The following is a 110,407-nucleotide window of genomic DNA, read 5'->3' as shown; positions in this document are numbered from 1 at the left end:
CACCCGCGATAGGTAAAATCCGCGAAGTACGGTCACCAACAAGAAGTACTGGGCAGGCTAATGAGTTAGCGGAAAGATACTAATTCGCGATCGTGCTAACACGCGAAAACGGACTTCTAAAGGAATGTAAACAAACATTTGGAGCAATGCTACATTGTCTTAAAGGTTAGACACGTTTCCTCAATTTAGAAGTGTTATTTTGACTTTTAAACGTTTTTTTTAATTTGGAAAAAAAATCCGCGATGCAGTGAAGCCGCGATAAACGAAACGCGAAGTAGCGAGGGATCCCTGTAGTTTTGTTTGCGTGCGCACACCCATCTGCGCCACATGGTTAGCACTCGCAATTTAATAGGCTGCGCTGCCACTGCCTCTACATACGAAACAACAGAAGCAGTCCAACCAGTTTGCAGATCAGAACCAGCGGCGGGTCGCCTCCTGAACAACAACACAGGGTCCTTGTTTGGTTTTATTGTGAGTCGGAACAGCATAGACTAAGAAAAGAAAAGCTGTGTCTGTTTTTGCCTTTATTGCGCGGAGGCTATCCGAACGCCTAGCTTGTTAGCAAACAGTGTTCAAGATGAACGGCGAGCTGAACGGTTTCCATAACAACTCGTCCGCCGACGACGACTGCTTCCTCTTCACGTCCGAATCTGTCGGAGAAGGACATCCTGGTGGGTTCACTTTTTATTTTTTAATTTCCATAATATTAAGAAGAAATTACACCGGTAAAGTTGGGATTGATAGCATCTGTTCTAAGGTTAAGCATCTCTCTTTTGTGAAGGTTTTTATGGCATTTTAAAGCGTTTGTAACATTTAGAAACACTTGTATCGACTTTCTTCATTTTTTTTACCCCCTACTGACTTTCATGTCAATTTCACAGTTAGCTAGTTAGTTGGATACGAACGCTAAGTGTCCATCACAAACACGTCGTTTTATTTAATACAGTTCAAGTTTAGATGGTCTTATTTGTATATGTGGCTAGCATATGAGGTATATTTACGACAGATAAACATTAAGTCTATCTTTTTGGGGATTTATTAACGTTAATAGTTTTGCAACAACGTACACAAACTCCACTTCCGGTTCGTGCTCTCCATCAGCATGTTAATATCCGGTTAGCATCCTGCTCCAGTCAGGAAAATTAATAAATGTAAAGTGAGAATTTTACGCTTCCTGTCAAGTGAAAAGGAATATTTCTTGTAATTATTATTATATTTGGCCCCATTTACATATTTGATATGTTACTATAATTGTAATATAAATATTGCTCCTGCTTTGTTAGAAGTGTGCTACAAGTAAAGTTGAGAAGAGTGTTATCTAACCCTGGCAAATTTGAGTATCCACAAAAATTACAGATGGGATCAGAGACAGTATCAGATAGGTCAAATCAATTAAATTATTGATCCCATTCCAAGTGTTACATGTGCACTGTGCATGTGGTTCAATAGAAATCTGTTTGGTTTTAGGGTCACCGATTTCAACACAGTCTTGTGACAGCTGTTGTGGCGTGTCAAAACAGCTGAACAAACATCAGGATTTAAACTAAGCGTTTTAGGTACTACTAGTGATTTACACTGTTGTTAGGAGGGTTTTAGTTTGTTGATGCAATGAAGTAACTTTGTCTTGGAATGCATCTGGAGACTTAACAAATCTATAAAGTGGTTTAACCTGTTTCATAACTACAAAACAAGGCGGCCTTGCAATCATAAGTATGCGTTGCATCACGTTAAGACAAAGTTGTGTGCCACAGCGATACCTAATCAAAACAGAATGTTACGTTTATTTTTCCACAGGAACAAGACTACTTTGATGTATTTTTTTCCTTTTCAGAATTGTGTATCTAAAATAAGCCTTTTCATTCAACAGATAAGATTTGCGACCAAATCAGTGATGCTGTTTTGGATGCGCACCTCACTCAAGACCCAGATGCCAAAGTCGCTTGTGGTAAGTTAGTTCCTTTAATCACAAAAATAACCTCGCCTATTTGTACAAAATGGCCCCCGAAGCTCTAAATTTTGATGGGAACTTTTATGAGCTATGTCTTCATATGAAAGCCTGCAGCTTCTTTACCCTTTTTCCAAAAACAAAATCTTATTTGCTTCTTCCTTGAAGTTTTTAATGATTGATTTTTTTTATGAATGATTTCATATTTTCTGCACTAAGTTCTTCCTTATGATTTCAGACAAGTTGAACATTTAACATTTCTTTTGAACACATGCGCTGCTTGCTCACGTTAATCTCTTTCACCCTAACAGAGACGGTCGCTAAGACGGGGATGATCCTGCTGGCTGGGGAGATCACCTCCAGGGCTGTTGTAGACTACCAGAAGGTTGTGCGAGAGACAATCAAGCATATCGGCTATGATGATTCCTCCAAAGGTAAATTTGCAAATCCTTGTAAACAAACCTCTGGCAAGGTACTTCCAGTTTTGGGGGTAGTGTAAGCCCACAGATACTTGATACCTGATTTGATTGTTTGGTTACGCATTTCTAATATGACACGCAGAACACGGAAAGTCTCATTTTCATATTTCTGTTAATAGCGACCTGCCTGAGATGCTTATTTACTCCACTGCAGGTTTCGATTTAGGTGTGAGGGTTAATATGTTCAATAATGTACAACGACATCTCTCTTGCAATCAGGTGTCAATGTTCAGGATTGAACTGCCAAGACAAAACCTGGCATCTACTTCCACTGACGGAGAAATATATATTTTTTCTATTTGGAAAAAAAAAAACCATCCTGTCAAGCATGTTAAATATTTGACACCATAAAATGAGCTGTCAAACTGCATCGCTAAGCTCGAGCATGTTCGTTGACTAAGAATAGCAGGGAATCCCGCTAGCGCTTTCACAGTCTTGTGGTTTAGAAGCACATACCTCACACAGGTTTGAATAAAAAAAACATCCAATGCATGATAAACACCTGTTTTTAGAATCTCTAACTCATTTTGTCTGTTTCTTAGCAGGGTTTTTTTGGAGGGGGGAAAATAGTAGCGAGAAGGATTGGGAAAATTCCAACACTGGGCGAAAAAGATTGACAACACTGACTCTATTCAGCAGCCATGTTCTTATGCATGACATGTTCGTGCCGAAGTGCTTTGAATCATCAAAGACACTGAAGAAATTGATTTGAAAACTTATTGTTCCGTCAAAAATCATTCAAATTGATTTACCGCTCAGTCTTTCACAACCGAGAGCTTTGATGCTGCAAAACCAAGTAATTCGATTCAAATTGTTCAGTACGATTGAGGCTTGATTGTCCATTGCAGGCTTTGACTACAAGACCTGCAATGTGCTGGTGGCTTTGGAGCAGCAGTCCTCCGACATCGCTCAAGGCGTTCACCTGGACCGCGAAGAGGAGGACGTGGGGGCCGGCGACCAGGTCTGAAAAGACTTCCCGCCGTTCATGCCCTCATGTGTGCGTGTAACCAATCCAGTGGCGACTCCCGCAGGGTCTGATGTTCGGCTATGCCACGGATGAAACGGAGGAATGCATGCCTCTCACTATCGTGCTGGCCCACAAGCTCAACGCCAAGATGGCCGAGTTACGCCGTGACGGAACACTGCCGTGGCTCCGCCCGGATTCCAAAACTCAGGTCACATGACGAACCGGGTGTCTGCTTTCCGTCAGATCCGTAGTGGGCCATATAAAATGTGCTCCGCTCGACCCGACCATAGCGCGTTTATTGACTGCTGCAATGTTTTCCCGATAGGTGACCGTCCTGTACAAACGGGACCGTGGCGCCGTGATTCCGCTGCGCGTCCACACCATCGTCATTTCCGTGCAGCACGACGAGTTTGTCAGTCTGGATGAAATGCGTCAGAGTCTGAAGGAGCAGGTGGTCAAAGCGGTGGTCCCTCTGGCCTATCTGGATGATAATACCATCTATCACCTGCAGCCCAGTGGTCGCTTTGTCATCGGTGGGCCGCAGGTAAGAGTCATGACGTGCTCGGCGTTTGATTCCATCAATCCAAAAGTGGTGCTAATAGTATGCTTGCCTCCTCCAGGGCGATGCCGGTCTGACTGGCCGCAAGATCATCGTTGATACTTACGGAGGCTGGGGGGCCCATGGAGGTGGGGCTTTTTCAGGCAAGGACTATACCAAAGTGGACCGCTCCGCCGCCTATGCGGCTCGTTGGGTGGCCAAGTCGCTGGTGAAAGCGGGGCTGTGCAGGCGCGTTCTGGTCCAGGTGAGTGCCAAGCATATTGTAGCAAATCGAAGCAGATGGTGGCTAAAGAATGTCTGTCTGGCGGTAGGTGTCCTACGCCATCGGGGTGGCGCATCCTCTCTCCGTGTCCATCTTCCACTACGGGACCTCCCAGAAGAATGAAAGTGAGTTGCTGGACATCGTAAGGAAGAATTTTGACCTACGTCCAGGAGTCATCGTGAGGTAATCCTTGCAAATTTTTCTTTTGTCACATTTTTCATGACGATAACTTGCTCACGTTCGTGTTGCTTTCTATGGCAGGGAGTTGGACCTAAAGAAGCCCATCTACCAGCGCACTGCAGCTTACGGTCACTTTGGTCGTGTCCTCTTTTCGTGGGAGGTTCCCAAAGAGCTCAAATACTAAATCTCCCCCCGCTCTCGAAAAAAGCTCTCCTTACCAACTCTTCCCGCTATCCTCTTCCTTTGCGCAAATAGCCCCATCACTGCCACATTTGCCGCTCTACGTACTTCAGCCGTTTTGTCTTCTTGCTGAACCCCATTTAAGATCAGTGTAACTCTCGCGCCAAATGTCAGTGTGGTTATATTGGCATTTGTAGACAATCTGCTCAAGCCAGTCAAGCGTACAAACTTCTCCGTGTTGCCCCTTCATGCCATCTTCTTTCTGACGTTTTACAGAGAAGTCAGAAGCTGCTAAGGACCATTTTGGCTGTGTTGGGCTTCACGTAAATGTCACTCCATTTTGTAATGTCCTCGAAATGTTAGGGGTCCGTTCTAAACGAGGTTAAGTGTTCTTGGTGTCATTTTAGCGTTAGCCCCCCCAGCCCGTACTTGAAACATAAAAATGTCTTTTGACCGTCAAGACCGAAAAGGTATGTCTACTTCCTGCTTGTTGTCGAGTCGCACATAATAGTTGCCCGTTCTATGGCGTTTGTTTTGCACTGCTGATGAAAGACGATCAGATTTCGCTTGTTGAATTTGCAATACTCCCCTACGCCTGCTTAAATGTGACCCCTATTTTCAACCAAGCTGCGGCCAAAGCATTTGTGTTATTTATTTTCATTTATTTTTAACAGTCAAGCAAATGCCCGTCACCTTGTTCGCTCCAAAGAGTTGTCGAAGCACGTGATAATCTTTCTTTCCACTCAATTGAGATTGTTTGCATATTGCCAAAAAGATTGTGACGATAAGCTGCTTACTCAGTTAGGCCTTTTATACAGAACACAGTCAAGCGGGACATTGCCGTCCACAAACGGCGACACATCCATCTACTATTCCGATAATTATTTTTGAATTTGTCATACCAGGTGCTGATGTCATCACAGATCTAATTATCTGAAAGATGGATTAGACAGTGGTGGTAATATTTAATCTTGCTGGGTTCCGCGTAAAAGGTACAGGTGGGCAAGTTGTTTCTTACCGCATTGTGAAATTTCCCTGCCTGCGTTATGGCTGGTTGACTTTGTTCCCCTTTTCCATATCAGGCCAGTTTTTACGGAACAGTGACACATAAAAATCTCGTTAGATGAAAGAGGCTTTGGCAAAGCGTCTCTGACATCACCTTGTGGTTCTTGGAGTGTACTACAGAGAAACTTTCAGCGAGCCACGGGTGGGTGGTGCAAAGAGCGCGTGTTGAATCATCGGGTTAAAAAAGATTTCCCAGTGACTACTTAACATTGTTTACGTCCACATGATGGGAGGGACCAAAATTGGCTGGTGTTGTACAGAGAAACCAGCTTGTTTACGTGGGATCTCCCATCGTTAAAATTGTTCTGTGAAAAAAAGGTTTGTCAGTATGTGTGCTTGCTGATTGTGTAAGTGCCTTTTTGCATTTTTCCCCACCCACTCCTGTTCCTTTGTTGTCCACCCACTCCTGTTCCTTTATTGTTCACTGTTTCACCCTCAAGGGTCCGACCTGCTGTTGAGCTGCTCTCTCTCTCAAACCCTTCAAAATAAACTGCATGCTTTGCTCATGCATTTGGGGTATGTGACTCCATTCTTTTACGAATAATTGTCCCGCAGGTTTAGTGGCTTGAATTTTGAGCCAAACCTAAACCCAAAATGTTATGCTAGAATTCTGAAATCAAATCAGGATGCAGCTAAAAGATAAATGGAATTTTATTGAAGGATGCAATGACAGATTTGGGTGAAAGAGGGTAATACAAAATCTCTCTCACATCAACTTATCAAGCTCCCAGTCTCTCTTCCCTGTTTTGAGGTATCAAATCAAAACCTGAAAAGCACAGTGGGAATATCAATATTAATATCATCGGAGTTAAGAGAAATATTTTCAAGTTTCATAGCCACAAGTACTGACTCGCGCTTAATTCCATCTTGACAATAAAGATACGCCGTTATGGTTTGCAAGTCATTATTGACATTTTTTCGGCTTTGGTCACATGTACCTGACAACTCTTCAAAGAACCTTGTTGAGGGCTTTCCAGACAAATGTTTGGCAGTAGAACAAAGTCTACACAGAGTGGACATAATGTTAAATTTACCATCTTTATACAAAAACGAGATTATATACGTGTATATAACGAGCTGTTGATGACTTACCCCACATTTCAAAGAGGTTTGCAGGTCCCTGCACCTGTAGGTTTCCAAAGTACAGGGGTCTGGGGCGAGAACATATATGATGAATAGGGTGTGGTTTGGTAAAAAGATATTTCAGATTTTTACGCGATGCCCGTTTTAATTGATCTGTTTGAGTAGATCTTATTCCACACACTTGGACTTGGGTTGACTGGAACTGGATGGTAAGTTTTTATTTTATTAAAATTTTGTTCAAATGGCGAACATATTCACTAACTGCCTAGATCAGGGGTGGGCAAACTACGGCCCGCGGGCCACATCCGGCCCACGGGACCGTTTAATCCGGCCCGCCAACCCTGAAAAAAATTGTATTATTAAACTTTTTTTTTTTTGGTCATTTTGCCTGCAATGACTGCGTTTCCCCAGTAGATGGGGGAAGCGCTCGCCTGCGCATTTACTACCGGAAGCCGTGTCAGAAAGCTCGGTGCACACTCAAGTGCGTATACGTACTCAGTAGTACGGAGTTGGCGCACTCGCGCTCTATTTGTATCAGTCCCGAATTTAGAGCGTGGGCTGTGACGACAGCATTCTTGTAATTCGCGCGCTGAGCTTCCAGGTGCAGTTTTGCGCTAAAGCCACCCACAAACCTTCCCCTGGAATCCTTCCATTAAAATGAGTCGCCCAAGGTGGACACAGTGCCGAGCATTTAAAAGAGAGTGGCCAATTTGGCTCGACGTACGCGACGTGACGTTCAGCCACATGAACGTCAACATCAACCCGTCACAGATCGAGGTAAACGGACCAACACCTCGGATCTCGCCTAAGAATTGCCACAACAAATTTTACTCCAGACTATGACGCACTAGCAAAAAAGGGAGACCAACAACACTGTTCCCACTGAAAATGAAGGGGAGGCATTTTGAATATGATTTGTACACATCGCAGGGATTGAAACTAGCGACCATTCTCGTTTTCAAACAATGCAGGATGCTCAAGGACATTGATGCACCACTTGTTTGCGACTAATCTTAACCTGTAAAGTTCTTAAGGCTTACTTTAAGGAAGTGTTTCTCGTTTCCTCACCTCTGTTACAAGGTGTTTGTGAGTTAAAACTCTGCTCTGATTTTCAGATACCCCTCACCGTGTTGCCGTTTTGATTACTTTATTTGGATGTATGCGTTCACCGATTCTTCAAGATAATATATTTGGTCAGAATGTTTGCCGTTTGATGTGATCTCATAAGATCTTTCATTAATCTGACCTGCAGGCACTGAAGTGATGGAGACTGTTATTCATAATAACAGTCTCGTATTTTATGAGAATCACTGATAGCAGTTTTTTAGTGAATTATTATTATTATTTTTTAATGCTGTTAATAAATGCATTTGTTTTCAAAAAACTTGTTTGGAATATCCATGCTTTACTACCTACTAAAGGCCAAAATCTTTTATGCAATGACCTTTACAGGTCGCTTATATTAATTCACACAAACACTACGTCCATCTGCTCCTGGTTCGGCCCTCCGGTCCAAATTTAGAACCCAGTTCGGCCCGCGAGTCAAAAAGTTTGCCCACCCCTGGCCTAGATTGAAAAGGCCAAATTTAGTGTCTAGATTTATTTATTTATTTATTACCATCTATTGTATCTGGACTGTACTTAGGTGTCTTATGTGGGTCCCATGGAATTGTCTTGTTTTTCTTCCAGATTAATAAGTATAGTTTTGGTGTGTGTCAGCGTGACTGACCGACGGAAGGACCCTCCTGACTTTCGCACAGGCGGATGAGTGTGCAGATGGCCTTCGGCGTGGCGTAACCGAGGAGGGCGTCCATCAACGTCTTGCTGAACTTGCCAATGACCACCTCACACTGATCATGATAGGAGATGGGCAAAATGTGACAGACGTTCTCCATCACCTTCACCACGGCCTCCTACGACGCAGCAGAAGCAAGACTTGAATACAATAGGTAAGCGCAGGGTGAAAACATCCCATTTTAAATGGATCAGGACTGTTAGAATATTTGCAGTATTGCTAAAATAATACAGTGGATTGTCGTGTTCAGGATTACTGTAAATCCTTTTTTGATGAGGAGTACCTATTAAAAGTGTGTTGGTGATGCTGACCTACCTCGGTCCTCTCTTTGGGCAGCAAGTCATCAATTGTCTTGATGAAAAAGATGCAGAATGAGCACGGTGATGTGGGCTTCTCCTAACAAAACAGATTTAAATGATAATTTCGATAATCAAATTTCTTTTAAGTTCTGCTTATTTTTTCACGTACATTTACTGGCATCGCAGCAAATTGGAGGACCTTGTCGACCATATAGTCGAACGTTTTCTGCTGCTCGTTGGAGCCGCAGAGTCCCATGAGTTTGCAGATGTCCCCAGGCTTCTGTAGGCCAATAGATGGAAAGTTAATGTGTTTAAATACAAAAGAGCATCTAGGAAAATAGTGTCACGGCTTTGCAACATACTGCTACAACAGTGATCAAGCTGATGGCCACTGGCAAGATCTTGTCCACCTCCTCCTTGCAGAATACAGCCATGCTGGCTTTCCCAGGCAGGTGGTCACACAGTTTGCCGATACCATGGGTGATCCTTTTCTGAAAAAGAAAAAAACAAACATACCATTCAATTAATAATTAATTCTAAACCCCAACAACTGAAAAGATGCTTTGCCAAACAATCCCAAACTTGACAATAGGTGTGCAGTGAACTTGAGTGCTTTAATGCAAATATATTTTAGTAAATCCAATTTTATTACCGTGTGATTTGTCAAGAATGTTGTTGACCGACATTCCAGGGATTTGTTGTGAAAGTCTATTTGTTAAGTGAAAGCAGCTAAGCGTGATAGCACTGTTTACAGTAGATATATAAGGAAGGACAGATAAGCAACGTTTCCATTCACCTGGAGCTCTGTGTTGGAAAGCAGGTCTATAAGGAGGTTCATTATTTTTGTGCAGTCCTCACAGGGAATTGCATCCTGGGCACAAAGTCACAGTAGATATGCATACATTGACAGCATGTTGTGTGTGAATGTATCATCGTTATTGAACATGTTGAACATGAAATATTGAAAGAACGGAAAAGATTATCTAGAGATGTCTTGGTTCAATGCGCTTACCTGGAAAAAGGAAGAAGGAAGAAGTAAAAAAAACAAAAAAAAAACAATCCCTCTTTGTAAATACACTGAGTCATTGAATTTTAACGTTTAAATTGATAAATAATTAATTGATTGGTTCTATAAAATTTGAACGGTAATAATTTGTACCGTTGATTTCTTTGTATAGCTTAAAGAGACAATTTTTTTTCATTAGCCATACGACAAAAATCATCACAAAATCCCGTGATATAGCAAAAACTATCAAATTAGATGTGTACAACGTAAAATTCTTTGCAGTGAAGCGTCAAAAAGGAAAATTTGACAGTATACTCTCGTATTTCTTGTATCAATATTAACTTCATACTTCATATTGCAGTGCAAATTGCTAAATTATCTATTGTTTTAATGCAAATATAAAAAGAAACTTACCGTCATCAGTGCATCTGGTTCGTTATTCAACCCATCGCTATTCAAACTCAGAGCTGCAAAGAAAATGTATTTGTAGATTATGACTATTTACATGAATATATGAAATATGGGCTTTGAAAACTCACCACATCCTTGGAGACCAGTGACGAGAAGCAATGCAAAAGTAATGGAATTCATCCTCTATTAAATTTGACGATTAAGTGCGTCAGTAGCGTCCTGACTCAATTATGTGTAAGGACCCTCCAAATGCAGCTTTTATTTGACAGAAACTACCTGACGCCCACAGCCCTTGAGAAAGAACAAAAACTTTTTTGATAACATTTGTATTTGAAGAGTCGGGAATGCTCTCCTTTCAATTCATGGCAGGTGTGAGTGAGTCAGCGCATACATGCAATCGTTGTTACATTTATTGTTATTGTACTGCAGTGGATCCAAAAGTGATGCATAGTTTACCGTTTACATGCATCCAAATTAATCTCGAGTCAGAATCATATTATTATTCTTCACTCCCATAAACTTAAAAGAAAGTAAACTGTCATCTATATAGCATTTATAGAATCGTTCTATATTTAATTGTTTTACTTTTTTAGCACTCTAATTTAAAAAGTCACAATCTAAATGTTTTTAAACGCCTTTAGCATTCAACAAAACGAATTAAAATGTGACTTTTTTTTTTTCCTCTCACATTACTATAAGGTGAAGTCATCCCTGCTCAACAGCACCCAAATATGTGCTTCAAAATGATACAAACACAATTTTACGATATCACGTCGGTAAATTTGCAAAGGAATTACAAGGCAGAATGGCACGTTTGTCCAATATGTTCTCACATATTTGCAGTTAGATGTTGAAAGACCAAGGTCATCCTTAGGGCCACCAACCGCAGTCGAATCCTTTTTTATTTGCTGGAATTTATCCCAGCTGACTTCCTTCATACACGTCATACCTTCTCAGAACAGCAGGGGGCGATAATTATAGGCAGTACTAAATGGATCCGAGTCCGGGCCAGTGGCCCGAAGCCTCTGACATTATACCACCAAATATTAAATGTTATTTACTTCAAGTTAGTTTCATAATGTCTGTTCCAATACTTTTGCTCGCTTGAAAAAAGTTGAAAAACAAAAAGTTGCTCATCTAAATGTAATTACAATGAAATAAAAGCTGCGGCTTTAATTTCATTTTTAACAGTGAAATAACTGTTAAATGCTGTAAAATCCAAGTATTCTGTAGTTTTTACTGGTATTTGTTTGGATATTATAAGGAAACACAATTACAACAAGTTTGTGTAACATATTAGTAGTTAATAATTGCGAAATGCTGGGAAGTTTTAACAGTGATTCCGGACTTTATATCCCTTCTGGTTTCCTGCGAAATTACCCTTGTTTTACCAGCTACGAAATTGAAACGTTCTGGGTTTATTGTCCTTCTTCCTTATTATGTTCCGGAAGAAGACCAATTTAGTACGTAAATTATTTTGAGACGCAGGCAATGCTTATCTTAAATGCTGAGCAATGTCCAAAGCCACTGTACTCCTACATTTACTGTGAACTTTGAAATGTTGGCTGACCTATTCTTGTTTCTATTTTCTGTTATACTTTTGACAGTAAAAGCAGTAAAACGAGCTGAACTGAGATGGCCTGCTAAGAGAGCAACTGGTGAAACGCTATTGCTTGCTACATTCCTAAAAGTTGGCCAACAATATTTCAACCAATGCTCTTTATTTCTGCTTTTCGAGGGCCCTTAAACGGAAACTCAACTGACTTCATGCAACTCTTTGAAATGTTGCAAACAACGACCGCTCCAATGCTAAAAGATGACTTATTTTATTATTTATCGAGAGGTCTTTCTTTTATTATGGGAGCTGTTTTATTAAAAAAAAAAAAAAATTAAGGCCACCAGTCAAAAGTAGGACACGTACAGGCATTTAGAGTGGGAGCTTCTTTTCACGTTTCATGTTTATTGCTCTTAATTAAATTTTCCGCCTTTTATGGTGTGTGCTTTGTACTATCGATCATATTTTGATTATGTCTCCAGGTAGGTCATTGTAAGGAGGGGAAACAACAAGGAGATAAAGAAAGGCCTTATCTGCACACTACAGTGACTGCAAGGCCACTAATTTTATCACGCATCATTTTGACAGTTGGCTCGATTGTCATCGGTTTTGAGTTGTGCCGTGCAAAGACTGTTATTACATCACTCAAACTTGTTTGTCTTCATCTCACGCCATTGTCCAGTGTTTAAAAATAAATAGAACAAAACCAATTAAAAAAGGATTGTATGTTCAATACGAATGTCAATAGTGAGGAAAAAATGGCATTTTTAAAAAGAAAATCAGGAAATGCTAATGATGTAGGGAAATGTATTAAAAAAATTTTTAGAAGGCCACCATCCTGCTACAAGGCTTTTAATCCAACATCCATAAATGTATGTATCATGACAATCCGATCCAATCAATTATAGAGATGTGAAACCATCTTATCAATTGTTGGTGAGAAGAATTCAACAAGGAACAAGGAAACATAACTGTTTCCTGACAATCAACTAGTTGTGAAGTTCAAGGGGCGAGGTCTCCTGACACTAGCAAATAAAAACAGATGACCCAAACCACTGCAATGACAACATTTGTACGCTTCTGACAGGTAAGCCTCTCACATCTCTCTTTTCTCACAAGACTTGTTAACGGGTTAAGAGAACCAGCAGATTCTTTTCAATCAGCAAACCGATCCTACATTTATCTTTTTTTTTTCTTAATTTGCTTTCAGAGATGCTCTTTGCAGTCTTCTTCATGCTAGGCATCTGCCTGGTGCCTGCACACTTGAAATCCACCGGTGAATGGAATATTATTTACATTTATGAAAAAATGTTTTCTCACTTTTGCTTGTTCAGTCAAATTAAAGATGTTTTTGACTATTTTCGTACTTTGCAGAACATCTTGGTAGCTCTTTCCTTCAACAATGCTTTGAGGAAGCCAAGAAGATTGTTGATGATGCCTACACATATTCCAGAGCAGAGTAAGTTTTATTTATTTTCTCTAGTAATCTAGCTAACTACCTTCCATTGACTGAGTGTTTTTGTGTAGAGACACCAACCAGCTAAGAAAGTAATTGTATACAAAATACTATGGTCAAACCGGTTTTTGTGTCAGGCCAACTAATTTAGGTGACTATATAAATATGTCAAATAATCTAACTAACGTACGAATGTATACATTACCTAATTACCGCTATTGTTACCTAGCTCAATGTAATCCAACTTTATTAGCTTTGGTGAATTTTTGTGTTATGAAGTTAATTAACATTGGTTTAATGACTTGAGCATTAACAAACAATGGCAGGAAGTTGTCAAATCTTTCACAAGGTTATTTTCAATTGAATTGTCGCTTCCAGGAGTCTAAGGCGAGTGCGCAAGGATGTGGTGAGTCCTCACGACACTCTGCGTCTTCTGAAGCAGCCTCGTGGGGAAACTCGCACGGCTGTGAGGGCCGCAGACTACATGGCGCAGACTTTGCACCTGGTGCAGCAGAGGGTGCACCGCATCCACAAACGCTCCCTCAACGCGACAGGTCAGACAGTGTGAGAGTTTTTTCCACAAATCAACGTTGCTGACATGGGTCGTTGTCACAGATTTGCTTTCTGACGAGGATCTGGAAAAACTCGCCATGCTGACGGGATGCTCGGCTCAAGTCAGGCCTCCGCCTTGTAGCTCTACGCAAAACCTCGACAAGTATCGCACGATTACAGGCGTCTGCAACAACCGGTGAGCTTCTTACCTATGATTTAGAGTCGTTTCACTTTCTCATCACTCAAATATTGATCATTTCCAAATGTTGGAAACGGCACTTTGCTTTAAAATGGTAATAAGACACAAAACCACAAAATGTGTTGAAACTGCACTGTGTAACATGTTGGGCCACATGTAACAAAATGTTTACACTTCCTTCATTTCCGCTTTTTTTTTTTTTTGCGTTGTAGAATGAAGCCCCGCCTTGGAGCATCCAACACTCCTTTCACCCGCTGGCTTCCCGCCGAGTACGACGACGGCATCTCGGAACCTAGAGGGTGGCAGCCCAACCGAACGTTCAACAACTTCATTCTTCCCCTGGTACTTGTTTGGCACCCGCAATGTCTCTCGTGTTTTATGAGCCGAACCAAAAAGGCAATCAGCTGTCCTTCGCCCTCAGGTCCGCCAGGTGTCTAATAATATCCTGAGCACCACGGATGCGGGCGTGGTCAACGATACGGAGTACTCTCTCATGGTGACCTTTTTCGGCCAGTGGAACGACCACGACCTCACGTTCACGCCCTTCTCGCCCAGCATCCGCTCCTTCAGCAGCGGGATAAACTGCGACGAGAGCTGCGAACGCACCGAGCCCTGCATCCCCATCGAGGTCCGTCTCAGAAACTCAAATTGTTGGCCTGAAGTTAAAAAAAAAACGTAACTTTTTGCCATCTGTTTTTATTAAAGATTCCTCCCGGCGACCCACGCTTGCCCACCGGTCCTGATAGCTGCATCCCCTCGTTCAGATCGGCCCCCGCATGCGGCACGGGATTCTCGGCCTACAACTTTGGAGGAGAGACGGTCAAGCGCGAGCAAATCAACGCGCTGACCGCCTTCCTGGATCTGAGCCAGGTTTACGGCTCCGAGCCTAAGCTCGCCCTCAGTCTCCGGGATCTCAACAGCGACGGACTTATGCGAGTCAATGACCGGTTTACCGACAACGGACGGGAGCTGCTGCCCTTTCACCCTCTGCAGGTCAACATGTGCGCTACCCGCAAACGTGTGACCAATGACGCCAATGCCACAGAGGTTCCCTGCTTTATTGCAGGTTCGTCATATTTTCTGTTTTTAGGCTTTCTGCTTAGAGATGATGCCACACTCATGAATAATTTCCTGTCTTCCAGGTGACGGCCGCGTAGATGAGAATATCGCTCTGACCTCCATGCACACCATGTTCTTGCGTGAACACAACCGTCTAGCCCGTGCTCTGAAGAGAATCAACCCCGAATGGGACAGTGAGACGATCTACCAAGAAACGCGCAAGATCATGGGCGCTTACACACAGGTCAGATTCAACTCCCTTCATAGTTTTGGCTCCAAATGTGAAATCCTGAACTCATTCGTTGCATTTTAGGTGTTTGTAATGCGTGACTATCTGCCGCACATCGTGGGTGACGATGCCATGCGCAGGCTGCTTGGACCTTATCCCGGCTACAACTCAAACGTGGACCCCAGGATCTCCAACGTCTTTGCCACGGCGGCATACCGCTTTGCTCACTTGGCCATCCAGCCTTTCCTTGGCCGCCTGAGCCCCGACTACACTCAAGATCGTCAGTTTCCCAGCGTTCCCTTATTCAAAGCCTTCTTCACCCCCTGGAGAATCGTATTTGAGGGTTAGTCGTCTCTGTCTCACTCAGTTATATTCCAAATTAGACAGTCACACGATTAATCTTGAATCATTACACTGGATTTAAAGGACAGTTTTCATTTATTGCCAAGTGCTCGTAAATTTAAAGACATTATGTCCCCTTCAGGTGGCATCGACTCACTGATGCGTGGTCTCGTGGGCGGTCCTGCTAAACTGAACACTCAGGACCACATGATGGTGGATGCTATCAGGGAGAGGCTCTTCCAGTTCGTGCAACACCTGGCTCTGGACCTGGGTGCGCTCAACATGCAGAGGTCGCGTGACCACGGCATACCCGGTAGGTCACTTCTTCCCATTCATCACAGATGACCATTTCCTCATCCCCTTACTTTCTATGTTTACTAGGCTACAACGCATGGCGCAAATTCTGTAACCTGTCCGAGCCCAGGAACCAGGCCGAGCTTGCTCGGGTCCTGAATAACACCGACCTGGCCCGCAGACTGCTGCGACTCTACGGGACGCCCGCCAACATTGACGTCTGGCTGGGGGGCGTGGCTGAGCCCTTTGTCCGCGGCGGCCGCGTTGGGCCTCTCTTTGCCTGCATCATCGCCACCCAGTTCCAGAGGATCCGCCAGGGTGACAGGTCAGTCTCATGGATGGATTGATATTGTCCCTGAAGGCAACACCTCACATAGATAGATAGAAAGATAGATCACACTTCTTATCAGCTAATGCAGCTCTTTGCAAAATTCAAAGGCTGTGGTACGAGAACCCTGGCGTCTTTTCGGCGAGGCAGAGAGCCGCCCTTTCCACCGCCACCATGTCCAGGATCATCTGCGACAACACCGGCATCACGAGCGTCCCGAGAGATGCATTCAGTGTCATCTCGAGACGTAACCGACTTGTACGCTGCAACAACGTGCGACGACTGAACCTGGCGCCGTGGAGAGAGAGGAGGTGTACAGATTTCTTGGGTGAGAAAATTGATGTTGCTATTTATTTATTTCATATTATATTTTATTATTATTTCATTTAGTCCCTCCTAATTTTGATGGAGTAAGAATCCACAGCATCACGTTTTATTTGACTTTTTTTATTTATTCGTTTTGCAGAGAATGGTTCCTGCCCTGATCTCCCACCCGATCCTGAATTTGAAGTCAGTGCTCCCTTTATCAAACCGTTCTCTCCAACACCATACAACTTTGTTGCTTTTAATTGTCAGTCTCCTTTAAAAATGCTAAATTTTACTGTCTTGTCATGCAGGAACACATTCTAAATGACTTCTCCGGGGATGAGATAGATAACGAGGTAGAGTCATCGCACCAAATAAGCTCTTTATTACTTTATGAAATAAAAAGTGGAAGTAGCAATGTTGGATAGCATTGAAGCATTGTAGCATATTAGTGAAAGATAGCAATGTAGCATACTGGCTCAATAGCTAAATGGAAATTCAGAAAAACAATTCTGAATATCAAACTGTGGCATTTAACTGTGCGTCCAAAACCTAAATTTTATTATGTCTTTCCTTGACATGTACCCCACAAGCATCCAAAGGATGAGCAGGATAATGAAGTACTTAGTACTCACATTTTTAACTCTCTGTTTACATGTACATATCAAGTGATGCAAATCCTATATGACACTGACCACACAAAAGTAAACAATAATATTTTAAAAATACAATACTAAATTAAATTAAATTTTCCTCCATTGGAATACAGTAAGCCATTCAATGCATTTTTGGGGGGTAATTTTGAATATTTCATTAAATTGCTCCCTTGTTCAGAAATTTTGTAAATGATACAGTCTGTTATTCTAAAAATTATGAGTCTAGACCAGTGCTTCTCAAATAGTGGGGCGCGCCCCCCTTGGGGGGCGCGGTGCTATTCCTGGGGGGGCGCGTGTGACCCTGGGGAACAGGCTTTTTTTTTGGCAGTACTAAAATAAAGTGTAATTGCGCGTTTACTACAGCAGGGGGCAGTGGCGCTCTCATTGTTACTTCTGTCACGTTTGCGACAGTGCAACATTTTACGACTTACAAGACAAGTTAGGATAGTCACGGTGGGGAGGGGGGGCGCGAATAGTTTTCTTCTTGCTAGGGGGGGGCGTAACAGAAAATAATTGAGAAGCACTGGTCTAGACTAAAATCAATCTTTAATTTAATGCAGAATACAAGAAAGACTTTTAAAAATATATAGTTTTGTAGTTTTCAAAAAGTAAGAAACAGCACCTTCTGCTGGACATATGTGTTCATTTGTCTCATTTTGTTTCCCTGCAGCTTCCAGTCTGAAGCTGAAAGAGCCCAGCCACTTGGCATCATCATAACCCAGCGCCCGTTTGCCCTCATCGACCACTTGTGTCAATTGAGTCTAACCTCCACATGAATTTATCTCCAAAGAGCAAAACCAACACCAGCATATTTCTCCACATGCCAGCGCAGAGTCAACCTTTATGTGCATCACTTTCTTCTGGCCGACTAACACCCGCACTTTTTTGTCGTCCTCCCTCATACGTGCACGCGGGTTGCTGACAATGAAAAAACAAACAAAAAAAACATCTTCTTTCTGTTACAACATGCGATTTGTCTTCTTTTTGGTTTGTGCAGTGATTTTTTTTTTTTTAATGTAAAAAGCATAGGCACGCGCAAAAACAATTTTTTACTGAATCCTTCTCATCTGTTTCTGTTCTGCACTTAATAAAAACTGTAGAAAAATAATTGCAACCAAGTGTTGTTATGCTCGTGTTCTTAATTTGAGGTCGTCAAGTCACATTTGATGAATTTAAACACATAGGACTACCAGAAATGTTGAAAAAACTTGACAGGAAACCAGTTGTAAAACATGTATGAATTATTTTTTTTTTATTTCAGATACCCAACAAGAGGATGTGCAAATGAAGATCATATGACAACTCAAAAAGTAAGACTGGAAGGTTGTGCAATAATGTTGAATGTCCCGTAGATGGCGGTAGTTTTTCTATGTTTTTCCCTTTGCTACTTTGGAAAGCAGACACATTTGGCCTAATTTTTACTTCCATCTCATATTTATGGTCATCGTGAAACCTAATCTACTTATATTTGTTTATATGTATTGTGACTGTACTGTAATTGAATTCGGTTACTTGTAAACTACAATCTTTTTTATTTGTCTGGAGGCACCTTTGTGTCAATATTATTGGGCTGGAAATACTTCAACACAGATGTTTTTACACTTACCATTTAGACAATATTAGCAATGAGGTAACAACATATTTCCTGTCGCGTTATGAAAAATGGAGGATGCAATATTGGGCAAACAAATGAATGAATGCCATACCAGAATAGACCTGTTGTCCATTTGGACCTCAAGGACAGTCTGTGATGCATTCAATAACATTCTGCAACACTCAGAACTTATTAGTACGTCACAAATTACAGATGTGCAAAGGCACAAATGTTATACTGTGAGCAAATGAGACCTCCTACTACATTCTTCCACTGAAACAGAGACATTGGAATTTTCTTTTATAAATCCATAAATCTACATGACAGTATGAGTCCAAGTACTGTGTATATAAAGTGTGCTGGGGTGCGCTTTCACTCCGCCTCCCTTGATGCTTTGAAAAGAGTGCCACGTCGTCCTCCAGACTGTGTACGTGCGTGTGTGTGCGTGTGCCTGCGCCTGCTCATGCTTCCCGAGTAGTGGAAACACAGTATTTAGGAAACACTTGGGTTATCTCCATCTGTTAAAGAACTTTGAGCTTGGCCTGGATGTATTTGAATAGGCTTAGGTTTTGCTAAACAAATAAATGGATGGGAAACCCCATTTCAAGGAAAATGAATGAAGTTTGCTCTCACAATCAAAAAGTTTGGCTTTTCAATCTCAGCTCCGGCATTCCTATTTGGTATTTTGCATATTCTCGGTCAAACTATCCCGATGTTTACGTTTGGATATTATTCTTGCATAGAAACAATTAATGAATAACTAGTTTTTGAAAGTATCATGGATAATAGTTTCCTATTAAGCTTTTTTTTAGCAATAATGATGGAAATTGAGGCACAAGATTTGTTTCCGCAGGTTGCAAAAAAGTGGTTGGCCGAATTAGAGGGAAGTACGTGAGGATTGCTGTCATTTTGATTGAATTACTCGTAGTGGTATCGGTATGAAAAAGAAGTGGTATCGAACCCTTTTTTGTCATGTTGTGTTGTTGTTTTTCCATGACAATGGGGTTGCAATTAAAAATAATGAATTAGCATTGATGAAAGCGAAATCCAAAAGTGTGCATTTACTGCTCGATCTGGCATCAAAGGGTATGATGCTCTTAAAAAGTACTTTCAATAAAATCCCTGCCTGCACACTAGACTCAAAACAAAACAACTGACTGCCAGATGTTGACCAAGTGAGTGTACTTTAAATTGTTCAATTTAGTATCATGAGAAAATGGAGGGATCCAAATCGACTTTAGTCTAAGGCAAGAGGCCATTTTCTCTCCTTTTGTATTGTTCCTTGTTGTTTTTCTACAAAAAAGCCACAATGACTCTAACAGAATTTGGAAATAATATTGAATAGTTTCCTAAAATAGCAATGACTTTGCGATATCAACAAACTTTCTAGCAGGCTTTGGTATCAAACATTTGGTAGACCATTCATAACATTAGAAGGAAAGTGGCTCTACGTAATGGCCCTGTGGAACACCAGAGGATATTTTTACTAAAAACACTCCCCGTGTTCTGCCAGTTATAATTCATCAGAGGCACGAATTGATTCGAATTCCTGCAGCTCAATTGGACGGCCAAAAATGCGGCCCTGAGATGGATTCCAGAAACAAAAGAACTTGGTTAATTCCTTACAGATGTGTAAGGAATTGAGAGGCGAAGTGAAAGTTTTGTGAATTATGAGCAAAAAAACAGAGACCTGCTGCATCTAGATCAGACTTGTTTCTCATTGAGCCATGTTTTTCACTTTCATGGGACGTTCCATTAATGAAATGAAACACAATAGTGCTTGTGAAGAGAGAAACTCAAAGCAGCTGTGAAGCTGTGAAGGTCACTCAAATGTTCACTTTAGGTAAAACTTTTTTTGCCCTATTTTCTTGGGCTCTTTTCTCAATCTGCAAAGACGTGTATAATTACAAAGCATAAACTTATACTTATCTTGTGTGTGTGTGCGCCCAGTCCAAGAGGTTTTGCAGAGAGGAAAAAAAGTTTTGGATGCTTCTGTGACTCCACTTGGCTTCCATCCAGGACCACAGCTTGCGCAAGATGGACCAGCAGCCTCACGTGACGGTAAACGATGATGTCTGTTATCTGAGAAGTGTAAGACTGCCTCCGAGTAATTTACCGCTCACTCCTGGATACCGTTAACCCTTGATAGGGAATTTACTGAAATGCTTAGTTGAGTATTGTGCAAGTCTTGGAAACGTTTTCCATTGTAAAAATACAATTAGCTGATGTTAAAGTGTAAGAATTTGCAGTTTTGAAACGGCTAGTAAGGTCTGAACGCTCCTCACTAACTTGGACGAGTACAATTCTAAAACATGGTTATTGATGATGGCGTGGAATTTTAAAAGCGTGTATTCTCGGTTAACAGTCGGCGAAAAGGGTGGTTTGCGCCGATGTGGGAGTGAACACAACTGACTCAATTCGACGAGAATCAAGGAACATTTGAAAATTGGCCCTTTGCTATCTTTGAATTGAAATGGGAACACAAAAAGTTCAAATTTTACACAATATTATATTCCAATCATTATGCCATGCGAGTTTAACAATAGTTAGCTGGTAACAAAAAAAAAAATCAGCAAGCAACTGGTTTTTGAATGTGTTCTCCAGTCGTCCTTGCAGGCATATTAACTACAAAAAGAATCACCACAGAAATTTGAAAATGGAGCTGAAAAAAAATCTCAACGCTCCAGTAATCTAATTTCAAAAATTGCATGGGGACACCACAGCTGACGCAAGCTCGGTAGCCAATAGGAAAGCAACTAACAAAGATGTTAATAACTTGCAGGTGTCGTCACGGTAGCGACTCTTCAATCCGTCTTCATCGCTCGCTTGTGGCTCAAATCGTCCTCTGCCCAGTGATCACAGCTTGAACGGCAGGCGATCAAAGCATCCATGTGAGCATGTGCCAAAAGCAGCAACATGGCCTGAGGATGCATGCAATAGCCAAACGGCTTCCGAGATATTTTTGACTATGTTGGCATCACGTAGAGGGTTCCACATCCTCTTCTAGCATCTGATGCATTGGGGCTGGTGGCCACACAATCACCAGGACATCTGAGGACAGGCAATATCCTTGTGGGGTCAAAATGTCGTTTCTGCAGTTGTTGTTTGTGGTGAAGCCAGTTGATATGTGAGGAAACCAAAATCACTATAGCTGAGCCAACGTAATCCCTGGATGGCTTGTAGAGATTTTTTTCTATAATTATGGAAATTAAAGGCTTTAATGTTTCCCAAACTGAGCATTATAGCGCTGACGTTAACAGCGATAGTTGTTTTCTAGGATCGGAACTAGGAAGACGACTGGAGTGTTAATCCATTTCGGTTTATTGTATCACTTGGTCCCAATGCAAATTGACTTTAACAGCAATTTGTGAAAATTAATTCATTAATATGGTAATAAGATATACCCAGGGGTGTCCAAAGAGGGGAGCTGAGATTCAGGTTTTGAGACTTCAGACTTCACTTGGTTCATTTATTTTGGTTTGTGCTGCGAGCCAAAATTTGTGACAAGAAACTGTTCGATCCTAAGGCAAAAAAAAAGACTTATTCAAAAGAGGGTCAGACAGACGTCAAGTATTCAGTTATATGACTAGTAGCAGACTTGTGTAACCATCCGATGATGCCAACTCACAACTCCGCCTCCTCCTTCCCATCTCTAAGTGCATGTGCAGACAGCAGGAGTGGAGAGATGTGACTTTCACACTTTCCCTTGCCTTGTGTGTGCTCTCCCCGTCATCTTTGCAAATTGACATGGTGGATTTGTAAATTAAAACCAAGACAAGTGCCAGGGTTGCGAGTGAGTCCAACATGGGATTACGCATTGGCACGCCGCTTTACGCATTGGTGTGCGTCTATTTATTTGTCGTGACCCTCCGAGGTGCGCGTTGCCAGAGGCACCCGGCGCCCCCCCAAGGGAATAAACCTGAAGCCGCTCCCAGGCAGACACTTCAGTGGTCTCACAATGGTAAAATCTTTAGCATTTTAAGCCACGGCTCCGAGTACCAGCCGGCCAGGCGTCGCGGCGCGCCGCAGGAGCAAGTGCAGAGACCGATCACCATCCTCAGCGATGCCAAACAGCGGGCGTCGGACACTCCGCAGCAGCCCCCCGCCGCCCAGCCGGACTCTGAGGCGCTCCCGCCCGCGCTCCAGCGGCTGGTAAGAGGCAGGGAACATCGCCGGGTCCAAGCCCGGGTCCCGGACCAACCGAGCGAGCAGAACAACGGCACCCAACCCAAAGTGACCGTGAGCCCACCTCAGCCCAAGAGGGAAGACATGATGGTCGCCGACGACCCCTACGACCCGTCCAAGTCCTACGATATGGACCCCTACAACCCCTATTACAATCACTATGACGTGTACGAGAGGCCCAGGTCCCGATCATCCAGACCGGGATATGGCACAAGGTACCATCAGCACGGTAAGAGTGAGGGCTCGGTTCCGTGCACACCATCGAGACAGTCTAGGAATACATGTTCACACAGCGGACACCTTCTTAGGTATATTTAATTACACTAATAACAGTAACATAAAATGCATACAAATTATGTGGTTTTAATGACTGTTGTGGTTCCTACATTATTTAAGTCATGGCAATAGCAAACGTACGTTACAGTCTATAAAGTATAATAATTAAACTAAATATACGTACATATATAATATAAAGTTTCATTAGAAGTTTTTTAAATAAATAAAATAAATACAAATGCGAAATAATGTAACAAATAAATATCACAAATGTGAAATAATGTAAATAAAAATAGATCTAGTAAAGATTACCATTTTGTTCATTTTATTATTTTATCAAATTAAATTTACAGTAATAAACCTGGGGGGAAATTAAGTAATAATCTAATAAGAAATAATATTTGTGGAATTATAATTTCAAACAAGACAAAATCGCAGACGTCAGCCAAGGCGCAACACCAACACCACCAGTAGGTGGCGGTAAAGTCCTACTTGTAATGTGGGCCAGGCTATCACAATGATAAATCCTCGTATATGAAAACGAATAAATTATTAACAACAGCTCTCTATAATCACAGGTCCTATGTCTTGCTTTGGCGTTCATTAATATTGTGTTTGGTACTTTACATCATGCCTTGTGTTGTATTTTTAAAATTGTATTTCAATCTAAATCATATTGCAGGTCTTCCGGACCTGGTGCTGGACCCATACTACATTCAGACTGGTGCTTATGTGCAGAGCACCCCCATGTACAACCTCAGATGCGCAGCTGAGGAGAACTGTTTGTCAAGGTAGGCTGTTTTCCAGCCATGGGTGGTTTTGAAATCAAACAAAACAACATGGCAGTTAGTGTGTGATTCAAAGTCAGAGCCATGACTTTATAGTCCTTGTGGCTACGCTCTGCCCCTGTGCAACTGTGAGAGGATGTAAAACGAGCCAAATCCTGCCAGGGGCGGATTGGACGACACGTAATCATAGTTTGCCTGAGGAAAAGAAGCCGGAATCGTAAACACATCACCGAACCCAAACAACCACGTGCCTGCGTGGTATTTTCCACCCGCCAGTTAAGCGCAGGCTGTTTTCCCTCAGAGCCTTCACCTCAGCTCAGGATGCCATTGTTGGAGAAAAACAAATACCGCGTTCCCTCTTGTTTGCAGCTCGGCGTACTCGGCCAGAGACTATGACTCCCGAATGCTGCTACGCTTCACCCAGAGGGTCAAGAACCAGGGCACGGCTGACTTCCGGCCCAGCAGGCCGCGCTACGCCTGGGAATGGCACAGCTGTCACCAGTGGGTATACGCTCATCACCATAATGAGTACAGTATCTGATACTAGTGGCGGTTAGGTGTAAGACCAGGTAGTCCCGTTTGCCCTTTCCTTATTCCTTATTTTAATTGTAGGGTCCCTTCAAAACATTAAGTATATTCTCAAGCATTTCACATCAATTACCACCTAAATAAATATTTGGTTCTCCTACTAGTACTGCCACCATCTTTACCAACATTAACATACAATAGGGCCCAAAAATATTTTATGCTATTGTAAACAAATGGTTAGAACACTAACACTACACTAAAATACGGTCACATATACAAATACTTAATAGTTCTGTTAAAATGTATTGCACACAAAATTTAAATGAAATTTGTTCCTAAATATTTTATTGGCAGGGAAACAAAAACAAACCAATAGTTCTCAAACATGAAATGCAAAAGCAGTAGATTAACTTAAAAAGTTCTTTGGCAATGATTATTTCCCCTACCACTGTAGATAGCTAGATTGCGAGCTAAATGTGAACTTGTGAAGCTTTCTCAGCACCTAAATGATTTGTGTTTGTTCACTGTATGTGCGGCAAAGTCTAAATACATACAATAGAAGGGTCTAAAAATAGACTATAGCGAAAATACGTTAATTAGAGGGTGTGCTAAAATAGACTTATTACTGTCCATCCAGTCAATGTGCATTGTAGAGTCTATTGGAGTGTGAGACAAAGCAGGCATCACACAGTAAGACAGAGTCTCATAACAAAACCCGCAATCTGGCCCTGGTGACTTTGTTCGGCTCAACCCTCAAATTCTATCCGATGGGTTTGTTCTCAATCGGAACAAGTTGATTACACCAGCTTCTTTAAGATTGAAAATCGATGTGAGTGAACTTCACATGACCTGTCAGTTGCGTTCATATACAACACAGACCCAGACATTGTAAAACTAACAGCCATAATGAGCCCTTTTCCCCTAATGGAAAATTAACTGGCTTCTCGATTCCGCAAAGAAATGACCTCATTCCAAAGTAATGTCTGGGAAAAGAAAAAAACCTCAACTGTCTGAATAAATCCTCTAACTGGTGAGCTTGTGGCTGCGCTCCAAAACACACACAAGAGATTTTTGGGAAGTTTCAAAGGTATTTTATGCTAACCAGATTTGAATTGACTTTGAGAATCATGACATTAGACAGTAGAAGAAATGTGTGTACTGAGAAGAAGTAGCAGATAAATAACATGGCGGCGTGTGGTCACAGGCACTTCCACAGCATGGACGAGTTCAGTCGCTACGAGCTGCTGGAATCCAGTACGCAGCAGTCGGTTGCCGAAGGCCACAAAGTCAGCTTCTGCCTGGAGGACACGTCATGCGATTACGGTTACCACAGGCGCTACGCTTGTACCTCACATACTCAGGTGCTGCTAATAGGCTAATGCTATTTTCTCCATAACAGTGCATAAGTGTTTTAAAAATGACTTATTGTCATATTAATGTCCATTATCCAGGGTTTGAGTCCAGGATGTTACGACGTCTACAATGCAGACATCGACTGCCAGTGGATTGACATCACTGATGTAAAACCGGGGAATTACATCCTCAAGGTGTGTCACATGGAAATGTCACCATAGAAGCATTCAGTGCATCGTCATTGTTATCTTTTTCACGTTTTGTTCGCAGGTCAGCGTGAATCCTTTCTACCAGGTGCCAGAGGAAGATTACACCAACAACATTGTGCGTTGTGAAGTCCGCTACACAGGCAATTATGCCTACTTGTCCGGTTGTCACATGTCAACGTAAGCGCCGACTCGTCAGATCTTAGCAGTTATCCTTTAAATAATAATGATTAATAATGATTCAATGTTGCTTTTCAGGTATTAATGAAGAAGAATCGTTCACAGCATCTGAAGTGTGAAGATGACTGCATTTGAGCGTATTTACAACACAAGGAGTTATTTTTAAACTTAGTTTAAAATGTCGGAATACTCACGGTTTATATGGTTTAGACATAAATGGATTTTTTTTTTAATTGCATGCCATGTCCCTTCAATAGTGACTTTCTGAACATTTTCTGCTTTTTGCCTCTTTCTGGCTCTTTATATTCAATTTTTTATTTTTGAATGTTGTCTTCTTTCCCATGAAGTATTGTAAGTAATAACAACACATCTTTAAAATGTTAATTGGTATTCAATAACATGGTTTATTCTAAATCACAAACCAAATTTATCCTTTTTTTAATAACAAAATGTGTTCAGTACTAATCTTATTTGAATAAAAGTGTGTGATACTGTATCGTTTGCAAGAAAGATGGATTTGAAGTGATTCACCTTTCTCCTTGTGACATCATGTTAGCTATCTGAACTTGTATGACGTTTTGTCTCATGTTGTCATTCTCTCTCTCTCTCTCTCTCTCTCTCTCTCTCTCTCTCTCTCTCTCTCTCTCTCTCTCTCTCTCTCTCTCTCTCTCTCTCTCTCTCTCCATCTCTCTCTCTCTCTCTCTCTCTCTCTCTCTCTCTCTTCCTCTCTCTCTCTCTCTCTCTCTCTCTCTCTCTCTCTCTCTCTCTCTCTCTCTCTCTCTCTCTCTCTCTCTCAACATTATTACACGTGTACTCCTTGAAATCGCCGTTAGAGGGCTGTAGCAAAACTACCTTGTGAAAAAAATTATGCGCACTTGTTTCCTTGTGCACGTATTGGACTTCGTACTTGTGGACTTCTGCGTCATCAGCAATCCAACTATCCTTGAACATAATAAATAATATGATAATAACGATAATATAATAATAATGATAGTAATATTAATAGTAATAATAATAAAGGACCAAATGAAAGTATCCACTTGTATTTATACAGCGTATGACTCGAGTACCCGTATGTGGTCTGGCTCCGAGTCCACCACGCAATGCATTGTGGGATTTGTTTTTGTTTTTTTTACGTTGGTCAAAGCCCCGCGCCGTGTCCTCTCGAGCACACAAGTACAAACTAGCGTACTCGTTGAGCTAGTGTGACCTTTAACGGTGCCTTCGTGTGCATGTACGTGCGTACGTTCAATATTGTCCACTCAGCTCAGCCAAGTGTTTCCCTCTATTAAAGTTTTTCTCGGGTCCGAAGTTGCTCACTAGTTGTCGTAATGCATCCCATCAGCGTGTCCATTCCGTCTTTTCGTTCAGAAAACAACCACGTCGAGAGGGGCTACACGGTGAGCTTCACATTTTATATTTGTTTTATGTCTGGTTACCGCTATGTGTTGTCTGTGTAGACTTTAATACCATATTGCTCAGTCCACTGCGCTCCATATTATTGACATAAAAACAACAATCCCGACCGTTGGACATTCCAAACTGAAGAACACTGCAGTCAGTTAATAGTTAAAACGGTCAAGTATCGCTTTGGAAGCAAACTACGTACGTTCCCCAGAATGCACTATAACATCATTAAGCATACGATAATTAATCCATAAAGGGGATATTCTCTCCTTCTATGGTACTTTTGATTTATTTAATCTATATTGACAAAATTGGCGGATGTTTTGTATTCCAATTAATCGTCATTTTTTTATTTTTCAATGACTTGTGTGTGTGTTTTTTATTTTATATTTTTTTAATTCACTCACTGTGACATATTGCTACCAAAAAAATACAAGGCCCAACCCCAGTTTTCACTAAGACATTATATTCATATAATTTCCATTGTCTCATTACAGTTTGGAAACACTGAAGTTTTTCTGGTTTTGACACTTTTGGATCGTGCATATGTTCATTATAGAGTAACTTTTACTTTTCCCAAGCGGTAGTCAAACGTGAGTGACGGGAGGAAGTTTAATCGCCATTGCCAAATGTTTCCTCATGACACATCAGCCATCATTCTTGTTGGACTGCAAGTGGATCAGGATGCAAACATCCCCTTTTTTTTTTTTCACGGTCGTTCCTCTCTTTCAGGTATTTCGGATTGACGTACTGACAAGCGGAAGACAACATGCTGTTGAGAAACGCTACAGTGAATTTCACTCCTTGCATAAAATGGTGAGCTGATTAAGCGTCATGCATTTTTTATGCGGCATGATGTCATTACACAAACTAAGAAATGTTTAGTCATCGGGTATGACAATTTGGGTGGCTTTAATCTTGAATTTCTTTCTTGGGTTTTCCTCAATCCTGCTCCCCCCCACATTCCATAAACATACATGTTAGGTCCACTGAGCATTCTCAATTGCCCAATGTTGTGAACGTGAGAATGAATGCTCGTTTGTCTGTATGTTCGCTTGCCCGTGACCTTAATGAGTGCTATAGAAAATGTTGGCACATAGGAAATCTGAACCGCAAAAAAATATGTTCATCATTTTGTTTGCACTCTCAGCCATAAATACTTCCTCTTCCCACTTTTGAGTCTAAAAAGGGCCTCCCAACAGTTCACGTAAGCTCGTCTGCATCATCGTCTCTTCCTGTTCTATAGTTTGACTCAAACAATTGACTAGATTAAAACAATATGAGTTTATTTACAGGGCTTAATACAAACAGAGAATAAATCAAAAAATGTATCTCATGAAAGTCTAACACGGAGTCGAAAATGAGAAAAAATGCTAAAATGTGGAAGGCCATAAAACATGCTCTAGTCCAAACTAGATGCGGTTTTATTTTTTCCTTTCATGTTTTCAGCTGAAGAAGAGCATAAAACCGCCCGAGATCCCGTCCAAGCATGTGCGAAACTGGGTTCCCAAAGTGTTGGAGCAGAGGAGACAAGGACTGGAGCTCTACCTGCAGGTACTCGCCAGCATTACACCGGCTTCTCCTCTATTTTGTGTTTGCTGCAGCACTTGAGACCTCAACATAAGACCAAAATGAACTGAAATGATGGCGCCGAACTTTACAACAACTCGCTAGTTCAGTACATGGAGAATGGGCGTTTGAACACAAACACTACACCCAACACTTCGATCCACTCACTATCGGCAGGGCCTGGTGGGTCAGTCTGGTCATTTAAACGAAGACAAGTTGCTCTTCAGGGTAAAAAATGCCCAATTATTTTTTTTCTGCTGTTTTCTCTGTGCCGCCAGACGATAATTATGGAGAATGAGGTTCTTCCAAAGATATTCCTGGACTTCCTCAATATACGCCATTTCCCCTCCTTGCCAAAGACAGAGAGCTGTGGGTAAGTTGAAACTGAATTCAGAACAAAAAAAATAAAGAAGAGCTTATTTTTGCACCATTTTGCGGTAAGTTAATTGCCTGTTCACTGGAAGCCTTTGTGCCTTACCCTCCATTTTGTTTTCTTTAAGGTCTTTCGATACAGACTCAGTAGAATCAAGGTGAGTCAGTTTTGGTATGTTCCTATAAAATTAGTAGTTACTCAAATTAATAATGAAACTAACGTAATTGCTGGTTTGTTTTCAGTAAACTTTCACATCAGCCCATCATGGTTTTTCTGAACGACCCCTACCTGCTGCCGGATGCACACGGTGAGTTTAGGCCACAAAATTAGGTACACTTGCATAATGAGAAGTCATTACGTAGCAAGAGCTGTTTCTAACATTTTGACAAACTCTTTAGCTATAAAATGTCATTGTAGGTGTACCCCATAAAAGTTTGATTTCATTTTAATCCCTATGCGATCATTCTCTCTCCTTCGTGGCTTTCAGATGCCTTTTCAAATGTCGTGATTGAAGGCGTCATCCATGGAGTTTTCTTTGCTAATCTCCAGCCCAGGTAGAGTCACAAAAATGGAAGCAAGTTGTACGGAAACTAAACCTCATTTACATTGTCTTAAAGGTAGATTTTATTTTCAATTTAATCTCATAATAAGTTTGAGGCATTTGATTCAGGTGAATGAAGTTAATCAAGACGTTTTATAGAACTGAAGCAGCAAAATAGTGTTCTGGAGTCTTTTTAACATGTCTTACTGTGAAAATTTTCATCATCAAGTTTGAGAGAAAGAGGCGGGTTGCTAGGGAGATTTATTTGAATAACAAAATGATTGAGGGATACAAGCTGCGCCGAGGAACCACATGGGAAATGAAGCGTTGAAGGCCTCTTGGTTTAGAAAAAAAAAATATATGCAGAGCGGCGTGGTGCCACTCCCTTTAAAATACCAGCACCCGGGTCAGAGAGGACTCGAAAGGGACATTGGGTTCATTGGAAACCCGAAAGACTGACCTAACCTTGGTTTCATTTTGTACTTGCACCTATAAGAGATTATAATTTATTTTTCAAGATATAATCAAAACTTGACTTAATTAATGGCCAGTATGTGACACTAGTACCAGTGATGTCCCAGACGGGATGCAAATAATGAAGACTGCGTTAGTATCGAATTTTGTGCAATATGAAATCAAACACTTTGTGGCTCGTCTGCATATCATATTATTACAGTTCACTTCAAAAAGTGAGAAATAGTTTTTCAGATGGCCAATGCCTGCCTATTTTATTTCATTCAAATGTAATTTCTTGAGATGGTCCGTTTGTTTTCATTGTCAAATGGTGGTATATTTCACTTAATAGTGTAATGAATCTAGAAAATAGATTTCACATTTTCAGTTGAAACGACTGAAATGAAATCTTTGAATTTAGTGAGCTGCTCCCCTATGTTTTTACGTGTACAGTAAACAGTTGTCCTGGAAGTAGTCAATGTTATGAACTTGAATCTGTGAATTGATGTCTCATGCCGACACGGCAGTTTTGTGCGACCTCATCTTTATCATGCACTGAATTATGATTGAACTAAATCCTTCTGGTACAACTGTACTGTCATATTGCTATTCTTGTTCCGTTTGTGCTTGTATGTATGAAAAGTCCCAATGTGCCATAAAATGGACGAAACTGACTAATTTATGATTAAAACCACAATGTTACTGATATAAGCTTTTTATTATTATAAAAGTGACAAAAAAGGCTTTGGCTTGACAAAGTAATACTCACAGTATGGAGATTTGCATACAACAATTGAACATTGTTGACCATATTTCCTTTGCTCAACATTTAAAAAATGATTTTAAATTATGTTGACAAAAACTAATGAACATCCAACTACAATCGTTTTTGTGTAAAAACACATTTCAGCCAAAGATTTATTTTAGATTAGATGTTGGGCAAAAATACTGACTTGTGCTAGTTTCAAAGTCATTTGAAATGACAAATAACTTACAAAAATGTCAATCTGGATGTGTGTCTGTTTCCCGTCATAACAGTCCAGTAGTACCGACAAACACAGTCCAGATCCAGCAGTAACGTCTTCAGAGTTCTCCGTGAGCAACTTCATCTTTAAGCCGATCGTCCTGGTTTTTTTCTCCCTCGGGTTCCTTCATGTTGGCAAATGCCACTTCCTGAGTTAGCTGCTCCATCGGAGGCAGACCCACCGCCAGGTTTCGCACCGCGATGGCGGTCATCAAGAATCTAAAAGAAAAGAAAAACAAATACTTGCCTATGCAGGGTACACACAAACTGACAATTAGCATGCTCATTAAGTTTGGGTCTCTAAAGTAAAAAAAAAGTCATAATGTGTGTACCCCGCTTTACTCACCCTCGTCGTATGGCGTAGTACTTCTTGATGGCAAAGCGCTCGAGTCGTTCCAGCACGCCAGCCTCCCTGCGTTTCTTCACTTCCTTAATGCGCCGCTGCCTCTTAAGGAAGAGCCTCACGACGGGGTCGATGGCATCGACTTCGGCGCCGTCTTCGTCGTCTGTCGACATGAGCGGCTGCAACTCCAGCGGAAGTGGTTCCGTTTCTGTTCGGGTAAGACTCAAGTTTGGGTTGCGATTTGAAATCTGCGCACAAGTGTGCTTGTGTTGTTATGCTACTTTTTTAACTTTTCGAATGTTGTGTGGCACGAGTCGCTTTGAATGTTACCTGTCCCATTGCGAATGCGCTCCTGGAGGTCCAGCAATCTGGTGAAGTTCTGCTGCAGCGCTGCTTCTGTTGTGTTGACGTAGATGTACATGTAGCAAGATGGCCCCTCGGACACCGTGTACGCTCTGTGGTAAGCCCCGGCAGGAACCTGCAGCACACAACACCCAAAGGCATCACTCGATTGTCATAAGCAGGAATAATTTTTTTCTTTCCAATTTGTACCTGTATCTTCTCTCCAGCCTGCAGAGAATAGTTCTTCTTCTCCTCAACTATCTCTACATTAAGGCTACCCTGCAACAAATGTATGCTGGTGTTGCCCAGATCTTCACTCACAAAGTTCTCCAAGTGCAGACCTGCAAGGTAATTAGCATGCAGTAAGTTCACTGTTCAGTTCCGTAACAGACAAGGATGTGGTGACACCTGGGAAGTCGGCAATGAAGACGATCTCTGTCTGGTTGTCCAGAGTGCTCTCAATCTCCTGGAACTTGGTTCTCCACGGCGAGAGGTCCACCAGCAGCGGCATCACCCACCCGTTGGGTCGGAACGGCGACCAGTCGGCCCTGACGATGTCCACGCGCGGGTCGAAGATCCTTCAAGGAGGACAGAATGAATATTAAACGTGATGTGAGAGATCATCATGCCTGTAGGAAATGATTCAATTTTCTTAAATCACCAGTATATATTTATTTATTAATGCTCTCCATGCCATTGATATATAGTGACAGGCAAAATAGATCTTCTCTCCAGAAACACTTTTAACAGAAGCCAACCAATCTTGTTGCGACGCGACGTTACCTTTGCTGGAAGCGTTCATTAATGGACACCCAGATGTCAAAGTAGATTTGGGGCTCAGAGATGTTGTAGCGTGGCAGGAGGTCACTGAGACATGTGGCGTACTGCTTTAGCATGTCGCCGTGGTCCTTCCAACGACGGCTCTGAGTGAACACCTAAAAAAAAAAATTCTGATTTGGAAAAGAGAATTTCCGTGGTCTTCCTGTCACTATAAATGTGATGTAAATAAAGATGTATTTGTGTTTAAGAGGTTGCTACTAACTCACCCCTGGGTTGAGGTATCCCACTTCTCCCGTTTGGCCATCCTTGTATGTGATCTTGACATGCTGGTGGCTACGGGAGTGAACCATCATGTCCCACGAGTACCCGTACAAGCCGTTGGTCCAGTTGTTGTAACCCTGGCAGACAAAAGCAAACGATCAGGACCCAGAGACAGAACGACGCTCCTTTTTTATCAGCGGGCCGGTGACCTTGCTGATCAGCATTGCTCAACTGTGAGTAAACTGAAGCTGATGCAACACGTGCTTGTACCTGAGTGATGAAGTGGGAGTAAGGCAGGAAAAACTGCTCCAGTATGTAGGCCAAAGTAAAAACAGCCGCCATCTTATGTTTAAATCGCAGTTTAGGAGATTTAGATGCGGCTGGCTGGCGTCCTTTGCCTGAGCCCGCGTGGTAAACGCAGGAGGAGCTGGACTGGGGGTCCGCTGAAGTGAAGGGGAGGAGGCCCCTGAGGAACGCCGGGAAGCGGCCAAAGAACCTCCTCGGCCAGTCGGCGTAGCAGAAGAGAGGAGATGTCGCCATCATTGCGTACGCGAACATACCTGTGAGAGGTGAGCGTAACATCACTCAGAAAAATTGCATAATCAATGAGAGATAAGCTAGATTTCTATTTTGGTGGCATCTTGTGGTATCAAAGTGCATTCCAGACAGCACAAAACCACAAATTAAAATAGAATCACTTGAGTTGTGGCAATAATAAAAGTGGATAAAAACCAAATTACCAATGCTGAAGAGCTGAGAGTTCATGCAGTGAAAGTAGGTCACGAAAACCATCGCATAAGGCCGCGTGGTGTCAAAAAACAGCAGGTATCCTGCGCTCAAATCCAGAATGAGCCCGCCCCCGTGTACCACAACCAAACTCACAAACTCCACGGGAAGAATCACCCTGAAATAAAATCAACGCCATGATTTTGAGTCAGCTGAGATTTGAGCGGAACATTTTAAATACTACCTACTTAAAGGGATCAAACAGCCAATGGTGCGCCAGGTACGACATGGAGTATCCCTCCACCCAATCGGCATCCAGCTTTTTCACGCCAGCAATGAAGTAGACTATAAATATCTATTAAGAGATGACGCCATTAGACAAACATTACATACATGAACACAAATTTCTCAAACCTGCGTCCTCAAAAGGGTGTAGTTCCAAAGCGGCACATGAGCGTTTCTGATAGAAGGTCTCCTCAAGCCGTCAAGTGACCTAAAAAGCCGCGACATAAACGTTAAACCCCCTCCTAGTTGTCTTTGCGTAAAGCGACCGCTCACCAGTATCTGTTGCCGTCCATGAGTGCGAGTTGAAATCCGATGAGGCCGTAGAGGTAGGAGTGATTATTCCATGCCGTTTTGTCCAAGAAGAAGATGTACCAGTACGTGGAGATGAACATTAGACAGGACAGACGATACAAACAGCCCAGCATGATGCCCAACGCACCTTCAGACGCACATAGACGTTCATTTAACCACAAATAAAAAGGAACATTTATTTTCTGATTTTCAAAGACCAGTTTTGTATGTCAAAATGTGAACTTTATAACTAATTAAATATACTAATTCAAATATCTTTTGCCTCGTCTAATGACAAAAGTTGTTTTGGACTTGCTTTCCCAATACCAATTAAAAAAAAAAGTAAGTGACTGCATGAAGAGGTTTGGTGGAGGTTGGGTTTAAAAAGCAACATGTGCGCTTTCATGTCTGGTAACAGTGCCACCCCCGCAGAGATTTTCCCCTGAAGCTAGAGAGGGAGGTGCAGGTGAGGGGAGCGGGGTGCGAATGAAACCCACCGAGGAACATCACCAGATAGACCACATACATCCAGTCCATGGGAAGAGGCTTCAGGAAATTGAAGAGCGGAAAGCGGCACACGGGTGCACCATCCAGGTATTTGTAGTCCACGTGACTGAGGCCACGCTCCTGTGTGATGTCCACAGCCATCAGCAAACCTATACATGACGATGACATGATCATGATATTGATCACAATTGGTCATTTTTCAGCATTGCTAGTCACCAAACAAGCAGCGGAAGATGCCCAACGATGCAGGGTCCGTTGGTCGGTTCAGGAGGGCCACCAGGCTGGACCAGGAGGTCAGGTCCTCCTTCTTGAACCCGAAGAGCTGCTCCAGCTTACTTTGAGGTGCGGGTTGTTTTGTTTTCTTATGCGCTGAAGCTTTTTTAGCTGTTGTTTTCCCTCCATCGCTGCCCACGAAAGCACCTATGGTATTATACAGTAGTAAAGTCAAAACTTCCTTGGAAGATCTCCACGCGCATTATGCAGATCTTGCCATGAGCTTGTATTTCAATAAGAGCCGTATACCCGCACAGGAATTACATTGGGGAAGCAGCTTTAGGTTGAATTGCAAGTTGATTTATATTCTTCATATTAAATTGTTACTTTGGCAAAAGCAATACCGCGCGTCGCCAGGCTAACAACCTCACCTGCACTCGCGGCTCTCGCTTCCATGGTTCAAAATGTTAAATGCAGCAGAGGTAGAGTGGTTTAGGGCTCATTAAAAATCTTGGTCTGCTGTCCTGGCCTCAGATGGTGTCCTGGAGTCAACGAGACAGACCAACTTACGTGTCACAGTCCCACGCAGACCCAAACCGCAGGCTGACCAGGGGGCGGGACCAGAAAATTTGTTGGCGAAACACTCGTTGACTATTGGCTGGTTTCTTTGTAAACCACACCCAAAATATTTTTAAACGTCACGTCCGGGGAGTGAAAATAACATTTTTTACGAACGCTAAGAGAAATAAACAGGATTTTCATTCAAATAAGGTTTGTTTTGAATTGTGCTATTGTGTATGTTTTTTTATTTATTTATTTTTTTAAAAAAAATAAAATTCCAAATTGTTTTATGGGGAAAAATACTTTTGGGCGTGATCCCAAATATTGATTGTCTGTGCACTTTGGACCAGGAGAGAACATTCAGCAACAAATGTTTACAGAGGGTGATCGTGCAAAATTAGCTTCTTAAGATGCAGAAAAGAAGCAAAAAACGTATAAAATTTATTTTTCATTGCATGTAAAAAAAGGTCCAAGAAAAATAAACACTTAAATTCACGCCAGTCGTAAACAACATTTAGCCAAATTAAAAGCTTTGTTGTAAACCTACTGTTTATTTTTCTGGGTGTACTTTGCCGATCTGCCATAAGTAGCGCTATTGAGAGTGGCAGCCTCCTGCGACGCAGCCAATGAACGCGTAGGCAACAAGAGAGGAAGAAAGCGAATACAACAACCGTTTTTGTCGCACCTCAGCACACGCGTAAAAATTTGCATTTGTACACCTTTTTTTTGTTGGGACAATGTATCTAGTTTAGCGGGTTTGTGAAGGCTTAGTTTGTGACTGCCAACACCGTTGTCCAAGACTTTTGTATGGTGAATGGAGCAAGCCCATCTTCAGCTGGGCTCGGTGAGGTGATAAACAGACGTGGTTTTGTTTTAAAGTCCACGTCAAACGTACCCGACTGACCCCGTTCTCGTCAAAAGGTAAAGTTACGTTCGTACTGAATATGCTAAATTAAACGTCATATCGGTAACCAGTTAGCTTTAAGAGAGCAGCCTTTTAGCCGACCGCAGCATGGAAAAATGGTGTTTAGTCCTTGTAGGTTGTGAACGTAGCACCCACCTATGAATGTGAGTAATGTACTTGATTTTGATACAAGGAAATATTAATGTCTATTTTGGAGTATCAATGTGTTAGTTCACCAATTGTTTAATTAACTCTGACTTCTATCTTAATTATGTGTTTGTGTTGAATGACTAAAATGAAATCTGCATTGTCCTTAAAAGTGTAAACAATAATTTTGTGAATTGGACTTCCAGTCACTCAATGTATTTGTTTCTGCAGGCAAAAATGGGGAATTTGGGAAGCAGATTTCAGTCCTCGAAGGGACCAGACGAAACCGGCGAAAGCACTCGTAAACATAGGTGTGAATGGAAGCGAAAACGGAACACACAGTGTGACTGTGAAGATGACAAGGACGATGATGCCATTCCAGATACGCCGCGGAGGCAAGTCAACAGGCTCAACAGCAAATTAGCAAGCTGTCCTCACATGCCATCTTTAAATGCATATTTTTCTCTCTAACCTTGAACAGGAAGAAACTGAAAAGCACCTCCAATTACATTTATCAAACATTGTTCCTCAATGGAGAAAACAGCGACATTAGCATCTGCGCACTCGGCCAAGAGTGGAAACTTCATAAATTGTACCTGTGCCAGGTGAAACAAAGAGATATAAGCATCACACGCCTAATTTTCAAATAGTTTTGAAAGCTGGATTTACACTGTGGGTTGAGGTGCCCAGTTTTTATTTAATTTATTGCCCTAGATACACCACCGCGATGGAGCAAGGTGGCGAAGCTTTGTTCCTGCGTGGAGGCCATGTTGCTGGGGGAAATTTATGTACATTGAAAAGAAATTTTAACTGGCTCATTTCTCAATCGTTTTTGCATGTACAGAGCCAAAAAAAAGTCTTGCCTACGCACTAGTGCGAGAGGTTTATAAAAATGATTTGATTTGACGAAACAAATTGTTACATTTTTTAAATTATTGCAAATGTCACTTGAACCTTTCAATGTAAATCTAGCCATAGTGTCACCTTTTATCTTAACCCTTACCTCCTTTTGGGACCTGCCAGTCGGGTTATTTCTCCAGCATGTTCAGTGGCTCATGGAAGGAGTCCAAAATGATGGAAATCAACCTGGAGATACCTGACCAGAACATTGACATAGAAGGTGAGAAGGCGGTTTAAAGTGGTGAAGTCTTGCAACAGTTATTCACCATTCGATTTTTTTTCTTTTTGTGCGTCTTTAGCTCTGCAGGTAGTTTTTGGCTCCTTGTACCGTGACGACGTTCTTATCAAACCCAGTGGGGTTGTCAGTATTCTTGCAGCTGCTTGTATGCTACAGCTGGTCAGTAAAAGGAATTACTGTTTTGATAGTAACTAGTGCTACTGTATTATAATACTGTATTATAATCTTTTTTTTTTTTTTTTCCATTGTGTTGGCAGGATGGTTTGATCCAGCAGTGTGGTGAAACCATGAAAGAAAACATCAGCGCGAAGACGGTGTGTAGCTACTACGCATCCGCTTGCATCTATGCCTTGGACTCTGTCATGAAAAAGTCAGTGCTTATTTTCTACCAGAGCTCATAAGGTCTGACCTCAAAATATTCAGAGAAAAGTATAATATGGCTGGCAAACTCAATGTGCTTCTGAATGCTTTTATTTGGTGTGCAGATGTCTGGAGTGGCTACTAAACAACCTCATGACGCACCAAAATGTGGACTTGATGAAAGAAATTGGGTATGTGGTTTTAATTGGATCATTTATTACAGAGGACCCTCCAAATAGCGAACATCCGTATATAATTGAAACCTATTGAAATGCTTTGGGGGGGGGAAACTTAAACCACAAAATTAAATCTAAAACTGCTGATACACATTAAATATTTTTTTCCACAAAAAATGATGGATGAAACTGCTTAAAATATTGAAAAATAAATCTGCAAATAGAAGGATGCGGCCAATGAACTCTCACATACTCGAAATTGTTCAGAATGGAGATGATGGTGCAGCTCATCCAGTCGTCCGACTTGTTCGTCATGCAGGTGGAGATGGATGTCTACACTGCTCTAAAGAAGGTATAGATTTGATTTTATGCTTCACTGATTTTCAGTGCATTATTGAATGAATTGGTTTTCTCTCTTCGTCAGTGGATGTTCCTGCAACTCAACCCCATGTGGGACGGACCCATAAAGCACCTTCTGGCTGATGCTGACGCGTGGCTGTGCAAGCACAGGACCAGTACTGCTTATGATTGAAATCAGCATCCTTGCTTTTGCATTTTTTTTTTCTCCTAGACAATTGTTTGTGGTTGCCTTACAGACTTGTGTGTGAGCAAGCCCTTCTTAAGCACTGACGAGGGGGCCCCCTTTAGCTCCGTGTTCAAATATGTGCGTCTTCAGTATATCGTCAACGACCTCGCTTCTGCGCGCATCTTGGAGCGGGACAACATTTTGCCTCCTGGTATACATCATTTCATTGCTAATTCTTTTCTTTTGAAATAACAGCGCAAAACTGATTACAAGATAAAGCAGGAAACTGTTACAGTGCATTGTTTCCTTTACCCTCTCTTCCAGATTGGTTGACAGCAGTATACAAAACGCAGTGGTTTGCCATGTTGCGGACAGAATTTGACAATGATAACGGGTAAGAAGAGTTTTGACTGCAATCAATCTATGTGACATGTATTTTTAAACTCAGCTCAATGTACTAGAAGAATTGTTAATGCTAGTCACCATTAGTCCGCAGGAAGCAAACAAAGAAGAATTTGAGTTTAGCAGCATGAGGTGTGGCAGAAAACTGACCAAAGATGGAGACGTGAGTGATGACAGACAGTACAAGTTTGCTTTATGCACATAACATTTTTAAATGCATGAGGATGAACTGTATACATATGACATCGATTTGTAGATATTTTAAAATACTGCATATAATTTGATATATAATAATGGTATATATTTTTTGTAATCCTCAGTACTGTTGGCGATGGACGGGTTTCAACTTCGGTTTCGACCTGCTCGTGACCTACACCAACCGCTTCATCATCTTCAAAAGGAACACACTCAGTCAGCCATGCGGGGGCGCTGTGAGCTTGCAGCCACGGCGACATCTGGCATACAGGTTTGCAGGCGCCGCACATTCACTTCCTGTTGTGGGTCACAGGTGATGCAACATATCAAAGGTGGTTTCTGGAAGATAGGTTTTGTGTCAGTGCTGTTTCCCCAGACTTTACAATGTACTTGCTGCTATTGTTTGTCCAGGTTACGCTTGGCCTCCTTTGACAATCACGGCAAGCTGGTGTGCAGCCGCTCTACTGGGTACCAGCTTCTCACACTTGAGAAGGACCAGGTCAGGAACCATGGTTCATCCTCACAGGATGTTAGACCAAGATGCTTAGCTCGTATCCCATCTCACAGGAGTATGTGGTGATGAACCTGGACAGCCGCCTGCTGTCCTTCCCGCTTTACGTTTGCTGCAACTTTTTGTACACCTCGCCGTGCGTGGACCACCGTCCGGACCCCTCGGAGCAAGAGGGAAGTGCCCGCAGCATCTCCTGATTGGCACGCTGTGGTCGCCCACCCGTTCTTGTGGTAACGTTGACGCTGTCTGTACACTCCGCCGGCACCTTTGACTTCACAAATGAGCCAGCGCGGGGAGTACGTCCCTACTGTGTTACTTGAAGACTGCTGTCATTCTCTCGTGGCGTGAAGCTGCTGCATACCTCAACAAGGAAAATTCCCATTTCTGCACTCATGTTGACACAAACCAGTCACCTCAACTTTACTGATGGGAACATTAACGGGACTGTCCTATGGACTTCTGGAAGTGAGAATTGTGAGGTTTTTCCGCCTCATTGTCTTGGCATCACAAAGCAGGAAATCTGCAATTGCCCTTTTTTGTATACAGACGGGTAAAATACTTCAAAAGAATAATAAATGAGGAACTATTCCAATTTGCTGTGTATTGAAGATATGGTGTTAGTTGACATCATGTACAACTCAGCAGCTTCTTATTTTGCGAATACATCTGAAATACGTAAGGAAAAAAATTAAATAGTCACCACTCTCAATTTTAAACAGCAATCTAATGCAATCTTGCTTCCTTCATAATTGGTTTTCTAATGTGGCTTCACTATCACTTCACACAACATTTTTGTCACTTATTTAGGCACTCGCACTTCCAAGTCTTAGTTTTTTGGGGGGATTTCCCACAGTTGACTGCTTCCGTCGTTACATTACCGCTAATATTTTTCTTTGCGTCGTAATGTCAAAATGAGATGACTGTAGCAATCCGAGGTTACTGTTACTCGTGCTGCTGCGGCACGCCTTGTTTTTAGTACACATTTATTTATAAAAAATATTTCAAGGTTTTTTTTTTGTACGTATCCAAGATGTTTATTGCCAATAAAACTGCCCATTGATTTGGGCTGTGGTGCTGTCATATCTAAATAAACTTCCGCTTCTGTATTCATTTACACTGATTAACTTTTAGGTTTCACTTAACACGAAATTCTGATTAACATTGCATTTGTCCATGTTTAATTGTTTCACAGAGACAGACTGTATTACAAATGACAAACTTCTTAAATATGTGACAGTTCAACACCTTGTGAATGATTCAAAATCTGGCATTCTGGACCATTTGAATACCACGTCTCCTACTAAGCTCAGTGCAAGTGTTGACATTTGTTGTCTCATTGGGGTATAGAGTCCAGGTTCTCCTGGATTCTACGGGTCATGCTGGGGATCAGGTTCATGTGGTCGTCCACACAGCTACCCACGCATCGCTCCATCAGCGACCGGACGGCGGGCTCCTTGGCACCCGAGTCAAACAGATCCTTCGCTTTGTCGTTGCAGTGCATTGTGCATCTGGCCAGACGGTCCTGATGGGGGTAACAGATTTACTTTTAATATCAATGGGGAAGAATTTCACATTCTCCTTGACCTCAAAACGATGACTGAGGTGTGGTAAGTAAGTCCACTCGTGCAAAAAATGAATATAACTTTTATTTCTAACCTGAAACTTCTCCAGCTCGTTAGTGACGAGCCCCTGGGCTTTGGCCAGAGGAGTGTGACACCTCTCGATGCATTGATGCACTTGAGTCATGGAGTCCGTGGTTCGATCACAGCAGTCCGCGCTGCACTTGAACATGCGAGCCTGCCAGCATGGACACACCTCCTTAATAATTGTACACAAATGAGAAAGTGTGCACGATCAGAAGCCCTACCTGCATTTTGCGGATGTGATCCCTTTCCAGGCTTTGGACCATTTCCTCCACCACAGCCTGAACGCGTGCTTGGTGAGCCTCCGCCATGTCTGCTCGTTCCGTTAAATACTTTATATAATACAAGTTTTGTGTTAAACAATACGAGGCGGGCGCACAGGTCGAGGGAGCTGTCCGAAATTGATTTTACCTAAGGATAGATTAGGCACTAAGGTCACCTCCATTCAAGCATGGTTTACTAAGGCGGTTTTGCTACTTCCGGGTTACTTCCGCTGTCAGTTTGGATGAAGACCGCCTTTTCCTTTTTATTGAGTAAGTCCGTTTTTCAAAATATATAGAAAATATCTATATTTAGAAATATATATATATATATATAGTTCTGTTTTTTGCACTACGGTGACGAAATACATATGTTGGTAGTGTTTTCTATAACAATTGAAACCGAACGTCAATTCTGGATATAAAATATAATTCAAAATACCAGTTTAAGACGCAATTATTTCATACAGATGGAGGTTTAAATCTAAGTATAACCTAAATGATTATTATGAAACAAAATAATATTGTATTATTGGCTTCCGAGTGCATGCAAAAGCTTGAATTACTTTTATTTTGAAACACTGAAACTTAGCCCGGAACCACGGAAGGGACGTCATTTATCTCTTTTCAACTGTTCAAACTAACAACAATTAGTTTCGCTTCGAGCCAAGCTTCGTCTATATACGTCGTTTTGAAAACTTCCCCGTTTTGTGTAAGTAGTCAAAGAACTTTGATACGGGTCGGAATATTTATGTCGAAGAGTAACGCTGTAGACTTGTAGTTTCGAGAATTGGCCTTGCCCTATGCTGTCTATAAATTCTAATATCTTTCTCCCCCTTTCCCCTTTTACTCGACTATGGATGAAACGTGTATTGTTGGAATGTTAAGTGAACGCACGCTCTATCCATCATTATTTTAGAAAAGTAAAAACTAGGTCAGACTTTGAGCCATGGCTGATAAAACACTTGCCAGTAACATGCCTGCTTCGTGCTGTTTCAGATGTTGTTGGACCACATCATGTGTGTTGGGACTCTCAGCCTGGGAGTCCTTCTCTTGGCAATTTGTCACAGTTTTGCTTCAACTCAGGAGCTGCATAAACCACCCACAAACATTGGTGAGATTTCACGAAGACTTCCTTATCTTGATTACTTTGATTTTACTGTTACAAAGCCGTATTAGGGTCACCTTGATATAAAATGACAATGAGATTAAAGTTGTAATTTTCTGAGAATAAAATTGCATATTTTCAAGATTTGAAGTCATGAATTGAATCCAAATAGACTCTGACGTTTTTAATTTTGCGGTCAATAACTACTCAAGCCCAAGGCAGTCTCACACTCGATGCATGAATTGTACATATGGACACTCACAGCAGCACATCACCATGTATGTGCATACCATTGATTGACAGTGTCAACGTTGCTCTCGTCCAGCTGTGGTAGGAGCAGGCATCGGCGGCTCGGCCGCAGCCTTCTACTTGAGGGAGGAGTTCGGACCTACTGTCAAGATAGACGTGTTCGAACCCGGCGATGTCGGTGGAAGACTGGCGACGGCGCAGATAGCAAACCAGGAATATGAAACGGGAGGTGTGGCGATCCATCCCCTCAACCTCCACATGAAGCACTTTGTTGACAAATTAGGTAATGGAGTCAACACGCTAGAAGTTTGAAAAGATTACAAATTTGATGTAAAGAAGTTTTCTTGTAAAAATGTTTGCTATTTAAAATGTTTTATTACATCTATCTACAGGCATCTCCACACGTCAGGACGTCCCGTCGAAAAAGGCGGTCTTTGACGGCAGTGAGCTCGTTTTCGAAGAAAGTGACTGGTTCATCGTAAACTTCTTGCGCATGCTGTGGCGCTATGGGCTCAACTATCTGTTCATGCAGATGTGGGTGGAGAGTGTTATGGATAAATTTATGAGGTGAGTACGGGAGGGGGGGGAGTGAATCTCACGTCCTTCAGTGCCTTGCGGTGAGGTTCATGTCTAGTGACGTCCCTGACGTTCTTTCACATGGAAGGTAAAAATGTCCTCTGTCAATAGGATCTACCAGTACCAGCAGTACGGTTACTCCTTCACCAGCGTGGAGAGGCTTCTGCACGCCATGGGAGGGGATGACTTCCTCAGCCTAATGAATCATTCGCTGGAGCAAACCATGAGAGCCGAAGGATTTCCGCAGAGCTACCTCAACGACGTGGTGGCTCCCCTCACGCGCCAAACCTACGGCCAAAGCGTCCGCATCAACGGCCTCGCGGGTTTGCAATCTCACGCCTCTTCATGTACTCTGAGATGAGGTGTTTTCGTTGACATTTTTGCATTGTTCTGCCAGGGGCTGTGTCATTGTCGGGGTCTGACTCAGGCCATTGGGCTGTGGACGGAGGCAACAAAAGAGTTTGCTCAGGACTTCTTTACCACAGCAAAAGTGAACTCATCCGAGCCAGCGTGACCAACATTTTGTTCAAAGTCCGCCCTTCCAAGACAGGTATCCTTCACATGTCATTCTCGTATATATTCAGCCTAGTAACTGACAAGCACTCACCCCACCCCAAAATATTTGGAACTGCCTATATCAGCATTTAGCAAACATTTTACACTAACTACCATCAAAATGACCAACACTGAATTAGTTGTGTAGTAGGTCCAAGTTTTTATAAAAAACAATTGCAATTAAATGTAAAGGGAAAAACTACCCAAATAACAATTTCATTAAAATGTATTAAATAAAAGAGTTTAATTGAAATTGTACGTAAAACGTTAAACACAACAAATGTACTGTACAGGATTAAAAAAAAAAAAAGTTGAAGCCTCTCAAATTGACTATTTCAACATTTAGTATAGTGGTATTCCCCTACACGCCACTAGAGAGAGCTGACATACCGGATTTAAGAATCACAAGCGTTGAAAATGAATGAAAGACTGAATGACCTTTAGGTCAGGGTCATGAACATGCTAGAGCCTGGTTTGGATCTGGCTCCAGACCCTGAAGTGCTTCCATTTGGACCCTGGCTGATATCCATAGAAGAAAGAATATATGGTATGAAATATGAGCACTTGTTGTTCAAGCAGACTGTAGCGGTCTCGTAGAAGGCAAAGCATGCGAACGAATTACATGCGAGTGAAGTCATCCCAGGTCACTAAGCCAATCAAATCTGGTTTTCAGCCAGCAAATACTGACTCTGCCTCACTATTTGTACATTGAAACTGATTAAAAAGTCAATTTTCCATAACCTCTATTTGTTTCCTTGTTTGCAGGGCCCTCCGTTGGGTTCTATGAGGTCAATTATGTTGGAGACACCGGTGCAGGGCACTCCATGTATGACATCGTTGTCATAGCAACCCCACTTCACCAGGGCAAGTCTGACATCTTGTTCTCAGGTCTATCCCCGCCCGTGATGTCCCATTTCCCAGGCATCTACCACCGAGTGTTCTCCATTCTGGTCCACGGCGTGCTTAACACGTCCTACCTTGGAGTCACACGGCCCCCTTCGGAATTCACGGTGTCTGAAGTTCTCACCGCAGACTCCAAAGAACACATGTACAGTTTAACATCTGTCGATCCGGTCCACATCCCGGCCGGCTACAGCCGACCTTCCGCCAGCCACAGCAAAGTTTGGAAAGTGTTTTCTTCACGAGAGCTAGACCAAGAGGACCTGCGTCGTTTGTTCCTCTCGTGGGATTCGGTATCACAAACTCCATGGCTGGCCTACCCCACTTACCGCTCCCCACAACGCCAGACCCCGCCTTTTATCCTCCACAGCAGACTCTACTACCTCAGCGCCGTGGAGTGGGCAGCTAGCTCCATGGAGATGAGCGCCATCTCAGCCAGGAACGTGGCGTTGCTGGCGCACCACCGCTGGCACCAGCAGAAGGGCCGGATCGACCAAGAGGACCTGCACACGCGCTTGCGGGGGGAACTCTGAAGCACAAGGCGTTGGCCCAAAAACATCAGGTATTTGGTTGGAATCAGGGTCAGATTTATTTTCGGCAACAGAATTATTATTATTAAGATGATGATTTGCCAAAAATATGTCTTTTTATCGCTTCCAGATGAGCTGCTAGTCTGCAAAGTGGCACCTACAGCGTAGGCAAAATAGTGTGCCGTTTTTTCTCATTGGGTCCATAGAACATTTAGAGTCCTGTAATTAATTTAGCATTGATTTCGTCATTTTTTTCTTAAAAATAATCTTTACAATATGTGTGCCCTCTCTTGTCTAATTCTGATTATTATCGCCTTTGTGGAATATGAGTTAAGCAAAAATGGCCGCCTCCAGGAATGGATAATGACGGGTGGTTTTTTAAGTTTTATTTATATTTCACAAATACAATATTAATCAAAATGTTTTTTTTCTTTTCCGTCACTGGTTTCCATCTCAAGTAGACCTATTATTAAAATTCAACAATTTTTCATCATTTAGATTGAACTTTGCTCCGCTTTAAAAGCGTCCCCATACATGTGTTCGTTGTTTCGCAATGAGCTTGGGCTTTTCTGAAGTCAGCCTCACAAGAATGAAAGGCACGTTTTGCAGAAGTTATTAAGAAACACTTACTACTCCAAACGACTAGTTGTGGTTTTCTTTGTTACTAACAGGCGTGACTGCATTGCACTGACATGAATTACAATAAATTACTGAGCCACGTGGAATTGTAGCGTAGAGCCCAACCGATATAAATTTCTTTTTGGCCAATGCCGATATTTGAACGACAATAAAACTGATTAATCGGCCAATAAATGTGGCTTGGTGTACTGTAAAAAAAAAAAAAAGTTCGGGGTATCGCTATCACAAATGATGGGAAGTATTTAAAGTTAAAGTTAACTGGAGAAGACAGAAAATCGACCATTATTGCTAAACTGTCATGACATGAAATCGTCACAAATCACTGGAATTGCTGGCCCGAAATGTTTTACAATGCCAACTGTCAATAATTTCTCCGAACTATTCAAAGTGAGGCTTTTCTAAAATTTTAATTCGTATGAGAGGACAATATGTATGTGCGATCACTGAAATTTATTGTATGATAATGAGGCTTAACTTCGGACCTTTCCTTATTTTCCCTCTTGGCCTTCAGTCAGCAAAACACTTTATACCTAAATATGTTTAAACTGTAAATGTTGGTTAACGATAACTTCTTCCTCTGACCTACCTCCTGAACAGACTACCATTAAATTCTTTTTATACACGAAATGGGGTAAATAAAGCTACTTTTATTTTTTAAAGATTACTATTGTAGAATAATTATGCTGGTGTAACTGGAATCAGGGAGACAAATGTTTGCAACTGTCATTTTAAGTATTGTATACATGCCATATTGTTCTTTTGTAATGCATTGGCAACTATATTTTAAAAAGAAGAAGCATTTACTAAAGCACTTTTAAAGAGGGCTAAATAGGCACTTTAATTGACAACATTTATGAACTCAAACACTTTGGAACAAGTAAAAAATGTTTTATGAGACTTTGAACTGACACATTGTGTTGTGTATTTGTTTAGTAACAAAAGTCCCCTCTACCAATGCCCCAATTGTGACTGTGTAGCATTGTGAGCTCCCAGTTATCAGCCAAATAAAATCAGATTTAAAAAATAAAATGAAAGGAAATAAACATTGTCTCCACTTGTCAACATCGTCTTTGAACTTTTTTTTTTTTTTTTTTTTTGACAGCTCTGAGCATCCTCCCCTAAATAAAGGCCCATGTGATTAAAGGCCTAACAATGAGTGTCCATTGAGCCTCTGAATAAGGATGAGTCTGTTGTACTGATGTGACTCAGGTAGTGAACGGGGTCCAGGGGGACAATGGTACCAGAATCCAAGCACGACATGTGACGGGACATCAGAGGACATATAAGAACGTTGACGCCGTTTGTACACACACACACTCAAAGATAAACCGTTTACGATGAGATTTCTAGCGTCGCTTTTTGTCGTCCTTGCTGCGGCACTTTTGCAGTCCGGTAAGATTATTTAATGAACTTGGAATTTTATTTACTTGTATCATTTGTTGTACTTTGTTTCAAAATGCATTCTTATCAATGTATTTGTTTTTGCTGTAGCTTTCTCTGCATCGCTGCAGTCTGTGGAAAAGGAAAAGGTTCATCATGGTGAGTAGTAATTTGTAAAAAAAAAAGAAAAGCTCATCAGGTTATCACAATTATATATTTTTTTTCTTACAGATGCGCTGACAGAGCTGAAGAAAATAGGTAATGAGCATTTCTTTATATTTGAAATGTAAATTTGCCGTTTATATATATATAGCCTCATTTGCTGCTTGTACTGTAATTTGCCACGGGATGATTAAATTGTTGAAAACATTTTTTAGTTGGGTTTTTTCAACACTGAAAATAGAACAATTATATCTTGCGTTGTCATTAATAGTATTTAAAATATAATAATAATCGTCTTGAGTCGTATATTATATGTATATTATTATTATTACTATTATTTTTATTATTACTATTATTATTATATATTCTCTGTGTGTTCAGATCAGCTGGAGTTTGAGGCCGCTCAGAAAGATGAAGCCGCTCAGCTGAACGGTACGATTCTGTTGTGTGTGAGTGAATGCATTGAATTCAAGTGACATCTGTATTCTAGTTACAGAGAAGCAAAGTGAAGACGCCCGCTACCTTGGTAAGTGAAACCCCAAACATCACTTGACAACCTCACCCAGGTTTGCGTGATAACATGGTATGTTCAATATCCAAACAGGGGCTGCTACAGATGAATCTGGTAAGAATTCAAATATTACTAATAAGTCGTGTGCACGTCTAATATGCATCACTGATGTTGTTTCCACAGTGGAAGCGCACAGTGTGGAATCAGTCGGTGATGTAACAGGTAAGTGCAGCTACATATATGGACAAAATAGTAGCACTGTGTCAGTAATGTGCACGGGGAATAAAATGACTCATTAGAAACTCCCGTTGGCAGTAAATATATAATAATGATTTGTTTCCATAGTAGAGGTATACAGCGAGGTTCAGAGCGATGCAGCAGGTGAGTACAACACGTGCTGCACACATAAGTATTACATAACACACCGATAATTAATCCTCCTGGTCTTCCTGCAGAGGGAGGCCGAAACTCTTCTGACGCAGCAGCTTCGGAGAAGGGTAAGAGTGGGGGGGGATTGGACTGTAGGTGGCGACTAAGCCCACTTTTGAGAAAGTAGTGTGAAATATCACATGACCTTGTTGTGTCTTTGTACAGGTGCAAACTGTCCGTCCTCAGAGGAGATGGTGGCAGATGGTGCGAAGCACACGCTCTACTCAAGTTAGAAACGTTGTCACGTTATTAAACAAGTAGTCATGCCGTTGTTGTCCTCCAGAAGAACCGCAGCAGTCATCTGCTCGCCCAGACAGCACTCCAGGTAAGGAAAGTGATGAGTGAAATTAGGCACACCCAAAATGAGGTTAAATATTCATGAATTTTTCTCAGCTCTCCATTACAGTGGTAACTCATCCCACATGTTGCAAACCGTACACGTTTCAAACATAACCTTATTCCGCACAAGATAACACAACATAATGTTGCACAATATTGTTACAAAAGTTGACCTGTCCAAACACGACACTTTAAAAGACACGATAAGACAGATAATTAAATCAATTTTGTGTATTATTTGCATTTAGTCACGCAACTTGTGCAGATGTACCTCATTTTTTTTCCCTCATGTTTCAACAGAAGATGACCGCAAGGATTCAACCAAGGAACAAGGTGACCGCACACTCAGTGTCTATATTATGTAAAGACTTCTTATTACAGCTGGCTAGGTTTCTCGTCCACACCGTGTGCCATTTTATTTTAACGGTATAAAAATCTTGCCATGGAATCGCGGCCTGTCAGTGTCACGTTTACAAATCCCATCCTCACAACTATCCTGTTTTGTCCGCAGTGGCCTGAGAATCGGGAAGAGGTTCAACTTATCCTTAGCAGGTGCGTCTCACTACACCAATGTGTCCCAATGCAGTTCAAGTAACTGTAAGTGTGTGTTTGTGTGTGAATGTGTGATTATGCAATGCAGCACGTTGTGGGGGAAACTGGACACAGCCAGTCTGGGTCAGCTGAAAATAGTCAAAACCCCTTTATAGGCCTTGGCTGCGAACACAACATTTACACATACCACACTAGCGGCTTTATAAAAAAAATATATATATATTTTTCAAACAAGTTGACTGAAAAGTGCCAACAACAATGTGATCACTGCAAAGATGACCAAATCTTTAGACTGGCTCAAAAATGTAGGACACAAACCAGGACAGTTCTCCCTGGTGCTTATTGTTCTGGATTTATATAGTAACTATAATTTGCTCGTGCTACTTTTTGCAGTGTTAAGTGAAAGAATGGTGTGCTTGTTGCCTATATACACAACTATGTCAACACAAATTATTGTACCTGTTTGAGTAAAACCTGTTGAGTGAGTTCCGATTAAGAAGGGAGCTAAATGCGAGTCATAGTTCATGTTTCTAATAGGAATTTAACTGACTTTTTATGTGGGTGTGTGTTCTTTTCCCGCCTACTAGACGAACTCGAGCGAGAGCACGCATCCGCATGGAAGGGAGCACTTTTTACAGCGTGGAAGCACCAATTTAATACTAATATGTATATATTTTTTTCATGTACTCAAACATTATCAAGCGTTATGTCTTCCCAGCTTTGTCAAATGAACACAGCAACGTTTTAGTTCCGGGAACCACCGCGTTAAATTTGGAGATTTTTTTGGGGGGAATTTTCAAGTTGGACGGGTTTTGGCTAATTGTTTGTTTGTTACTGGTAATCTCCAAATATTCGTATCAACTGCTCACTGACATTCCTGTGTAGACGCAATTTAGACTCTTGAGTGAAACTAACATATGCATTTGGAATGTGGGAGGGGGCCAGAGTAAACTGAGAGAACCCACGATAGCACAGGAAGACATGAAACTTGATACAAATAGGCCAAGATTCAAACCCAGACTCGCGCTAACACTGAGCTAACCACCGTACCACTGTGTTGTGATTTTCCAGTTTCCTTCCTTGTAAGGCATCCAAAATTCCCACACTCAGAACCCAACTTTTATTGTTGAACTTTGACATAACATTGTTTCTTGACTTTTTCCATTAATAACATGGCTCAGTATGTTCATATTTAAAAAACAAATAGAAAATTCTTTGGTAACTAAAGAGCAAATGAAACATTTTAAGGCAACTAGAGCATTTACACAACTACCAATGGAATGCAACGTCTGTTCTCAAATGCAAAATCGTGCTTTGTCAATTGCCAGCTAAAAGAGGGGGGGGGAAAAATAAACCCGCTGTAGAGGCAATTGGGCACCTGCGTGTAAATGTAACAAAGGATTGATAAGGTAAACTGGATTTCAGCACATTCTTGTTTTGACATCCAATTCATGTAACGATATTGTTCAGTGTTTCAATAGCTGGCGCTGATAGTTCTCGAGGGGCACGTATTTGGCGAAGTCAGCCAATTGCTTTCTGTACCTCGTTTTTATTGGCCTGTTGCATATTCTAAAAATAGCTTTGAACATGCCACACTTACAAGAAACGATCAAATATCACACTAAGCATGGACACTCTTGCTGATTAGATGCACAATTAGCTTTTTGCCTGCCTCTCGTTCTATCTTTAGCAATATCATGAGTCAAATATTTGTAAATATGATTTTCTATCCCTCAACAATGTTGGTTTTTTTAAATGTAGTGAATACATTGGTCTCACTGCCGGAGTATACCAATCGTGTAGAATCTGACTCAAACCATTATCTGGTTTTCAGTTCATACATATATAAAAAAAAAAAAAATAGCTTTGCATCTACTCCAGCACATGTTAAAGCCGAGGTCTGCATAAGTCTAATACTGCATTTTCGTTCTTTTTCTACCTTTTTGCTAAACGTAGTTAAAACAATACCGTTGTATTTACAGAACTGCAAAGTAAAAGAAAAAAAGAATGTATTAGTCGTTGTTGCCTTTTACAGAATGAGAAGACATGAAAAGCAAATGAGAACAAAGAAATGCAACAAGTTTTCTCAATGGGAGGCCCGACTGGAAACAAGCAATATATTGTGGGCTGTTGCATGACGCCGCCATGAACCAAAAGGCCTATATCACAATTCCCACTAAACATCAAGTATTCCCCCCCCCGCTTTTTTCTTTTCCCCATGGGCTTGAGGTGAACCCCACCCAACTGCACTCCTCTCGTTGCGCACCGGAGCGGTCGTCGTCTTCTCTCTCTCTTCTCCCCAGCAGGGGACCGAAGGCTCACATGGTGCTTTTGAAGGCATACATGAAGATGGCCATGATAGCAGCGCTGATCAGACCCGAGATGGGTACAGTGACAAACCAGGCCATGAAGATGTTGCGGAACAGACGCCAGTCAACCGCTTTCTTGGAGCGAAGCCAGCCCACGGCCACCACGGAGCCCACCTGACAAAAACATTCCCCTTGAGTCGAGTGCACTTCCTGTTTACTGGAGCCCTGGCCACACTTGACTAAATCCAGTGTGAGCGTAAACCTACCTTGCAGTGTGTGGTGGAGACGGGCAGTCCAATGTTAGAAGCCACTACCACGGTCACAGCCGATGCCAACTCGATGCTGAAACCACTGCGCAAGAGACGAAGGAGGGAATCAAAACAGGGCTTTTGGGCAAATCCTGTTCTGTGCAATAGCTGGAAAATGTTTTTAAATTAAATTGCTAATTAAAAAATTGCTGTGCTAATGCAGTATATGTAATTATTATTGTAATGAAAAAAAGTCTGAATTTAATAATTGTCCAATTTCTTAATATGTTACAGGTTATAATGAAATAACAATTTATAGTTAACCCAATTGGGGGGAAAAAAAATACTATTGACTTTACCTTGATGGGGTAATGGGTGTAAGGTCCCTGCCCATAGTCTGGATGACTCTGCGGCCCCACACCCACAGGCCCATGCAGATGCCCACACCTCCGTAGAGCAGCAGCCACACGGGTGTAGCATCGTTGGACGTCACGCTGCCGCTGCTGTAAAGCAGCCAGAGTGCCACCAACGGGCCAATCGCGTTGCTGCACGACCCCAAAGGGAAAAGTCAGTGCCAGTATCTTTGAGTAATAAATACATCCCCCAATGTCAAACGGACACGTACCTGACATCATTTCCTCCATGAGCGAAGGAACCGAAGCAGGCGGTGAGAATTTGAAGGAACTGGAAGAGCGTGGACACTTCGGGTTTGTCCGCGTCCAGTCCATCCTCGTCCAGGGAGCTCTGGGTGCTTGCCGCGTCCTCCTTTCCCATCTCCAACGCTACATCATCCTCGCCGAGGCCTTCGGGCGTGGCGTGCTCGGCCACGGCGTTGCAGTAGCTGGTGTAGCTGTCCATGCGTATGCGCTTTCTATCCTGGCCCTGCCCGGGTGCCTTGTCCCCATCCTGGGGCTCACCGTCCTTGTGCTTGAAGTCGCCGTGCATACCGATGATAGCCATGGTGTAGGACGTGTAGCTGTTGTTGCGGCGGATGGGTCGGTCGCCGCCCTCGCCCATGCAGTCGCCAACCTTAGCCAAGTGGAGCTTGTGCAAAAGGTCCTTGTAGAGACCTGAGTCCTTATGGACCGTGTGGTACTGACTGTAACCGTTGCTCGGGATCTGCGCCGGCCGGTTGTTGAACTGGGCCTGATGGGCAGAGCCGTTGCTGTGCTGCTTGGAGACTGGAGAGTGAGATACGCAAGTTCAACATGTCTGCATTTTATTGTACAGATTTTTTTTTTTAGTTAAGGTAGGGAAGGAAAAAAAAAAAGCTTTACTATAGTCTACTTACCCTCATTTGCATTGTTACACTCTGTTTCATCGGACTCCCCAATGTCAAAGGCCACCTTGCGCTCTTTGACGATTTCAGTCTCGTCGCAGTCTCCGATGTTGAACGCCACGCGGCGCTCCTCGGAAGGGGGCGGGACTGCGGGGATTTCCTCGTCAGTCGGGGCTGACTGCACGTCCTTGTCGGTGTGTTTGAGAATGGGACAGTGGGGCTCCCGCAGCTCGCTCTTCTGCATGAGGGGGCTCTCCGACGGGCTGGAGGACTTTATATCTCCTAGCGAAGGGAGGAGAGTTGAGTGAGACATTCGTTGGGACTCATCCAAACAAAGTGCAAGTACAGGACATGGGGCTCCTTTCACATGAGTACACAACCAAGTGAGGGGAAAATACTGTTTGAAAAAAGAACCAGATGACATGTATTTACACGACCCCTCACAGCTTACCTTGTAAAAACTGTCTTGTCTCTCACATGACAAGTGTTTGTGGATTCAGTGATCTAGTCCAGCAGGGGTGTGAAAACATTGGTGCTCAAGGGCTCTATTTTATTTTTTTAATTAGTTGGTCATTCCCAATAATCTGTAAATTGAGGTCTCACTCTTTGTACAGAATGTTGTCTTTGTGCGAAATTAAATTTCATAGATCAAAAGTTTTAGATGTATTTATAATTACAGAGGTGTGTGGATGCAGCTGACAAATATTCTGCATGTGTTCTGAACTTTTGGCTGTCATCCAAACTGGTTGTGACCAGAGCGAAGATGCTCAGTCACGTCACAAACGTCATCCACTTACGTTCAATCTTGTTCTTCAGCCGCGGGCAGACGACGAACCACACCACCAAGGCCGTCAGCACCGCGCAGCCGAGCGAGATGAGCAGGACGCCCCACCAAGGGAGCTTGTCTAGTCCCAGCACTGGAAGACCACCAGGTACACACAAGACACACAAATGGAGCAAGAGGAGGGGGGGAAAAAAGGCAGGTTTTTAAACAAACGGGCAGCGGGCGCCACTTTCTTTTGTGGGCAGCTTACAGTCGCCTTTAAAAGGGGGATGGCCACTTGCTCAGATTTTTTTTTTTTAGTAAAGACTAGAGTGGGTCATCAACAGTTAGTTCAATGCAATATGACCACGATGCCGCTGGTACGGAGCAATCTGTGATTTGAGCCGCAGCGGTGTCTCAATACTGTATTTGACAAGTGGACACGCGCCGTGGCTGTGCTCCGTATGTAAATATTAACTTGGCGGCCTTGTTATGTAGTTCTAGTTAAACATGTGTACCCCCTTGATCTGAACGCTTATGTAACAGCTATTAAAAAAAAGAAAAAAGTGTAAAGAGCAACAATGTTAGCATGAAGGGCTGACAAGAGCACAGAAACGAGGAGTTCCTTAAAAGGTGACATTTCAATGAGTGAGAGGGGAGGGGGGAGCAAAAAGAGCAACTTGATGCCAGCACTGCAGCAAGAGCTGGTGCAGCTGACGTCGGCACGATGCAGTGCGCGGGCACAACGTAACGACTTCAACCTCCCAGCCACCTTTTCGGTGGATAAAAAAAAAAGTGCTCGTGGAAGAAAAGCAAACAGAAATGGCGAGGCCGATACGTGTTCGAGGGCAGAGTGCTCGGTCTATCTCGGCGTCAGCTGGGTCACGCTGCAGCAGGAGACCGTAGAGGACCTCGCTGCTGTTTATTCGGTTATGTAAGAGAGCTGCACGGACTTCGGGGTGGGTGTGGCATGAAAAGAATAACCAGAGGGATACGGTTCTGTGAGCAGCTGAGCTCGCTGCCCTTCACGAGGCTCATGTGAAGTGCGAGATGTTCACAAACAGGTGTCAGAAGAAAGAAAAAATAAAGCAGGTTTTGGGGGCTAGACGTTATTCACGTCAGTCCGCCTGTGTGTCATTGTGACTCAGTTACGGGCTTCCTGCAAAACAGTCCCGCGGCAGACATTAAGTGGGATGGATGGGACTGCGCAGGATATGGAATTTTAACCACAGCGCCGTTCCGCACCCCTCCCCAAAAACCTCCTCACACCGTTATACAATTACACAGAGTGTTGTTTTCTCCCTTCAGTCAGCCGCCAACTTTAATTACGCAAGTGACAGAGAGAGTGATACTTTATGGACACGTGGGCGACTTAACCCAACGTTTGCCCACCTCAAGCTCTGAGGGGGGAAAAAAAAGAGTCTTTGAGTTCAGTATTAATGCCTAAAAATAATAATCATAAATCAATATCTAAAATTAGCTACCCCCGGGTTTCCAGGAAGCAAGCTTAAATTGGAAAAACAACAAAAAGTCCGTTTTGTGCCGCTGCCTGGTGTCACCACGGTAACAAATGCCGAGGGGGTGTTTGTTTTTTCAGAGTAACTCGGGCAGAAAATCCCCGTCCAGCCGACCGCATTGAGCTCTAATCAATGGAGGCTGGTGCGAGGGTCGGCTTGTCCCCTCACAATGACACTGACCCAGACACGCACTCGCTCTGTCTGGCGTGCAATAAGAGCATTTGTTTACTGCAGTTTGCACAGCTCTTTCCTTCAAAATGTGACTTTTTTTGTTCAATTACAAGACTCCTTGACTTGACTTTAGGTCAGCTGAGCCTCAACTTGCCCAGTGATCGCATTGGCCTTGTTGACTTGGTCTCTGCCACTAGTGTGTGTGTGTATATCAAGTGCTGGAATGTGTCCTGGAATGTTTGCTATCCTATCGTGCTACTATGATAGCATCTGAAGGCTGATCACCAACTGCACTGTCCTTGGCCGTACTGTTACTCAGCGGAGAACATACTGAGTGGCAAAAATTGTGCCCCAGTAGGCATTTGTTAATGTGTCTAAAATGCATTCTCGCACCTTTTCTTTTTTTTTTTTTTAACCCAAGTACAATTGTACAGAATGTGCCTGGCTAAGCAGGCTCATGGGTTACGATGGAACCACAAGTGTATCTGGTCCTACTCTGGCCTGTAGCCACCATTTAATGGCCCAGGCCAGCTAACATCTTGTTAGGCCCTGTAGAGAGAAGAACACAAAAGGAGCAAAAGTTGCTCGTTTAATCAAAATGTTTCTCGACGTTAAAAGGGGCAACATGTATTCAGAAAAGGTTACGTATGATTTCATAGACCACAAGCATTAGTGCAAATAAAAGCACACCCTTGTTACTTCTCTTTTCCTCTTCTGTGTGTGAAGGCCACAGACAGTGACGTCAAGACTTTAAGTGAATTCTTATTTCCGTCTGCCTGCCGTGCTCCGCTTTTAACATTTTCATTCAGCCTATGACCCACTTCCAACCACAAGTGACCAAGAAAGCCCCGAAAAAAAAAACATGTTAAAATAAACACAAGTTATGAGGATAAACAGTCTGGTTGAGCCTGGAATATGCGTGGGCACCCTGCAGTCTGCGTGAGGGAGCAGTTATTTTAAGCTGTGGCCAAGGACAGACGCGGAGTGAGACGTGAATGAGACGAGACGGTGATACTTACTCGGCGCTCCAGTGAACATGATGGAGAACAGGTTGATTCCCATTGTAATGGCGTAGAACACGGGCAGGGCCTTCAGTCCGTTCGGCACCGGGTCTTTCTGCAGAGAGGAATCACAATCAAATTATTCCCAATCACTCCAAGGAGAATTTCCTTCGTATATCACTCTGTGATCTAATCTCAAACTCACCTTGTGCAAAATAAAAACGCGCACAATGTAGAAAACCACAGCAGACATTATACCAGACAGAAGGGGACTCAGAAACCAGGACGCGACTGCAAAATAAACAAACAGGCTAGTTAAAAACATCAGTTGGGATAAAAAAAAGAAGAAAACAAGACACACGAGCGTATTCGTCAACAATGCGAGATTTCCATCCATTCTTCCTCTTCATCAGGTTACCAACAGGAAACGCTTGCTAAATATCGAGTTACCGCAAGCATTAGTAATTAGAGACTACGGTGTGCCTTTGAGTCTGTGTTGCAGGGATGGGCTAAAAAATGTGTTTGTAGAGTCCAACAATTTGGCAAATGTTCTTTAAAAACTACCGTAAGGCTGTAGTTTCTTATTTGCATCGCCACAAGCCATTCTAACAAACACCAGGCGTGTCATGTGTGACTTACCAATACGGAGAAGCTGGAGCCACCTGACTCCCTCCTGGCCTTGGGCTACTAAAGAAAACCCAATGGTAGCACCAACAATGCAGTGTGTTCCGGAGATGGGTAGCTTGAGGAAGGAGGCAGCCAGCTGCCACACAGCAGAACCTGAAGATAATCGAGAAAATTCAGCTAGCTGCAATTTGTTTTTTTAATCAGAGGTGTGACGCCGATGCTCACCAAACATGGCACTGATGTATCCGGCCATCAAGACACGTTCAGAATCAGAGCTGTTGTACGTGCCCACGTCGATGATCCCCGTGCGGATGGTTTCGCTGACCTTGGCGCCGAGGAGTACCGAACCCAGCGTCTCGAACACGGTGGCCAGGATGCAAGCCTGCTTGAGGGTGACCACCCCGGAGCCCACCGCAGTACCAAACGAGTTGGCGACGTCATTGGCGCCCACCGAGAATGCCAAGATGAAGGCGATGATGAAGCCGATGATCAGAAGCCATAAGTATTCCCTCAAGGGGCCCTGCGTCGCTTCCACGATTGCAGTCACGGTTGCAGTCACGGTTGTCATTGTCGTAACCATTGTAAATGACCTCGTAAAGCTAATAACGCTATAAATATACAAACAGATCAACTATTGGAGGTTTTCTTGAAGGCCCAAATCAGGGACAGGCAAGAAAACAGAGGTATAGTGCGCCAACTGATGAGGCTTATTGCTATCCTATAATTATGTTAAACAAGTTACAGTTTCTTTGGGTCTGGGTTAGTGCGCAGTGTGATGAGGTAGCCATTGTGCAACTTTAAGAGCAGCAGATGAGCAGGGGAACATCCTGAAAGAACCAAGAGAGAAATGTGTTTTAGATCAGGGATTCCCAAATCAGGTGTGTCATAGGAAACTATCCTTTTCCATTTAATCGACCCCAAATTATAAACTACAAATACTGCATCTTTATTCATCTGTCAATGTGAGCTAGTGACAGGCAAAACAAATAAATGCTCTCCCACTAGAAAGTACAATTAACCTGTTGCCCTTCAAACGACAGTATGTACACTTGTTTTTTATTTTAGGGGGGTCGTGACATTTTTGTAATTACAAATATGTGCTCACTTAAAATTGGGAAAATACAATAACAACCCCAAAAAATGATTTATAAAACACCGAGGGTAGATTGTGAAATATCCTGACATTCTAAACGTCTCACTGTCTAAACGCAAGTGGGCGGGCCACGGGTAGCCATCTTCGGTTCAAGTCGCCACACAAAACCGGCTTTTCGTGTGCGTATACGCGTATATTAATAACACAATCCCACCCTGCTCTACCGAAACACTCGGGGGGCTTCACTGAACAAAGCATTTTGTGTGTTGGCAGTGGGAAAAAGGAAATAATAGATGAAGGCATCTTTAATCATGCGCACGTGTCGTCATCCATTCACACGACTTGAAGCCCTCGCCATCTTCACAGCACAGGGGTGACACTTCAGCCGGTTTAAACACTCCGTTTACTACGTACACGTCAAGTGAACCGCGGCAGTGTTAATAATGCACTTTTGTTTGTGGTAACGCCGAAGGAAATTGCGACATGTAGCTAAATGTTGCCGAGCAAAAGTGCTGGACAGATGGCCCCCACTCCTCGTATACCAGTGACGACTTTCATTGTGTCGTATAAACGAGTAACAAGTACAACTCGACTTGAGCATTCGCCCGAATGGATTCTTGTCAAAGGACGAACAAATCCGCCACCTTTTCCTCGCGTCATAGTAAGTAGGAGTTACATTTTTCATTCAAACTAACGCCTCAAAGTAATTCTTCAGGGTAGACAGTCGGCTACAGTGGATGCTAACAGTTATCCGCAATGATCCAGTTGAAGCTGCAATCGAGACGCGGGCGAAAACACACAGGTTCCATCATTTTGACGTGACACCACACAAATTCACTTACCGCGCTTCCAGTAGTTAATTTTCGTTTAGGAAATAAATCCTTTTAGGCGCTAAATTAAAAAGGATAGCGCGCGCGCGCTCACCGGAACGTTGCGAGGGAGGGACCGTGGCTAATTCAAATTAGATTTAAAATGCGATCACCGAAAAACGGGCCTTATAAAAAGAAATAAATATAAATTATGTTACGCGGCGCAAGCTGACACGAACAGATAGCAGCGTCTTCTTTTCCAGAAACGTTTTAATTTCACAAGGCTTCACCACCGCGTGTCTCCGCTCGCTGTTGCCGGCGAACAAGCGGGTGAAGAGGGGTTTTATCATTGGCTCGTCCCGCCCCTCCACCACATCGCTACCTTAACCCCCACCCAGCTGACAGGACTGCTTTGAAATTCAAGAGGCACTTTGTTACTCTAAAAAGTACTCACACTCTGATGATATAAGAAAATAAGACTCTGGTAGCAGTAGGATAACTAAAGCAACTCTTGCGCTTGAAAAAAAAACAACCTAAAGGTGTAAACCAGGACGAGACATTCTTGAAAATGAAGAAAAACAGCAGGATCTCGTATAAAAAGAGAATCTAGAAAAATACCTGGGACTCAGTATCATAATCCTTAATTATTATGGATTTGCATGACACTTGGTGGAAGAAAAACCTTCCAACTTGGCATTCCTTGATACTCGTTTTGGCGGTCCGCCCTAAATGACGTTAAAGCAGCATTTCGAGGAACATCACTTATCGTTTCCGAGTAGTTTAGCAACCCTGTCGGTTTGGCAATGAGTCCCGGAAACAACCATGCAGAGGGAAGGTGTCGTTTTACAAAAGGTGGTCAGTACGCCATCAAATCCTCTATCGGACAAAGCCAGTGTATGCAGAGAGAAAGTATTGTAATTTAAATTAGAAATTGAATGAATTATTCAAACAGTATTTACGTCATCTAATTACATACTGTGGAATTTATTTTTCATGCTTGATCACGGTATGCTCAGCAGATATAGCTTTTGTTTTCTTGGATAAGTGGCGCCACCTGCCGCCAAGCTAAAGGATTTCCCCGAATGTGCATTCATTTTCACAACAAATCCCGTTTATGCATTTCCTTCTAATGCTAATGATTGGGATTGAGCTATTCGCTGTTCCCTTGTAAGATATGTTTTCTTACTTTTGTGCCACCTGAAAGATATTTTAATGATGTAGTCGTTGTCCACACAGTATGTTTTGCATTTCGTTCCATTATACGAATGTAACAGCCATAAAATACTTTTGAAACGCACATGCTTGTACCGATTCAATACGTTATATACGATTTCCCTTATCGACCAATCAAAATCATCATATTGTTGATCATTTCCCAATCAGCACGCTTGTTAGAAGGCTGTAAGCTTATTGACTTCCGGGTAGGCGTGTTCACTAGACGGTAGGAAGAGGTCAAAGGAGCTGTTATGCGTGGGACGTGCGTAATACTATTTGGCTCCAGGATATTAGAACATTTTGGATAATCTAACGCTTTGAGGCACTTATATTTACATACAAACGCAGGTATTCGCAAATTTAATTCCAAACAATCTCAGCTCATTAATGTGCGCAGGTGACGTGCTAACGCTAGCCGATGCTAAAAGTCGCGTGTTCACCAAGCGAGAACGGACATTTGCGAACTCAAATACTCCATATAATTTTTAATATAAACATTTGCCTCGTGCTTGGAGCTAGGTCTTTCCACTAGCATTTCTTGCTACCCGAATTTTGGGAGAGTTATCCCGTCTGTTGGGAGCAATTGCCACGGTCGTAGCAAGCCGTCATGTTTCACTCCGTGCCCCGTCGTGTCACTACCGAGGTCGGCGTTAGGACACTCAGGCTCCCAGGGGTTAGGTCATTTCGACGGGCTGTGCAGAATGACGACGGCCAAGGCTCAGCGGCGTGGCTGGGCAGGGCCGCTGGCCTGTTCCTAGCAACCCTGCGCCGGGTGGGGGTCCTCGCCACGGAGTCTGCAACGAGATCTGGACACAGAAGCAAGGATTTGCTGTCAATCTTCGCAGACCATTGCGGCTTTGTCACCGGCCAGAGGTTGCGGCGTGCTTGTCGGATTGCCGAGCTCTACTCCAACTTGTACTCTGAAAGGACCCGATGGACCCTGGTGAGCAGCTTATGGCGCAGGTTCCAGAGCAAGCATCCCTCCCCGGGCAAGCTGATCGCGGCACTTGCTGGGGTCTTCATGTGGGACAATGAGAAGATTCAAGATGAGGAAATGTACAGGTTTGGAAGCTCTTATTCTATGGAGTCTGTCATTCCTACCAAAAAAAAATGTCTTCATTTGTCATGCATACACCAACCAAATAAGTGCCCCTGAATGTTCTAGGTTCAATCATTTTAAAATGTTTGTACATTTGTCCAGGTGTGGGCTGGAGCTTGAGGCCCTCGATGCTGTGAAGAGTCTAAATGCACATGCAGGCACAGTGAGTGGTCGCACGGAGCAGGGCTGGGAAGTTGTGATGGAGAAGAAGGACTTCCGTGTGTGGAAGCGACCGATCCCTGACAGTCACCTCTACGAGTACAGAGGTTACAAATGGAATAATTGGCTTGTCAAACATGTGGCCTGTTTGAGCTATTGACATTTATTTCTATTGGTATTTTATTGCAGTGTTGGGCTCATACACTGATGTCACACCAAGGCAGTTCTTCAATGTGCAGGTACCAATGTCTTTTTTCTATGATGTCACTATAGTTTGAAATGGCCATTGGTATGACCTGAGGTAAAACCTATGCACATAAAAAAAAAAAGTAGGTGTTAAAAAAAATCCGACAAAATAAATAGTCGGTAAAGAAGTGAAAACCACTACGGGGGGAAAAAAATAAAATTACAAATAAAACTCATATTTGTTGATATTTCAAGCCTTTACTACTGAGAACAATGCTTTCATGTCTGCTATTTATGGAGTCACCTCAAGCGCAATCATTCTGTCACCAATGGCAATGTTGACACTCTGCTTGTACTACTAATACACAGAATATAAATAGCACAACACTTGACTGACCACTGCTTTGTCTTTTGCAGTTGGATACTGAGTATAGGAAGAAGTGGGATGCCCTGGTGATCAAACTGGAAGTGGTGGACCGGGACATCAACACCGGCTCAGAAATTGTACACTGGGCTACGCACTTTCCTGTGAGTTTCCCCTTCCCCTTCTTATTTATTTACTTTCTAAAGAGCTGCTAAATCAGCGTTTTAGCATTGTAGTGGCATGTGACCGCCCTCTAGTGGTATGAGAAAAAATCATTTCCAAAACACACCATTCAGTTTTATGTTGCTTTTGAGTTATATACTTTTGCATTTTATTAAAAAAAACATTTATGGTGTTTATCATTATTTAAGTAATTAAAATTGTGCAATGTTTGCATTGAAGCTGTGGATAATGTTGCAGTAGAATAATAATAAAAATACTTTATAGAAATAAAACAGTCATGTTGTTTTTGATGAACACTGTATTTTAATGCTGGCCATGATAGTGGTACTTGGAGAAGTGTATATTTTTTTGGTGTAAAACATTTCAAGACTACTGTACAGTTTTTCCTTAAATTGATGTCAATTCTATCTCCACAGTATCCCATGTATTCTAGGGACTACGTGTATGTACGACGCTATGAGGTGGACGTGGAAAACAACCTGATGATCCTAGTTTCCAGGTAAGAAACTATTACAGCATACGTAGTTATTATTTATGTATGTAAGAACTGTTATTTTGACTTTGTATAAAATCAAATTGGAAAAACTTGTATTAAGAATTCATATTCAACTGTTCATATGCCCCTTGTAAATGAAATAAATGTGAAATTAATATGTAATACGTAAAAAATTAATATGGAATACGTAATGTGAAATTCATACGTAATATCCTTTTTCATCATTGTGTTTCAGAGCTGTGCAGCATCCTCGAGTCCCAGAGTCTCAAAATTTTGTGAGAGTTCACTCCTATCAATCTAAGATGGTCATCCGTCCCCACAAGTCCTTCGATGAGGTTCGAATCGAATCTGACAATTTTCAGTCATTATAAAACAATATTTTCAGGTTCCAGAATCCAAAGTTTTAAACACTTGTTGATGATGTTGACAGAATGGATTTGACTACCTGCTAACCTACAGTGACGACCCTCAGACTGCCTTCCCTCGTTACTGTGTGAGCTGGATGGTGTCGAGTGGTGAGTTGAAAAATTATTTTTTCCTTTTTACATTTATGTTTTATATATATTATATATTTATTTAAAATATGCATTAAAATATATTATCTCAAGTGAGTTTCTAATATGGCACACATCTAATGCTTTAAATACATTTGGCATGAAAATAAAACAGATGTCTTCTATCACATCCTGACAGGCATGCCGGACTTCCTCGAGAAGCTTCACACTGCTGCGTTGAAGGCCAAGAATTTGGAGGTTGGGATTTATGACTACACCAGCGTCATCAAGTCCAAGGACAACGCGGGCCGCCAGCAGAACCAGGAACGTCTTGCCGCTGAGAACAAACACGGCGGCGGTTCCAGTCAGATGTTCGCCTGAAGTGACTTTTAACAGATGAAACCCTCCAAAGCCTACTTTGTGGATACGAAATGTGTGAAGGTGTTTGTGTTTTTGTAGCTGAAGCTTGGAAAGAGAAGAATGGACCTCTGCCAATGTGTGGTCCCACTGACTGTTGTTGGGCCTTTCATGACATTTGGGTGGATGTGCTTTTGCAGTACAGTATTTTCATCAGAATAGAGATAGATGAAGGCCTTGATGGGAGAACACTCCTTTTTTTCTTTGTCTTCATATGAGTCACAGTGATGCTGTTTCTGCTTTTATGTCAACAAATAAGAGGGCTTTACAAACAGGTGAAACCAGTCCTTCCGTAGCAGGGGCACAGTGTCTTATAACAACCGTGGAAATCCTCACGTCCGATGTACACATGTAGTCCTTGTCTGGAGAAAAACAGCACTTTGGAATCTGTTCCGGTATCATTTCATAAGCCGGAAGACATAAGACAGAAATTAACAAAAAAGTTAACTCATTTCAATTGTTTATTTCTTTGTAGCGCGCTAACATCCCACACTGATTTTTTTTTTTCTCAAAGCTTTCTCCCAAACTGGATTGAAATGAGATGTAGAAGCTTTGGTGTTCTCTGTAATTCTGCGGTGTTCGTCCTGTAATGTACAAATAATACACTGCTTTGAAATAATAAAACAAAGTTTACAGCCTGGTAATATGTCCGGCAACTTATGCATTTCCATGTACTTGAAGTGGCCTGTTATTAGGTACACCCTCGTTAACCACACCTGCGTGAAAAGTTGAGTTCATTTTTGCGTTCTGTAGGAGCCCAACTTTTCACGCACGTGCACTTAATGAGGGAACGGGGGCCGCGTTCCAATATGTTTCCCAAGTTACCCTTGTTAATGAAGGAACAGGGGCCGCGTTCCAATATGTTTTTTCTAAGCTACCCTCGTTAACCACACCTGCGTGAAAAGTTGAGTTCATTTTCGCGTTCTGTAGGAGCCCAACTTTTCACGCACGTGCACTTAATGAGGGAACGGGGGCCGCGTTCCAATATATGTTTTCAAAGTTACCCTCGTTAAACACACCTGCGTGAAAAGTTGAGTTCATTTTCACGTCCTGCAAGAGCCAAACTTTTGCCACAGGTGCACTTAATCAGGGAGCGGGGGCCGCGTTCCAATTTATATGTTTTCAAAGTTACCCTCGTTAAACACACCTGCGTGAAAAGTTGAGTTCATTTTCGCGTTCTGCTGGAGCCCAACTTTTCACGCACGTGCACTTAATGCAGTGCTTCTCAAATAGTGGGGCGCGCCCCCCTTGGGGGGCGCGGTGCTATTCCTGGGGGGGCGCGTGTGACCCTGGGGAACAGGCTTTTTTTTTGGCAGTACTAGAATAAAGTGTAATTGCGCGTTTACTACAGCAGGGGGCAGTGGCGCTCTCATTGTTACTTCTGTCACGTTTGCGACAGTGCAACATTTTACGACTTACAAGACAAGTTAGGATAGTCACGGTGGGGAGGGGGGGCGCGAATAGTTTTCTTCTTGCTGGGGGGGGGCGTAACAGAAAATAATTGAGAAGCACTGGGTTAAATAAAGGTTAACCTAAAAAAAAAAAAAAAAAAGTGAACCCTGAACTTTGAACCCGCGGTGACCCCGTGGTGACCCCATGAACCCGCGTTGACCCCGCGGTGACCCCGTGGTGACCCCTGGGTGACCTTTGAACCCTGAACTTTCAACTCTAGTTAAAAATCGAAAATGTGCACATGACCCCGTGAACTTTGAACCGACCTTTGACCCCTGGGTGAACTTTGAACCGTAAACTTTGACCTTTGACCCCTAGCTAATTACGTTTTTTTTTTTTTTTTAAACCGGCATAGCAGAACGATCCATGGTCTTCAGATGCCGCGCTGTCGCCATCTCCTGGTCAGTTAGTGAAATGCTTTTGCTGATGTTTTTTTTTCTCTCAATTAAAACAAATCAATTAGCCAGTTGGTTTTCTTTATTTAATATCTATTATCAGACAAAACCAAATTGTGAATCAGTCAGGCTATAGCAGAACAAACAATCCATGGTCTTCAGATGCCACGCTGTCGCCATCTCCTGGTCAGCTAGTGAAATGCTTTTGCTGTTTTTTTTCCCTCTCAATTAAAACAAATCAATCAGCCAGTTGGCTTTCTTTATTTAATATCTGATATCAGACAAAACCAAATTGTGAATCAGTCACCTAGGCTATAGCAGAACAAACAATCCATGGTCTTCAGATGCCACGCTGTCACCATCTCCTGGTCAGCTAGTGAAATGCTTTTGCTGTTATTTTTCCCTCTCAATTAAAACAAATCAATCAGCCAGTTGGTTTTCTATATTTAATCTCTGATATCAGACAAAACCAAATTGTGAATCAGTCATATCACTGTGATTTTCAAGTTTCTCTGGTACTGTTGCTACAATGACATGTTTTTGAATGACAGCATCAGAGTAGTATGCATCTAGCAATATGTTTATGAACATAATTTCCAGTGGAAGCCAACTGCATTGCGTCAAAATGCAAATGTTGGTGATGTTTCAACTGACAAACTGAACATAGCATCAATAATAATCACATTGTTACATAAATACTTCTCAATTAACATCAATATGATGGAATATCTAATACAAGATTATGCTTTTACTTCATCAAATAATGCTGTGAAAAAAAAGACATTAAATGTGTATTCATTTTGTTCCAAGAGTGCTTTATACTACATTTATTACAAAAGAATCTATCAAGTGGAGTGCTGTAATAACATTTGATCATCTCCATAAGCGCACACTTTGCCTCAACTGTCTCATCACGCAATGTCTCCGCTCGCTTTGATTTATGGATCCGCTAACAGCATTAATAAAATGACCTCTACTAGCTGCACTTATTAACCGTACGGTTGAGGCACTTAGTGTAATTGAGACACTTCACAAATCTGCCATGTTGGCTTTGGCCCACAGTCATCATTTAAAGACACGTTATATTTGAATATTTATTACAATACACAAAATAAGAAACAGTCTTGATTATGGTCTAAAGTAGTGGGAAGAAAAACATCAAGAGGTTGTTTTTCGGATGCAGAATTTGCTCGCAAGGCTCCAAAGTGCTTGGCACAACCATGGACAGAGACCCACTGCATGGTTAGATCAAGCACAATGGTGCCCTGGGCAGCCAAATGAGGGACGGAAGGAGAGAAACACTCTAGAAGAATGTCAACAGGAGAAACAAGAACAAAAATAATTGTTTAAAAGACAAATGCAGTTTTTATGACGGTATGGCAGTGTTTTTGTCGCTCCAATTGACAACATCTTTGAGTCAACGTTGAAGAGGAGTGGAGAAGATGAAGGGTGGCTTAAAACATTTAATTGTATATTTTCACCATTTTATGTTTTTTTATAGTTTTCAAATTTTAGGGGATTTATTTGACTTGACCCTTAACCAAAATGTTCATGAGTGAATATAACCTGCAGTTTAACAACTTTCATTATTTATTTGTTTACATTTATATTTTTTAATATGTAAAATTATTCTATTGGATGTAAAGACCAAGTCCATCTGAATAAAAAATTCGAGATTTGTCATTTTGACCCCCAACTTAAAAAAAAAAAAATTGTGTGAAGCTTGTCTGTCAATAAAGTACAGAAATAAATTTCAGTTAAAAAAATAATAAAAGAAAATCAACAAATACTAATGAAAATTTTGAATCGTTTTGGGCTGCAGAATTTTTTCAAAAAGAGAAAAAGCTTCATCGGTTGCGGCTCACTGCGGTAAAAAAAAGCGGGGCTCCACCCTTGCGAACAAACTGCGTCAAACCACACCCACGCCTCTCTTGGCGGTCACATCGACTTTTCCCCCACCAATTTTTTTTTTTTTTAAATTCTAACAAATTGACATTGTTTTTTTTCCCCTCTGTTCAATCAAAGTGGTTCGCAAGCCCGTCCGTCGACTGACTTCACCAATTGACAATGTACTACTAAGACGTTGCTTAGAAATTTTCCTCGCTAACCTGGTTAAAGGACAATCTTGTTACCTTCCCTTGACTGTTGTCTTGTCTTCTGTGGGATGTTTCAGGAAACAGTTAGAAACCTTACATTGGTGGTGAATCAATGGCAAAATGGAAGAACTTTGGAGATGATTTGAAGGGATGGAAGATGTTTTCATGGATGATTGTGATACTGAAGTACCAGGTTCTTACCAGGTTCTTTTCCAATGTTTACCTGTGGCGCTGCAAAAGAAATCTGTCATCAAATCAAGAGAGAACTTTGACTTTTTAGCCCACCGTGTGGAAAAAAAGACCCACCTTTTCCATTGAAGTCGACCACCGCCAGGTTGCTGCTCGGTAGCTGCTGAGATGTTTCCAGGCTGCTCTGCTGGAGCCAGACTGTCCCGACTGCGTCCTCAGCACCCTTCAAGTCACCATCGCCTTCCCGCCCCTCCTTCCAGCTAAAGGAGGGGTCAGTGATGTTCTCCTCTCGGGATAGGTGCGCTGCCAAGGGGCGCTGCTTCACGCTACCATTGGACATGAGATGGTGATTGGGGATTTTTTTTTTTGGGCGGAGGATGGATCCAATTCCGCATTTCATAAATATTAATACAGAGGCCTCCCTCTGCACCCGCCCTCCCTAAATGGCTAGTTTCTTTAATTCTGTTAGTGGGGGGGAGTGGGAGTGCTTTATTCACTAAATGGCTTTTATTAGTGGCCGGTCTTCAACTCTTTCATTAGCTAAAGTGCTGCTATAATTTACAGGGGAAGAAATAAGGGGGAGGGATGGATCGGAGGCTGTGCCTGATGCTGGGCTGACTGGAAAGTCCTTCAAGTGCTTGGATTCATACTTGCTAAAACAATTGGAGACAAACACATGTTACACTGACTATTATCTAATGGCCCCACAACCCCAAAAAAGTTATCCCAACTCTAAAATGCAGCCACATTGGACCGACATTTGTAAGTACAAATTTAAATTTAGTGGTACGGTGACCAAGTGTTAAGTACATTTGCCTAACAGTTGAGTTCAGGGGTCATTTGATCAAATCCGGCCTTCAGCCATCTAGTCATGTGAACGTCTGTGTGTGTGTTTGTGCGCTCTCTGAGTGGCTGGTGACCAATTTAAGGTGTACGGCACCTCTTGGGTCAGCCAGACGTACCCGAGAGAGGAACAGGGTTGTCGTACTTTTATTTTTTATTTTGATTTTTTTATTCAGTGCGTTTTGACTTTCGCTTTTCAAATTCACTTCGTTTTTGTTACTTTTTATTAGATAATTTTAATAATTTGGTCAAAAATTCAAATGAAAAATCCTGTGCATTTGTATTGTATTATGTAGCTCCATCTGTAACACTAGTGAAAAGTTGTGGACATAACTGCATAGCAATTTAAGGCAAGATTTTTTCAAGATTCAAACTTTTTTTTTTTTTAACTAATTTAACAAATTGTAGAAGACTGCAGCCGTCATCTGCGTGGTCCGAGGTAGTTTTACTACGCTGCAGTATATTAGCCTCATAATAGTTGATACAAGGGCACAGTCCATTGTTGAGCATAAAATGGCCGCTCCTCTACTCGCACGACAGACTAGATCGGCTTCTACATGCGTTTTCGCTCAACGGAGGCTTGTTAGTTGTGAACAGCTGCTGGACGATGTCCCCAAACTGCGTCTGAGTGAATGAACTGATTAACCTGAGTGGCCGTCCCAACCGGCGAGGGAGAAAAAGGGGGGGGGGTTTAGGAATGGAGGGGGCCCACCGGGCTGAATAAGTGCCTTCATCATCAATGTCCCGTAAATCACTGAGCTGGACAGGCCTTTTAAATGAGCCTTTTTTTTTTCTCCCCTCCCTTCTCTGAGCCAGACTTGAGTGGTTGTGATGCTGCAGAGGCCTTTGCGTTGCTACTGCAATAGTGCGACTGCATCAAAAATGAGTTGACTTTATATTGTGCCCAATGAGGTACATTCAAGTACAACCAGGTACATTTAAATTTGTGTTCAATGGGCGTTATCACATACCTGTCTTTTATGCGTGCCACCAAAAAAACTTCAGATGTTCTAGTCGGCTTTTCCTGTCATTTTTGTAGTCACAAGTGATGGTTTGCGGAGATTTTTCACAGCATCGGATGGACCTCATTGTTCAAAGGTAGCACTCGGGAGAAAAACAATTTTTCAGGACATCAAATATGCTACGGAACACAGCCATCATCAAGTGGACAAAATATTTATCACAACAGTGACATTACCAAAACCTGAATACATTTTGTTTCAATAGCTTATAAGTGACAATAAATGGTGGAGAAAAGCTCTGAAATGATTTATATCAAAACATCCTTGTAAAGGGGTGAGAGGACTTTTTATACTTACCGCACAATAAATAGGTTGATAAACACGAGATAGGTGGGAAGTAAAATAGGTGTGTGAGACAGATCCTGTTGACAGAAATAGAAATTTCTTGCAAAGTTGTGAGACTCTTTTTTTATTATTTCATACTTTTGTTTCCATGTCAATGCAAGCGTTAACCAATATTCAATATGAACTAATCATGGTGTTGAGGTGTTTCCACGTGACATGTACACATTCATGTCATCCGGGTTAAAACAAGAGTGCCGAGCACATTACACAGAAGCTCAGAAATTTTCACAAGTGTTTGCCTTCGTGATAGCGAGCCACGCCGCACCGATTTTTTGTTTAATCTCTATTACTTCTTCACCAACTGGATAACGTCCTCGTCTTCCATCACGTGGTCCTTGCCCACCTTTTGAGGGTTGTGTTTGACGGACGATCCCCACACCAGCGCGCTGAAAACAAGTTGACGGCATCTCGTGAATCACGTGGGATGGAAGTAAACGGTGAGCGACAGCAAACGACAGCCTTCGGCGGCACAAAAGACTCCTCCCTAATGTGGTGTGACACCGCTTGGCCCCCGCCGCCTCCCCGGAGGATCGCTAATGCTCGGCAGCACTCATGTATTGACTGATTGATGACCCGAGCGCCCGGTCGCAAACGCAGTATCTGCGCATAAAGCGGCCGATGGCTGTGACTAGTCAGTGCTTGCTTTGGGTCTTTATTTTCTTTTTTAGATATATATTTTATTGTATTTTTTTTTTTATTCTTTATTTTAAGGTTTGATATATTTTCTTTGTATGATTCTTAAAGAATAAAAGAAAATTTCAAACTGTAGAGAGCAATTAAACTAATTGGTGCTTTGTTATCTTTGGTCGCAAAATTTTGCATTTGTCTTGCAACTGCAGCTGGCTGACGCCGCACTAAAATGTTACTTTTTCTAAAACCTCAAATCACAATAACAATCGAGGCATTGTCTACCCTTAATGGACAATTAATTATCTACACCAGCACAATCTATTGAATTTTTAAATCTTATTTTAGTCATAAACAATATGTTTCATATTGTGGTTATAGAATGTAGGACTGCACACAGTGGAATTTGTAAGCAAAAGGAGTCCTGAAGATACTCACTATTTCAATTCCTTGATAAGGTTCTTGTGAATCTTCAAGCAGAAGTCCTCGACGGTGGTGTGCTGGTCAGGCAGGACGACGGGAGACGTGTAATCGGGGAGCTGGCCTTTGGGTTTAGTATAGCTGCAAGCCCAAAAACGACCTCAGGTTAGGCAAGACGGGGTGAGACGTCATTGGTGTTGGGGGGTGCAGAGCTCCCGGCGCGCACACTTACATGCGCACGAGCTTCAGATAGTCCCACATCTTCTCCAGCAGGTCGTCGAAGTTCCAGCGATGGTGGGCCGAGATAGGCACGCAGTGCGGCACCTTGTAGATGACGTCAAGCTCTTCGATGGAGATCTGGTCGATTTTGTTCAGCACGTAAATGCAAGGGATATAGACTCTGTAGAGGGAGAGACTCACTCACTATGGACTTGTTGAGGAATAAACATAACATATAATATGAAAATATAAATATTTAAAACACACAAACAACAATTGTAAATTCGATGAATGATTTTCAAAATTGCAGAATGGCTCACTGTGGACTGTGCGTTCCCCACCCCCCCTAAAAGATTAGAGCGACCATGTCAGACAAACACGGCCGCCATCAACGAAGCGACACATCTGCCAAGAGGCCACGCCCACGGGGAACGACAAAAGAAGGATGACGGCGGCACACCGTCTCACCGATTTCCCTCCACTACGTCGATGAGGTCATCGGCCGTGGAGTCGCTGCGGAGGGTGATGTCGGCGTTGTGGATCTTGTACTCAGACAGGATGGTCTTCACCGTGTCACCGTCTAGCTCGCTTTGCGCACACTGCGGAGCAGGAAACACATAAGCAACCAAATACTGCACAGTACTAAGTAGAAGAAAAATCAGATAAGATGTCCACCAGAGGGCGACGTTGCTAAATACGTTTAGAAAGACACGTACAGTGGCGGTAAAATTAATGCCTCCTTTGTCCTTCTTCTTGAAGCCGATGTTGGGCGGCTGCTTATTCAGTCGGATGCCAAAGCCCTCCAGCTCGTGTTCTATTAGCCTCTTGTGCAGGAGAGGCTTTAGCACGTCAAGCACTATGAGGATGAGGTTGCAGGTTCGAGCCACTAGAGAAGGGTGGGGGGTACACCATCATGTCACACCATTTACACAATCTCATTTCGCTGAACGATTGACTGTGCAAAAAAACCTTTGTGTTTTTGGTCTTACCGGCTATAACTTGTCTGCCTCTGCCTTTGCCATCTTTGGCCCCTTCAATGATCCCAGGGAGATCCAGAAGCTTTCAGGTAGCAGAGCAATGTCGAAATTAAACCACACACCGAAAACTGTCCGCGGCTGCCAATCAGTTTTATGTGTTTATATTTTCCTGTACCTGGATTTTTGCACCTTTGTAGCGAATGACTCCGGGTACTGTTGTTAGGGTGGTGAACTCGTAGGCGGCAACTTCGGAGTAGACCCCCGCCAGGTTGCTGAGCAATGTCGACTTCCCCACTGAGGGGAAACCTACAAAGCCAATACGAGCGTCGCCGGTTTTCGCGACATCAAAACCTGAAAATAGAGACATGAATATTCAAAATTTAGTCAACAAAGCTAACGCAGTGGTGAAATCACATTTCAAGTCAAACACCAATCAATGACATTTCTTAAAACCCTGTCCCTACTTCAGTCATATGTGATTACAAAACCATAACCGAGTTCTCATTCGTTACCTTCTCCCGGGCCGCCACCGCTGCCTCCCTTGGGTGTGATGAGCTCCCGCCTTAGCTTGGCTAGACGTGCTTTGAGCAGACCCAAGTGGTGAGCGGTGGCCTTGTTTCTCTGCGTCCTGGCCATCTAAGACAAAGCATAGTAAGAATGGAAGTTCGTAAGGTCTCTTATGCTTGACTACTGTGAATAAAGCACTACATTCTGCATTAATATAACATTGCAAAATTAATGACTATTTTTAGTTTCTTTGTTGTTTCTCCGTTTGATTAACATTTAGGGCTCGTGACCATTTCTCGTACAAATATTTACTGTAATAATCACTGCGTTGTAAATTATTTCGCTGTCACCTGCGTGCCAAGCAACTATGTTGAAATGAATGGAGGAGCTTCAATTTGTTTTGCAGGAAATTTGGAAACTTTGGGGCAGCGGGTTTGCGGTCTGTAGTAATACTCAGTCCCTAACCTGGTAGAACACTTAACTAATTTAATTGATGCAATTTAAAATCTGTAAAGGCAGCAGACACCAATATCGGTTTTATTATGTGTTCAGCATCAAGTAAACAAATGACAGGTAGAATACATGTGAAAAAAGGCCAAGACATAAATACTTGATATAACGTTCCTTTGGTACAAGACTATTTGAATCTATATTGCATATTTATTTACCACTAGGATTCAGTTTCTGAACAGAAAAGGGCAACGCATTAGGAGTTTATATTTACCGGTCAACTTCACCACCAAGACAACCCCAAATTCCATCTTAAAACGAATAATACAACTACTAATGATAGAACGATTAATGTTTTCAGGCAAAAAAGGCAATAAAGTGCGACGTCTATAAAATACATAAGGCCCGGCTGTGTGAGCCCGGCTAATTTTTGCTTGCATTCCAAGTTAGCCGTTAGCTACAACGGGACTTGATTCATTCCGCGAACGCCACGTTTCTTTCCGCACTCACCTCATTTTCAATCTCTGCTATTTTGGCTAATATGCTCATGATGACTTAAATTTGTGTCGCAGTCCTGCGTTAACAGTAAACGTTAGATAAATAGTAAATAGACGTGGCTGCCGTTAGAACGTGTGCGGCTAGCACACTGCCACCACGCAAGCGTTAACGCCGTGGACTTCCTGGTGCGAATTCTCGCGAGAGAATGCATGTTCACGTAAGTAACGATTCTTTGTCCCGAGTGTTGACTCGCAGGATGATCATAAAAAATACAGCCAGGTGTACCACTTAACCATACCTGACCTATAGTATACCATTGCATACAAAAATTGACGGATTATACATTAAAATTTGTATCATAATAAATATATTAACATAACATGATCTATCCACAGCTTTCATGGCCATATCAGATGTGGTGGTAAATCTTCCACCAAGTAAATAATGAAGTCCCGGCTTCCATTATTTGAGAAATTTGTGTTTTGAGAGAGAATGATTGTTATATGAATTGAAAGCAGACACATGACAAATCAGTTGCCAGCCACATTTATCATTTCTGCTCTTGAATACAACTCACCGGAATCATTTCCTGTAAAAATAAATGCAATTTGAATGATATAATTGAGAAAAAAAACAAGTCGGTAATTATCTTACATTCTGTAAAGAACCTCAAATATTTTATTTCATACTCAATATATATGTATAGTACTCCATTCTGATGAGTCTAACGCCACATGCTCGGTATGTTGAATCTGTTTGTGCCCAGATCCTCGTTGCTGTTCATTATTACACAGTAGGAGGTGTGCTTGTCCTCATCAAAATATACAAAAATAGTACTTTTCTATAAGGTAGATACGGTATTCAGCGAGTTGTTCAACATCAGTCGCTGTTGTCCAGCTGAGCATGAGGAGCACAGGAAGGAAGGAAGGAAGTGAAACACAGCAAGACAAGACAAGATTCATTATTACTGAGTTTGTGACATCTGTACTGTATAGATATGTACGTTGAGCTTGTCCTAACATACAAGCCTTCATTCAACCACCCTTGACAACTCAAAATCTTCTTTAGTTGGAAGACATCACCAAACATCAGTCATTGATGAAGTGCATCAATTAATAAAAGTGCAGTAACAGACTTTGATGCATTCACTTTGGCTGGAGAATTTTTACTCATGTGCTGTACATGCATACCGATAATCAGATTCAAGTCTGCAAAGACCCAATTATTGGTTGTCTGTAAAAGATTATTCTGATCGATGGTTTTATGGAGTAGATTGTTATTTCTGGTCTTTCTAGTTTCTGCTTCCCATTCTGGAGTTCTGCTATTAAGGGCAACGCCACAAGAGGGCGCACATTCCCCATAAAAACATACAATTTTCGAGTAGATCGGGAAACATTGCTGTTACCACATAACAGACATCTAAGAATTGGATCTTTGCATGATTTAATAACTGCTCCACTCTGCCCCGATTGTCAGTCTGCGTACACCCTACTTTAAAAATCACTATTTGATATCCCAAATTAATTTGCACTCTTTCGCCCTCCTTCCTAAAAATCATTTTCAGGTACTTTTTTTATTAAAAGTACTTTTAGCATACCTCTAGCATAGCTCTATAATAGCAACCAACTACCTTTTATTTGGTCTTTTGGTGATCATAACATATGTGGGAACATGCTAATATTCAACTAGTGTGCAAGTTAATTGCACAAAACTATCAGTGGGACTCAAATAATTTCAAACAAAGAAATTTGTTACGAAGGAAGGATATGAAATACGGTTTATTATTACGGCTGAGGTACAAAGTGTCAGAAGTAGTTTCAATTTTGCGATGGGGAGTTATCATTTGGAGATCATAAACCAATAAATTGGGTTCATTTCTATTACAATTGTAATGTGTTTACGTTTTGTCTGTGTATTGAAAATCTCTCGTTACATTTCTCAGGGCAGTGAACCCCCGCTACGAATGAATCTTGCCATAAATATTGATGCTGTTTCTAACCTAAACGATTACACTTGCTTGTATTTGCTTTCTACTGTTACTCCGGTCCCATCCAGCTCAAACCATTCCCCCAATGGGAAGCACTATTTTAGTGCAGTATTTTCCCAGCTGACGACAGGCCTTTACTGAGGGAAGCGTCACGAGGTAATAGAAAGCAAAAAATAAACCGCACGTATCCACTGTCATTGGATTCTGTCATCAGAATTGGGATAATACTTATTGAAGCCATAAGGCTTTAAGATAAATGCAACTTAGCCATATGATGGCAAAAGTCTTCAATGGAGGCCTTCCCTTCGGACCCTAGCTGCTCTCAGAGGAGGTGGGCGGCGCCGTGGACGACGACCGCCGCCGCGACGCCGACTGCGAGCGTTCGGTGCTGTGTTTGTCGTAAGGCTGCAGTTGCACCTCCAGGAAGTCCCTGTGCTGCTGGCTAATCACCTGGCTGATGAGCGCGGGCAGAGCCTGCAAGTTGCTCAGTAGAGTCTCAAGCTTGGTCTCCAGCAAGGCGATCCTCTTCTCCATGTCCTCTCCCCGCTCGTTCAAATCCGACACCATGTCGTACATGATGTTCTGAGTCTGGGACAAGGCAGAGAAAGGGAAGCATTAGCTTTGCACGCTGCTCTCCGCATTCTAATTACGCTGTGTATAAACTGCTGCCGCAAGCAGTGGGAACTAATTGCAAGATTCAGGCTTCGTCCCTGGTTGTCATAGTAACAAAAGTCAGGCGAGTCAGCGGTTCAACAGTAGATGGTATTATTGCCAACTATTAAAAAGAACCTTGTTGCTACTAAACCCTTATGTCTGGTCAGCAAGGCTAAGTGAAAAGCATCACTCCCGAAAGAGGAAGAACTGACCGAGCGTATCCAAAGAGGAGTAAAGGTTATAATCAGAAGGGCACATCCAGGATGGTTGGGGACACATTCAATAACACGTGCACATGACTTATCTTTACAGCTGAAGCCGACAGCAGCAGCATATTTGCTGGAGGAGACGCGGGCCACGTGGCCTCGTGTTATATGAGCAGCTACTCGTGTTTAAGCGCTAGTGACCTCAAATTGACTAAAAAGGTGCCGCTGACTTTCATCGTACTTTCTGCTGCATCTGTTCTCACATCTTGACAGAAAAAAACAACAACGCTGGGGCTTGGGGGAGGTTGACCAAAAATAAAGCACCTTTTGAAAACACTGTCACTTTGAAATTGGACTGTTGAAGAGGACACAGAGCATTTTGTAATGAATTGATTTACATTATATAGCTGTGCTTTTAAATTCCAGGTTGACATCCACTTGCAGAGCAGTAAAAGCTATTGTGGAATTGCTGCTGGATGCGATATGGAGCAAAAAAAGATGCTAAACATGTCAACAATAACCCCCAAAAGAATTAGGGATTAAAAAAACAAAACAAAGAACACATATCTTGCTGACTGGAAGAGAAAGCACCTCTGGAGAAGGACAAAGAAGGTTAGTGAGGAGCTGGAAACGAAGAATTCAGAGGGGAACTAACAGATTCCATGAGGCACAAACATAACTGAGGAGGGTCTGGTTTTAATAAGGAAGAATACATTTTTATTTCAAAATGAAGTGACCGTGCGCTTGCCTTCAATCAAAAGCTGCTTGTACAGGTACTGCAGCTCCACAAAGGGTAGCTTGAATCTACACTGCCCTCTTGTGGCGACAGAACCATATTGCAGCTATTTTATTTCATGATACATTGATAAATATTACATTTCATGACGTGCAGATTTTGTCCAGTTCGACTGCAGTGTACTTTTGAATGTCAAATCCTCGTTCGCTATATCTAAATGTGTGTGTGTGTGTGTATACGTGTGAAAGTCTTTTTCCCAGGTTACTGGTTCTGCTGTGTCAGGTTGGCCCACTGCCCGGTCTTTGCCTTAAAGGTTCTGTTTAGCGCATCTGGAGATAAACTTTTTTTTCTATCCTTATCAAATACACACACGCACACACACGCACACACACACACACACACACACACACACACACTGCATTGTCACAACACAATGTGGAAGAAAAGACCGGAAGTGAGTATCGGCACACATGTGAAAGGCCTGTCTGTTCATTTGACACCTGTAGACTTTTGCTTGAGGAACGAAGCAGCATGCGTGACAACAACAACAACACGCACACACATTAGGGGAGAGAAGCGTGTCAGTTTTTCCTCGCGTGCAATGCAGCAGAGAACCGTTATCGTCCATATAGCTTACCTTGGCAAGGTCCACTAGAGAGTTTGCTTGGTCATTCAGCTTGCGTTGCTCCATTTTAACACTTCTCAATCTGAACACAAGACCATCCAGACGCCAGTAAATGAACGCTGCCATCAATAGTGGGGCGGGGTTAACTCGATGAACACAAAGGGCACGCAACACGGTCCCGGGAACATGCACGAGGATGTGTGTGTGGAGAAAGAGAAAGAGAGATTGCAAGGGATGTGTGTGTGGAGAAAGAGAGAATGCAAGGAGTCATTCTGGTTGCTTGGAGCTGCATGCAAGTGGGAAGGAGCCTAAAAGAAGGGGACACGTGACTATATGGCTTTAAACTTCATCAATGCAAACAAGACCACGGCTATCGAGTGGACTCAAAATGGTTTCTTAGTTGTCACTATTTTAGGGGGTGGGGGGAAAATAAAATATTTCGACAGCAGCTACCTATTGAGTTTTTGATATGACATTCATATGACATTTGTTTAATTTGTATTCTGTCCAAAGAACAATTTAGATAAGTATGAGTGATTACATATTTACGCATCTTTTTAATAACCTCAACCCCATTATGCATTTGAAATGTAATTAATTTGCCCTCCTAAGAATAATTCAAATAAATATTTTGTATGTAGTTTTACAAAATACATCATTATTATACAACTCAAATATAATAACCCCAAGAACCAAACGATATCTGATGTGTAATTTAATTTTAATTTGTATTCCCAAAAAGAAATGATTTCAATGTTACTCATGAGTAATGCAACCAATGAATCCCCCCAGCACGTATTTCTCATGTCTAAACTATAACTACCAAACACTGTATAATTCACCAGACCTGTTTAATTCATTTTTGTCCTCACAGTGACCTTTAAAAAGCAGCTGTAGAGATTTGACCATTTGTGTTTTTAGACAAAATAAAACTCCTCCATAAATAAACCACAAGATAAATTGAATGGGATCATCCGGTTATGTAAATGTCAGAACAACCACAGGGGAACTAAATATGCTGATGTTCAATCTGGAAAGAGCATCTTTGTCCTGGAGATAAGCACACATGACCAGCAGAGGGCGCCAAAGGAGCCACTAAAGGACCAAATGCCCGGACACCAAAACCAAAGGGCTCCCAAAAATATGACTTTCCTATTCTTTTGATTAATCAAATGTGTAGCGGAGAATATGTAACGTTGATATGTACTCAGTGTCACACCAACCCGACTGCAATTGACCGATGGCAGTGAAAACGATGTAGAGGTCAGCGCATGGAGTCCGTCTCGCCCCGCGTTTTATTCCTAATGCGTCCCCCCTCCTCGGTCAATCACCCGTCATGGGTGCTTGTGCATAGGAACGGCCTCTGCTTGTTATTCATGACGACAGCATGGCAACACAAACCCTCTCGGCGTGTGTCACTCCTCGTTAGTGTTGTGTTATTTATTTATTTCAGCTTTTATCGTAGCCCTCGCTATTATTTCGCGCGGACATTTGCGCCACCGAGTCGCACTTTTATCTTTGCTGACAGTTTTACGGCTTCTTGCAAATGACGGGCGGCTGGCTATGGTTTGACCTTCCCTTGGGGTCACGTACCTCCTCGCATATCTTGCAGCAAAAAGGCTCTCGCCTTGACTCCCACGTTAACCTTGGTAATGGGGAGGGACAGAGCCTCGAATGGAATTGATACAATGGAAAATGGGGAATTGAAACATTTAAAGGGGGGATGAGAGGAGCTGCTTTGATTGGTGGGGAATCAAAACAGCTGTGTCCACACCCACAAAAGCGCAAACCGCCTTTTTAAAAGAAATCCAACACCAAGTGTTACATTGCTGGAAACTTAGTCCAAATTTGAACATATGCTTCCAACTAAATTCTTAATGCGCCTAAGGTGTCCAACTTTATATCCAAGAGAGGGATACGCATGACAGCTGCCGCCATCATCTTTGTGATTGAGTCACCCAAGGGAGAAATAGAGGAAATGTAGGAGCAGGCCAAACAATGATTCCACACACCGAAAGATGACCTCCGAGCCCTGATGAGGCTGACAAAAGCTGTTCAACAAAACACAAGGGAGATAAATGATGTTGCAGTAGCTGGCTGTAGAGCTCGAGTCGTCATCATTTGGTACATGAAAGCATAGTTGATTGGAGTTTAATCAGTGGCTTTCTGATTAAAAATCAAATTGTCATCACACCCATGCACAAAAGGAAAAAAAAACACCCTCCATCGCTGATAATTGAAATTCACTGTGAAAAAGACGTTTGACAAAATGTGCTACCCCCTCTCTCCAAAAAAAAAAAATGTGGCATGAATTTCACTTATCAAATGAGGGCGTGTGATTTTTAGTCACACTATCGCAAAGGAGGACAAGCTCTCGTTAGCATGCACACGACAGGACCGGGTCTAAATGTGAGGCGAAGACTTACTTTCGAGCTCTATTGCATTGAGTGTGGACAACAAAGAGGGGGGAAAAAAAAAAAAGGGGGGGGGGGAACATGAAGTAGACAAATGAATTATTGCAACATCATAGACATATATTCAGATGGCAAAATAATCACTTTCTCTTGAGTCTGGCTGCTGCGCAAACCTCATCTCCACCGTTTTGACTTATTGCTTCAGCAACTACGCTTTTATCTCTCTGCAGTCTCACTTGTTTGCTGCTGCGCTTGCTCTCTTCACTGCGTCCAATCTTACAGCGAGCCATCACACACACACACACACACACACATAGGAGGAAGCAAAGGAAAACAACCTTGCTGCTGACGTCAGGACACTTACGCTTGGCCAAACAGACAGACGCTGCCTCAAAGCGTTAACGGCCTTACAGCTGTTTGCACCTGGCATGGATCTTTTTACTGCACCAAGGGAGGACGTCTCACAGCGACGTGATTTGATGTTTCGCATTGCCGCACCGCTCGCCACACAGTTGCATTCTAGTAGGATTCCAAACCCCTTTCAGCTTTGTTCCACTGCTACTTTAATGAGTTACTATTTTATGAGGGTCTAGGTGTCAAACTCAAGGCCTGTGGGCGAGATTCGGCCCGCCACATCATTTTACGTGGCCCACAGAATTAAAATCATGAGTGTCAACTCAATGTTTCTTGTTAAAATACCCAAACTCTAAATTTACTTTACTTTTAATAACAATGAGATATTGCAATTTTTTTTGGTTATAATCCCAATTTCAAAATAAATTGGAAAATTCGGTTGTGTGTATGTGATAATGTCCACACACATTTATTTCTATTTAAGTCATTAATGGCCCCACGAGGGAATCCATAAATCTGATGAGTTTGACACATTTGGTCTAGATTGTGTTAATAATCTCATAGTATTCCGTCACTATTCTTGACTAGCCTTAACATGGTCTCAGTCCTGACCTGCCTTTTTTAAGTTTTTTACGACACATTCATTTTTGGACCACTGTGGCTATGAACATAGCAAATTCCTTTAGCCAGTCATAGCAGCGCTGTCATTAAGAAGGTGATAGCATTTTTGATCAATGATGATAACATGAGCGTAAAAAAACAGTGACCAAAGTGGATGGCTGACTACAAATCGAATGAATCCTTCCCGTTAATACAATTTAATACAATTACAATTGAAGTGTGTCTGAATGCACTATACAGGAAGGGCAGCAGCGTCTACTTTGATCTGCTTGCTGATGGCCATTTTCTGTCCTACATTCATCTTGATACAAGCATCACACACAGTTCAGCCAATACTCGAGGCGCTCTGATAACACACACACACACTGCACAACATCTTGTGCGTGTTACAATCTCTACAGGATGCTGAGCACGACATTCCCGCACAGAGCTGGACGTGCCTCTTTCCTACCCGATCTGCTTCCTTTTACAGATTTATCTTAAGCGCCGAGGGAACTTCTTAATGAGGAGCGCACGAGGTTTATGTGTCATCGTCACGTCACGTCATCCGTGACCGCAAAAAGCTTTTATAAATGACGCCAAATGTGGATGCGGGTTGCAGCAGCAGCAGAAAGACATATTGTGTGGGAACCAGCCTACAGAAGACAAACGAATGCGTCAAATGAAAGTCACACACAAAGGCCTATTTACAGACATCAAACTACAGGGAGCAACCAAAACGTACAAACAGCAGCACATAGTGCCGTTCTAAAACTAAATAAGAGCACAGTCAGTCACCTTTAGTTGAACAAAGCACTGAGCTGATTGCCGCTGAAAGAAGCCTCTGTGTCAACGGAGAAAAAACCCGAGCAAGGTGAGGCTACGATCGATACTTTAGTGGAGTCACAGCGCACTTTGGCTGTCCTCGGAGGGCTCGCGCTGCCAGGTAAGAGTGTGAATGAGCCCGTTAGGAAAAGCATAAAAACAAAAAGGCTCAGGTCAGCCTGGGAGTCGGACTCATCGGGAGTGGGCATGAATCGATAATTCACAGCAAAATGATTTGATTTGGTCTCCTCAGCGACACACACGTTCACACACCAGGGATGTTTTTACATATCTTAATCCAAGAAGAAGCTTTTTAAATAGCTTTTACGCTGACTGCTCCAATCCTGGTCTTACTATAAATGTATTACAAGAGCCTCTTAGTCTTGAGTGGCGGCGAGACTGATTTACATACATTTATGGCCTTTGCATATTCTAACCTGTAGACCACACAAAGTCAGATCAACTGCTGAGCTGTGAAATGGAATTGAGTCAAGGAAAGGAAAAAAAAATAAAAATCCACGTGAGGGCTTGTTTAATTTGCTACAGGTGTCAAACAATTCAGGTTTCGGCTGAATGAAAGGTAGCGTTTGCAAAACATGGCACCTACTGATGAATGGCTTGGAGAAATTTCCTCTGGTGCTTCCTGACTCTGGCATGGTCCATCTTCCTCACCAGTTTGGTGTTTTTGTAGATGAGCCACGTCTCCCTGAGAACATTCGCAGCTGTATTTTTCACCTGAAGGGGGCCGAGGAAAACACAAGTTGAAGCGTAATCCGACGCGAGCGAGCATGCCGACGGAGGTGACTCACTCTTTTGGTGAGCTGGGTGTCCATCATAAAATTGTGAACGTGCTTTTCAGCTTTGGTTAACTCCAGCTTCTTTGCTACCACAGCCACCACCAAGGCCGTGCAGCCTGCACCCTGGCAAATAGGCAAAACCCAATTTTTTTTATTATTTTTTGTTACAAAGAGAAATTTTAATAATATATTCATTTTATTATATACGTATATTAGATATTTTTTAATATATATTTATTAATAATAGGCAAAACCCAGTTATTTGTATTTATTGTTTTGTATTTATGTAAGAGAAATGTTAATAATATATTTACTTTATTATATTATATACTTTTTAATGGATTAATATTAGCATTGCAGTAAAGTTGTTGGGGAGAATATTTTCCTCATAAAATACCATAAACCTAACAACTCTAAATACAACATATGGTATATGATCAAATCCATTAAATGGACTAATTGTTCATTCAGAGCAATGTCGGCTTCTAAATTTGTCCGAGAAGTTAAGGGAAAGCACTTTTCTATTCCCCAATGCCCAAAGCAAGATCTATAAAAGCATGCTCGGATGAGCTCGGTGTGGAAGAGCTTAAATCACCCAACACCTTTGGAATGAACGAGAACAGAGATTGGGAGCCAGTCCCTTGCTGTGACATCACAAATGTTGTTTTGGATGAGTGGGCAATATTTGCCACAGACTCCAAAAGCTTCTGATAAGTAAATCCATATTTTCTGTCGCCATCCTCTGCATACGTTTCTAAATTTCTCACCATAATGCCAGTCAGGAGGCAGACTCCTTTCCCACAGTACGTATTTGGAACCATGTCTCCGTATCCGATCGTAAGAAAGGTGATGGAGATCAACCACATGGCCCCGAGAAAGTTACTGTTGATGTCCTGGTTGTCATGGTACCTGCAAAAAAACATCCCGGTAAAATCAGAAAATAATTATTGGGGTGGGGTGCCCCAGAAGCCCCCCCTCTAGCGCCGCCAGTGGTTGCTGAATGCTAATTGAGATCTTGGATGCGTGGCGCTGATCTATTTTTGTGCCTTATCTATGTTTGATGCTGAGGGGCGCAGCATAGCGTGAGCATAAAAGGAAAAGGAAAATCCAGGCACCTCTCGCAAGCTCTCACGGTCCACGCCGCGATGATCCACAGCGAGATGGTGAAGACCAGCAGCACCGTCCCGGGACAGATGGTCATGAGGGTCTTCATAACAAAGCGAGTGTTAAAGTTAATTTTGTTGAGCGCCCCGATGCTCCGAGATGATGCGTCTGTGAAGAGCTTGCTGTGCAGCAACATGACGCGGGCGATGAGGTACAGTCGCAGGAACATGGGGATGGACAGGATGATGTCCACGTCAGCGTCCGTCTGGGATGGCGTGTAGGTGTAGGCCAGACGGGCGTTCCAGGTGAAGGTGTAGTTTCCCGGGATGGGATGGATGGTGCACACCAGGATTTCCAGGCAGATGAAAAAGATGCGCTCGTAGGTCATGGCTATCCTCCAGTCGTCGGCCGCGTTGTCCACCATAAATAACTGCGAGCACAGCAGCCAACGTTTTCATCATTGCCATGCACCAGGCAACAGGAAATCATTAAAACCTCTAAACAATATGTCACTAATGGCCTCGGGTCATTAAAGTACATTTCTCACCTCACATTACTCCAAGTCTCTTATTTCTGATTTGGGCCAAGACATTGAGCAGGAGACAATTGATTTAACACCCCCTGCCCAACATCCAACACAAACTCTCTTTCAGGTCCAAAGCTAAATTAGAAATTTTCTCGTCAGATAGTCTAACTCACACGAATAAAGTACATATTGATTTAATATCGACACGAGCGTATAAATGAATGAAAAAGAACACTAATGTATTACATAACAAATGGGAATCAAAAAGCCCATCGCCGAGAAATCGCGTGTCCGCTTGATGATCAATAAAACAGCTTACAGCATTTCACTCTGACAATCTGCAAGCCAATAAAAATGCAAGCCAACGCTAAGCAAAGGCAGCCATAAAAGAAATCTAAGATGAATAAAAAAATCTGCTTTTGAATAGATTCACTATTTAGAAATATGCTTTAAATCATTACAAGAATATTGCTCCTCTATTTTGTTTAGTTTAGCTAGCTGAATTTGGGTGAATGGACAACAATTCGGGCTCACATTCTCAAAAATGGACAATTTAGAGCAGGGACGGGCCACTCAATTCATTTTTGAAAATAAAATTCAGTGTAGCGTAGTTGTAATAACAGCGTTCACCACTAGATGGCAGACATCACTTAAGAATTCCTCCGCAAAGGCCAACAAAATAATTACAATCTGTCTACGACTTGCTCAAATATCGTGACCAAGTTAGTTCCATGTAACTTCCCAGCACAAATTGTAAATCCAAACCACGTCAGCTCATTTTTTATATTCATGTGAAAAGATTGAAAGCACTTTGGGCAGTGGCGTTTGCACTCAAAGTGCACCACCAGCACCTTTCCACCATTTATCTGCTTTCGTCTTTTATGCACAACCCAGCCAAGTGGGATAATGGTGCAACAGCGTGCACTTTCACTCAGTGACACGGCATCCCGCAATCAGGAACGGATAAAAGACTTGTCGTACAGCCACATTCGGACTTGTCGTACAGCCACAATCGCTTTTTCACGCCCCGTCGTGACAAATATTCCAGCATTTTTATTTACAATAATGTGAAAGGATCTAAAGCACTCGGGGGCAGTGGTGTTTGCATTCAAATGTATTCAATGCACCACAGGCGATTTTCTCTTTCTTCCACTTCTGTGATTTTTTTTTTTTTTTCTCCTCATCACTTGGACTCTGAATAAAACAAGAGGCGAGAAAGGTGCAACATTAGCAGTCAGCGTTTTCGAGTGGCACTGATGCAAACATCTGCTGCTGCCTCTGAGTGGACCGTGCCAATGACCACCAGTGACGTCATCTCTCGGGGGGGACTTGAATGTGGCTGTAATTTAACACCCTTTATCACTTCCCGAAAGACACACACACGGAGACCCCTCCTCTCTACTCTTCATTATTTTCAGTGCAATTCACAGCTTTCTATGAAGACAGAGTGTTGTCACCTCGAACTAATGGCAGCAGTCGGATCACGGTGCTCTCTTATCTCGTTTACACATTTTCCAGAAGTCTCCCAAACCTTCCACAACATTTGCCAAATAGATTTCCCCGTCTATTCCCATCGGAGGTGTCCTCCTCTGCCTTTATGTACAGCGTCAAATATTTCACTAGTTTAATTTCTGCCTCCAGGATAATTCATCTTTTTATCTATTTATTTTTTGCTGCATTATAATTTGAACAAATGACAAATATTTTTTTACTCAGCCCCCACTGTGCTTGTATTTTACTTCATTTATTTGATAAGGACATTGTAATTTACTATAGTTCAAAAACAGGTTACCGAACTGAAGTGGCGGACAAAGACTTTATAGCCTTTTGTTAATTTACAACTCCAGGCCCTAGTTGAGCCGAGTCGGGCTAAACAAATAAACTTAAACTGCATTGAGTTACGCAGCTTGTTACAATCGCACGTAAAATATGCTGAAAAGGGCTCAGAACAACAATGTCGACTATGCAGACACACCGATATTCATCATACTGCAAAGCTCACATCGGAACCTTGCCAGTAACTTTCCATTTAGACTAATTTGACGTTTCTCATTATGTAGGTGAAAGAAGTCCTGGAGGCCTAATGGGATCGGCGACCTAGATTGTAAATTTAGTAGTGATCCATGAAATTAAATTGCTGAATCGTCTTTTCTCCGCAATGTGATATTACAATCTCTTTTTTCACCATTTTCAAACCAAGGACAAAAAAAAAAAAAAAATCACTCAGTGTAATGCCGCTTTCCTTCCACATGACATAACTGGCTCCGCCTATTTTGCCTCAACTCACGTCAAAGGTTGCTTTGTATGAATACAACCAGAACAGAGCAAGCTACAAGTTCCCCGGAGTGGCCCCACAAAGGCAGCCCGACTCATCTATAATTATTTAAAAGCCACAATCCGTTTCCCCTAAACACATGAAGACACGTCAATTAAATTTTCAGTGGCCGTTGTTCATATCAGCAGAGTGACACCGAGCTCTTTTGACAAGCAGACATCTGTCAGAGAAGTGTGTAACCCTAACCTGCTCGGCCGCTCGGGTGTAATGTAGACACACAAACACACGAATGGCGGGCGGTCGGCCGGCCTCCCGTTTCCCGCCTCCTACTTACTTACTTGACGCTCACTAAATGCACTGTTTTCTGTGCGGCTCAAGCTGCGTTTTATTTTACATTTTAAACTACACACATCCCTGTGTGAAACGTTTACAGAGCTTGTTACCTCAAAACAATGTAATTAAACATTTAGACCCCGGTTGCAGAAGGAGAGCCTACTTGGTGGCGGAAAGCAATTAGGGTAATGGTTGACCTGAAATACAACACTCAAGGGCCCTTCATCACGGAGTATTCAAAGATGGCACGAGAACAGCAGTTATGACACAAAGCGTGGAGTCAAAGAGTCAAAATTTGTTGAGGATTATAATTCAAGCAAAGCTTTCGAAACAATTGTACGGGATTTGAATTTGAGTTTAAACGAGGTCCATTTACTGTTATGTGTGTTCTAAAGCAATGTTATTGTTGAAGACTAACCAGGTAACTATTTCATTTAGCATGTCACCCTTTGTATAATATTAAATTCTAATGAGACCCTCTGGAAAAATCTGTTGTAGGAAACACGGAGGAATCTCTTATTTATGTTTTTGTTGACAGGCTGGAAGAAACTGCACACGTCAACAGAATAATTAATAAGGTCTCCTTTTTTTCAAATTGTGTTTGCTTGCCTGTTACGGTGTAGTTGATGTAAAAAGCATCAACGTGAGCGAGAGAAAGACAAATGATTGTTTTCAAGCTGCGATGAACATTTGTGCAAAGACCATATGCCATTTTTAGATGCTCCAGTGTTGATTAATCGAAAGGGCCAGTCTACACATTATAAAAAAAAAAAAAAAAAAAAACATCTGCCAGCAAATTACTTTTTGCGTCATCATACTTTGAAAAAGGAAAAACAAACGTTAAGAAAAGCAGCATTTTACAGAAATATCGTCGCTGTGCCCAATGGTGCAAGGAACGAATCCAATTTATTTGAAGACAAAGAAAGTGAGTAAATAGCGCATGATTTTTGTCGTTCCCAATGGATTAACCTCTTTTCTCCCCCTTATTATCCTTTTAGCTTCAAAGACAAGACACTCGTGTTTGGCTCTTTTGTAACACACAATTGGATCCGATAACCTTCACCCGGCAGTTGAGCTAAGGACGGATTGGACATGTGCTCAAAACGAGCACGCTAATCTCGTGCCACGCACAATTGAAATACAAAGACAGGCTGCATTCTAGTTTAGTGAGAAAGTTTTTGGTTGCCTTAGTGACCCGCTCACCAGTTCTGCTAGCTGGGCTGGTTACCACCTTCACCACGCTCAATATAACTAATGGAGTCCAGCTCAATATTTAATTTGTGTAATGTCGATTGGGAAACATATATCTTGCCATCCAGAATGAAATCGCTCAATTTCATTAGCAAACTTAAGTTGAGAGGTTGGGCCCAATTAGACATTAATGCAATGCTTTATTTATGATATCAAAGCCAGCCACTAAGAGGGCCACTTTGCTGTGTAAATCTGAAAGTGTCGCAGGTACGTCCGTACGTTCCCACTTGATTTTCTTTTCTTCCATTTTGAAATCAAGTTTCATGCATGCAAATAAAGTCTTTTTAATCAAGCAAAGTAAGCGCTTGAGTAAATCTCTCTTCCTTGATGCACGGTTGAGGTAAACCCAAATGCCCCGCGTGTTCACATTGCCATGCAGAGCACGCTTTAGACGAGGATGCCTGTCATCAATAAATTATCTTAAGGGTCCCGGTAAAGAAGTATGTCTTCTCCAAAAGCTTGTATGTTCGGAGAAAAACATTGAGGTCAGCAGCCAGTCGGGTCACCTGACTAGCACAATTTCCAAAAATATAAAAGAAAGAAGAGGAACAAATTTGCTCTAAAAACTAAAACTAACTGAATAAAAAAAAAAAAAGTCAAAAAACTAACAATAATCACAAATCCAAAAGTGACAAACACCCCTATGACAAATAAAATTCCCTTTGTTGACTGTTTTGTTTTGTCAAACTAACTTTAATACTATGCAAATTTGAAACAGACATCAAGGACACACAAGCCCCCAAAAGAATTTAGCTTAAGTCCACATCTAGGAAACTCAGCAGAACCATCACCACAAAGCATCTCAACGTTAGTCTCAACAAAATGGCCCTTGGGCAAAAGAAAAAAAATACCTCTTTGACGTGAGCGTTAAAAAAGAAAAAACGTGAACATATTAATTTCCCTCCCTCCTGGGGATGAAGGTGAACCCGGCGACCATCTCAAAGCAGGATGACGCCTGCCCGCTGACAATGACAAATCAAAGTCGGGGGTGGGGGTGGGCAACACAATCTCCATCGGTACGCTAAGTCGCTGGCTGCCAACACAGCAACCGCAGCGAAAGTAAAAAGTCTAAAAATTCCTCTGGCGTATGGCCATGTGTCAACGAGAGGTATCAAGGCAACTTCATCATCTGCTAACACTTCAAGGAGGACTAAAAATAGTCTGAACATCAGCAGTGAGGATCTCACATGAAAGCCATTGGAGATGACGAGACCAATCTAGTTCACGGACACCCCGCCTCACTTTTTCGGGGATAATACACAGGCCTCTGGAGGCCACCTGAGCACGGCAAATGTTCCTAAACTAATTCCCGTGACAGCAGGTAGGCATCTATTCCTGTCCGACGTGACCTTTTTCAGCGAGAAAACCAAAAACATTTCACGTTGTTAGGAGACGGAGAAACGATCGGGCGTAATATTTACCGAGCTTGACAAGTGAATCAGTTTTAAGGAGCTGGGAGTGGTAAAGGGAACATTTCATAGTGCCGACTTATTATGTGACAGACATCTGTGAATACACAGGGACGTGCATGCATAATGGATTTCATTGCGGGGGGGGGGGGGGGGGGGGGCAACATCTCGGCAGGCCTACAATTACCGTTTCATAAAACAGCAACACTGGAGTGTATTCAAAAAACAAAATGTGGCTTGGTGCAACCTATTGACTGTGAATACAGATGACACCTAATGTAGAGCCTGCTATAAAGTTATAAATATTATAAAATACAAAATAATTATTTTAAATACAAGCGACCTTCTGGTTTTTTTTTTTTTTAGATACTATGGAAATGAAGCTTCAAATTTGCTTCATGCCCCAGATGTATTTTTGGCGCCTCTAGATGGTGCTGTTGGTTTAAAAAATGAGTTTGAGAAATGGCAAGTCAATGTCGAAGAAGAGTGCCATCTAGAAGACTCAATAAACACAACAACTGGTTCATGAACCATCATGAAGCTTCATTTTTCCCATCACTAAGATACCTCAAACATAATAATAATACACTTCATTTTTGGAAACCAATTTCCAACGTGTTATTTGTTTTCTGCGTAGGAAATGATTTAAAAAAATGTGTAGCATCTTCACATTCACTCATAAAGAAACTTTAATCTCTCGTGTCTGTCTGAGAGGTATTTCAGTTTTTTTATTGGCGTCTTAAATATTCCACCAACGAGGCTGTCTTTATTTATTACCCGTACGTGAGCAGGATTATGTAAAACCACTTTGCCTAATCTTTGCAGGTCAAAGGACAACCACATTAAACTTGCTGTGGCTTTAAAATAGAGATCGGGGATTTGGGATGTTTACTTTAGTTAACATTGCATGACAGAGCAGTTCCTAACATATTTCCCTAAAAGTAAATAATTCATGAATCTTAATTGCAAATTCAAAAGCAGGGAGTTTGAATCTACATATGAACGACCCCATGTTGAAACTGAGGCAAATGAAGACTCTTGTGGAAATTGTAAAAATGCACAGGAGTGCCTGTCTATGTTTATCACGCCACTTTCAGTATCACCGCAAAACCAAGCGCTCACTATTAACATCCAAGACTATCAAATAGTCTGAATTCACATGCACTCAAAGTGTTTATGGGAAGTGGAGCCAATAAATGGGCGCTGAGGCACGGCCAACAATTCAAGCCATCAGTATGCTAGCAATGAAGAATGCATAGCGCCACCACGTCAATCACAAATAAATCTCGACTTGACACGAAGATGGAAAAGTTGATGCATCTCATTGGGAATAGAATAATTTACACATATAAGTTAGAAAGGCTGAAAGGATGCAAACAATGATACTTTTAAATCTCTAATTCATAAATGGCTACAGGATTGAATGGAAGCACTTTAGAGACGTATTGAAATATGGTAATGTGCATTTCTATCAGCCCTCATAAAAGAAAGGCCCACAATGAGACATTTTACTGTTGGGCCATTCCAATGACAGATATTCCCCAGAGACTTGTAAATTAAAAAAAATACAAGGCTAGCACAAAAATATGATAATCTGAATTGAGTATTGGACTGTTAAGCAAACACGTCTGGAAACTGTGACTGCATTCAAGTAGTTTCCCTTTCAAGTGAATTAAAAAGAGGCACATGTGAAAGCTACATAGATTCTCAGCGCAGAATGTGTCACTATTGATTTTGTGGCTGTTTGACAAAGACGCAAGTGCTGCGGCTTAGGATGAACTGTTGTGGCGGGTTTTTTTTTCCTGGGCAAGGTCATTAAACTGTCCAAGCGTTTGGGGGAACTTTTGCATGATGGTGGTGGTGTGGCTGTGTGGCTATGCACTAAACACATTAAATTCTTAAATCATACAACGTTGCCGGATGCATCATTCATCCCTTCATCTTTTTCCCCATTACATGTAATTATCTCAGTGCCTAGACGCGACTATTTCTACGCAGTCATTGAAAAGTGAACTAACTGCTGAGCCCATTTGAACTTGCTAATCAAAACAGCAGCACCGAGTGAAGTAAACAGTCTCTGAATAATTAGTGTGGAGAATGAGTGCACGGTGTGAACGTTAAAGAAAAAACGATGCTTGTAATGTGGAAATGCAGTCATTTGTGACAATTAGCATTCCAGTGCTCTTACATGGTCGCACTCCAAAATGTGTCCATGTTTATGGGCTACACAACTTTTATAAATACATGAGCCTTCACCATTTCTAAAAATAACCTCCTTTTTAAACAATCAGTTATAATGATCCCATATTAACCAACTTTAGCCACATCAACATGTATAAGAGTGGAGAAAAAAAATACACAGACCAAAATGCAAGGTGTGTTTCATTACCTGGATCTCTCTCGCATGGTAGATGATAATCAGTCCCAGGAGAATGATTGTAGAAAGGCTTATCAGGCATTTTAGAGCTAATGAATACAGGGACTCCTGGAAGAGAGCGACAACACTAAAACCAAAGACAACTTTGTGGCATAAAGAGAGAAACATCACACTATTACGGTACACGGCTGGCTAAATAAAAATGACGGCTGATTAGGAAAGTGCTTGCTCCGAGGGACAACAAGTCCATTAACGGGTCATCAACCTCAAAGACACTGCTTGTGAACCTTTGGATTTTATTTTAGCAACTCAGTATACATCTCTGGACACTGAGTTACCTTGGAGCCCAATAATGAGGATTTGAGGGACACAACACATGCTTAAATTACTCCTATGCTTGTCTGTGTACTTGTTAAGATCTAAAAAAAAAAAAGTTGGCAACATTTCAAGATACCCACCTTTCCATAGGCTCCCCAGGAGAGTTCAGTTTCTATTACCATTACAACGATCCCAAACATCCCAAAGATTAGAGCATAGTCGCTGAGTCGCTTCCTCTTCTCAAACAAGGCCCTCCTGTGGCCGAGCTTCTCTCCAATGTTCTGGTTCTTCTTCTTGCCCGATTTCCCCCCGCCGTGGCCGCAGCCCCCGCTTCCGTCCCCGGACGCGTACGGCATGAGCGCGGCCGAGTGGTTCTCCGGCTTGGAGCTTGCCAAGGTGTCCGACGCGTCCGCCGCCGAGAGGGGCTGCAGGGGCTGCGACTCGGAATCGAACTCGTGCACGTTCCTGCGGGACGAGCTCAAGTGAGTGAGCGGCCGCATGACGCCGCCGTTGTATCTGCAGCTGCTCATGGCTGTCTCATGGTGGGGGGCGTTCGCGTGGCTGGCCCCGGGATGCTGCGGATGCTGCTGACGACGAGGAAGAGGAGGAGGGGGATGCCTGGAGGAAGTAGCATGACTAGAGGGAGTCGGGTCGCGGACGCCTCGCCTGGAAGATTTTTCCGAAGATGTCCTCAAAGTTACCGCGGTGTGCGTCGGCGACGTCCCGCGGAGTACGCAGCTCTCCCGGCCATGGCAGGTGCAGCAGTCGGTGCAAGTGCAGGTGGAGCGCGAAGGCTGTCTGCAGGGGTGCCGGTGGCACTGACTCGGATCCAACTGCTGCTCTCGATTGAAATGGTTCCGCAGCTGCAACGGGCTTCCCATGTCACAGTTCCTTTTTTTTTTTTTAAAGCAGCAGCAGCAGTCTGCCTACCACTGAGCATCCGGCAAAGGGTGGTGTGCTATTCGGACCAGGACAGCCATGTCGGCTCTTGTAGGAGACCATAGCAGATTCGACCAAAACAACTAAATGCTACTACGTCATAAAACGCTTGCTGCCACGGGTTAACTGACTCTGCCTTGTGTACCAGGTCGTACATATATAAATTAAGTATAGTTGTGTTCTGACCCCCCCAACCCATCTAAAATACCCCAAACGTGTGCCCAACAATATGATGTGTCCTTAAAGTCATTTTACAGCTTTAACAACAATGTAGAATAGGGTTAAGATGTTGGTTCTTGGCAACTTTAGTTTATATTATCTATAAATAAATCAGGCAAGCACAACATCACTCATATCAATAAAACCTTTTGTTTTGTCATTGCGACTCCAAACCATGTTTGTTTTCGTTTGCTAGTGCCTGCATTCTTTATCCATCTAGCTCTAAAGATATCTATTACATAACCATCGATCTTTCTATATCACTTGTGTGTCCATCTTTCAATCGACCAACCCATGTATTTATCTAGCCATCTGTTCATCTATGAAATATTAATTTATCCATCTAAGAAATGTATCAATGAAATATTTATCCATGATTTATTCACGCCATTCCTGCTATCCCCTCCAAACTTGTTAAAAAAACAAAAAACAGGTACATTTGTTTCCACTACCAGCTACTGTATTTTATCGATATTACACATCTAAACACATCCTATCTTTTCGCACCGATATCACCCATCAAGGACTCATAAATTCCACACGCGTGCACATTTATTGGCCACAAGGCGCTCGCCTCCCTCCGGTCCAGCCTCTTTTATGAGTTAAACCGCGGCGACTTGATTCATTTGATTGGCTGCTGGCCACGTGAGCGGCCGTATGCCCGGGGCCATTAGTATTCTCCGACCCCCGGAATCGCTTGACCGCTGCAGCCCTTTGCATCAAGCGAAGTTGCGCTCATGTCGATCACACTATTTACGGTTGCATTTTGTGCCTCTTTAGTTATGTTGCCCCACTAAAGTTGCTTCCACGTTTACTAAGCGTGTATGTGAACGAACTTCTCACACACTCGCTCATTGAACACGAAGCGCCCTTTCATAAAACAGTCCCTCTGCACACCATCGCATTGCGCACTTACTCCTGATTGGCTGGATCCGCGTGACACGTGACACCGCCTCCCACCTTCTCTGCGTGTGTGGATCCATCCATCTATTAAAAATCCCTGTGATAGACAAGACTATCATTAGTCAATTTAGTATACATTCTATAATTAAGCTATAAGGCAGATTTGCTCAGACAGGGAAAAATTCTATATTTCAAATAGATATCATGATATTTATGATTAACTTCCTAAGTGGCGGTACGTTCCTGTAATAAGATCCCAGCCACCATGTCTAGTTAGTGCAGTCTATGTAGTGTTAATGATCCAAGAAGCTATATTGCAGAGGGGCACTGGAGAGTTAACTTTTATTTGGGGTTATAAATAAAGGGTTTGTGTTTCAGAGCTGGAGCCTATCATTGTTCCATTGGCTGTAAAATGTTATGAAAGATGGAATATCCCACCACCCCAGAAACAATCATTCCAGAGTCAGCTCTGCTTTAGTCCTCTTATGTTTTGATCATACATGCTGAGAGCGAAATTACTTTGAGACAAGGAAGAAAAAGTTAGCAGCTTGCTTAGTTTATTCCTGACGGTATTAAGTTTGACCTCAAGACAGGCTTTCTGTGAGTTGCTCGCTCCGTTCCAAAGCACTTTTGCAAGCACTTCATCACTTCAAGACGTTTGTTCATTAGTCTTTTGAAACACACTGATGGGAAAATTCAAATAACGGCACTCGAGCCTAATAAATCATGTTCTGTCGTTCTTTTTAACCTACACGATCAATTGGTCACCTCTGCATTAAATGTGAGCAATCCAAGAAAAGAACAATATGTGGAGCCACCAGGTGCCAGGACAGATCATTTATTCTGTTTTCTGATTTTTGGGCAATTATTCCTCGCCTTTCGTCCTATCCTCATTAAAGAACGGAGGGAATGTTTAACAGCATTTTCCAAATAATTTTTGGGCTTTGTATCTTTTTGCAAACCCACGTAAAATACACTTGGCCCCCCAATCCCCTCCTAAAGAAAAAAAATTCTAGCTCCGCCAGCGCATTTGCCAAATTCTCTACAGATCTATAAAGTCACCAGGTCAAATTCTGAGGCTGTTATTGGTAGAAGAAATGTAGGTTGCTTAGAAGGAAAAGAAAAAAACTCATGATGAAGAGAAAAATAATTACTTTGATTAGTTATGCACAGAACTTTTCTTTAGCTTCAGCCCAAGGCGTTGGAGGAAAGGGATGATTAAAACTACAGATGTGAGTCTGGATGTGAGGTTCAGAATCGCTATTAAGATTAAGAGCATCAATTAAACACCAGACGCCACAGAGAAGGAGCGCATATTAGCGAGAGAGTGATTATAAAGTTCATTACTTCACAATACTTCTTTGACGTTTGTCTACAAACTCTGATGACCGACTTATCGGCGGGAGGGTCACCCCTGTCAAATTTGTTCTTGCTTTTTGGTTTTTAATGAGACATTTAACGTTTGGCTGACAGACCATGAAAGTGTCACTGGGGACTTAGTGAAACCGTGTGACAATGTCCTTATGTTTAACACCTGCAGAAACTGGAAAAAAAAAACTGCAGACTTGAATCAAATTGATCATGGAATGAACTTTCCGGACTTTGATGAAACCTCCACTGGCTCCCCAGTCTTGCCCGGTTGGTCACATGGGCATAGGACACCAGGGAGGAATGACAAAATGTATCTTGCCCAACAACAACATCCTCTCACACTTCATCTCCACGTACCTGACATCCAGCCAAGTTTTAGTCACGTTGCAACTGACATAACGGCCATTTACGTTGAGCAGGAGATTTACGGTCAATCTGCCTCAAATGTCCCGCTCAAGGCCATGATGGGACCATGCGGGATTTGGATTCACAGGTTTATATCCTCTGTCAGAATGATATACGGCTGATGTGTTGGTACATTCTAATTTGCAAGAAGAGGTGTTGGCAGAGATTGGGCACCGTCGAAGAGATAGATGCTCAAACCTCACCTTAAAATTGAACTTGGTTTTTTATGCGACCATAAATGTTTTCACAATTATTATGTACTGGAACCTTTACTCACAATCTAGGCAAGGTTTTAAAATAACATGTAAAACTCTGCAAAGTGCCTGATACTGAAATAAAAAAAAAAAAGAACTTTAACCTCTTTACAAAGCTTAATGCTAACAAATAATGTAAAATGCCATTGAAGGGCTAACAAATAGCATTGGTATTGTGATGTCATAAGAGATACTAGAACACAAATGGTGTAGCAACACATGAAAACTGGTAAGACAACAATACTCAAAGAAATGCATTCTTTATCCTCAGCAAAGCATGACTAATTACCTATTAGCGCTTTACCGAGGACACTATATCCATCTGTGTGTAATATACTGCCCTCTGGTGGGCAAGGCAAATAAAAACATCTGCACCATTTATTGCCGGACATTTGCTCTATGGTATAATTCCACACTTTGAGAATCTGGACCCACAACTTTTTACTTATCTACTAGCCATTTCTTTGAGTCATGTCACTCATCCCTGAGATTGAAAACTCTTTATGGGTTTAATCATTACCTCAGACCTGGAGGGGGCAATGGGGACAGGACAGATTGCAGTCGTTTTCTCCAAACGCCAGAGGTGCTTCTTGGCCACTGACTTGAAATACATTGCACCAGGGAGAGTGTAAAACAGCATCGTGCGTTACATATCAGCACTGTTTAGCAGTAAACACATTTTGATGCAGTCACATTTTATTTCGAGGGCCCAGAAACATCGGCTTCACTTGATAACGTAAGAGAGCCCACTTTTACCTGCTTTAAAAGTGCATGCTCGGCAGAGCGTGGAGCTTCGAGATGGCTTCGGCCGCGCCGGTTACGGGTGTATGGGGAGCATTTAAGACAGCTCATCATTTTGTATGTGGGCGGCTTTTATTAAATATGCCAACTGTTTCAAATTTACCTGCATGTGACAGCACATGGACCATTTCATTTATAAAGGCCAGATTCTTCGAGTGATTCTTCGACTGAAAGATGATCCTCGGGGTTTAAGTCATTCTTCCAGAGGGCGACAATGGTTAAATATAAAACCGGTTAAGTATTCAAGATCGCAAATATTTGTTTGTCTGTCTGTCTGTCCAACACAATTCATGACAGGAAATGGAATGATACGCACTAAACAGTTGGGTCAGCTAATTTTGGTTTAAAAAAAAAAAAAAAAAAGACCCAACAAACAAGGTTTTAGGTTGTTTTGTACAAAACCACCAACTTTTTGGGGGTTGTTAGTTGTGCAAAACAAACAGTTTTACATTACTGTCCCAAATGTACAAACTGATTTAAAAAAGGTTTCATAAGTAAATTCATATATATATATATGTAAATAGAGGCCCAAAGAAAGTGTCAAAGATTTGTCTGTGAGGAGCTTCATCCCCACAGGTTGAGTTTTTGAACACTCCCACTCGCGCTTGCCAAGACGCCTCTGGAAGAAGAACGTTTAAAGCGTTTAACCTAATCTTTGCGCAAACATGATTGGCACACAAGTAACGCAAGCGCACACACACACACACGAGTCATAGAACTCTTTAGCTGGTGTTAATCATTTCAGGCCAACGTTATGAGTGAGAAACACCAGATTAGCATGTCAGTGATTCATCACGTTGCCCATGAACAGACCAGCAATGCTCCAGCACCTATCACTCCTGGTAGGGCTCAATTGTATTTTCCTTTAAGATCATTTTGCATTCAGATTTAAAATTAATACTACCGTGCTTTTTCCTCACAGCTGAACTGTCCTCTTGTCATCGTTGCCATTTTCATCTCGGGCATCGGTGGGACATTTCAATACGGATTTGGAATATCTGTAGTGACTGCCCCTTCCGCTGTAAGTATATATATAAAAAAAAAAAAACTTAACTTAAATCAATAAATTAAGAACCACTTTGCCCAACTTATAATCAAAGTTCATCTTGTTTTTTCAGTCAGAAAATGTTTATTTGTGCTAATTTCAGTACATCAAGCAGCTGATTAACCAAACATGCATACAGAGGTACAACGTCTACTTACAAGATTGGCAGGTCTCGCTCATATGGTCCTTTATTGTTTCCATTTTCTGCATTGGCGGCTTGCTGGGCTCGTTCTTGGCACCTCCATGCCTCTCGATGGTTGGCAGGTTAGTGTGCAAATAAAGGCTTCTCTTTCCCTATTACATTTGGCATACATGCAGGTTTCTGTTTTCCCATCAGGAGAAAATGTCTTTTGTTAAACAATTTTGTGGCTATAATTGGAGCGCTGTTGATGCTCTTGAGCCAAAAAGCCATGTCCTTTGAGTTGATTATGGTAGGACGACTTCTGCACGGTGTCAATTCAGGTGAGACTAGGAAGCAACATTTTTTTTTAATATTTGGTTAATTTTTAACTCAGGATGAGCTCCTAAAATGCTTCTTTTGGCTACTTGCAGGAATCAATATGTCTGTTCACACCTTGTACATTATTGAATGCAGTCCGAAGATGCTGAAAGCGATGGTGGGCGTGACCGTTGCCACCTTCGTCGGCTTAGGGAAGTTCACTGGTCAGGTTTTGGGGCTCAGGTGAGAATATTGTGGAACAAATTGTACTGTCATAATCCAATATTTATGAGCAAATGATCACCATAGTGGCCAAAATCTGCAGTGGATGTAAAAGGTCTGCCTACCCCTCTTGAGATGGCAAAAGAAAAACAAAATCCACCACTGTGACCTGTATCCTATAAACCTAATTATATAAAAAAAAAAAGGAATAAAAGTTTTGAAAGGGGTGAACCGCTAAGCTGTGTTTACACAAGAGTCCACACCCTCGCAATTAAAGGTGTGGCTTTGTTCAGAATTAACTACAGGGCTCGAAGCTTATTTTTTGCCCAAGTTGCCCTCGGGCAAGTTAGAGAAAATTTTACTTGCCCGAAACAAAATTTTACTTGCCCGAATTTTTTTGGAGTGGATTTTTACTTGCCCGACACATTTTTGCAATAAAAAAGACAACACTATAAGTTTTGCCTTCGTATGCCTTCGTATCCGCCAACCGGAAAAAAGCTCTGCTGGTGCGCAGGCGCAGAAGAGCCAGGGACGGGTAAGGGAGCATGCATTTAATTACGAAGCGCTTTGCCGTTATCAATGTATTGCAGACTTACGAGAAACTAACCGCTCCCTAGAAAACAAAATGTCGGACCAGAAGCGGCAGATGTTGCGAGAAATTATGCACAAAATCGTCTTTTTACAGCTTGAAAACATGGTATTATGGCAGGGCAAGTTCGGGCAAGTGAGGAAAAAATTCTACTTGCCCGTCTGCCATCGCTACTTGCCCCGGGCAATCGGGCAATCGTTAGTTTCGAGCCCTGAACTAAGATCATTCAAATTTATTGGCAATCAGTCCGCGCATACCTGCCTGGCTCTTCTCTTGAACCTAAACGAACCTGAAGCCTGACTAGTTTTTGTATAAACACCAAGGTTGTTACTAGGGATGCACCGAAAATTCGGCCAGCGAAATTTTTCGGCCGAAAATGACCCAAAAGTGCAGTTCGATTCAATTCCTTTTGGTGCTAATTCATGGACACTCTCCTTGCAGTGAGTTACTTGGCACAGAGGATAGATGGCCCTGGCTGCTCGGCTTCATCGGCTTCACTGCGCTCTTTCAGCTGGTCACCCTCCCCTTCCTGCCGGAGTCGCCCAAATATCTACTGCTGAGCCAAGGAGACCGGCTAGCTTGCGAGAAAGGTGCGAGCACACGTTGAAAATAACGTACTAACAAGTCACACCTTGGTCCTGCTGTTTAGCTTTGACAAGGCTTTGGGGTAACAAGGACCACAGCATGGAGGTGGAGGAGATGCTGGAAGAGAAAGCCGCTCTCCAGAACATCCAAAGTCGCTCTGTGATGGAGCTGTTTCAGGAAAGAAGTGTTCGCCCGCAGCTGGCAACTGTCTGCGTGACCTTCATCGCGCTGCAACTTTGTGGCCTCAACGCAGTGAGTCCCACCACATAAAGAACTCAAGAGCAGTCTTTTTACACTATATATGCTAAGATAACATTGATGACTTTCTGGCCACTTTGGTAGGCTAAAAATGAGGAACACTAGTCAAGAAATGCTGTGGACTTATTGTGGTCTTCATTGTTTAAATGCTGATCCATTTCAAGCAATCATTAAAGGGGAGGTTACTGTCAATGGTTAACATGGCTAATCTTTCTAGATATGTTACCTACAATTTGAAAACTTTTTTTTTGCATCGTGGTCTATATGAACACTTGTAAATAAACATATATTGTTACGCTTCACTGCAGGTGAACTTCTATTCATACGAAGTGTTTCGTGCCGCAGGCATTGCTGAAAACCAGCTCCGTTTTGCCACTTTGGGAATGGGGTCATGTGAAATGATGTTCTCGCTTGTGTCCGTAAGTGCCATTTCATTACGGAACCGAGAAGCAGCATTATAGCCCCACCTAGTGGTAGTTTCTCACTGTGTAATCATTTTTGTACTACAATACTTTGCCTTGTTCTATGCCTACACTGCAGTTCATGATCATTGAGAATACAGGAAACAAAGTGCTCCTCTACACAGGATTTATGAGCATGTCTGTTATACTCACCCTCCTCACCATCACTCTCTATCTGCAGGTGAGCCGCACTAAAATCCGGATTTCTGCATCTTAAGAAGCTCCAACTGACACTTATGTCTTTGTTTCTCACCTAGCATCAAATCTCCTGGATGGCATATTGCAGCATGGCCCTCATTTACTTGTTCCTCTCTGCATTTTCCATTGGGCCAGGTAAGCTAAAAAGAAGAAAAAAAAAAAATCAAGAAAAAGAAACAATCGAGCAAGTGTAAAATGACATGCCATTTTTAGACAGTTCCATTTAGATAAAAGTAGTGCTTTGTCACCATCTTGTGGCATTTTTGTTTCACGGAACTAAGTTGAAGGGCACTAAGGGCTTTCATTTGGACAAAAAATAGTACTTTGCCACCATCTTGTGGCATTTTAGTTTCACGGAACTAAGTTGAGGGGAGTTGAGTTTTTTTATTTAGACAAAAGTAGTGCTTTGAGGGTTTTGCAAGCAATTACAAACCTTTTTAGGGGAGTAAACCTCTGCTATCGCAACAGGGCTCGGGTCCCACTGTTTTATTGGCCATGTTTATGGGGTTACCAGACGAGGCGTTTTTGTCGTGTTTGTGGAATGAGCAGCCACGTCGGCCATGTTTGTTGACTGCACTTAACAGAATAGTGCAGTGTGCTGCCGCCAAGATTATTATTATCCTGTTTAAATTCTTGCTCCATAGGCGGAGTAATACCTCCGATACCAGGGAGCATTTTCACTCAGGCATTCACACTGAGCGCCTACGGTGTCGCCTCCACCTTGAACTGGACGGGTATGTTTATAGTGGGGATGGTCTTCCCAATCATAGTGGTGAGCTCATTCATATCTTCATCATGTAAATGCAGAAACCTGAGGTCGGGATCAAAAACTCACGTACAATGCATTCGCTTTCATTCCAGGAGTATCTCCATGCCTTCTGCTTTCTCATATTCTTGTTTGTGTCCTTGACTACCGGACTGTACGTGTACTTCAGCGTGCCCGAGATGAGGAATAAAACCGCTCTGGAGATCGCTGATGACTTTGAACGGATCCGCAGCAAATCTGGAAGGTTGAAGGAGGGGAAAAGGCATGAGCAACTACGTGATGACTGTAAAAGTTGCGAGACCAAGTTTTAGCTGTAGTTGTGAAGTTTGTTTTGTTTTTTAAAGTATTTTTTTTTTTAAATTACAAATGTTACATATCTACTCATGTACTAAAGCAGATGATGTTTAATTAATCAGGATGCAACTTTTTTTCAAGTAAGGATTTAGCATCATTTACGTGTTGAATGTTTTTATATAATTTTACGAATATTTTTAAATCTTATTTGAAGTGCACTTGGTTTTTATTTTTTCAATGTTTTATTGTCTATGATTTAACATGATTGCTTTTTTTTTTCTCTTTTAGAACAACTTTCAACCAATTGATGAAATAACTTTTTAATTTAAAATTTTCATCGTGAGAACACGAGGTTACATATGTTTACTTGTCCTGTTGCCACATCTTTTAAGAAAACAATATGCTTTTTTATTTTATTTTAAAAGCTTGTATAAATGTGAATTCAGGGAACAATAAACGCCTTTGTGTTTGCATTAAGTTGATTATGTTGACTGTACTGTGCATCATGCAGAACCAATATCTTGAATTCCTGTTGCAGGCAGGACAAATTTGATCCTTGAGAGGGAGTAGAAAGGTCTCATTGGCTTAAGCATTAATGAAGTGAGCGTATTGTAATATTTAAATGAAGTGTTTGGGTTCTGCTGAGCGTGACTCCCATTAGGAAAGTTTTAAGGAGCCACTCAGGGGTGCAGCACCCACCCATAAAAGTGTGTGTGCACGTCTGATAAGACAATCTTCAAGGCTGCACACCTCTCAACCCGCTAATGTGCGGCAGTAATCAGAGGAGGGAGGAGTTGCGGCATCCTGCAATTTACGTCACTTGGGCAATTTATATGAGGACTGAGGTCAACCCTGAGAAAAGTTGCATCCCCAATCAACAACACAACAGGCTGATTTTTTTTTTTTTTACGTCAGCAACTGTGGACACGATGGACACAGAACGCTGTTTGTGTGGTGACTCCAAGGTTGCCAGAAGCAATGGACAAAAGTAAGTTTTTCTTTACGTGATAATTTTTTAAATGCCATTATTTCTTTTTTTTTTACTTATTTATTTCTTTTTTATTCAGTTATCTACTGCATGCTCCCTAGCTCTTAGAGATTATTTATCATCATCTGATACTCGATCATGTAGTCTCGAGTTGTACTAGAAATATTTTGCAGCAATAATCTCAAGAGAAAGATCCTTAGAGGTCAAAGGTAGGTGTAAATATTGATAGCCATCTTCTGCGTGCAATCTAGAGGCTAAAACCTGGACCACCCAGGTCCCTGAAGGCGTAAACACAAGAGTCTCTGGTGTATATCTGTGACTAGCAAGTCAAGTGAGATGAAGCTGAGAATACTTAGAAGATGATAAAAGGCATTGTCTCCACCCAGGCCAACCTATCGCCATGAATGCAGGCAGTCAGTAGGTACAAAATGGCAATAACAGATTAAAATGAGAAGAAAATGGGCCAATGAACCAACAAGAATTTAAGCGAAAAAAAAATCTTCTACATGAGATCACTAGAAGAGGAATACTACTTGTTGTCCTTGCACTATATATTTATTTTAGCTGATTTTATTTATTTTTACTTTCTATATTACATTATTTTGAGCATCGATCAACATCCCAAGGGAGAACTACTAAGACCATACTGCAAAGAAAAGAGAAACGTCATAATTTAAATAAAATCACAATAAGACTGAAAATGGTTGACCGACCTAAAGTTGTTAACAGAATAGTATACAGTATTGTTCCCCTAAGAATCCTTTCGTCACAGCATATCAATTGGTCACAGTCGTGACCTTTTTCCGGTCACGTCAGCTGACCTCAACTACTCCATGTCTTTGTGTTTCATCACAGGATATTTGTCAACAGAAGCTTGACGCTGGAAAACATCAAATGTTACGGCTTCGACATGGACTACACGCTGGCAAGTAAGTACTGAAGTAGTGAAAGACTTTATAATTATCCTGACCAATATTATGGTTATCGCTATTATCACATTTTGTTTTTTGGAGCAAAAATATGAGTCAACTATTAGTATGCACAAACTAGTTTTCTTGATTAAAAAAAATAAATAAACGGACCTCGTTGCAGTGTACAAGTCTCCGGAATACGAGAGCTTGGGCTTTGAGCTCCTCAGGGACAGAATTGTGTCTGTCGGCTACCCTCATGAGATTCTACGCTACACGTATGACCCGAGCTTCACCACCAGGTTGGCTTTTCACTCAAAACGACATTCTTCAGTTGTGATAAGATGGCTGGAATCACTCCGTCCATCACTGTTACCCATCATGCCGCCCACTTTCCCTCAGGGGCTTAGTGATCGACACCACGTATGGCAACCTCCTGAAGGTGGACTCCAATGGGAACATTTTACTGTGCAGTCACGGTTTCTGGTTCCTCAAAGGGTAATGTGAAAATTAACGGCAATGGATTTTCCAACAATCACCCCATCCTGTTTGTTTGTGCCTTAAAGCGAGGAAATTCACAGCTATTACCCCAACAAGTTCATCCAGAGAGACGACACCAATCGCTACTACACTCTCAACACCCTCTTCAACCTTTCAGGTGTCACATTTATGGCTCTCCTTCTCAAGAACTCAAACTTTTAACACCATAGGCGCTAACATTACAAAACAGTAGTGTAGTGTAGTAGGCCTAAGTGTTCATCCCGTGGCCTTGCACTAACTTGTTACCTTGGGAGCTCTGCTGAAACCATAATGGAATATCTCCTCTGAAAAAAATGTCTGTCCCTCATTTGACAACAATTGGGCATAAAACTAGCTAACAGGGGATTCACAAATTGTGTGGTATTATCAACAATTGTGGTCAAACAGCAAATTTCAATCAGAGATTAATTTATGTATCCCTAAATGCATTTTTGAAGCAAATTCAGAGTGTATTGAGTTGATTCAGATTAAGTACAATCTAGTAGAGTTTATTTGCATCTTTGATTAAAAGACACTAAAAATGTGTGTAATCTAACGTTATTCAGGGATTTTATTAACATTTGGATGGATTCACGCATGATTGCTCCACAATGTTGTGTGTGTACATGTGTGTCCATGTTTATGTTTCAGGAAACTATTCGACTTGGCCTCTCCTGTCTGCCTGATGTCGATCCTTACATAGTATTACTTGCTATTATTCTAAAAATGTGTTTGGGCAAAGAAACGCTTACCCCGAACTCAATTGTGTGGTTTTTTTTATCCTTTTTACAGAGACATATCTCTATTCTTGCCTTGTGGACTTCTTTACCAAATGCAGCAGATACAAATGGTAAGCATGTACTTTCTGAACCATCTTCTTTTGCAAACTAAAAATATACGGTAACAAAAAAATCGACCTCCCCCAGCGTGCAAAAAGGTTACCACTATGGCGACCTGTTCATGTCATACAGAACCATGTTCCAGGATGTAAGAGACGCAATGAACTTCATTCATGACACGGTAACCTTTACACGACTGTTGGTCTATTTTTTTCCTTTGATACGTACTTAGTGTTACACTCTGTTTGTGCAGGGCGTCCTCAAAGACCAGACCATCAGGAATATTGACAAATATATTATACAAGACGTGAGTAGCTAAAAATATATATATATTTAATTTATATATATGACATGAAAACAAAAATATATTATATATATATATATATATATATATTATAATATATATATATTTTAATAAAATCTTTTACAGCCAAATATAATCACTCTCTTGACTCGGATTAAAAAAGTGGCCAAAGTTTTTCTTGCCACAAACAGTGACTACAAATACACTGAGGTAAGCCTCCAAAAAGTCTCAAATGGTACAAAATTGCTACAAAAATGACTAACAGTGCCTTTAAACTTCTTCCGCTCTTTATCTAGGCCGTTATGACATATCTTCTTGAACGCAATGCCACGGTAAGATCATTTGGCTTGGAAATGCACAAAAATGGATAAGCCACACGCTAAAGTAAACAACACGCAATTGTCAGGCCACCTAGCGAGTCCACCGATAAAAGATAGAGCTTGATTAGGTGTCGCCATAGCAACAACTTGTCTCAAAATACACAACTTGGCTTTAAGCTTGTTATTCTGAGGGCAAAACACTGCATGTTCTTGCTCAAATTTTCCACCAGCAGTCTGGAGATTCCCTGGAGTCGTGGCGCTCCTTCTTTGACCTCATCGTTGTTGATACGAGGAAGCCGCTGTTCTTCGCGGGGGGCACGGTGCTAAGACAAGTTGATACGGTATATGAAGGAATTCCTGGGCTTTGACACCTGACATCAGTATTGGACTGCGATTGACTTCTGTCAATCATTTTCAATTATTTATTTGCGATCCAGAACACAGGGAAACTTCGTATCGGAACGTACACCGGTGCTCTCCAGCATGGAACTGTGTACTCTGGAGGTGAGACAGATCTATTTTTTTTCAGTTGGCACTAAAGCAACTCTTTGTAAAAATCCGTTACGGATTATTTTGATGGTTTTAGGCTCGTCAAACATAGTTTCCGACCTGCTGGACGTCAAAGGTAAAGACATCCTCTATGTGGGTGATCATATCTTTGGCGACATCCTCAAGTCCAAGAAACGGCAAGGCTGGAAAACGTTCCTGGTGGTTCCAGAGCTCATCAAAGAGCAACAAGTTTGGGAGAAGAAGAAAGGTACCCCAATCTTCAATTTTTCCCCCAGAATTAATTTGTGATTGAGTTTTTGAGAGATTTGTTTTTTTTCCCCCAGATTGGTTTGAAGAGCTGAAAAGTCTTGACATTTCCCTAGCTGAGATTTACAAGTACGTACGCATTCGAGTAATTGTGTATTCTGCTATTTTGCTGTTGAAAGTTCTTCACTTTTTTCTTTTGTTCATCTTCTACGTTCTTGTAATGGTTGTCTTCACATTTGGCTATTGTTGCTTGCAGGCACTTGGACAGCGATAGTCAGGATACTCCTAACATCGTCAGCATTCAGAACAGAATGACGGTAAAGACATGAAATATTGTACATGCAGCTAAACTATTAATATTATTGGGTGGCCTCGCGACTAGTACAGTATCCCATCCAGAGTCAGCTAGCACAGGCTACGAGTCATGTTTTTTATAACTTAGGACAGATAATTGTTAAGTTGATAACATTTTGATTGCCTGTGTGGGTTCGTCCCCCCCCTGGTTGGCCTCCTGCAGAATCTGACCGCCTGGATGGACATGTCTTACGGTCAGATGGGCAGCCTACTTCGAAGCGGCTCCCGACAGACGCTGTTTGCCAGCCAACTCATGCGCTACGCCGACCTCTACGCGGCTAGCTGCCTCAGCCTGCTGCACTACCCCCTCAATTACCTCTTCATGGCTCCTCCTATGCTGGTCGGTCCTCCGTTACTCACGGCGGAATTAAACTGCTGTCACTTCCTCTAACTGGTCACCCGTGTTGCTTTTCCCAGATGCCCCACGAGGCCCTGGCGCACGGCTCTGTTGACTTTCCTACAACGCCGCTAACCAACTGTCAGTGTGGGAAGGACAGGGGCTAAGGTAGCTTTAATTACTTTTTCTTTACAGCAAATTTGAGTAAAAGTAGAATTGTGACTATTTTTGTCTCAAGAGCAGCGTTTAAAACAAGAGAACGTGAGGACACTTTCTAAAGATGATGGCATGAAGATTTTGCTGTTGGAATAGTTTGGCAGCCATGAGGAGATATTATGTTGCCAAAATGCACGGCTCCCTCTGCTGGATGGGAGTTGCTATTCACCGTCTATTTAGTGAACCCTCAATAAAGTCAGAAAAGTTGAATCATTTCAGTAGTTATTTTTCCTCTTTTATTATGCATGACAAATTAACCATATAAACTAATAAAATTGTTAAAGGTAATTTAAGCAAATCTTTTGAAGTGTGTATCAAAACTGGTAGCTTTTTGCATTTTTCAGTTCCAAGAACAAATTTTATATTAACAGCAAGATTAAAAAAAGGCACATACGAACCACCATTCACACGAGGGGCTATGAACTTTCCAGATAAATATGCGCACCTTTAAGAGTAAAACCATCACGTATGGTTAAGGTTGTGCCGGTAGTAAAATCACAAACGAGACTAGTCCAACTAAGGTCATAGCCTTTTATAACTGTTATATTTTAAATGTCCACTAGATGGCAGTAAGTCTCCTTTACAGTAACCATTCTCATCAAATTTTGTCCGCATGCACACATACACTGCAGAAAGTATCATTGAAATTTTGCAAAGCAATTTCTTATTACCAAGCCCACTCATAAAATAAATTAAACAGTAAATAAAACAATTTTCATTGATTTCAAAAGTAGTTATCCATCAGTTTGAAATACTATAATAGACAGATAGATGAAAAAAAAAGTTGATAGTGATGCAATGTGGATGTGATTAAGTCCCCTTTTCGGCTCTAAGAGGAAAGACCACAAGAGGATACACCTCCCTTTGCTTTTATTGGCACCGCCCCCTTCTACAACCAGACACACAAAGCAACACACTCACTTCCCAGATGATTTCATTTCCTGTATCAGGGGCTATTTTAGTTTATTTGGATTTCCCTCTTCATTGTCTGCTTGTCGACGGGATTTATTATTCTAACTGTTTGTTTTGGTGTTTTTTTTCCCCACTTTTTTTTTTTAATGCTTGTGTTGCTTTAACACCACTTATTAGATTCACACATTTGATAGTTTGACTGTTTTTAATCTTGCTGTTCTGTTCTTTAGAATCAATGCTATAATTAATGTTACTTTTGATACATCTTCATGTTTTATGCACTTTTTTGAGATATCATTAAACTCTTTGGGGATATTCAAATCCAACAATATGTTGATATATTTCATTAAATGCTAATAGTGGAGTACTGGAGAAAGAATATTACACACAAAATGCTTTTTAAACCGTCATTATTTTCAATATTGTAATTCTACAATGTATTCACATAAGGCAGTATGACAATGGAAAAGCTTTTTTTATGAAGTTTCCCCCTTTAACCAATGCAAACATTATAAACCGTTAGCACCTATTTTATTTTCCTACAAATACAAGTTATAGTAACAAAGTGAGCACAAAACACAAATCAACATAATAACGTGATTTAATTTACTTAGTAATTGTTTAATGTGCAAACCTCACTATCATATTTAAAAACATTAGTCAGTTTTGTTTTTTTGATTTTTCTAACTTTTGAAAGGCTCGTATATTTTCTGCAACACTAAAAATACTTTTTTAGGGGGGTTCAAAAAGTGCACTATA

General features: G+C 42.0%; 15 protein-coding genes across 31 annotated transcripts; 9 read left to right on the top strand and 6 right to left on the bottom strand.

Moving 5' to 3' along the window:
• Nucleotides 1–346: 346 nt before the first annotated feature.
• On the top strand, nucleotides 347–6,156 carry mat2aa (methionine adenosyltransferase 2Aa). The gene is made up of 9 exons (XM_061292751.1): nucleotides 347–671; nucleotides 1,868–1,945; nucleotides 2,257–2,379; nucleotides 3,273–3,385; nucleotides 3,456–3,599; nucleotides 3,717–3,935; nucleotides 4,012–4,194; nucleotides 4,262–4,395; nucleotides 4,474–6,156. Exons 1-9 carry the CDS (start codon nucleotides 578–580, stop codon nucleotides 4,574–4,576), a joined length of 1,191 nt encoding a protein of 396 aa, XP_061148735.1. The 5' UTR covers nucleotides 347–577; the 3' UTR covers nucleotides 4,577–6,156.
• A 114-nt stretch (nucleotides 6,157–6,270) lies between these two features.
• Nucleotides 6,271–14,210, bottom strand: sftpba (surfactant protein Ba). Of its 7 annotated transcripts, XM_061292780.1 has the most exons (10): nucleotides 10,360–12,733; nucleotides 10,235–10,287; nucleotides 9,611–9,685; nucleotides 9,177–9,305; nucleotides 8,984–9,094; nucleotides 8,831–8,911; nucleotides 8,450–8,633; nucleotides 6,730–6,788; nucleotides 6,576–6,640; nucleotides 6,271–6,403 (listed from the first exon to the last, which is right to left on the bottom strand). In XM_061292780.1, the coding sequence occupies exons 1-9, from the start codon at nucleotides 10,409–10,411 to the stop codon at nucleotides 6,587–6,589; spliced, it is 798 nt and encodes a 265-aa protein (XP_061148764.1). In that variant the 5' UTR covers nucleotides 10,412–12,733; the 3' UTR covers nucleotides 6,271–6,403; nucleotides 6,576–6,586. The 7 variants fall into 7 exon arrangements, with proteins under 7 accessions (XP_061148764.1, XP_061148763.1, XP_061148758.1 ...); XM_061292779.1 differs by having other exon boundaries at nucleotides 6,576–6,788; XM_061292774.1 differs by having other exon boundaries at nucleotides 6,271–6,788; nucleotides 10,360–10,522; nucleotides 11,065–12,733.
• mpx (myeloid-specific peroxidase) lies at nucleotides 12,782–18,315 on the top strand. The gene is made up of 16 exons (XM_061292713.1): nucleotides 12,782–12,873; nucleotides 12,997–13,062; nucleotides 13,161–13,245; nucleotides 13,621–13,796; nucleotides 13,858–13,990; nucleotides 14,206–14,335; nucleotides 14,415–14,621; nucleotides 14,699–15,059; nucleotides 15,136–15,296; nucleotides 15,366–15,624; nucleotides 15,766–15,936; nucleotides 16,005–16,242; nucleotides 16,356–16,573; nucleotides 16,712–16,755; nucleotides 16,863–16,907; nucleotides 17,878–18,315. The coding sequence occupies exons 2-16, from the start codon at nucleotides 12,999–13,001 to the stop codon at nucleotides 17,887–17,889; spliced, it is 2,304 nt and encodes a 767-aa protein (XP_061148697.1). The 5' UTR covers nucleotides 12,782–12,873; nucleotides 12,997–12,998; the 3' UTR covers nucleotides 17,890–18,315.
• Nucleotides 18,316–22,439: 4,124 nt separating this feature from the next.
• On the top strand, nucleotides 22,440–26,813 carry loxa (lysyl oxidase a). Its single transcript, XM_061292749.1, has 7 exons — nucleotides 22,440–23,215; nucleotides 23,945–24,053; nucleotides 24,420–24,551; nucleotides 25,783–25,939; nucleotides 26,030–26,125; nucleotides 26,202–26,317; nucleotides 26,396–26,813. Exons 1-7 carry the CDS (start codon nucleotides 22,606–22,608, stop codon nucleotides 26,400–26,402), a joined length of 1,227 nt encoding a protein of 408 aa, XP_061148733.1. The 5' UTR covers nucleotides 22,440–22,605; the 3' UTR covers nucleotides 26,403–26,813.
• Nucleotides 26,814–27,440: 627 nt separating this feature from the next.
• Nucleotides 27,441–31,836, top strand: snx24 (sorting nexin 24). 2 transcript variants are annotated; one of them, XM_061292809.1, is made up of 8 exons: nucleotides 27,441–27,717; nucleotides 28,457–28,540; nucleotides 29,174–29,278; nucleotides 29,572–29,666; nucleotides 29,794–29,823; nucleotides 29,909–29,973; nucleotides 30,154–30,220; nucleotides 31,699–31,836. In XM_061292809.1, the coding sequence occupies exons 1-8, from the start codon at nucleotides 27,649–27,651 to the stop codon at nucleotides 31,736–31,738; spliced, it is 555 nt and encodes a 184-aa protein (XP_061148793.1). In that variant the 5' UTR covers nucleotides 27,441–27,648; the 3' UTR covers nucleotides 31,739–31,836. The 2 variants fall into 2 exon arrangements, with proteins under 2 accessions (XP_061148793.1, XP_061148794.1); XM_061292810.1 differs by lacking the exon at nucleotides 31,699–31,836 and having other exon boundaries at nucleotides 27,442–27,717; nucleotides 30,154–31,371.
• Nucleotides 31,360–36,063, bottom strand: ggcx (gamma-glutamyl carboxylase). The gene is made up of 15 exons (XM_061292714.1): nucleotides 35,864–36,063; nucleotides 35,436–35,639; nucleotides 35,210–35,368; nucleotides 34,695–34,860; nucleotides 34,551–34,629; nucleotides 34,385–34,491; nucleotides 34,151–34,314; nucleotides 33,681–33,970; nucleotides 33,416–33,547; nucleotides 33,153–33,304; nucleotides 32,778–32,947; nucleotides 32,580–32,710; nucleotides 32,358–32,505; nucleotides 32,031–32,235; nucleotides 31,360–31,903 (listed from the first exon to the last, which is right to left on the bottom strand). The coding sequence occupies exons 1-15, from the start codon at nucleotides 35,886–35,888 to the stop codon at nucleotides 31,744–31,746; spliced, it is 2,292 nt and encodes a 763-aa protein (XP_061148698.1). The 5' UTR covers nucleotides 35,889–36,063; the 3' UTR covers nucleotides 31,360–31,743.
• On the top strand, nucleotides 35,423–41,444 carry gmcl1 (germ cell-less, spermatogenesis associated). Of its 2 annotated transcripts, none has more exons than XM_061292734.1 (15): nucleotides 35,423–35,561; nucleotides 37,276–37,439; nucleotides 37,526–37,649; nucleotides 38,068–38,164; nucleotides 38,244–38,341; nucleotides 38,440–38,552; nucleotides 38,668–38,733; nucleotides 38,986–39,070; nucleotides 39,143–39,233; nucleotides 39,315–39,455; nucleotides 39,569–39,638; nucleotides 39,734–39,809; nucleotides 39,967–40,112; nucleotides 40,253–40,340; nucleotides 40,409–41,444. In XM_061292734.1, the coding sequence occupies exons 2-15, from the start codon at nucleotides 37,282–37,284 to the stop codon at nucleotides 40,547–40,549; spliced, it is 1,494 nt and encodes a 497-aa protein (XP_061148718.1). In that variant the 5' UTR covers nucleotides 35,423–35,561; nucleotides 37,276–37,281; the 3' UTR covers nucleotides 40,550–41,444. The 2 variants fall into 2 exon arrangements, with proteins under 2 accessions (XP_061148718.1, XP_061148719.1); XM_061292735.1 differs by lacking the exon at nucleotides 35,423–35,561 and adding an exon at nucleotides 36,607–36,914.
• Nucleotides 41,445–41,507: 63 nt separating this feature from the next.
• On the bottom strand, nucleotides 41,508–42,504 carry fam136a (family with sequence similarity 136 member A). The gene is made up of 3 exons (XM_061292812.1): nucleotides 42,220–42,504; nucleotides 42,009–42,149; nucleotides 41,508–41,874 (listed from the first exon to the last, which is right to left on the bottom strand). The coding sequence occupies exons 1-3, from the start codon at nucleotides 42,304–42,306 to the stop codon at nucleotides 41,686–41,688; spliced, it is 417 nt and encodes a 138-aa protein (XP_061148796.1). The 5' UTR covers nucleotides 42,307–42,504; the 3' UTR covers nucleotides 41,508–41,685.
• Nucleotides 42,505–42,848: 344 nt separating this feature from the next.
• pcyox1 (prenylcysteine oxidase 1) lies at nucleotides 42,849–48,757 on the top strand. Of its 3 annotated transcripts, XR_009716322.1 has the most exons (10): nucleotides 42,849–42,967; nucleotides 43,255–43,369; nucleotides 43,689–43,895; nucleotides 44,005–44,179; nucleotides 44,300–44,511; nucleotides 44,586–44,738; nucleotides 45,509–46,205; nucleotides 48,304–48,351; nucleotides 48,424–48,450; nucleotides 48,736–48,757. XR_009716322.1 is itself a non-coding variant. In XM_061292733.1 (8 exons), exons 2-7 carry the CDS (start codon nucleotides 43,255–43,257, stop codon nucleotides 46,174–46,176), a joined length of 1,530 nt encoding a protein of 509 aa, XP_061148717.1. In that variant the 5' UTR covers nucleotides 42,849–42,967; the 3' UTR covers nucleotides 46,177–46,205; nucleotides 47,915–48,153. The 3 variants fall into 3 exon arrangements, 2 of the variants coding, with proteins under 2 accessions (XP_061148717.1, XP_061148715.1); XM_061292733.1 differs by lacking the exons at nucleotides 48,304–48,351; nucleotides 48,424–48,450; nucleotides 48,736–48,757 and adding an exon at nucleotides 47,915–48,153; XM_061292731.1 differs by lacking the exons at nucleotides 48,304–48,351; nucleotides 48,424–48,450; nucleotides 48,736–48,757 and having other exon boundaries at nucleotides 45,509–47,874.
• A 2,533-nt stretch (nucleotides 48,758–51,290) lies between these two features.
• Nucleotides 51,291–60,759, bottom strand: slc20a1b (solute carrier family 20 member 1b). Of its 3 annotated transcripts, none has more exons than XM_061292721.1 (11): nucleotides 60,621–60,759; nucleotides 58,326–58,927; nucleotides 58,113–58,253; nucleotides 57,679–57,764; nucleotides 57,492–57,588; nucleotides 54,819–54,938; nucleotides 54,034–54,303; nucleotides 53,368–53,923; nucleotides 53,102–53,287; nucleotides 52,761–52,845; nucleotides 51,291–52,668 (listed from the first exon to the last, which is right to left on the bottom strand). In XM_061292721.1, exons 2-11 carry the CDS (start codon nucleotides 58,678–58,680, stop codon nucleotides 52,504–52,506), a joined length of 2,061 nt encoding a protein of 686 aa, XP_061148705.1. In that variant the 5' UTR covers nucleotides 58,681–58,927; nucleotides 60,621–60,759; the 3' UTR covers nucleotides 51,291–52,503. The 3 variants fall into 3 exon arrangements, with proteins under 3 accessions (XP_061148705.1, XP_061148706.1, XP_061148704.1); XM_061292722.1 differs by lacking the exon at nucleotides 60,621–60,759 and adding an exon at nucleotides 60,457–60,597; XM_061292720.1 differs by lacking the exon at nucleotides 60,621–60,759 and adding an exon at nucleotides 60,036–60,323.
• stard7 (StAR related lipid transfer domain containing 7) lies at nucleotides 59,340–65,259 on the top strand. 2 transcript variants are annotated; one of them, XM_061292747.1, is made up of 9 exons: nucleotides 59,340–59,854; nucleotides 62,063–62,279; nucleotides 62,419–62,582; nucleotides 62,665–62,714; nucleotides 63,079–63,189; nucleotides 63,625–63,707; nucleotides 63,940–64,039; nucleotides 64,135–64,219; nucleotides 64,398–65,259. In XM_061292747.1, exons 1-9 carry the CDS (start codon nucleotides 59,803–59,805, stop codon nucleotides 64,577–64,579), a joined length of 1,044 nt encoding a protein of 347 aa, XP_061148731.1. In that variant the 5' UTR covers nucleotides 59,340–59,802; the 3' UTR covers nucleotides 64,580–65,259. The 2 variants fall into 2 exon arrangements, with proteins under 2 accessions (XP_061148731.1, XP_061148730.1); XM_061292746.1 differs by lacking the exon at nucleotides 59,340–59,854 and having other exon boundaries at nucleotides 60,855–62,279.
• A 5,746-nt stretch (nucleotides 65,260–71,005) lies between these two features.
• On the bottom strand, nucleotides 71,006–74,842 carry drg1 (developmentally regulated GTP binding protein 1). The gene is made up of 9 exons (XM_061292760.1): nucleotides 74,668–74,842; nucleotides 73,713–73,836; nucleotides 73,376–73,551; nucleotides 73,213–73,282; nucleotides 72,940–73,109; nucleotides 72,692–72,822; nucleotides 72,237–72,404; nucleotides 72,023–72,145; nucleotides 71,006–71,343 (listed from the first exon to the last, which is right to left on the bottom strand). The coding sequence occupies exons 1-9, from the start codon at nucleotides 74,704–74,706 to the stop codon at nucleotides 71,244–71,246; spliced, it is 1,101 nt and encodes a 366-aa protein (XP_061148744.1). The 5' UTR covers nucleotides 74,707–74,842; the 3' UTR covers nucleotides 71,006–71,243.
• Nucleotides 74,843–75,271: 429 nt separating this feature from the next.
• Nucleotides 75,272–101,110, bottom strand: kcnn2 (potassium calcium-activated channel subfamily N member 2). The gene is made up of 12 exons (XM_061292724.1): nucleotides 99,542–101,110; nucleotides 99,243–99,357; nucleotides 98,058–98,138; nucleotides 93,587–95,604; nucleotides 93,141–93,236; nucleotides 84,969–85,387; nucleotides 84,621–84,762; nucleotides 83,866–83,976; nucleotides 83,664–83,791; nucleotides 81,290–81,298; nucleotides 78,876–78,945; nucleotides 75,272–77,230 (listed from the first exon to the last, which is right to left on the bottom strand). The coding sequence occupies exons 4-12, from the start codon at nucleotides 94,325–94,327 to the stop codon at nucleotides 76,955–76,957; spliced, it is 1,992 nt and encodes a 663-aa protein (XP_061148708.1). The 5' UTR covers nucleotides 94,328–95,604; nucleotides 98,058–98,138; nucleotides 99,243–99,357; nucleotides 99,542–101,110; the 3' UTR covers nucleotides 75,272–76,954.
• Nucleotides 99,020–103,571, top strand: slc2a11l (solute carrier family 2 member 11, like). The gene is made up of 12 exons (XM_061292818.1): nucleotides 99,020–99,180; nucleotides 99,261–99,359; nucleotides 99,487–99,647; nucleotides 99,721–99,845; nucleotides 99,936–100,065; nucleotides 101,075–101,223; nucleotides 101,283–101,470; nucleotides 101,785–101,895; nucleotides 102,017–102,118; nucleotides 102,195–102,270; nucleotides 102,780–102,907; nucleotides 102,997–103,571. Exons 1-12 carry the CDS (start codon nucleotides 99,142–99,144, stop codon nucleotides 103,210–103,212), a joined length of 1,524 nt encoding a protein of 507 aa, XP_061148802.1. The 5' UTR covers nucleotides 99,020–99,141; the 3' UTR covers nucleotides 103,213–103,571.
• A 437-nt stretch (nucleotides 103,572–104,008) lies between these two features.
• nt5c2l1 (5'-nucleotidase, cytosolic II, like 1) lies at nucleotides 104,009–108,949 on the top strand. Of its 4 annotated transcripts, none has more exons than XM_061292729.1 (18): nucleotides 104,009–104,183; nucleotides 105,039–105,112; nucleotides 105,276–105,393; nucleotides 105,494–105,589; nucleotides 105,658–105,749; nucleotides 106,403–106,460; nucleotides 106,537–106,630; nucleotides 106,703–106,756; nucleotides 106,880–106,963; nucleotides 107,050–107,085; nucleotides 107,304–107,414; nucleotides 107,511–107,577; nucleotides 107,660–107,830; nucleotides 107,907–107,958; nucleotides 108,086–108,146; nucleotides 108,347–108,523; nucleotides 108,601–108,688; nucleotides 108,735–108,949. In XM_061292729.1, exons 1-17 carry the CDS (start codon nucleotides 104,029–104,031, stop codon nucleotides 108,685–108,687), a joined length of 1,587 nt encoding a protein of 528 aa, XP_061148713.1. In that variant the 5' UTR covers nucleotides 104,009–104,028; the 3' UTR covers nucleotide 108,688; nucleotides 108,735–108,949. The 4 variants fall into 4 exon arrangements, with proteins under 4 accessions (XP_061148713.1, XP_061148714.1, XP_061148712.1 ...); XM_061292730.1 differs by having other exon boundaries at nucleotides 104,010–104,183; nucleotides 107,307–107,414; nucleotides 108,759–108,949; XM_061292728.1 differs by having other exon boundaries at nucleotides 104,010–104,183; nucleotides 108,764–108,949.
• The last annotated feature ends 1,458 nt before the right edge of the window (nucleotides 108,950–110,407 follow it).

Source organism: Syngnathus typhle, linkage group LG12 (genome assembly GCF_033458585.1).
Source record: "Syngnathus typhle isolate RoL2023-S1 ecotype Sweden linkage group LG12, RoL_Styp_1.0, whole genome shotgun sequence".
Taxonomy (NCBI): Eukaryota; Metazoa; Chordata; class Actinopteri; order Syngnathiformes; family Syngnathidae; genus Syngnathus; species Syngnathus typhle.
The sequence above is the reverse complement of the archived record's forward strand: the minus strand, read 5'-3'. Positions and strand labels throughout refer to the sequence as shown.

What these genes read in the sequence shown, in the direction of transcription:
- stard7 (XM_061292746.1), top strand. Translation starts at nt 61,825, where the DNA reads ATGTTTCACTCCGTGCCCCGTCGTGTCACTACCGAGGTCGGCGTTAGG. An exon ending in ACTGGGCTACGCACTTTCCT is followed by an intron (nt 63,190 to 63,624) that starts GTGAGTTTCCCC and finishes CTATCTCCACAG; the next exon opens with TATCCCATGTATTCTAGGGA. An exon ending in CCCACAAGTCCTTCGATGAG is followed by an intron (nt 64,040 to 64,134) that starts GTTCGAATCGAA and finishes TGATGTTGACAG; the next exon opens with AATGGATTTGACTACCTGCT.
- drg1 (XM_061292760.1), bottom strand. Translation starts at nt 74,706, where the DNA reads ATGAGCATATTAGCCAAAATAGCAGAGATTGAAAATGAG. An exon ending in ACAAAGGTGCAAAAATCCAG is followed by an intron (nt 73,283 to 73,375) that starts GTACAGGAAAAT and finishes GCTACCTGAAAG; the next exon opens with CTTCTGGATCTCCCTGGGAT. An exon ending in GACGTAGTGGAGGGAAATCG is followed by an intron (nt 72,405 to 72,691) that starts GTGAGACGGTGT and finishes CTCCCTCTACAG; the next exon opens with AGTCTATATCCCTTGCATTT.
- mat2aa (XM_061292751.1), top strand. Translation starts at nt 578, where the DNA reads ATGAACGGCGAGCTGAACGGTTTCCATAACAACTCGTCCGCCGACGAC. An exon ending in CTATGATGATTCCTCCAAAG is followed by an intron (nt 2,380 to 3,272) that starts GTAAATTTGCAA and finishes TGTCCATTGCAG; the next exon opens with GCTTTGACTACAAGACCTGC. An exon ending in GCCCGGATTCCAAAACTCAG is followed by an intron (nt 3,600 to 3,716) that starts GTCACATGACGA and finishes TTTTCCCGATAG; the next exon opens with GTGACCGTCCTGTACAAACG.
- fam136a (XM_061292812.1), bottom strand. Translation starts at nt 42,306, where the DNA reads ATGGCGGAGGCTCACCAAGCACGCGTTCAGGCTGTGGTGGAGGAAATG. An exon ending in ATCACATCCGCAAAATGCAG is followed by an intron (nt 42,150 to 42,219) that starts GTAGGGCTTCTG and finishes CCATGCTGGCAG; the next exon opens with GCTCGCATGTTCAAGTGCAG. An exon ending in ACGAGCTGGAGAAGTTTCAG is followed by an intron (nt 41,875 to 42,008) that starts GTTAGAAATAAA and finishes TACCCCCATCAG; the next exon opens with GACCGTCTGGCCAGATGCAC.
- loxa (XM_061292749.1), top strand. Translation starts at nt 22,606, where the DNA reads ATGGGATTACGCATTGGCACGCCGCTTTACGCATTGGTGTGCGTCTAT. An exon ending in GAATGGCACAGCTGTCACCA is followed by an intron (nt 24,552 to 25,782) that starts GTGGGTATACGC and finishes GTGTGGTCACAG; the next exon opens with GCACTTCCACAGCATGGACG. An exon ending in CGGGGAATTACATCCTCAAG is followed by an intron (nt 26,126 to 26,201) that starts GTGTGTCACATG and finishes TTTTGTTCGCAG; the next exon opens with GTCAGCGTGAATCCTTTCTA.
- pcyox1 (XM_061292733.1), top strand. Translation starts at nt 43,255, where the DNA reads ATGTTGTTGGACCACATCATGTGTGTTGGGACTCTCAGCCTGGGAGTC. An exon ending in GTTATGGATAAATTTATGAG is followed by an intron (nt 44,180 to 44,299) that starts GTGAGTACGGGA and finishes CTCTGTCAATAG; the next exon opens with GATCTACCAGTACCAGCAGT. An exon ending in AGTCCGCCCTTCCAAGACAG is followed by an intron (nt 44,739 to 45,508) that starts GTATCCTTCACA and finishes CCTTGTTTGCAG; the next exon opens with GGCCCTCCGTTGGGTTCTAT.
- nt5c2l1 (XM_061292729.1), top strand. Translation starts at nt 104,029, where the DNA reads ATGAGGACTGAGGTCAACCCTGAGAAAAGTTGCATCCCCAATCAACAA. An exon ending in GTGACTACAAATACACTGAG is followed by an intron (nt 106,964 to 107,049) that starts GTAAGCCTCCAA and finishes CTCTTTATCTAG; the next exon opens with GCCGTTATGACATATCTTCT. An exon ending in TCCCTAGCTGAGATTTACAA is followed by an intron (nt 107,959 to 108,085) that starts GTACGTACGCAT and finishes TGTTGCTTGCAG; the next exon opens with GCACTTGGACAGCGATAGTC.
- mpx (XM_061292713.1), top strand. Translation starts at nt 12,999, where the DNA reads ATGCTCTTTGCAGTCTTCTTCATGCTAGGCATCTGCCTGGTGCCTGCA. An exon ending in ACAGGCGTCTGCAACAACCG is followed by an intron (nt 13,991 to 14,205) that starts GTGAGCTTCTTA and finishes TTTGCGTTGTAG; the next exon opens with AATGAAGCCCCGCCTTGGAG. An exon ending in GAGGTGTACAGATTTCTTGG is followed by an intron (nt 16,574 to 16,711) that starts GTGAGAAAATTG and finishes TTCGTTTTGCAG; the next exon opens with AGAATGGTTCCTGCCCTGAT.
- slc20a1b (XM_061292721.1), bottom strand. Translation starts at nt 58,680, where the DNA reads ATGGTTACGACAATGACAACCGTGACTGCAACCGTGACTGCAATCGTG. An exon ending in CATGTTCACTGGAGCGCCGA is followed by an intron (nt 54,939 to 57,491) that starts GTAAGTATCACC and finishes GTGGTCTTCCAG; the next exon opens with TGCTGGGACTAGACAAGCTC. An exon ending in GCTGAAGAACAAGATTGAAC is followed by an intron (nt 54,304 to 54,818) that starts GTAAGTGGATGA and finishes TCCCTTCGCTAG; the next exon opens with GAGATATAAAGTCCTCCAGC.
- kcnn2 (XM_061292724.1), bottom strand. Translation starts at nt 94,327, where the DNA reads ATGGGAAGCCCGTTGCAGCTGCGGAACCATTTCAATCGAGAGCAGCAG. An exon ending in GCCTCCTGACTGGCATTATG is followed by an intron (nt 83,977 to 84,620) that starts GTGAGAAATTTA and finishes CCTATTTGCCAG; the next exon opens with GGTGCAGGCTGCACGGCCTT. An exon ending in ACACCCAGCTCACCAAAAGA is followed by an intron (nt 83,792 to 83,865) that starts GTGAGTCACCTC and finishes GGCCCCCTTCAG; the next exon opens with GTGAAAAATACAGCTGCGAA.
- slc2a11l (XM_061292818.1), top strand. Translation starts at nt 99,142, where the DNA reads ATGAACAGACCAGCAATGCTCCAGCACCTATCACTCCTG. An exon ending in TAGTGACTGCCCCTTCCGCT is followed by an intron (nt 99,360 to 99,486) that starts GTAAGTATATAT and finishes TGCTAATTTCAG; the next exon opens with TACATCAAGCAGCTGATTAA. An exon ending in TGCCTCTCGATGGTTGGCAG is followed by an intron (nt 99,648 to 99,720) that starts GTTAGTGTGCAA and finishes TTTTCCCATCAG; the next exon opens with GAGAAAATGTCTTTTGTTAA.
- gmcl1 (XM_061292734.1), top strand. Translation starts at nt 37,282, where the DNA reads ATGGGGAATTTGGGAAGCAGATTTCAGTCCTCGAAGGGACCAGACGAA. An exon ending in ATTCCAGATACGCCGCGGAG is followed by an intron (nt 37,440 to 37,525) that starts GCAAGTCAACAG and finishes AACCTTGAACAG; the next exon opens with GAAGAAACTGAAAAGCACCT. An exon ending in TCTACACTGCTCTAAAGAAG is followed by an intron (nt 39,071 to 39,142) that starts GTATAGATTTGA and finishes TCTCTTCGTCAG; the next exon opens with TGGATGTTCCTGCAACTCAA.
- sftpba (XM_061292773.1), bottom strand. Translation starts at nt 10,411, where the DNA reads ATGAATTCCATTACTTTTGCATTGCTTCTCGTCACTGGTCTCCAAGGA. An exon ending in AACCAGATGCACTGATGACG is followed by an intron (nt 9,686 to 10,234) that starts GTAAGTTTCTTT and finishes CTTTGTGCCCAG; the next exon opens with GATGCAATTCCCTGTGAGGA. An exon ending in GCTTGATCACTGTTGTAGCA is followed by an intron (nt 9,095 to 9,176) that starts GTATGTTGCAAA and finishes ATTGGCCTACAG; the next exon opens with AAGCCTGGGGACATCTGCAA.
- snx24 (XM_061292809.1), top strand. Translation starts at nt 27,649, where the DNA reads ATGCATCCCATCAGCGTGTCCATTCCGTCTTTTCGTTCAGAAAACAAC. An exon ending in TTCACTCCTTGCATAAAATG is followed by an intron (nt 28,541 to 29,173) that starts GTGAGCTGATTA and finishes TCATGTTTTCAG; the next exon opens with CTGAAGAAGAGCATAAAACC. An exon ending in CCAAAGACAGAGAGCTGTGG is followed by an intron (nt 29,667 to 29,793) that starts GTAAGTTGAAAC and finishes GTTTTCTTTAAG; the next exon opens with GTCTTTCGATACAGACTCAG.
- ggcx (XM_061292714.1), bottom strand. Translation starts at nt 35,888, where the DNA reads ATGGAAGCGAGAGCCGCGAGTGCAG. An exon ending in AGCGAGAGCCGCGAGTGCAG is followed by an intron (nt 35,640 to 35,863) that starts GTGAGGTTGTTA and finishes ATAATACCATAG; the next exon opens with GTGCTTTCGTGGGCAGCGAT. An exon ending in GCGCATTCGCAATGGGACAG is followed by an intron (nt 32,236 to 32,357) that starts GTAACATTCAAA and finishes TTACCCGAACAG; the next exon opens with AAACGGAACCACTTCCGCTG.